Raw genomic sequence first — 144179 nt, 5'->3', positions numbered from 1 at the left:
ATGCATAATACTTTGACACAAGCATTTGCTATTCTACTAAAATTAATGGCTTCTGAGGCCCTTCTTGATGCTGCCTTTCATGTTATGAAAAATGAGCCAATTTTTGTTGAGTGCCTATTATTAGGAGGTGTTTATTATGAGAGGTGATAATAGTCAAGGACCTGAGACAGACCACCTGGGTTCAAATCCTGGCTCTGCCACTTCCTAGCTCTGCGAACATAAGCAAGTTACTTAAATTCTCTGTGCTTCAGTTTTTCCAACTATAAAATGGAGGTAATAAAACTATCTTGTAGATTGTAAGGTGGCCACAGATTCTTCCCCTCCTTCCATCTATGTCTTTGCAAGACAATATTGTAGATACTTCCATCAAGAGGAAGAATCTGTTTTTCCACCTCTTGAGTCTGTGTTGGCTATGTGACTTGGTCTAGCAATGCAACATTGGCAAATGTGACACAAGCAGATTCTTGTAAAGCACTTGCAGAAACAGAGCACCTAACCGACCAGCAGATGACTGCAGATCCAATAGTCATTCAAATAAACATCAAATACTTTATTCTATATCCTAATGGCTCTCACATCCACCCTCTCATCTTCACCTCTATATTTTTGCCTTACTTCAGTCTCTGGTCATCTTTCACTTAACTTTCACCTTCCAACTGCCCTCCAATCCTAGAATAGATGTTGCAGACTGAAACATCCATAGGTGCCAGGTATGTAACTTATCTGAATAGAACAGGTCAGGTGTAGATATTTTGGTGTCATGGCAAACTGGAGAACACATGCTTTATCTAAAATGTTTCCAGATCTTTAAAGTAGGGGCAGAAATTGGGTTGCAAGTTTTAGCAAATAAAAATTCACAACTCCCATGCAATATTTGGGACGCAAATAGAAAATTATTATTTGTTTAGCTGAAATTAAAACTTAACTTTGTGTCCTGTATTTTATCTGACAATCCTATCTAGACCTTCTTCTGAGATAAGAAGAAGGAAGGTAGAAGTGACTGATAATACTTCATAACAGACAGTGGAGTTGAAAAGTCAGGCTGTTGCCTCAGGAAGGTCTCTGGTTAATCTCAGCAAAAAAAGTCAAAGGAGGGAGGGGACTAGTAAAACTGTTAGAAGTTTGTGTTGTGGATACTGATTGGATTGCCCATCTGTTGTGAGTTGAATTGTGTTCCCCATAAAGATATTTTCAAGCTGTAAACCCTGGTACCTGTCAATGTGACCTTATTTGGAAATAGGGTCTTGCAGATGTATCCAAGTTAAGATGAGATCATACCTAATCCAATGACTGGCATCTTTATAAGAAGAGGGAAAATTGAACACAGAGACACAGAGAGGAGAATGCCATGCAAAGACATAGGCAGAGAGTGATGCAGCTATAAATGAAAGAACACCGAGGATTGCCAGCAATCCACAAAAGCTAGAAGAGGTAAGGAAGGATTACTCTCCAGAGCCTTTGGAGCGAGCACAGGTCTGCTGACACCTTGATCTTGGACTTCTAGACTCCAGAACTGTGAGGGAATAAATTTCTGTTGTTTTAAGCCATCCAGTTTGTGGTAATTTGTTACAGCGGCCCTAAGAAACTAAGCCCTAGAAAACTCATTGGCCTAATCCTCTCCCTCCATAACCCACATGGTTACAGAGGATGCTTTTGGCCACAACTTTGGTACATGATTGATCTGAGACAGGGACAACAGAAGTAAAACCAGTGACTGCAGCTGAGCCACTATCTCTTCCCCTGGTTCGGTACTATGAGATTTTGGTCATTCTTCAGGTAACTGGACCTCAACTATGTAAACTTGGGAACCTATCTGTCTATTCTGCTACAAGGTCTGGAGACTCAAAGCCAGCCCGTCTGCAGAGATATGGTCAGCCTTGAAAATAACTGAGTCCCTGGTTCCAGCTTGTCCCTGTGGCCCAGCCCACACCTTTGCCCTTGGGTTTCTTAGACAACCGTTTGCCCTTCTAATAAATTCACACTTTTCACTTAAACTAGCTTGACTTGGTTTCACTCAAGGTCTCCTTGTTAACCTGGTACCAGAAGACCATCCCATACAGTTTATAATTGCCTCTATGGGGAATGGGAAAGAATCCATCCAGGTAGGTGTACTAGTTTGCTCAGGCTGCTCTAACAAAGTACTACAAACTGAATGAAGCTAGAAGTTTAAATTCAAGGTGTTGGCACGGATGGTTCCTTCTGAAGGCTATGAGAGAAGGATCTGTTCCAGGTCTCTCTCCTTGGCTTGTAGAAGGCCATTTTCACATGCATTTGGCATTCTCTCTGTATGTGTGCCTGTCTCCAAATTTCCAAACTTTTTATGAGGACATCAGTCATATTGGATTAGGGTACACCCTAATAACCACATTTCAACTTGATCACCTTTGTAAAGACCCTATCTCCAAATAAGGTCACATTCTGAGGCAGTGAGGTTCAGGACCTCAACATACTCAATGTATACATTTTCAGGGGGATACAATTCAACCCATAACACCAGGAAGCCTATCTGAGACTAGAAGTCCTATGACATTTGCAAAAACTTGTTAAGTTACGTTATACCCAATGGTCAAACAAAGGGCAGATTATTTTTGGCAGTGGCCCCACCTTGTTTTGAGAACATGGCTGAGATTTGGGTCAAAGAAAACTGTACCAACTCTAATTTCACCCAAGACTTAAGCACAGAAACTTGGTTTAATCCTCTTTGTGTCTCTCACCACCCACTGAAACTTCAGTGCTCTTAAAATATCCTCCTCAGATCTTAGAGGTTACAGTTCTAAACTCACAAGGTTTCACTTTGTTTTGGTCACTGCCTTTGATTTAAAGACTTTTACATTTAAAGAGAGATATCAATGAAAGAGAGGCCAGCTTGCTGTTCAGGCAGGAGTTTACCAGTTTACTTTCAGGGTCAGGGTAGCAGGGGGTTCCTAGTCTAGGATCTAATTTGCAGGGGTTGAAATAATAAAACTTGCAGCTTCATTTTTTTGTATCTCCATTTAAAATTTTCTCTGCAGATAACTACATTTCTAAGAAATTTCTATTACTCAGGAAATGCCATATTTATAGAGAGCTAGCTAAATGCAGAGTCTTACAAATGCCTTCAGAGGGCTTTGAAATATCTTGGCAGGCTAAGATTCTAAGTCTGGTCCTCAAATTTTAGGTTCAGAAACCTACTTAGACAAAACTTATGCTCACCAAGCTGACAAACGACTAAAGTATAAACCAGAATGTCAGCTCTTTACCCACGTTGGGGTATAGACCTTCAAGGGAAGAGCATACTCATGTTCACTGTTCAAGAAAGTCCCTTTAAATGAAGCAGGTGGATCTAAGCAGCGCCAGGTGTGGACCGTGATGGTCGCTGGAGTGCACCATCCAATCTCCCCTCCAGGACTGAAGCACTCATTCCCTCAGCTGTGGAGGCCATTACGGTTAATAGTCACACTGCCCTCACCTCATCATCCAAGATCATGCTCCTTTCTCAGGGCATGCCCCTGCATGCTTTGATGGTTGATACTGTGATGAAAAGGCTTGGTCCCTTGCTCCAATTCAGGACAACTCTGCAGGGCCATGCCTGTTCCAGAGATCCCTGTGGGATTAGCTCAGGCCTTTGTTGTGGCAGCCTTGTAGCCAACTCCTTACTTTGCTACATCTTGCTTTATTCATTAATCTAGAGGTATTGATCCTGACAGCCCTCCCCAACAAATTTCCTGCACTATCACAGAGTCTGCTTCCCAGGTACCCTGATCCACAAATATGCATACCTGGAGGTACTTGCACTATTATTTTTGACTAAAGATAGAGGAGTAATCAATACAATAATCATAACAGCTACTATTTATTTGGCAGGGCCTAGACTAGATTCTGGCAATAAAATTATGAATAAGATCATTCTCCTGCCTTCAAAGAGCCTACCAGCAGGTATTCTAACATATACAGCCACAGGGTAGGGATAGCTTATGGAAGCTCAAGGTAGGATCAAGGAAAGCTTCCTGGAATGATGCCCCAACTGACTTTGGAGGGATTAGTAAGAGTTCAAAAGGGAAGGAGGCTAAGAAAACATTCCAGGTAGAGGAAAGTATGACCAGTGTGGTCAGGGAAGTCATAATTATTGCTGAATTTACCAGAACATGGAAGAACATGGAAGAAGTTTTATGCCACCAAATTCAGCTCATTCAGTAAACCAGTCACAATTACAGAGGCGGTGGGCAGGTGAACGGAGTGGCACCATAGTGTTCTCAGTGCTTAGGTCTTAAACGTTTAGAGATTAAGAAGGGAGATGAGAGTGGAAAGGGAAGGCAGAAGTACTGCCATCCAGTATGTGACTTCTTCACAGTGTTATTTACTTGGCGCTGTTGGGGGGGATGTCCCTTGAACAATCATGCACAGAGATTTTCCCTTAAGTCATCCATCAGTCCATACCACATCCTTATCTACCGGGCACCGGGGAATCCCTTCCCTCTGGATGCCTTCTCTCTTCTTTTTCCTAGGGTCTCACCAGGTTTTTTGCCCCTCTGTCCTACCCCAAGGCCTCACTTATTCTTTCTAGCCTGTGACCCAAGTGGCTGGTAAATTGAGGCTATCCAGTTTTCCTCTTGGTGGAAAAAGGAGCAGTTTTTGGATGGGAGAGAGAAGAGGCTTCAAGCGCTGTGCTTAGGAGAAAGGGATGAAAGAAACAGCCCTTTCATTCCCAGCCTCAGAGTGAAACATTCACAAGACAAACCAATCTTCTGCTCGTATTGGCCTCCTCGCATAATATAACTCAGATGCTCTGGTATGCAAACGGTTTGAATTTTTCCTTCTCTTTTTAACAAAGACTTGCTCTCTCTCCTTCCTTTTCTAAATTCTAGTCTGGTATGGGCCAGAGCCCTAAAAGAGGAGTATATAGGCACCCTACTCCAGGAAAGGACATTTTGATACATAAAATGAGGCTCAGAAATACCCCAACAACAAAGTGATGAGCCAGTGTTCAATCCCTGGTCTGTCTGACTCCAAAGCCCATGGATGTTTCACACCACTGTTGTGAGGAATGAGAACAGGACAGGAATCTATCTGTATGGAGCATTTTCTAAGTGCCAGTCCAGTGTTAGACGTCTTACATGGGTCACCTCATCTAATTCTCCCAACAAATCTATGAAGGAGATATAAACTCAAGAGCAATCACTCTCAAACGATTCCACCAAAATGCCCTTAACATGCAGAGGAGAGCCAGCTCTCATCCCTGAGTGATCCAGGGGGAGTGTCTGTGAGCAGATGCCACAAATAAGAGATATTTGTGTGGCCTCGTGTTTCCTTGATAATTTCATTAAAAATGTAGGTTTCAACTCCACAAAATGTTTAATATTTGTTTTAATTTTAAGAAGTGATGTTCTTTCCCCCTTATATCCTCAAGTGCAACAGACATTCCATAAAGATCTCCCTGTTTATGCTGTGGCTTCCTTCACCTTGCTTCTGATGCATCACTAAGTGGAAGCTTTAGAGGGATCAGCAATATGTTTATAAATGTATCTTACGGTGATTTAGCAGGATGTAAGTTGCACGGGAAGAGAAACCTTGCCTGTATTGTTTCCCACAGTGTCCATAGCTCATAAAACAGTGCCTGGAACACAGCAGGACTCAAAATATACCCGTTTAATGATAATAAGAGGCAATCCCTGAAGTGTAGGTTTTCATAAATAGTTGAGTCACTCTCTTAATCCCCATCTCCATTTAAGAAATTGAGGGAAAATGTGTACAGCTGCATACTATGCAAACATTCTATGTATTGGTATGGAAAGATAGGATTAGTCTAAATCTTGCCCAAATTAGGGATATAGCCCCTTTCTTGGCAAGACTTTATTTTGGTTCTTTTCTTTCAACATGAAGGATTTCGAGGACAGAAGAGATGGCAGATGGACCAATAGGTACCACTCTCCCTTGGTTCCCCATGAAATGCCTCACTAAGTAATATACAGTCATTACCCGTACTGCTTCCCTCTCTCAGCCAGGGGTCATATTCCTCAATAGTCCACCCAGTAACCTGGTTGCCTGTCTGAGCCCCTGTAGAGACAATCTAGTTATTTTGTCCAACAAGATGGATCATAGAGCATAGAGATATTTTGCCCCCTTTTCTTATCTTCTCTAGGGCAGAAGTCAAGGGCCCATGATGATAATTTTTATGGACTGAATGTTTGCGTCCCCCCAAAAATTTATATGTTCAAGCCCTCCCCCAATGTGATGGTATTAGGAGGTGGAGCCTTTGGAGGTAATTAGTTTAGATGAGGTGCTGAAGGTAGAGCCCTGTGATGAGATTAATAAGAAGAGGAAGAGAGCCAGCACTGGTTGCCTAGTAGTTAAGTTCAGATGCTGTGCTTTGGCTGCCTGGGCTTGGGTCCCGGGCATGGACCTACACCACTCCTCAGTGGCCATGCAGTGGTGGCAGCTCACATACGAAAAGAGGAAGTCTGGCAACAGATGTTAGTTCTGGGTGAAACTTCCTCAGCAAAAAAGAAAAAAATAAACAAATAAAAAGAAGAGGAAGAGATCAGAGTTCTCTTTCTCCACCACGTAAGGACAGAACTGGAAGGAAGCCATCTGCAAGCCAGGAATAGAGTCCTCACTGGGAACCAAATCCACTGGCATCCTGACCTTAGACTTTCAGCTTCCAGAACTGTGAGGAAATAAATGTGTGTTGTTTAAGCCACTCAATCCATGGTATTTTATTATAGAAGCCCAAGCTGACTAATATAATATCCAATCACAAGTTTCTTTTTGCCTTGTTTTGAAAACAAAAAGATAAGTTTCTTCCTAGTTTTCATAAAACTGTTAAAAGAAAACAAAAATGACTTCTAAACAAATGAGCTTCAAGAACAGGATTTGTAGATGTTGCTTGTTTTCTTTCCTTATAGCAGTTACATGGCCTTCTCTGGGAAAGGAGCATGGAAATTATAGTATAACTTACTTAATAACAATAGACTATTATCCTAGTGTCTTAATCTCAACTGTTCACATGACAAGGAAAAAGTGTTACTTGGCCTTGTCATGAAAGAGATTTTTCCCAAGAATTTCCCATAATAATGATCTATTATATTTTTTAAAGCAGGTTATAAAATAATATGTATTGTATAATTATATTTTTAATAAAATAATTATTTATAGGCATAAAAAATGTTCTGGAAGGATACACCCAAGGTTGTTAACAGAAATTATAACTACATATTGGAATTAGCATAAATTTTTTCGTTTTTTCTTTTTGCTTACCTAAATAGTCTAATTCTGTGCCACAAAAAATGTATTGCTTTTCTAATAAGACAAGATGTTTCAAGTGCTAAAATAATACAACATGCAGAAAAGCTTCATAAATAGTTCCTGAGAATACCAAAATTACACTTACATTCTATGCTTTCAGAAAGGGGTAAGAAAATAAACATTTATTAATTACTTGCTATATTTCAGCAATCTTGCAAGGTGAGTGGTATTATTCCCATTTTACAGATGAGGAAACTTAGGTTCAAGGTAGTTACATAAATCATCTAAATCATATACCAGTACAAAGCAGAGTCAGGATTAAACCAGACTCATCTGATCCCAATGGCCACACTCCACTTGACTGGACAGTTTCCAGTACAGTTAATAGAAAGTGCTAGAGACCTAGTTTTACTCATCAACATTCATGGTGCCTTGTATACAACAGGCTGTCAATAATGGCTGTGCCTAATTTGCATGTGAGTCAAGTTCCTTTCTTATAGTTCAGGGAAGGAGTGCCATTGCAGGCTCCCAGGCATCCCACTCATCCCCTTTACTCACCCTGAGCAAAAGCTAATGGCTCTGAGACTCTTGTTACAACTTCAGTGCCAAATGCAGTGTCCTTTATGACTAAATGTGGGTTACGTTCCCTCTGCCTGTGGTAACAGGCCATTATTAGGGTGACTAGAGCCCTGTGATAATTCTGAGATCCATATGCTCTCAAGGGTGGCGTCTCTACACCATAGTGGCCTGACAATTGGCCTCTTATTTTAACAACTGGCAAGACATCACAGCATTGCCTCAACTGGTCCTTTGTTTTCCTCCTGTTGGATGTTTTGTTAAGTATTAATAGGACTTTGATTCCCTGTCACACCAAGAAGCTTCAGGCAATTTATTTATGATCTCTCCTTGCTGTCACACCATTCTGGGAAGAACATAATTGCTAAACATTGTTTTCCCATCATTAAAATGGACGCAGTGGGGCATTGCATGCTGCACCTCACAAAATAATTTTGGCAAAGTGGCAAGTGGTGAGTGATTGGCAAGAAGCCAATGTTACAGGTAAGAGACAGCAGACTCTAAACAGAACGTGGATGAGCACTGACATCAAGGGAGTGGAGGAAAGATATGTGGGATATGTAGTGATCGAGGGAAAGTACGTGCATTACAAGGACTATTTATGAAGCTCTTACAATGGGCCAGACTCCGGGCTAAGTGCTTTAGATGTGTTATGTGATTCGTTCCCACAAGCAGAAACTGATCCAAATTTTGTGAGACTCTGAAGATTATACACTTTGGGGTGAGGGTGGAGGTCTTTTAGATAACAAAACTAAAAATACAAATGCCGAAGGTCCCCCCATGAGGGGCCCATATTAGTGAGGCACCTTGAGGCTTAAACTTTCTTAGCTTCATGGTAGACCCATAAACCCTCTCAGCTATATATTATCCATTCTACATATAAGGAAGCTCAATGGGGTTAAGCAATTTGCCCAGTCACAGAGCTACAAAGTGGCAGAGCAAGGATTATAACCAGGCCTCCAAAATCCTTAAAGAATTTCCTAAAGTCCCCAAATAGGTAATTCATAGGACGAACTCCCTTGAAACAGCAGCATGACACCTTGATATGGTTCTGAGAGTATCCTGGCATGGCCCAGCCCCTGTCAGACCTGCAGGACTTCGGGGTGTGGAATCCTGCCAAAGATCTCTGGAGGAATTTGCATCTTTCAGATTTACAGACTCTGTAAGGAAAGCCATTATTGAAGGAGAGAGAAAGACAGGTTTTAATGGCTCTGCTCTTTGTATTTATAAACCAAAAATTAGAAGAGAAAAAAAAATTCTTTTTAAGACACACGTTTAATTTAGCCACAGTCCTGGATAAGAAGCTACTAGTGTTCAAAGCCAGATGCAGTGATATGTTGGTAAACTAGCTCAGAGCAGCAGAGGGAGCCCCAATTTGTAGCATTTGCCAATTTCTTTGGTGTCAATACCCCCACCATGGCCCATTTCAAGCTACCCATGGCTAGAAAAATTCCCAAATATTTAGCAAACGGCTCTTATACAAGCAGGTACAAGCCACTCCAGCACACCACTGGCTGGATGTTAGACTTGGCCCTGACGGTCATGGCCTCAAGTTCTTCACTTATTATGAAGATCTTTGTTAAAACTCAGAGGCAAATATTCTTGGCCCTGAAATCTTGCCTAGTTGGCACTGTGGAAAGAGAACATAAGATTAATTGTTAAATCTCAAGAATGTTAGGGAAATGGGTTAAGGGTTCTTCATGGTCCACCAAGACCCATTTATAAAATCTTTCTGCAACATATACTCAACTACTGATGCAGAAATGAACCCTTGGCCCCTGTCCCTCCCTAGCTGCCTGACCTACTGACCCCCATCAAGCCTCTGCTCCCCACCCTCCCTGAATAACTACAACAGCTGCGGATATGACAGTTGGTAAAAGCAAAAAGGGACAAGTCCAACCTCCTCATTTTACAGATAGGGAACTAAGGCCCAAGGAGAAGAAAAATGACAAAGGTCATATAAGATTTTAAATATTAGAAATGGGACTAAAAGTTAAGTCTCCTGACTCTCTGCAATCCTTTCTAACACCTTGCTGTTTAAGCAATTAAACCTTATAATAAACATTTCATGATAATATCTTTGAACGGTACCATATCTTTCAGATTAATTTTGTAGCAACATCGGGAAAGTGATAATTTGGCTGTTCGGGGCCCTGACTCCTTTCCCCTGCCTCTACTTTTTTTAGTTTTCTAGAGCTGAAAACATTCATCACTGTGCAGGTGAGCTCAGGGCTGCCCAGTGCAAAGACCAACAGAAAGCAGAGTCTGAGACAGGGGCTTGCATAAGGGTAGTTTATTTTGTGATGTAATCTGGAGAAGCAGGGAAAGGCAATACATCTTTGTGTTTTTAAACTCTGGGAAACTGGGACTTGATCCCACTGAGACTCCATGAGGAGTCTTGCAGAATGCCCTTCAAAATCAGTGGGCTCCTGCAACGTAAGTCTTTCAGTGTGAAAACTAGGAAAGTCTCAGGAAAACCAGGATGAGTTGGTCACTCTATCAGAATCATCTGCCCAAAAGCCAGAAGAAGGGGACATTTATCTACTAGCTCCCATCCTTCAGTGGCTAAGTTGCCCCATGAGATGCCAACTCCCTTGCACTTGCATGTTTGCAAACATAAAAGTCAAAACACATTTCTACAGGTGTCCAAAGAGTGGAGTGAGAACAGTCCCAGAGCAGAACAAGATGCGGAGCACCTGAGGTGAGGCACTGTAGGCTCGCACCTCTGGCAGCTGGGAGCCACAGCAGTGGCTGGAGTAAGACTAGGCTGGGAGGATGTGATGTGGTGCACAAGAGCATCTAATGCAGGGCAGAAAGGGTATGCAAACAGCCTTGGTCCCTGAGCTGGTAGGAGTTCAGTATCAACTGACTCTCTGAGACCTGGGATACAGTGACTCCTAAAGCTGCTATGAAGTTTTCCAGGCTGCCCTTTCATGAATCTACTCATTACAAGATGTTGACCCATGGTTCTCCTTCCTTTCTTCCTTCCTTCCTCTCTCCCTCCCCTCTTCCCTCCATCACTTCCTCTTTTCTTCCTTCAATAAATATTTAGTGAGTACCTACAATGTCCTAGTATGCTAGGTACTTGAGATATAAAAATAACTAAACACAACCCTTGTCCTCAAGAAGCATGTAGAGAAGGGATCAGTCATAAAACAGTTATAATACAATGCAATCCTGGTAGAGAAACAAGCAGAAGTGAAAAGGGAGAAGAAAGGCTTCACATAGGAAGTAACATTTCAGCTGAGTCTCTAAGGATTATAATAATAATAATAATAGCAGATAACTTTGATGGGATGCTGGCTATGTGCCAGGCAATGTTCTAAGGTCTTTATAATTCTAACACATTTAATCCTTACAATAGCCCTATGGAGGAGGTGTTATCATTATCCTCAATTTAGAAGTGACAAAGCTGAACCAGAGAAAAATTAAATAAGTTTTCCAAGGATTAAAGTACAATGGCACAGACTGGTAGCTATTCACCAAACCCATTTTCTCTTCTTCCTGGACACAAAGCTAAACTGCACTTCCCAGCCTCCTTTGCAGCTAGTTGTCCATGTCACTGAATTCTAGCTAACGAAATGTGAGCAGAAGTCATGTGCACCATTTCCAGTCCTGACCCATAAAAATCTCCCATGTATATCCTCCATATGCTTTCCCCTTCTGGATGTCTGGAAAGGGTGACCTTGGAAAGCATGTGTTGAAAATGGCTGTGTCACCATCAATCAGGGTCCCTAAATAGAGGAGGGCTTGCCCCACTGATTATTCACCTGCCCAGTACTGTTATTTGAGCAAGAAATACACTTTTATTATGTTTGAGCCATTATAGATCTTTGAGTCTTTTTGTTACAGCAACAATTCCAACTATCTTATGAGTCTATTTATTAATGCAGTTAGTCTGCTATGATTAATATAGGCACATATGAAAAAGGGACAGAAGACTGAAAGGTTGAAAGATAAATAAAGATAAATAAAGGATGTCATGTACCATATGAAAAGTCTGAATCTTTTTTTTCCCAAAAGTACAGATGAATTCTTCTTTTAAGGTGGAGCAGAAGGGAAAGAAAAAGGTAGCTATAGATCCAGTTTGGTAGAGAGGACAGTTGATGGAGGTTATACCTAATATATTCTTTTTTCTGAGCAATAAGGAGCAGAGTCACCTTCCTAAGGGCAAGCTGGGTGTGCAAGCGTGTGGGCGGGTTGCGAGAGAGCATGTTGGAAGCATGAGAAAGGCAATGAAGGTTAATAACATGAGACGCAGCCATTAATAGGACAGACTTTGGAGCTTGTCTCAGTCATGTTCCTGTAGGGAAAACAGATATAATCTGGGTATTTCAAGTAGAAGAGTATTTAATACAGGAAATTAGGTGCTCACAGAACTGGTGGACAGGCCTGAGAGGCAAAATTCAGGAAGATCCCCACTTGCTTTCAGTTTCATTGCCTCAGAGTCAGAGGGCTGCTGCCATCCAACTCAGAAGCCTACAGGAGGGGCCAATCCCATGGCCGAGTGGTTAAGTTCACGTGCTCTGCTTTGGCTGGCTGCGGTTTTGCCGATTCTGATCCTGGGCCTGGACCTACCACTGCTCATCAAGCCATCCTGAGGTGGCATCCCACATAGCCACACCAGAAGGACCTATAACTATAATATACCACTATGTACTGGGGGGCTTTGGGGAGAAGAAGAAGAAGAAAAGAAGACTGGCGATTGGCAACAGATGTTAGCCCAGGTGCCAATCTTTAAAAAAAAAAAAAAAGAAGCCTACAGAAAACCAGTGCCAGCTTCAGAGTCCCAAGACATGATATGGCAGGGAACTGTAGTGATGACTGAAAAAACTCAAGTTTGGCAAGTCCATTTAAAAATGCTTTAAAACAGTAACTGCAAATCCTTTGAAATTCTTTTCATCAAGAGATGTGATCTGTGTCTCTTCCTCTTGAACCTAGACAGACTTATGACGGCATCAACCAATGGATTATGGTGGAAACGAAGCCATGTGACTTGTGAGGTTAGTTCACAAATGGCCTTAAAGATTCTATCTTGCTTGCTGAGAACACTCATTCTAGAAGCCATGAGCCACCATATAAGAAATCTGACTGCCCCAGGCCACCATGCTGTAAGGAAGCACAAGCCACATGGAGAGGTTTATAAGAGGAGGCAGGAGGGCCAGAGAAGGCAATGAGACAATGGAAGCAGAGGGAGAGGAGATGTGATGACAGCGGCAGAGGTTGGAGTGACACGGGCCATAAGCCAAGGAATGCTGACAGCCTCCAGAAGCTGGAAAAAGCAAGAAAACAGAATGTCCCCTAGAGCTTCCAGAAAGAACACAGCCCAGATGACCCAGTTTAGACTTCTGACCTCCCGAACACAACGTTGCTTTAAGCCACTAGGTTTATGGCAATATGTTCTAGCAATAGCAAACTAACACAATGCCCAACTCTGCATACACTGTCAGTAAATGTTTGTTAGTAAATAAGCAGATGAACTAGGCTACAAGCATCCCTTCTTATAAACATGGAATTGTAATCCAGCATAATTTTTAAAGATTTTACTCTCTGACATCTAAGTATTAGGAGGTATGATAAGTTCAGTTCCCTTAAATTCCTAAATCCAGACTAAATGCAGGCAGGAACAAGCCAAATAGAAAAACAGTTTTAAGAGACAATAATGGATAAAATGTATTGAACACGTACTATGTGCTTTATTTATCTTCTCTCATTTAATGCTCACAACAACCCTATGAGGTAAGCACAACCACCATCATCTACAAAGGGGTAAATAATTTGTCAAAAGTCTCATAGCTCCTAAGTGATAGGCCAGGATTAGAACCCAAGCTGACTGACTCCAAAATTCTAGCAGGTATGCTCTGCTATGCTCTGCTCTGGGGGTGGGGGGGTGGGGGGGGAAACAGCACAAGATGATGGAAAGCCTGCTGTACTGGGCACCACCAGGTAAATGTCCAGAGCTGCCTCTGCATGGCTTTGGGAAAATTCCCTAACTTTGGGGTCTGGTTTTTTTCTTCTGAAAAATGTGGAGGTTGGGCCAGAAGACCTTTAAAGTCTCTTTCAGAATAGAGTTTCTGTATCTACTTCCAAGTTGAAGAAAAATCATACATGCTAAAGGAGTGAAATAAGGACAGGGTAGCGTTATATCCTGCTTGATGCCCTGAAGGAATGTGCTTCCTTTGATGAGCACCTGCTCAAGTTCCAGTAGCCACTTGCTTATTTCATCTCTTTACCACCACTGTTTTATAAAGAGAATGAGGATGAGTGTGTAGACTGCAAAAATGGCTCTAATTGTCTACTCCTCAATATAGCTATACCCTTTGCAAGGGGAATGTGTAGGTCTTCCCATCAAGATATGGAGACTGTCTCCCCACCCTTTGAATTTGGGATGTTCTTGTGACTTGCTTTGCTCAGTAGAATACGGTAGAAATGGCGGTGTGACAGTTCTGAGCCTAGGCCTTGCACTCTTCCAAGCCCTCTCAGGCCTCTATGCAGCCATGAGAAAAGCCACGCTTACCTGCTGCATGATGAGAGACCACACAATGCAAAGCCATGTAGGCAAGTCATCCAAGCCAAGGCCATGCTACATTGGCCAGCCCCCAACTGGTCAGTCAGCAGATCACAGATGCATGAATAAGCCCAGCCAAGATCAGCCAAGACCAACCCAGAACAGCAGAACCACCCAACCAACCATAGGCTTGTTGCACGGCACTGTGGTTGTTTTCATGCAGCTTTATTTGACAATAGATAACTGATAAAGCTTCCTTTCAGTCAAAGCAGAAAGTCTGGTATGTGAATTATGCCCGTATTAATCAGGACAATTAATTAAACAGGAAAATTAATCTAGGTTGCAAGTGACAAAAATCTGACTCAGATTGGCTTAAAGACACAAGGGAATTTATTGCCTTATGATATTGAAAAGTTCAAGGGTAGACACAGGTAGACCTAGATGCCCAAAATTTGTGATTAGGAACTTATTCTCTCCATCACTTATCTCCACTTTTGTCTTAGTTTAATTCTCATGCAAATATTCCCTCATGGGGCAAGATGGCCATAAGTAGCCTCCAGTTTATCCTCTATTGTATTAGTCGATAAGTAGCAAGAAGGTTTCTATTTCCCCATATTCAAGTAAAGGTCCATAGGGACAACTTTCACTGGACTTACTAGGATTGCGTGCCTATCCCCGAATCAACCACTTTGTTTTTTCAGGGAGATACACTGGGCCTGGGCCTGGATCATGCATCCAACCCTGGAGATAGGGCGTGGGTTGGTACTGAAACCCCATGGAGTAAGAATAAACACAGTGGTGATTCTGTAAAAGAAAATCACAGTAGTACTACCCAAAGAATGGGAAATAGATGAAAACCAAATATGTCTTCCATACTCCCTAGTATTACTAATGAATTAAAGAAAAAGAGAGTGAAGTGATACTTCTCAGCATTGATTCTCCTGCAGAACAGGAGGTGGTTCACTCCTACCTGTAAAAACTTCTCACCATTGATGCCAAAGTAGCTATTGTTATGCACAATGCTCCTTTCACCCCACCCAGATGAATGGTTTAAAAATCAAATTTTGATCACATCTCTTTATCACACAAGTAGATAATAAGATCAAGAGGCCATACAAATCAAAAGGAAGGGCTTATGACAATCTTGGGAGCTGTGAGGTATCTGACCTTGATCTCAAAGGCTCTTGAAGTGTGCCCATGAGCTACCTGAATCATCAAATTGCTTCCAAGTCCTTACTGGAGGGGTAGCATACCGCAGTGGTTAAGAGCACAGATTCTCAATATAGCCTGTGTGTGTTTGGGTCCCAGCCTGACTGCTTTATGACTATGTGACTTTGGGCAAGTTACTCAGTCTCCGTGCCTCAGCTTTCTCATCAGTAAATGGGGATAATAATAGAATTTGCCTTGTAGGAAGAGTAAATAAATCATTATGTGCAAAGCACGTGGAACAGTACCTGGTACAGAGTAAGAGCTATAAAGTGTCAGCTGTTAATCATCTGGGAGTCTGCATGTGTCAACAAGTCCTTTGAACCTAGAGTAAAAAAATCTGGCACTATTAATCAAAGACAGATAAGCTCAGCTGAGTCACCTATTTTCTCTGGGATTATTTTATTTCTGCATCTATAATATGATGGAAATTATATCTACCCTGCTTACCTCACAGGGCTGCCATAAGGATCAGAGGAGACTATGGATGCTAAATTCTTTGAAAACCTCCAAGTCCTTTATAAATAAGAGGTCTTATTAAAACTAATTATCTCTATCCAGATTATCTGATTTATGTGCAGTCAGGGCAGTTTTTCATCCCACACTGTTTTGCATGAAGAATCATCAGGGGAAAAAATCTGCTGTTGACATAAAATAATGGATTCCCCAACCAAACCCAGTTCGAAGTCATCAGGCTTCTTTTGTGATTTGAAATATGTATCACCACCTAGCATGAAGTGAACTGATTGTAATGGAAAGGGTATTAAATTGGGGGTCAGGACATCCAGATGCTAGTTCCCGGTTCTGCCGTTAATTTATTGCATCATTTTGGGTGAAGCATTTTATTTCTCTGCATTTCCCTAGTCTGTAAAATGATGAATGCTTGTAATGCTGTGACTGCATAGCTCTTGTAACAGAGATGTTCCTGGGCATTAGGGTTCTGGTGACTTCTTGGTGGAGTATTACTCATCACTTGGGTTAAATCCCCACTGAACCTCTGGAAAACACATCCTCCCAGACAGCATTTTATTGTAAATATAATATTTGATTAAGAGAATACAACCAAGAGTATATGTTGAGACTCCAATGTCTTTGTCTCTGGAATTCCTCATGAATATAAGCACAGATTAACCTATAGATGCTCCAGAAGCAGATGACAATCTTCCTTTCTCTGATCCTACAAGGCATCTGGCAATGACCTCTTTTCCATGGACATTCTTCCGCTGCCCTTGCCTTGGGACTCTGTCAGGTCCTTCTAAGAAGCTGTTTCAGCAATTTTGTACTATGATCTATAAGGCCCTGTGTGATCTGCCCCCCTACACTCCCTCTGACTTCTTCTCCTCCTCACTCACTCTGTACCAGACAAGCTGGGCTCTTGGTTAGTCCTGGACCAGACTGGAGCTCAATCCTACCTCAGGGCCTTTGCACTTGCTGTCCTTCTGCCTGGAATTATCTTCATCCAAACAGCCCCATAGCTCCCTCCAGTTCTCCCTTCCTTTGGGTTTCTGCCTCCCTGACAACCTTATACAACATAGCAAACCCTACCCACTTTGCTCTGTTGCTCCCTGAATTAGGTAGCAGCTAAGCTGCAATAACAAAGAGATCCAAAAACAAAGTGGCTTATGTTATATAGTTTATTTCCCTCTCATGTAACAGTCAAGGGTTGAGAAGTCTAAAGCTGGGGGCTCTGCCATCCTCCACACTTGGCTTCCAACGATGCTCCAGTCAATGCCATTTCTCAGCCATATGAAAGGAGAAAGTGTCCAAGGCAAGTGGCTTTATCCTTCAGCAAACAACCTAGAAGTTACACAAAATGCTTCCTCTCATACCCCATTGGCCTGAACTTGGTCACAACACTATACCCAATTGCAAAATGAAGACAAGGAAATGTAGTTTCTAATGCATGGTCACGTGGCCAGCTGAAACTTGAGATAGGAGTTCTCCTTCTAAAAGATGAAAAGGAGAATGATTTCTATGGAACAATTAAAGGTTTCTGCCACACTCTCTATCCACCTGCTATATTTATCTCCATAGCACTTATTGCCATTGGACAGTCTATATAGTTACACGTTTATTTTTTTTCTCCCCGCTCTAGAATATGAGCCCCGCAAGGGCAAGGACTTTGTTTAACTGCTGTATCTTCAGCCCTTAGATCAGTGCCTGACACATAATAGACACTCAATAAAGATTGATTGAGCAAGTAAATGAATTTTTTTTTTCTAGCTGGTGTTCTGAGGCCTCACTTCTCTTTCTAATTTACTTTGGATCTCACAGATCCAAATTTCCTTGGTTTTCTAGTGTTAATGAGATTCTGGTCCTACATCCTCTTGGAGTCCCCAGGATTCAAGAGCAGAGTGTTGTCTTTCTAGAGCCTATCTCAGGTAGCCATGAAGTTCTCCAAAGGATTTTGGGTTTAGAAGGAGAAGGAGTTAAGAGAAGATGCAATTTTTAAAAATTAATAGGCTCTATTTTTGGAGCAATTTTAAGTTTACAGAAAAATCAAAGTATAGAGAATTCCCACATATCCACTTATCCTCCCCACACAATTTCCCTCATTAACATCTTGCATTAGTGTGGTATATTTGTTACAATGGATAGACCAGTGTTGATATATTAACTAAAGTCTAAGTTTACACTGTTTGTATCGTACTGTTCTATGGATATTGACAAATGCATAATGTCATGTATCCACCATTCAGTATCATACACAATAGTTTCATTGCTCTAAAAGCACCCCATGTGCTTCACCTATTGTCTCTCCCTTCCCTATCACCCAGCTCTGGCAACCACTGATCTTTTTACTGTCTCTATAGTTTTGCCTTTTCCAGAAGGTCCAATAGTTGGAGTCATACAGTATGTAGCCTTTTCATATTGGCTTCTTTCATTTAACAATACACATTTAAGTTTCTTCCATGTTTTTTCATAACCTGATAGCTCATTCATTTTTACTGCTGGATAATATTCTATTGTATGGATGTACCATAGTTTGTTTATTCATTCACCCATTAAAGGACATCTTGGTTGCTTCTAAGTTTTGGCAATTATGAATAAAGCCATTATAAACATCTGTGTGCAGGTTTTTGTATGGATATAAGTTTTTAATTCATTTAGATAAATACCTAGGAGGGTGATTGCTGGATTCTATGATAAGCCCAGGAAACTGTCTTCCAAAATGCTTGTGCTATTTTGCATTCTCACCAGCAATGAATAAGAGTTCCTGTTGCTTCCCATCCTCTCCAACAGTTGATATTGTCAGTGTTTTGGAGTTTAGCCAATGTATTAGGTTGTAGCAGTATCTCATTGTTATTTTAATTTGCAATTCTCTAATGACATACGATGTTGAGTCTCTTTTCATATGCTTATTTGCCATCTGTATATCTTCTTTGGTGAGTTGTCTGTTCAGATCTTTTGCTTATTTTTTAATCGAGTTGTTGGGGTTTTGTTGTTGTTGTTGAGTTTTAAGCGTTGTTTGCATATTTTGGATACAAGATTGTCAGATATGAGTGTTACAAATATTTTTCCCAGTTTGTGATTTGTCTTTTCATTCTCTTAAGATGCATTTTTAAGTGTACCACTAAAGGTATTCTATCACCCAGATCAAAGAGTGGTATGTAAGAAACTGAGAAACCCCATCCCCCACCTCCCCCACTAATATTGAAAACGTACCATTGTATGTATGTAAGATGTTCTGGGAGCAACTCTAATAAGTCTTTGACTTCACATAAGCAACATTTAAAGCATGTATGTGTACATTACTTCTTTTGATGCAGGATTAATTTCACAAAGTCACATAGCTGAGTAACCCTCCTAGGATTAGAATCCAGGTTTTCTGACTCCTGGTCTGATATTCCTTCCAATCCATCACACTGACTCCTATCATCAAGATTTTGTATTTGATTTTTTTGATTCTTACTCACCCTATAAATATCTATGTTCAGAGGAAGGCTTAAGTTTCCAGTCTTGTTTATCAGCAACATAAAAATTTTAAATTAGCTATTCAGGTATTGTTTAGGTTGCAAATGACAGAACCCAATTCAAACTGGCTTAAGCACAAAAGAGAGAATTAATAAACTAAGGTAACTGAAAAGTCCAAGGACTGGATGGATTCAGTGGCTCAAATAAATTAATCAATCAGTCTCTCTCTCTCGGTTCTATTTTCCTTTGCATAGACTGATTCTCAGACAGACCTCTCCATGAAGTAACAATAATGGCCACCAACAGCTTCAGGTTCCTACTATCTTGGCAAATCCAAGAAAAAGAAGTGCCTCTTTCTCTATAGGTCTCAAGAAAGTTCCAGGTGGTGCTCTTGGCCAAGTTTGGGACACACGCCCATCTCTGAAGCAGTTACTTGGCTAAAGAAAGACAGCCCAGATGCTGTTTCCAGAGGAAGAAAGAACAAATACAGTCAAGAAATCTACTAATGTCTTCCACAACAGCCAAGCATTTATTTCTCTCAATCTGTCCCTCCTAGTTCATACTATTAAGCTGTAGGGCAGTAAAAAGTACTTAACTTGAAGTTAGAAGACCCAATTCAAATCGCACCACCTCTTAGCAGCTCTCCAAGTATAAGCTCTCGGATCTCTCATACTTACAGTGAGGACAGTACACCCTACCTCGTAGCTATGGGTAGGAGAATTAAATAATCATAATAGCAAACACTAATATAAAGACTAAACAGTCAGAATAGTAAACACTTTCTATAGCACATGCTATGTGCCAATGTTTGAAGTGCTTTAACATACATTGAGTGAGTGATTCTCAAACTTGAGCCTGCATCAGAAGCACCTGGAGAGCTTGTGAAAGCACAGATTACTGGTGCCAACCCCCAGAGTTTCTGATGCACCCCCAGAGTTTCTCAGGTTTGGGGCGGGGCCTGAGAATTTGCATTTCCATCAAGTTCCCATAGGGTGCTGATGTTGCTGGTTGGGGACCACACTTTGAGAATCAACATACTAGGTCACTGGCTCCTTATTACAAGCCCATAAGAGACACTCATACTCCCCCTAATTTTGGGGATGAGTAAACTGAGGTTGACATAGCAGTGGTAGAGCAAGGGTGTGAGCCTGGGAGGCCTGGCAGCAGAGTCCAAGCTCACCTCTCCTTCAAAGAAGCAGCTATGATGCTACCATCAAGACAAAAACCAACTCAGATGCAATGATAGAACCAAGGCGAGAGCAGGAAAATGGCGAGGGGGAGAGAAATCCAAACTGTGGGACCCCTTATCCTCGTTAAAGAAGACATCAACAGTCTAGTTAAGGATAGAAATAAAGAGTAGAAATCACGAAAATGGATATGTACAAATATGCAGATGTTTAAATTGTTCAAAAAGCAGGTTAATTTAAGGTATCCTCTGACATCTCTTAAAAGAAAATAAGGAGTTTAAAGTTCATGACAGAAATAATGCAAATGGTGTATGAAAATGAGGAAGGAAAACAAGCTGAACACAGAAGGCGATGGTGTGTGTGTGTGCGTGTGTGTGTGCACGCATGTACATGCAGGTGTTTCAGGGGGTGGGGAAGGGTGTTACAAATATTTTAACACCAACTGAAAAACTGCACCAACTTTCCTGTAAAAAGTTGAGTCACTCACTGCATTAAAAATAAAAAGCAGCAGGAGCAGCAATAGCAACGATGATCTGCTCTCTGCAAAAGGCATGTTTAAAACTGAAGACAAGAACAGCCGTTCGTTTGAGGAAGAGGTTAATGCAGGGGCTGCCCACTGAAATGCCTACAGGGGCCAGGTGGATACTTAAATCAGTGTAGGACAGTGGGGAGTGGTGTAGACAGAGGCAAAGGGGCTGCCACTACTCAACTCCAGGGGATTGCTGCTTTTCAGAATGTGGGCCCAGTGTTGTGGATTTTTTTATCTGGATTTTCACCTGAAATCTTCAGACTTTTAACAAATTAAAATATTTTAAGAATATTGTAAACAAAACATACGAGGGGGCTACACTGGGTTTGTGAGGCCACCAGTTTGCCATTTCTGATCTAAAGTCTCTGATGCCTGAGCTTTAAACAAAGGAAAGGAGAATGGAAGCTCAAAGGTCTCAGGGCCAAAAAAGTGGTCACATAATTGAAAAGAAACAATCATAATAGTAATTAACGTTTATATAGCTCTGTATAGGCTACAAGAGACGAGCTGCATTATCTCAAAGGATCTCCTTACCAAACAGTAAGTGAAAAGGCAGATTCGGTTCTTATGCCTATTTTAAAGATGAGGAAACTGAGGCTCAGAGATTAAGTCACTAGTCCAGTTATCAGCTAATACATGGAAAATTCTAGAAATGGGACCCAGGTGTTCTTCTGAATCCAAACTCCATGTTCTTGCTGTCTCCCAGTTTACACACAACTGTGAGCAGTACAAAGTTCTCTCAAGAAGGGAATCATCTTTCGATCAGCTAACTTACTACCATAATTAAGAGTTACTAAAATATCCTCCTTGGCCCACTCTTTCTTCTTTTCACTTCACTCCCCTCTATTGATTTGAGGTCTCACTTCCTTCCCACCTTGTTCTGCTCTGGTTTGATATATTGTATCCTTTGAGCCCCTTTCTAGACAAGACCATGCCACCAGCCAGACCTGTCCCCTTCCTGACCATCACATACAATATTTTAGTTCATATTTCAACAGCCTTGGATTACTGTTGTCCCCACTTTATAGATAAGGAAACCAAGGTTCTCTCCACCTCTGAGTTTCACTCTGTCCCTTACATTTTCCTTTTTACTAGCCCAAGGATACTAAGGATAATAGCAATGTCCTTGCCAGGATGTGGCTTTGAATTAGCAACTGAAAATAACCAAATTTGAACTCAACTATTTTGAACCTTTTTGTATACTGTTCCCTCCTTTTTATACTACTCTCTCTACCTAGATAACACCATTCATGTCCATGCTTCTCCCTTGCCTGGATAACGTCTATCCATCTTCCAGGTCTCAGCTTAAACTTCCACCCAGAAGCCTTCTCTGGATTCCACTTCCATTTCTATTCTGGGTAAACTCCTAGTATGCTCTTATTGTCCCCTGGACTTGAAACTGCAGTGGAATAGGAACTAAGGAAACAAATATTAAAAAGTAAAACTTAAAGGAGTTCCCGATCTAGCTGAAGAAGGAAAGAATGAAGGAATTATGTGAATAAGTTTCCTGGCTGGAATGGATGGGAAAGGCAGAACCATTATGGAAAAAGGAAATAGAGAATGGCATGGGGATATTCAAGGCCTTGGCAGAGAGGGCAAAGGCTGGGGGAAAAGAGACGTTCATAAGTAAACAGTGGTATTTTTCATATTGCAAAGAGTGGTGCATTTTCAAACAGTGGTGCTGCATTAAGGTACTCCATAGAACCTCAGACACTTAGCTTTGGGAGAGACCTTAAAAATCACGTGGTACAATCGACATCCTATGTAGGAGTTATATTATTTTTGAGTTTGTTAGGATTAAACAAAGTGTCATATGCATTGTTAATTCAACAAACATTCATTAAACAACTCAAGTTCAAGGGATGCGCTGGCGATACAAAGTTGGAAAAGTACATGGTTTCTGCTTTTAAGGAACTTGGCGGTAGCCAGATAGCAGAGGATAAATGGTCACCTGTTTGTCCATTCAGCAAATATTTATTCCATGTACTACATGCCAACACAATATCTTGCAAGACTGGTATTATTCTCACTTCCATTTAATAAATCAGGAAGCTGGGTCTCAAAAAGGTTAAATAATAGTCAAAGGTCATGCAGTTATGGTACCTGGCACCATTCTAAGAACCTTTCATCCATTAGCTTATTTACTCCGCTCAACAGCCTCCTTTGGTACACATACTTTTGTTACCTCCATTTTACATACAAGGAAATGATGCTCATAGAGGTTAAGGAACTTCCCCAAGTCAAACACTAATAAATGGCACAGCTAGAATTCAAACCTGGGCAATCTGGTTCCAGCATCCATGCTTTTAACCACCATGTTATATTGATAAATTGTTAAGCAGAGTTGTCAATATATGAGAATCATATAATGAGTAACAATGCAATTTGTAACTTGAAAGTGTCAGTTCTCTTGGTGTCCTTGATTTTCATTTTTCTCTCCACTCTTTACTGTCCCATTAACTCCATCACCAAAAATAAATAACAGAGAAGGAAAAGAACACAGTTATCCGGGGGTGATTGTAGCAGTAGATTGGGAACATTGCTTAGCGTCGGGGCTCTTACCTTCAGATAGATGCAGACTTCTAACTCTCTGAAATCATCTACACATTTTAGTGTGAATGAGCTTATTTGCATTTTTCTGAGGAGAAGGTCTGCGGTTTTCTTAGACTTCTTTAAGGGATGTGTGATCCATCAAGGCAAAGAACCACCTAAAGAAAAAAAAAACCCAAAAGCCAATTAGCCTACTGGAAGCCAGCCAAACATTGGACACGTTTACATTTTATTATTAAAGAATAAAATCCATAAGTGCTATGGAGCCATTAAAAATATTTGCAACAACCGCATGATGACATAGAAAAATGTTGATGTTGTAATGTTAGTTACAATACAAAAGTGTTACATCTACTTCACTTCTTCACCTGGTTTCCTCCTCAATCCATGCATATTTCACCTTCTTTCCTCCACAATGGACAGTACTTGTCAGGGTCACCAGTGTCCTTCATCTTGCTAGATCCAACACTTCTCTATCCCTAGCTTTCAGTATAGTTGGCCACAGGCTCCTCATCTGTGTCAAGACTAGTCTGTTTCTACCTCACTGGCTCTCTCCCAGTCACCTTCGTGGCCACTGCTAAATGTTGGAGAACTCCAAGTTTCAAATTGGGTCCTCTTCTCTTCTTCATCCTCTTCTTCACTCTCTCCCTAAACAGTCTCGTCCAGTTCCATGGCTTTAAATACTTCACACTTTCAGCAGTTGTGTTTTTAAGGTATTTAAGTCACACTTCCAGCCCTGACCTCTATGCTGTGCTCTAGGCAGGAATGTATTTAATTGTCTACTTAACATCTCTCCTTGGCTATCTAAGATGTAAGTACCTCAGACTAAATATTCCCAAAGAGAATTATTATTAACATTATTAGGGTCTTCTTTAGCTCACAGTGCTTAGCCCATAGTAGACTCTCAAGAAATATTTGGTGAATGAATAAGTGAAATACACACAATTGTTTGCGCAATTATGCTTACCAACATGACATTAGAGTGGTAGGGAAAACAAAATGTTAACAGTGGTTATGCATGAAATTATAAGATTTTTCTTTAAAATTCCTTTTCTATTTCTCAATTTTAGTTAGAAGCTAGTGGTTAAGAATCAGAATTCGGAGTTGAGTGACCCTGTCAGGCTGCCACTTACCAGCTAAACATCCTTGCTTTCTTCCTGTGTTAAAGGGGCTTTAAAATATGTACGTCATTTATATTTGTTTAGCATTCAAAACGTGCTTTACTGTGAAATTACGGATGTAAAGAGCTTTGCATGGTGGAGGGTACACAGCGAAGGGCAGCGATTGTTAGCTGACAATGATTACAGGTATTTTTTTCTTTTAGAATAAAAATGTACACATTTTTCACAAATCTTTACTGACGGGAGTAAACACAACAGACTCGCCCGGCCAGGGGCTCCACGTCTCCAGCCGGCTCCCCGGCGAGTGCGCCTGCTCCGTCCGCCTCTTCCGCCCACGTGACCAGCTTAGGCTCCTCCCGGTCTTCAAGATGGCGGCGCCCAGGGCGTCCGGCTGCACGTGAGAAAGAGTCTGGGGACCCGGGAATCAGAAAGTGCAAGAGTGTGAGCCAGTTTCTTCTCTCTACCGTCGGTTACATCCCTTCGACCCTTCCCTAGGTCCTCGCGGCCGCTGCCTGTCTGCAGCCATGAAGACAAAGCCTGTTTCCCACAAGACTGAGAACACGTACCGGGTGAGCGAGGGCACTTGGGCCGGGAACCGTGGGTCCCTGCTGCCTCGCCCATGGGACCTGCTCTGAGCGGGACTCCTGGCGCTACAGTGTTCCGGGCCGAGCGTGAGTCACTTGCCTGGAGGCTCTGACAAACGAGGAAGACCCTCCTGGTATAGTAAACACGGGGTGGGGAAAGAAGGCTGGACAGCAGATTTCGCCCATGCTTTATGGGGTCTGGCCTGCCTGGGAATTCTCTTTAGTACAGAGTTAAATTCATTATCACAGACTGATTGCTTAGGAGCTGTTCTTACCCGCTCTTTTATCCTTAAAGACAGAATTGGGGGCGGGCCTGCCGGAGGAGGTAAGTGATTTCCAGCTACTGGCTAAGACACCACATTCTCTGTTTGCCCATTGAAGGATTCTTTGTTACTCTACCACCGTAGGTCTGTATATATTTTCAAAAACTGTTGTTGCAGCGACTTAACCAGATCCCTATGCTTGTAGCGGGTTGTGAAACCTAACAGTAGATCTATGGAGGTTCAATGCCAGCTTTCACCTTTGGCCACCACAGTCTAGTATGTAACTTTTATTGGAAGTGACATAACTGAAAGAACTTATGCAAATATATTCATAGAAGTATTTGATATCTTTCTATGATAGTGCGGTGCATTTAAGACTATATCTTTCAGTTTTTTTTACACTTTTGTGATTCATCCGTGATGTCTACTTTTAGTTTCAAAACACAATTATACATTTTATGATTGATTGAAAATACAAGTCTGAAATTGCTAGCAAAACATGCTATTATTTGTACTGATAGTACATGAGGAGGCTTATTGAAGCTTTAAACTTTCTACTTCACAAGGAAATTAGCATTCAAACAGATATTCAAGATGTGATAAGTATTAAGTGATGATGTATCTTAAATATGCTCTCCCTGCCCCGCACAGTTTCTTACGTTTGCTGAACGACTGGGGAATGTGAATATTGATATTATTCACCGGATTGATAGAACTGCAAGCTATGAAGAGGTAAGAGAATGTTGTATTAGCCAGTCTTCGAGTATTCGTAGTTGGTTTTTAGTCTCTCCTCTTAGTAGAAGTGAATTGTTTTTCAAGCCATTCCTTTATGAACATGAAATGCATTAGACCTGTGCTGTCTAATACAGTAGCCATACATGGCAAATTAGATTTAAATGAAAGTAAATTAAAAATTCCAGTGCTCAGTAGCCATATGTGGCTCGTTGCTGCCATATTGGCCAAGTGCAGATATGGAACATTTCCATCATTGCAGGAAGTTCTGTTGGGTGATGATGTGTTAGACAGTTGACTTGATACTCAGGTAACTTCTCTGATTCCAGCCTCTCCCTTTTCCGTGTGCATTCCAAGCACTGCTACAGATCCATATTCCTGAAGCTACAATTTTAAAGAGATTTTGAGCAAGTCACTTTCTTGGGGCTTAGTTTCCTCCAGTATAAAAAGAAAGGGGGCAGACTACATAATTTCTTCCAGTTCTAACCACCCTTTAACTCAGTCACACCTCCAGTCAAAACTCTTGCTTTTTCTTTGTCAAGTCATTATTTTTCTGCTATCCTTTTAAGGTCCTGTATAGTATGCCTTTAATTTAGAGATTCAATGTCAGTTCTTATTGTTCTTTACTTGGCTCTAGTCAGACTCTGCTCACTGTCTGTTTGAATGCCTTGTCTCCAATGTGTGAGTTCAGCGTGTTAAGTGATGTTGTCCAGATAAGCACGTAATGCTTTGGGAACTCATAATGAAGGGAGCCTAACCTAAATTCTTTAGGGGTATAAGGTGGTTTATCAAAAAAGGTAATGTAGACAAAGTGATACCTGAAATGAGTCTTGTTGTTTGTATAGGTTTTAGCATGGCAAAGAGGACAGGGAAGGTTGAGGGAGAAGCCTGTATAAAGGGACAGAGGCTAGGGAATGCATGTCACATTCAAGAATCTGCAAAGCAGTTCAGTGTGGTTATAACTGTGTGTAGACTGTGTGTGTTGATGGTGACTGGGATAGGGGAAGGGGGTAGCTGGTGAGAAATAAAGCTGAAGAGATAGTCAAGGATCATAAAGGGCTTCATATGTGAAGCTAAGTTTGGATTTTATCCTGAAACTATGGGATCTCATTCTAGGATTGTAAGGCAGGGGAACGAGTGACATGATCAGGTTTCAGTTTAGATCTCTCTGGCTTTAGTGTGGAGCAAAGGGCTGGGCTGGAGTCAAGGCAACCAGTTGTGAGGATTTAGTAGTCATCTAAGTACGAAATGATTATGGTAGCCACAGTCAAGATGGAAAGAAGGGAAGGATTCCAGAGATATTAAAGAAGTAGAGTGAATAGGACTTGTGACCTGCTGGAAATGCAAGGAGGAAGGGAATGGAGTTAAGCTTTTGGTCCCAACAACTGGGTGGTTGAGGACATCATTTAATCAGTATAGATTTATAGAAGGAGAGCACAAGGTTGGTTCCGTTTGGAGCTCATTGAGTTTTTGATATACCTGTGGCTATCCAAATGCTGGTGTCCAAAAGACATTTGGACATATGGATCTGGAGGAGTACAAGTGACTTTGGAGGTGGAATTACTGATTTAGCATTCAGTATGTGGTTTATAGTTTAAGCCACAGGAGAGGTTGAAAGTACTAAGAGGTAGAATGTTAAGTTAGTAGAGAAGAGAGCTTAGGATGGGATCTGGGGCTGGATACTCTAGAAAGGCCTCAATGCCATGTCTATTGACCGGGGCTTATTGGTCTTAGTTGTCCTAATGGCCTCTTATTCTTCAATAAACTAGACTAGACTTCGTTTCATGATGGCAGAATCTTTCCAAGAGAGCAAAAGCAGAAGGTACAAAGCCTCTTAAAGCCTCACTTTGGCAGTTGCCGGATCACTTCCATTGCACGTTATTGGTCAAAGCAAGTCACAAGGCCAGGCCAGATTCAAGGCATGAGGAAATAGACTCCGTCTCTTTGTGGTAGGGACTGCAAGTCACATTGCAAAGGGGCAGGGACCTAGTCTATCACAAATGGCTGACGTGTACCACTCACTGTGCTGGGCTAGGAAAGCCTTCTACATTTAGGTTTTAAACTGTTGGGTGTATTTCCCATCTGCCTTAAGAGACACTGAAAAACGCTTAATGAGATTCTGTTTCCTTCTCTCTATTCTGCCTGTTGATTTTATTTCATTTTTATTTGTTGAAGATTTCCAAAGCACAATTTAAGGTTTACCTTTTTTTGAGATTGTAGATTTGGTGTGCTGTTTGTATGTGCCTATGTATTTTTACCCTCTCTCTCCATATATGTATAGAAATACACATGCATACATACATATATACATGTGTAGTAATAATTTATTGATCTTACCTTTCAAAGTACAAAGTAATATATACTGTGTTAACAAGCCAAACAACATAATGGTGAACTTAGACGAACCTGTTATCTCACCCTTCCCACCCCTCATGGCCAAGGAAACTAATGCTGACAGTTAGTATATATGTATTCTTCTGTACTTTCTCTCTAATATGTACTAACATTTATAGAAGTCTTTTTTTAAAAGAAAAATTGGTTTCTACCATGTACTTCACAATGTAACTTGCTTTTATGACTTTGGGGGTATATCATCAACATCCTTCTAATTCAGTGTAGATATAGCTCTTTTTAATAGCCGTATAATGTACTTTAATGTATAGAGACATGAGTTACACCAACCGTTTTCCTATTGTTGGCTATTTAGGCTGTTTTATATTTTCCTTCCACTACAGTACAGCTGAATAAACATCTTTATGTCGTGTGTGCAAATTTTATAAGAAATATCTCCAAAAAGGGAATTGCTAGGTCAAAGGGCATGCCTGTTTTTAATTTTAATAGAAATGCCAGATTACTTCCCCGCAAAGTTGTAGCCATTCTTATTTCCAAAAAGCAGAATGAAAGAACTGTAAGAGTCAGCACATTTTTCTGGGCCTAAAATTGTAAAAAACAGAAAAAAATATTTTCCTTATTGTGACTATTGCATAGGTTTTAGAGAAGTATTTGCTACAACCAAATCAACAAAATATCATTTTTATAAATTGTCTGCCCATATTGTACCTGATTGCTTTTTTAAGTTAGTTAATGCCCTTTTTAAAAATAAAAATGTTCTAAGTTTTTAAACTCTTGACTATCATTATTATCTTAAGATATTAATATGTCATTATTCTTGTTTACTTTGATCATAGTTGTGTTGTCTGATTAATGGACTGCTTTAATCTTGGCAGGAAGTTGAAACCTACTTTTTTGAGAGTCTGCTGAAATGGAGAGAATTAAACCTTACGGAACACTTTGGTATTTTCTGTTTTGTTTCTATTTTATTCACCCATCATTTGCATTATATATGGTCAAAAAAACTAAACAGTGGTGTGATAGAAAAGCAGAACATACTCTTTTTTTTTTCCACCCAGGGAAATTTTACAAAGAAGTTATTGACAAATGCCAGTCATTCAATCAGCTGGTTTATCATCAGAACGAGATAGTTCAGAGTTTGAAGACTCACCTGCAAATCAAGAACAGTTATGCCTATCAGCCTCTTTTGGAGTAAGTAACATGTTGAGAGAAAGCTCGATGACATTTATCTGAATTTTAGGAAAGGTTATGCCTTATATACATATAATGTTATATACATTATATGTATTTGTGATCTGGTATTTGTAATTTAGAAACAAGAATTTACCTTTTCTGTTAGATCAAAATATTAGTACATTACCATAAAGCAGAATTTTAGGGGTATACTTTTTTGTTTTTGTTTTTGTTTCTGTTTTTGTTTCATACTTTTAAGAGCACCCCATTTTTCTTTGACACTATAGGAATGATTGACCATAACTTGTGATGGAATGCAGCTTCTTGCCATGGCCTGATTTCTTTGCTGAACTCTTTTATTTTGCTGAGGAAACTTGGCCCTAAACTAACATCTGTGCCCATCTTCCTCCACTTTACCTGTGAGACGCCTGCCGCAGCATGGCCTGATAAGTGGTGCTTAGGTCCGTGCCCAGGATCCAAACCAGCAAGCCCCTGGGCTGCTGAAGCAGAGCTGGCAAAGTTAACCGGTTAAGCTACATATTGGGCTGGCCCCAACTCTTTTTTTTTTTTTTTTTGGTGAGGAAAATTGTCTCTCAGCTAACATCTGTGCCAGTCTTCCTCAATTTTGTATGTGGGGCACCGCCACAGCATGGCTTGATGAATGGTGTATAGGTCCACACCTGAGATCCAAACTTGCATAACCTGGGTCGCCAAAGTGGAGTACATGAACGTAACCACTACACCATTGGGCCAGCCCTTTTGCTGAACTCTTAAAATGTGAAAAAATTTATAGATCTCTTGAGACTTGTTTTGGAAGATTTAATTAATCCTGTCATCATAGACATCATTTGTGAAATAGATTTGCAGTCTTTGTTTTTTGATCTATATGTCTCCAAATCAGTTACTTCTACTTATTTTTAATCCAGTTTGGTTGTACAGTTGGCACGAGATCTGCAGACAGACTTCTATCCACATTTTCAGGATTTTTTCCTGACTATCACCTCGATCCTGGAGACTCAGGACACCGAGTTATTAGAATGGGCTTTCACCTCGCTATCATATCTTTACAAGTACCTGTGGAGACTGATGGTGAAGGACATGTCCAGTATATACAGGTGACCCCTTTCTCTCTCTAATACGGGGTTGGGTTTTTTTTGCTTTTAAATTTTATTTATAATTCAGTGCTCTTTAGTAAATTTATAAAGTTGTGCAACCATCACCACAATTAAGAACATTTCCATTATCCTCAAAAGATTTCTCATGCCTGTTTACAGTCAGTCCTGCTCCCTATCTGCTTCAGATTTTAGAGTGAAAGAAATATATGTATGTTGACTATTCAAGATTGCCTCTGTGAAAACAACTGTGTGCTTGAGGCCCCTAAGAAGAATGATCCTCCTCAATAGTGAGATCTTTTCAGCATTTAAGTTTTGTAAAGTTCTATTTTTTTGTCAAGGGTTGTCTTTATTGATCCTGACAACCAAGATTTCTGACTCTCACCTTGCATTTAGTTAAGACATGCATTATACCTGTGATATGTACCTCCTGATGTGGCTGCCTGACTCTCACGTGTTCTCTAATTGCCTTTTCCTTGGCTTGTGACACCAAACTACCTTTCCAGCTCAAACTCTACTTCCGTATACAAAGTTGGTTCTCCAGCCAAAGCAGCCCACAGTCTGTTCTGCCACTCTGTGTTGACCTGACCTTGTCTTAACTCAAGCTATAGAAATCATACCACCACCATCAAAGCCTGGCTTGGCTTCTATAACCTCCACAAACATTTCCAGGCTCCTTGGCCCAAGTGAAAGCTTTGTACTCTGAATGCCTGTGGCCTTCTATACTACTTATACTTCACAACTCCTGTTATACTTGTTTGTTCATAGTGTAATAATGTCCGCTACAAACCTGGAAACTCTTCAAGAACCCCGTCTTAAATATCTGCATTTCCCCAGCCCCTGACATACTTATTACGCCAAAAGAGATGCTCAGCGTTTTTGAGCAAATGTGGACAGAGAAAGAGAATGAATTCCGTAGTAGCTTTTTGTTTAAAGTAAGGGAAAGATTGTTTATAATCTGTTTCAATCTGGGATTTGGTGGAAGTTTCCAGTTTATGTCCTGATTATTTCTACATACTTTAATTGCTACAGGAAAACATAAGATTAACCTTTCTCCCCTACTCCCAGTATAGGTGTGGGTATGGATAAGACTAGATTTTGTTTTTGTACCACCCCCCTTCACCCTACTCTCCTTTGAACAAACAATGAAAGAGGAATATTTTTCCAGCCTTCTCTATGAAGTTTTTGGTAAAATGTGTTGGAAACCAAGATTACTGCATTAAAAACCAGCAAGATCTTAGGGGGATATATAGTTTATTTGGTTTCATGACTTCTGCTCTTATTTTATATCTCCAAAGTCAGGTTCTCTAGTTCTAAATTTATTTACTTTCAGTGTGACATCTTCAGCAGTCTGGATATTTTCCTTGAGTGTTACTGAAACCAAAGTCAGCACATCCCATTCAAGCCAACTCTTCATTCATTCATGTCTTCAGCAAATATGTACTCTATGCCAGGCACTGTTCAGTTTCCCAGTTTCTAACAGTGATACCATCATTCTTCCCAGCACCGAGACTTGGCACCTTAGAGGTGTCTTTGACCCAGTTGTCTTCAGGGACTCCAAATCCTCTTGATTCACACGCTCATTCAGTTCTGTGAATATTTCTTGAATGCTGTCCGTCAGGTACTTGAGATATAGTCACAAATAAAACAGATAAAAACTCCTCTTTTGCAAAGTTTACATTTTAGCAGGGGGAGGACATCGTGCACGCCAGGCACGTGCAGGGAAGAAGGAAGGCGCGGTGGTAGAGCAACATGGATAAGGGGAGAGTAATTAGGTGATATCACAGACATGGTAGTAGGGGGGCCTATCATAAAGGGCCTTGTGGATACAGTAAGGTCTTCAGTTCCATTGCAGGGACTCTTGAAATGTCTCTTTGGTCCATCCTTTGCCATTTTCCTCTACCACCAGCCTCTTTTGTGCCCTTGTTGCCCAAGCTTGTGACTTGAGCAGGTTTCTAGTTGGACTGCTAGCCTCTTCTTCTTGTATTTCATACTATATATTGCTACCCAATTAATCCTTCTGAAAATACTCATTTCTTACTCAGCCAGGATTTATTAGTACCTGCTATGTGCAAGGGCACTGTTAGATACTGGGGATATGGCAAAAATAGGAGAGAGATATTCTGTATTCTTTTGTTGTTAGGAAGACCAGTTTAAACACTGATTAGACAAGTAATTATTTAGTTACAGCTACATGGCTGTATGACCTTGGGTTGGTTGCTTACCTTTTTGCCTCAATTTCATTTTCTGTAGAATAAGGATAATAATAGTACCTACTCCATAGAGTTGTGCTGATTAGATGAAGTAACATAAATGTAAGCTAGGGTCCAAATTCCTCTGCTTGGTGTTGGAGCCACCTGTTTACCTGGGCAGCTTTATCTGCAGCTGCCCTCCTCAACCATATCATCCTCCTTCTTTTAGACTAGTTGGCCTCCTTGTTATCTCTTGACCATGACGTCTTCTGCCCACCCCATTTTTGATCTCATTTGTATCTCTAATAATATGCATTTCAGTACCTACCTAAGTTCTTCCTGTCATTCAGGGCTCACTACAAGTTGCAGCTTTTTATGGAGTCTTTCCTATAACACCAGCACCACCAATCCTAGGATTCTTAATGTCCGTGACCTTCACTCTTCTGTTCAACATGGGGTGTCTTGGTAACCAAATGAGATTTTAAACTACTTATTTCATACCTGCTACGTATTCCTTGCATAATTAGCACAGTGTTGGACATATAGTTGACATGTAGTACATCTTTATTAAAATTATGCTTAACTAAACATTTTATTTTCTCATTTATAGCATGTATAGTACACTCCTGGCTCATAAAAAACTGCACATAAGAAATTTTGCTGCTGAAAGCTTTACTTTTTTGATGAGAAAGGTTAGTTTAATAATTTATATGTTTATTGCTCATTAATCCTCAAGAATCTGATGGACAGAAGCATGTATTTTTTTATAATGTGGTTATCATGGACTAATAATTTTTTTATATAAACAGAAACGTATTACTGTTTTGAGTTTATCTCACTGTAAGGTTGTCTTTGCTCACTAATATGAAATAATTTGGGTCACTTTTATTGTTATTTAGGGGTTTTTTGGTAGCTTTCAGTGTACATACATCAAAACTTTTCAGTGTATATATAGCCTCTAATTCAAATCAGAAAATACATGAACAGGAATACATTAACAGGAATTTTTGTAATAATTTCCTGAAAGGAACTCATTGTGTCATGGTGTCGTTTGTGTTTGTTTCCTTAGTAAATTTTAGAGAGTTATTGTAATAAAACAAAGACATTGGTATTAAATTTCTTTTATACTCGTAAAATATAAGTTATATGATTTACTTTAAAAGACAGAATGTTGCCTTATGTAGTTTTTCTTGGTACATACCTTCATATCATACCTATGAATTAATTATTCTTTTGTGTGACATTACAAGTGATAGTATACTGTTATAGTAATTTGAAATCATTGCAAGTGTCTATTCCTTTTAGAATTTCGTGCTAATTACATTTAAATATGAATTTGTGGAATAGCAAATAATAATTCTTTGGATATGTTTATGTTGTAAATACAATTTTCCATTTGTATTTTGTGTTTTAGGTTTCTGATAAAAATGCACTTTTCAATTTAATGTTTCTTGATCTTGATAAACATCCAGAAAAAGTAGAAGGAGTCGGACAGTTGCTCTTTGAAATGTGCAAAGGTGTTAGAAATATGTTTCACTCCTGTACAGAGAAGGTAAATAGCTGGGAGGAATACTTTGAGTTTATGTGAAAGATATTAAAGAAAAAATAGGTAAGATTTACACAAATGATGTGGAGAGAGGATTGCCTAGAATAGATAGAAAGCACTAAATGGGGAGCATTAGGGCTTTAATAGCAATGCTTACCTAATGTAGGCCCTGGGTCATTAGGTATTTTTACTTATAAAATCAGTGCTGTCTTCTTTATTCTGGATCCTAGAAGGTAACATAAGTTGATTAAGGAGCGGGAGTGGTGGGGAGGGGGTAGTTGTATGATAAAATTCCCCATCCTAGTTTGGAAATTCCTTTTGGGATACATAGTTCACCATGAAAGCTGCCAGATCTTTAATTATTCCAGATCACATTTTAAGGTAGCTTAATCAGAGAGGGAAATAGTGTAATACTTAAAAATAAGAGTGTACATGTTCATTTTAATGATTCTTGGATTCTCACAGGCAGTGAAGCTAATTTTCCAAAAGCTAGGACCAGTTACTGAAACAGAAACGCAACTACCATGGATTTTAGTTGGAGAAACACTCAAAAGCATGGTCAAGTCCACCGCGTCTTACATCTACAAGGAACATTTTGGTACATTTTTTGAATGTTTGCAAGTGAGTTCTAATTTTTAAGAATTTGTATGTAATAAGGAGTCCAAGAGTTGATTGTTGTTGCTCTTAGTTTAACAGACCACCCCTGGAGATTGTATTTTATAATTGTTGTCTTCTTAGGATTTTCCTTCCCTCCACCCCCTGTACTACTTTCATTTGGCTTGATATCTTGAGACACAGTAGAGCCTAGTGGTTAAGAGCACAGGCTTTGGAGCACACTGCCTCTGTTTGGATCTTGGCTTTGTCACTTACTGCTCTATTTCTCAGTCTTTTCATCTCGTAAATGGGGGTGATAATATTCCCTACCTCGGGGTTGTTGCGAGGGTTGTGAGGAAATACTTTTAAAGAACTTAGAACAGTGCACTCAAAAATGTTCATTGTTATTATCATTAGTGACACCTGGTAAATGTGTCTTTTTCTTTGAGAGCAAAGGGATGTGAAAATTTGAACTGCTTCACATAATAGTTTCATTATTGAATTAATAGTTGAGTTTGATATAGTTATTCTCTCTGGTAAATTCTTTGTTTGCAGGAATCACTTCTGGATCTACATACGAAAGTAACCAAAAGCAACTGTGGTGAATGTTCTGAACAGATAAAAAGGTTGCTAGAAACATATCTGATACTCGTGAAACATGGAAATGGATCAAAGATAACCAAACCTGTTGATATTTGTAAGGTGAGTTCCCAACTTAATTTGCTTAGAGTCTGTTCGTTAAAAGCTGATTGCTAAGTATGTGTTGTCTTTCTTTTCTTTTACAGGTGTTGTCTCAAACATTACAGATAGCCCATCTCTCCACATCTTGTCAGGAGACCCTCTTGGATGTAATTTCTGCTTTGATCCTAGGTGAAAATGTTTGCTTGCCAGAGACCCTCGTCAAAGAAACCGTAGAAAAAGTAATTTATTTCAACAAATGTTAATTGAGTAGTTAATAAGATGTTTAACATTGAGTGGGTCTCCTGGGGAGTACAGATGAAGAGTGGCAAAGGCTCTGTCCTCAGGGAGTTTATAATCTTGTTAAAGAGATGTGAATTGCATGCTGTAATAGAAATAAGCAAAACAAAGTGTGGTAAAAGCTAAGTCTGCTCAGCAAATATTCACCAAACATGTCTAGCTTGCCGTGTGTTGGGTATGGACCAGGTATCCCAGGGTGAATGCTGGTGCCTGTGATTTTTAATTGTTAAGGAGGTGAGCCCTGGGAGTGAGTAGTTGCAGTCCATTGAACGAATCTATTCATGTCATGTTGAAACACAACGATTAATTTTGCTTGGGATTGAGGAACAGAGAATGTTTTTCAAAGGACTTGTATCTGGGATAGTCCTTGAAGATTAAATAGCAGTCTGCCAGTCAGAGAAGGGGTTAGAAATGCTAGGAAAGGGAGCAGCAAAGACGCCTTCAAAAGTGTGCCATCTGGGCACATAGAGACGTGGGGAAATGTGGTCAACATCAGGAAGGTTCTGCTGGGCTTTGAAACGTTAGGTTGGATTTTATCCTGCAAGTAGTGGAGGGCTCTGGAAAAATTTTAAGTAGGGGAAATGGTTTGATGAGACTTGCATTTTAGTGAGTTGAGAAGATGGATTGGAGGGAAGTGGGATTGCAGAAAGATCAGTTAGGTTCTTCCTAGCTTCATTTAATGCAGCATGAAGTATAGAGGATGGTATAAAACCATGCTGCTTGCCCTTTCATAGTTCTCTGTAGCTGGGAAAGAACTGAGCAGCTGTCAGGCAGAGCCCTGTGTGATCCCTAGAATCGCAGTGCCCTTTGCATCTGTGTAAGTTCCTTTGGAGAAGGCCAAGCATGTGGACAGAATACTTGTTGAAGTGTGCCTACTGTTGCCGTACTCTAGCTGCTTTCCCAGGGAGGGCTCAGTGCCTGTGTCTCACACCCGGGTGTGTCCCTCTACACAGTGGCAAATTCAGCCAGCAAGTTCTTTTTGCCTCCTTTGACTGTGTTAACTGATATCGAGCATCCCACTACTTCCTGCTTGCAAGTTAGAGGACCTGGAAAGTTTGGGATGTTTTTTATTTTCAGGAACAGGGAAAGTACTCTCGGTGTACTTACATTAATACTTTTTACCTGTGGTCCACAGACTTTTGAGAGCAGATTTGAAAGACATTTACTTTTGGATTTTTCTGAAGTCATGTTTGCTATGCAGCAGTTTGAGCAGGTGAGTGAGATAGTAAGTTTTCGGTTTATTTTGTTATGTTCTTAATCTGTCATGATAAAATAATCAGATTTAAAATCCTATGATTTTTTTGTTTGTTTTTTGAAAGAAACAGAATAAGTATTTGATATTTCAGTCCATATTTTTTAAAGTAACTATATTCTAATTCTAGATCGTAAGTGAAACTTTATTCCATATGCTAAGGCATTTAAAATGATATTAAGTAACCAACTTGTTTTTTAATAATCCTTTAAGAAGTTACAGAACCATGTGGTAAAATTGAAACAACAGTTTAAGGAACTTTTGTGTGAATTTGAAGCATAGAAAATAGTTTCTGAAATGGTTGGCATTGGAGGAATGTTGCAAATTCATTTCATTGCTTCCAAATAGATACCAGATGGAAGGAGATAGAAATCTTTCTCATCAAAACCTGAGTTTACTTTATCCCTTTCCTCTCACCTCTGTCAACTGTTTGCTGCTCCTTATAACTCAGTAACCCTACAGAATACGTCATGGAAACCTTTCTCTCTGTTCTCTTATTTTTCGCTTTAGTCTTTAATAATATATATTCTCATTTGTCTCAAGAAAAGCTTCTTTGTATGTGTCCTAGCCCTGTTCCTTCCTGCCCAGTGAGGGCCCTTTATCTCGCTCTGGTTTTCTTAGCAACTGCTTATTTTTCTTCTTCCTTGTTCCCTTTGGTCTTTTAAAAAATCTTATTTTTATCAGAGTACTCTATGTCTATAGTTTAAAAGTCAAACAGCGCTAGAAGACAGTCACTTGATTTCTACTTCCATCTTAACTCACCAGAAGCAAGCACATCTAATGAGTTTTAGCATTTTTTTTTTATTTTTTAGTATTTACTTTATATATTTGAATCCTCTGAATAACTGATTTTCCCTGATCATTAGTTTTAGTTCTCCTCTGTAGACTTCCGCCTATGATAGATGGATTCTGGTTCTTTTACCTCTCATCTTCTCAAGAGAGTTACATCACAAATTTTGGTTGAATTCATATTCACCGTATACTTAATCCTTATAAACAAGGAGTATTTTATAGTTATATTTCCCTTTTTTTATACCTTTTAATTCTTCCTGAAGTTAATAATTGCCTCATTCTTTGAAAACTAGAAATTGTTTTCTTTAAATAGCTGGTCTGTGAGTCTGTCTTCCAACAGCATAGTAGAATGTCTTTCACATGGCAAACTATCAGATAATTTAGCAGCTCAATTTTTTTTTTTTCTCCGTATTTTGGAGACATTCCTCCTGGAGCAATTCAAGTCTGAATGGATTGCTTTCTCAGCCCACTGCACAGATGTCGTACTAGGACTTCCTTTTGTTTTCCTCCTGTTTCTTGGGTCCCATGTCTTCCTCTTGTCATAGTTTACTCTCTCATTTTGATGGAACACATTCCCCAGATGTTCCTGAGAAAGGCTGAATGGGAGTAAACTTTTGAGATTCAGTACATCTGAAAATGTCTTTATTCTTCTCTCACGCTAATATTGCTAATAGGTTGGGTATATAATTCTAGATTCTGTCATCTTCCCTCGGAGTTTTCCGGGCATTGCTCCACTGTCTTCTAGCTTCCATTGTTCCTGTGGAGAGCTCTAATGCCGTTATGATTCCTGATCCTTTGTTTATGATTTATTTTTTCTCTGTGGAAGTGTTACAGTCTTCTCTTCATTAGGTGTTCTGAAATGTGTATCTGTTAATCAATGTGATTTCCTTTCTTATTTTTAGCTTTTTCTACCAAGCTTTCTCTTATATATTGAGAATTGCTTCTTGATTGATGATGCTGTGGCCAAAGATGAAGCTCTGGCTGTTTTGGCCAAGCTCATTCTGAACAAAGCAGCACCTCCCACTGCTGGCTCGATGGCCATTGAGAAGTACCCTCTGGCTTTCTCACAACAGACGGTGGGGTAAGTTCTAAGTCTTTATTCCCTATAATGTTGGTAGGATTACCTGTTTAAAAATAATGCATCAAGAATACTCCCCAAAATGAAGATCTGTGTGTATTAACTGGAAAGATGTGCATGATATATTATTATGTGAAAAGCAATTGTAGAATAGTACATGTAGTATGATTTTTGCAAAGTTAAAATAAAAAGTATACATAATCATAGAAAAACATATGAAAGGATACACAAACAGGTTAACTTGGTTAACATCAAGAGGATGGCAAGTGAAAGAAAGAGGTAACTATTAATTTTCTTTAACTTTTTATTCTAAAATAATTGTACCTTCATGTGCAGTTGCAAGGAATAGTACAGAGAAGTTCTGTGAGCCTTCACTCAGTTTCCTCCGATGGTAACGTCTTGCATAAGTTTACTGCAATATCACAACAGAAAATTGACATTGGTACAATGTACAATCTGCTGTCCTTATTCAGATTTCACCAGTTTTACGTGCACTTATCTCTGTGTGTGTATGTACATGGATATAAAGTTCTGTGCAGTTATATCACATGTGTAGATTTGTAACCACCACCAGAGTAAAGATACAGAACTGGTGCCGGCCCCATGGCTGAGTGGTTACACTTGTGCCCTCCGCTTCAGTGAGCGGCCCACGGTTTTGCCCATTTGGCTCCTGCTACCTTTTATTTTTTTGAGGAAGATTACCCCTGAGCTAACGTCTGCCGCCAATCCACCTCTTTTTGCTGAGGAAGACTGGCCCTGAGCTAACATCTGTGCCCATCTTTCTCTGTTTTATGTGGGATGCCTGCCACAGCATGGCCTGACAAGAGGTCCATAGGTCCACACCCAGGATCCAAACCGGTGAACCTCGGGCCGCTGAAGTGGAATGTGTGAACTTAACCACTGCACCACCGGGCCAGCCCCTCAGTCCACCTTTTAATAGGCTCGTTCACCCTGATGCTTCCCACTCCATCCCTAACCCGTGGCTACCACTGATCTCTTCTCCATTTTTATGATTTTGTCATTTCAAGAATATTATCTAAATGGAATTATACAGTCCAACTTTTGAGGTTGGCTTTTTCTCACTCAACGTTAATTCCCTTGAGACCCATCCAAGTTGTATCAGGAGTCCCTTCCTTTTTCTGTTTAACATCTTTTCATGTGCTTGTTGCTGAGTAGTATTCCATGGTATGGATGTAGCAGTTTGTTTAATCATTCACTTGTTGAAAGACATTTAGGTCATTTCTAGTTTTTGACTATTTTGAATAAAGCTGTTATGAGCATTCATGTACATCACTTTGTTTCTTTGAGATAAATGCCCAGAAGTGGAATTGTTGAGTTATATCATAAGTGAATGTTTAGTTTTATGAAAAACTACCAAACGGTTTTCCAGAATGGTTTTGCCATTTTACATTTCAGCTAGCCGTATGAGTGATCCAATTTCTCTGCATCTTCACCAGCATTTGGTATTATCACTGTTTTTTATTTTTGCCAATCTGATAGGGTTGTGATTTCAATTTGCATTTCCCCAGTGGCTAATGATGTTGAACATCTTTTAATGTGCTTATTTGCTTTCCGTATATCTTCTTTAGTGAAATATCTGTTCATTTCCATGGCCCACTTTCTAACTGATGACCTGTGTCTTTACTGTTGAGTTTTAAAAGAATGCTTTATATATTCTAGGTACTAGTCCTTTTGTCAGATATGTGCTTTGCAAATATTTTCTCCCAGTGGATAGCTTGTCTTTATTTGCTTAAAAAGATTTTTCACAGGGCAAAGTTTTAGATTTTGATGAGATCCAATTTATCAACTTTTCTTTTATGGATAATGTTTTTGATCAAGTCAAGTCTAAGAACTGTTTGCCTAGCTGGAGCTCCCAAATATTTTCTCCTATTTTTCTAAAAGTTTCATAGTTATTTAAACTTGTCTGTGATCTATTTTGAGTTAATTTTTATGTGAGGTGTGAGGTTTAGGTCAAGTTTATTTTTTTGCCTATGGATGGCCACTTCTTTGGCAACATTTGTTGAAAAGCCAACTCTTCCTCATTACTTTTGCACCTTTGTCAAAAATCAGTTGGGCATATGTGTGTGGGTCTAATTCTGGGTTCTCTATTCTGTTCCATTGATCTGTGTATCTCTCCTTCTCTAAGACCACACTGTCTTATTACTATAGCTATAAAATGAGTCTTGAAATTTTGAAAAAAAGAAATCCTCTCACTTTATTCTTCTTTTTCAAAATTGTTTCAGCTATTCTTGGTCCTTTGCCTTTCTGTTTAAATTTTGGAAGAAACTTAGCTATGTCTACAAAAAAACCTTACTGAGATTTTGTTTGGGATTGTATTAAATCTATAGATGAATTTGGGGAGAATTAACATCTCCCTAAGGATACACAAAACCGTTAACTTTGTTTATGTCAGGAGGATGGTAAGGGGAAGAAAGAAGTCACTATTAACTTTTAGATTATATACTTTTGAATTGTTAAAAGCACTGTGGATTACTTTCTTAATTTCATTAAAAACATCGCATACCCTTTGGAAGTTGAAAACAAAGTTTACGTAAGTGTGTGAGAGGATTCAGGTCATTTTTCAAATAGTTGAGTGGATATGATTCTAGAAATTGTAGATTAGGAAACCAGTTAGTTCCCTTCTCATTCCTATTATTTATACATAAGAATATATAGGAATAAATAAATTTCTTATTTCTATTGGATTAGTTAGACCTGTTGCTACATCCTTTGAGGTGGGCGTCATTGTCCCCACAGTCACACAGCAAAGTTAGTTTGTGAATCTGATCAGCATGAGATTCTGGAGGAACCCATCTTCTTCAAACTTTGCTCTTCTGCTGATCTTAAAAGTAGCTTCTCTATCAAAACATGCCAGCATAGTCTTGTTGGTTTCTTACTTCGCTGAGCCCTGATTCCTGAGGAATGGGTAATGAGTAACTCCTGTAGACTTACTCCCTTGGAACTTTTCTCTTGATTTTACAACACCAAGCCAATCTCCAACAGGCAGATTCCTTGTGAATGGCCAGAACTCTGGGTTCTGGGCTGTGAGAGTGAAGCTGCTTTGTTGGCTTCCATGAGGTGAAGCCAAGGTCCTGGCTGAGGCTGCGGGTCAGACCTTACACTGCCATCTCAGCCGTCTCAAATCCTCCTTGGAATGTGGCACGATAAGAATAAATAAATACATGTAGTCATATTAACTTAAGGCAAGTGCCACAGCTTCTGTGTCTTTCTCTGAGAAAACATCCCTCTGCCACCCCCACAGAGATAGGCTGTAGTGAATGGTCACCTTTGTCTGCATATTCTTAGTAACACTCCACCGATTCATCTCACAGATTTGTCATGAGAATAAAAAAATATAATAGCTGTGAAAACACTCTTTAGAAGATAAATTTATTCTGTCATTTGACCAATATTTATTGTATAGGCACTGTTCTAGGTTCTAGGATATAATAATGAATAAGAAAAAGGTTCCTTCTTTTGGGGAGCTACGTTCTTGGAGGAGACAGATATGAGGCAGATAAACAAACAAGATAATTTTAGATAGTGATAAAAAGAAAAATAAAACAGGTTGTTGAGAGGGTAGAGTAAATTCAGAGACAGCACTATCCCTCTCTGGAGAGGAGACCTTTGGACCAATTGTAATGATGAAAGGGTCCAGCCTTGCAAAGACCAAAGTGAAAGGCTTTCCAAGCAGAGGGAAGAGTTACTCAAAGGCTCTGGGACAGGAATAAGCCCAGTATGTTTGAGGAACAAAAAGAAACTCTGTGAGTAAAGAGCATTGAACAAGGAGAGTGGAATGAGAGGAAGTGAGAAATGAAAGTAGGTGAGGCTCAGATCACCATGGGCCTTCAGGAGGAGGAAAAGAGTGTAGATTTTATTGGAGGAGCTCATTTGCAGATGTGATGAAGCAGTGAATGACATTATAACTAATAACTCACTTTTTTAAAAGTATCTCAATATTTGTAAGTTTTTTGCCATTTGTTGGTTACTGCTACATGATTACTACTAGAAAGACTGCATATCAAGATGTAGCAACTTGTAGAAATTGTTGACCAAATTAATTATTGTAATTTCCAAGAATTCAATATCCTGGTAAGTATGAAACAAAAGAGAATGCAACTTTTTGGTTAATTTTAATGACAAAAAGCGCACAGGAATAAAAACCTGATATTCTACTTCTGTTGCATAACAAACTAACCAAACTGGACATGGAAGGTAAATTATAAAAGAAATCATTTTATTTATTGTTTCTGTAACCTTTTTTTCAATTAGATCTCTTTCAAATAAGACTGAGGTATGGTTCATTGGCAAAAATTAAGAGGCAAACAAAAATAGTGCCAAAGTAACATACCTAAAGCTGAGTGTCATGCAGAAAACATCATTGAGTAACCATTTATCAGATTAAAGCAGCAGAGAAAGTTACTTCTAAATCATAATCAGTTTAGTGACGTTTGTCAATTTACCATGATAACTTTGCAGCATCATTCTCTATTTGTGAAGTAGTAAAATTCATGTCAAAAAGGAAAGGGAGATGGAAGAAGTCAGTTCATTGCAATAAATTACCTCTCCAGTTCTTAAAAACATGTCCATCAGCACGAAATTCAGAAATAATAGCTAAAATTAGAAGAGAAGAGACTTGGTTAAGTTATGAAGCAAATTAAAATAGAAAATAGAACTAATGGGGATTGAAAAAGCCTCTCACTGAAAATCAGTAAATAACTCACATTTGATTAGTTATTTATCTTCAACCCCACTAGTCCCCTCCTCCCCCGCAGTGCTCCACACATGGAAAGGAACCAGTTTTATTTCAAACTTCAGAGGGCAATATATTCTCTCCTATCCTAAACATTTGTTTATCTTTTCTTCCTTCAGATCTTATGTAAGGCAAAAGAAGACTAGATCCAAGGGAGGAAAGGAACAGATTCCAGTATTGGACCATCTTTTATCTATAATTCAGTTACCCCCAAGTAAAGATGCTACTTACCTTTCACATTCTTGGGCAGCCCTTGTCGTGTTACCTCATATTAGGTGAGAAAATAAACTATGTCTGATTTTGAAGGAGATACATGACATGCTGATTAAAGTTTTGTAGCCATTTCTTGCTAGTCCATGAAAAAGCCATTAAATGCTGGTTTGAACTTTTTTCTTTTTCTCCCCACTTCTTGGACAGACCTCTTGAGAAAGAGAAGGTGATACCCCTAGTCACATGTTTCATAGAGTCACTCTTCATGACTGTTGACAGAGGGAGCTCTGGAAAAGGTCAGTTAACAATCACCATTTGTTCTCGTCTCTCTTTTCTGGCACACCAAAAGTAACTGTATACACATGGAATACCAGAGAATAACACTAGCATTGTGTTCTGGCATAACCCCCATATGATAAATGCAGAGAAAAGAGGATAAGGTGGACATGTTGCACTTGTACCTCATAACGTGATGACTGAGTCAGGACGGCTTGAACATAAGCTGAATCTAAAAGGTGAAGTATCAGAAGGATGCCATGGCATATAAGACCCCTCATTTCGGGCCCCAGTTTGTGTCTTGTTCCCATCTCCCACACCCACTCTACACCTGTATACAACTTACGCTGGAGGCATTTGCTTACCCTGAGCAACACACTTTATTTGACAACCTTCTGGCTGCCCTTCAGATGCATTCCTTCTGCCTAGAGTCCTTTCTAGGTCTTTGTCATTTGCTGAACTCGTACTTTTCTTTCAAAATTCAGCTCAAACACAATACCTCTAGAAAGGGCTTCGTGATTCTTCCAGGCAGAATTAGGCCGCCCTACCCAGAACACTATTTCCTATTGCATACTTGTACATCTCTTCCTGCTAGCCTGAGAAGAGCAATTTAAAAGTAGGTATTTTGTTTTATTCTGGCTTGGTATTATTTTTCCTAACGTGTGTAGTAATCGTTTATTCATCTAAATATTAATGTGCTAGATTCTGTGTTAGATGCTAAGTAGATATATTAGAGAATAAAGTAGATTTGCCACATTTCTAGTGCTCAGTAGCCACATGTGGCTAGTGGCTACCATATTGGATTGTGGCTACGTATTGTCACAAGTATAGAACATTTCCACCATTGCAGAAAGTTCTCTTGGATAGCACTCTTCTAAAATCTGGAGCAGGGGTCTGCAAAATTTTTATATACAGGACCAGACTGTAAATATTTTAGGTTTAGTGGGCCACATTCAGTCTTTGTGGCATATTCTTTTTGTTTGTTTGTTTTAAATAACCCTTTAAAAATTAAAAAGCATTCTTAGCTTGCCAGCCCTATAAAAACAGATGACCTATAATATTGTGACTTATGGGCCATAGTTTGCCAATTCTGGTCTAAGGTTAAATGAATGTCTAACTAATGTTTATTGAGTGGATTGTGGGCAGGAGCCATCGGGTTTGTGACTCGTTAAAAATTGGAGACATAAGATCAACATGAGTTTTACGCAAAGATAATTTCTTAGTTTATGAAAAGTCCAAGTCTACTCTTCTCAAAAGTTCCAGTTTTGATAATGGCAGTCAGTGGAATCCCTGAACTCACTCTTCATCTCAGTTAATGGAACATAGGTTTTTATTCTCTATGTTTGAGTGTATTTTTCTCCTAAAAAAGTTAAAATATAAGATTTGGAACCTTCTCTTTCCAGTTCCTTTCTGTTATTTTCTGACACTTGACAGATAATTCTTTAGAAGGCACAAATTCACTTTAAAAACTTTGTATAAATAGCAAGTGTTAGATAATGAGATGTCTCATAGTTATTGTGTCAAAGAAATAAGTAATGTGGTGTCTTCTGTTTTTCTGCCCTTAGGAAATTTATTTGTTCTTTGTCAAGCTGTAAATACTCTGCTAAGTTTGGAAGAATCTTCTGAACTTCTTCATTTGGTTCCTGTGGAACGCGTGAAGAATTTAGTGTTGTGAGTAAACATATCTTCCTCCATTCAGCTTAATAATGAATAAAATGCAAAAGCTTCTTTTTATCCTGGACATAGTAAAAGTCCTTGTTTTGTACCTGAGCAATATTCACATAGGAAATTCAGTTTTGATTTAAATCCTCCAGTTAATATAAGTGCATTTTTTGACCCAGTCTTTAAATGCCGATTCATTTTTGTAAAGGGGTATTTTACTCATGTTGTAGGGTGTAAAGGGCATAACGCTGATTCCTCCCAACCATAACATTGCAATGTTGACCTTTGGTAACTTTGTGAGTGGTTCCAGCGTATACATCCCCACTGCTTTCGTATTCTATCTCAGCTTAACATAATCAGCATTTTAGACTTTCTGTGGTCCTTATACTAAATGCTAAAACAGTCCAGTTTTTTTGTTTTTTAAGTTTCTGTTAGCTAGCTCCTGACTTGGGTAGTAGCACAGGGCTTACCGGAAGCCATTCACTACTGAGCACCCTTTCTAAAGGTCAGGGCTTTTGAAGACCTGGTAAATTACTTGACTTCTTTTTTGGGAGTCTAGTCCATTTTGTTCCCAAGCTTTTTAAAACAGATTTACTCGCTTACTTCTTTCAGTAAATATTTATTTGCTTTTCTCGTGCACCCGGCCCTATTCTAGGCACTGGGAGACATAGTCAGTGAGTGAAACAGACAAAATCCCTTGCCTTCTTGGAGCTGACATCCTAGCAAGAAGAGACACTAAACAAACAAGTGAAATATATGGCATGTTAGATGGTGGTAAGAAAATTGAGGCAGAGTCAGGGGATAGGGAGAGTCTGGAGGTTGGGGACAATAGCAGGGGGGTGCCTGGCTTGAGCAGCAAGGAACTACTGTGACTGAGCAGAGCGAGGGGTGGGTAGTAGGCGAAGAGGACATAGAGTTGGTGGTAGCAGACAGTGTGTGACGTTTGGCCGCTGTGGGACCTTAGCTTTTACTCTGAGTGAAAGGGGAAGAAGCCGCGGGAGGGTATTTGGCAGGGGAGTGACTTAGGCCTAAACAGGATCACTCTGGCTGCTGTGTTGAGAAAAGACTCAAGGGGAAAAAAGGAGACATCTCCAGTTAGGAGACTTGCTGCAATAATCCAGAATCTCTTTACATTTCCAAATCTGGGCAAAGCTGGCATTTCTCCATGGTTTGTTGAATTGCTTTAAATTCCTTTAAGGAGGGTTTTCCTTTGATATCTCCCTACATATCGTATTATGTATTCCCTTTTTTTCTTGATCGTTCTGTTTCAACTTATACTATATTCTTTGGTATAAACAATTTAAGGCATCTGTGGAGGTTTTGAAACAGAAAGGCACACATCTCACAGAGTGAGATTAGTATGTCCCCTGTGGAAGGCCAACTGGCCTCCCATCCAGTTGGCTCTTAGCCTCGGAGGCCCGGAATCCTCTAACCGGAGTGAATCTGGCTCTGAGGACGGAGGCGTAAGCTTCCAGTTGTGAAAGTTGTAGATGTGGGCTTCTGTGCTCGGTGCTGTGCTAGTTACTGGCTAAGTTCATAGGCTTCACAGCCAAGACAACCTGGATTGAATCCAGAAGATTCAACCTGGATTTGAATCTCCACCACTTACTAGCTCTGTAGCTTTGGGTAGGTTAACCTCAACTTCAGTATCTCTTGAAAGGAAGTAGCAATACTTCTCTCATGGAGATTAAGTTAGACAGTGCATGCAATAATAGCAATATACAAACTGCATTTATTGTGTTCTGAGTACTTTACCTACATATTTAATTTAATCCTCACGACGACTCCGTGAGGTGTAGGCGCTATTATCATTGTAGATGGGGGGGACTACATTTCTAAAATAAATCCGGAATCCAACTACTCAGTACCGGCTGCCACCTAGTCTACCACTGTCTCTTATCTGGGTGATGGCATCAGCCTCCTAACCAGTTCCCTTGCTTCCGTCTTTGCCCTGCTGCTCTCTGTTTTATACCCAACAACTTTGTTGGGATGATTCTTTTAAATGAAAGACAGATCTTGTCCCTCTTGCGCCAATAGCTCCAAGACTGATTCTTAAGCAGGGGCAATTCTGGAGATGTTTTTGGTTATCACAAATGGGGGCTGCTACTGGCATCTAATGGGTAGAGGCTCAGGATGCTGCTAAGCAACCTGCACAGGGTAGCTCCCCACAACAAAGCGTTATGTGGCCTAAAATGTCAGTAGCACCGCTGTTGAGAAACCTGGCTCTGGTGGTATCCCCTCTGACTCAGTATGAAATCCAAAGTCCTTATGTTCCTCAGGGCTCTGTGTAATCAACCCCTGGTACTTCTGACCTCATCTCCAGCCTCTTCCTCGTTAACTCGGTTCCTGCTAGACTGGTCTCCTTGACTGTCCTCAAATAGACGGGCACACCTGTCTGGGACTTGGCATCACTGTTCCACCTACCTGGAAGGCTTTTCTTCCAGGTATCTGGTGGATCACTTCTGCACTTCCTTTGCTCTCTGCCTCCACGACCACCCCCATATCAAATAGCACTCCTCTTCACCCTGCTACCCCCCACCCCAGTCTCTCCATCTAGCCTCCCTTCCTCAGTTTACTTTTCTCCACCAAACTCATCACTGTCATACTGACTATTTATTAATTAATTTATTTATTGGCTACCTTCCTCTATTAGAATATAAGCTCCAGGAGGATAGGGACTTTGTCTTCTGTTTACTGCTACATCCAGTGTCTAGAAAAGTCAGTGGCACATAGTAGACACACAATAAACATTTGCTGAAGGAAGATGGCACACAGAGGGTAAGCGGCTTGCCCAGGGTTACACTGCTGTTAGATGATGAGGCTGGCTTCAAGCCTCGGCTGCCCAAGGCCAGAGCCCCTGTGCTGGACCCCTCCTCTGTACTGCTTCCCTCCTTAGCTCAGTGCCCAACACATGGAAAACACTTAGTACATAGTATATATCCCCCTTTATGTCATTTTCATTTACAAGCATGTGAATGGAAAAGACAGCATTGGATTTTAGTCAGAATACCATCTCCTCCTCCTGCCTCTTCCTCCAGCTGGCTTTGTGTCCTTGAGCACATCACTCACTGTTGCTAGTCCTCAGATTCTTTGTCTCTAAAGTGATGCTAAATGTCTACATCAAACTCTTAGCTGTTCCCTTTTACGTTTCCTTCATCAGGGATAACGTTCTGCAGTTTCTAGTGTAGCCTAAATATTCGGGTGTCTGGTACGATTTGGATCCAATAAATATCTCATTGCAGAATGTTTCCTTTGGAGCCATCTGTGTTGCTGTTGGCTGATCTCTATTATCAGAGATTGTCCTTATGTGGCTGCAGGGGGCCACTTTCTGAGGAAGCTTTAATGGAATTATTTCCCAAGTTACAAGCAAACATTTCAACTGGTATATCCAAGGTAATACTGTTCTGTGCTGTGTGCTTCATCTCTCATCTTTTATTTCTATATGTATTGACAGTGGATGTCAGAGCTCCTTAATCAGAAAATGCTGCTGTGGGGTGATTTCTGTTTAAAGCAGTGATTCCTAAACACTGACCTAAACGGATTGCAACAGGATTAATTGGGGAGCTTAATGAAAATAAAAATTTGGGTTCCCACACCCAATAATTCTGATTCAGTAGGGTTGAGGTAGAACTGAAAAATCTGCATGTTTTTTGAAAGCCCTCGAGGTGATTCTGCTGCTCGCGCAGGAGTATAGAAATACCCTGAATATGTTATTTACAAATGAAAATCACGAATTTCAGTGGAATTGGAAGCTTAATCAGATTCTTTGTACTTATTTACAAAGATGCTCATAGTGTCACAGTTCAGAGAAACAATATGCTTTTATGGGCAACCTTATCTTCATCTAGTCTGGTCATTAATTGTTCCATGTGCCATTTGAATAAGATATTGCTTAGTATTGAACATGAAATAAGGGATAGAATAAATATGTATTACTCTGACAAGTGGTATATTTTTCATAATTCTATAAGACTTAGATCTCACTGACTGATAATCAATTTCTTCTTATGTTTAAACTTCGGAATTTGAAACATGCCTTTGACTTTCTCTAGGTTCGACTTTTGACAATAAGGATCCTAAACCACTTTGAGGTTCGACTTCCAGAATTGATAGAGGTATTTTAACCGTTCAATTTGGATAACTTTTTAAAAATGTAGTTTCAGATATATTTTTGTTTCCAAAATGATGATTTTGTAGAAAATTCAAACATTATTTAAATATCTATCATAAAAAGTGAAATTTTTTTTGTAATTCTTACTCCTGTCCCCCCCTCCCCAGCCCCCAACAAGGACACCACTGCAAATCCAGTTAATTGGTGAATATTCTTGCAGACGTTTTGTATACACACACACTTTAAAAAAATGATATCATGGAGGTTTTTCCGTATCAGTACCTCTAGTCCTACCTCATTTCTTTTGAAGTTTGAGTAGTACTCCACAGTTTGAAATATCTTATTTAACTAGTTCCCTGTTGATGGATGCTTAGATGGGTTGTTTGTAGTTTTCCATCATTTCCAATAATGCTGCAGTGAACAACATCCTTACACAGGTATATTTGTGGGGGGAAATATTTAGAAATGCAAATTACTACTTCAAGTAGAAATTACTTCTACTAGAAATAGAGTTGTATGGTGAAAGTATATATATGTTTTCTTTATTTCAACAAATGTTACCAATCAATTTGAGTCATTTTGAGATTTACTTTCCTGTTTTTTACTTGTCATTACTATGCTAGACACTAAACCTAAACTATCTACCAAAAAGTAAATGGTGTGAGGAAAAATGAATCATTTACCCAAAAATTGTTGGGGCTGACCCAGTGGCTTAGTGGTTAAATTTGCGTGCTCCACTTCGGTGGCCTAGGGTTCACTGGTTCAGATCCTGGGTGCAGACCTAGATACCGCTTGTCAAGCCATGCTGTGGCGGCATCCCACATACAAAATAGAGGAAGATTGGCACAGATGTTAGCCCCCCAACAGTCCTCAAGCAAAAAGAGGAAGATGTTAGCTCAGGGCCAATCTTCCTGACCAAAAAAAAAAGAAAGCAAAGATTTTGCTTATTTAATTTAAAACACTAACATATGCCAGTTTTTCTTTTTTAGACCTTTGGTCACATCGTTGTTCTTTCTGGAAAATCAGAATACTGATCTGCCTCCTTGGTTTTCTCTGGTTGTTCAGGATGATGGGCTCTCAGAGCGTCAGTCTGCCTTTGCTATATTACGCCAGGCAGAACTTGTTCCAGCAACTGTGAACGATTACAGAGAGAAGCTTCTTCATTTAAGAAAACTAAGACATGATGTGGTGCAGACTGCAGTCCCTGATGGGCCGTTACAGGAGGTATAAAACAGTGGTCAGGGGCCAGCCCCATGGCCTGGTCGTTAAGTTCAATGTGCTCTGCTTCCACAGCCTGGATTCATGGCTTTGGATCCTGGGGACAGACCTACACCACTTATCAGCTGTGCTGTGGCGGTGACCCACATACAAAATGAAGGAAGATTGGCACAGATATTAGCTCAGGATGAATCTTCTTCAAGCCAAAAAAAAAGGAAGATTGGCAACAGATGTTAGCCCAGGGCAAATCTTCCTTAACAACTACAACAACAAAAATTCAGGGCCAGCCCCTTAATGTAGTGGTTGAGTTCAGCATGCTGCACTTCGGCAGCCCAGGTTTGCGGGTTCAGATTCCAAGCATAGACCTACACCACTCATCAGCCATGCTGTGGTGACGACCCACATACAAAGTAGAGGAAGATTGGCAAAGATGTTAGCTCAGGGCAAATCTTCCTCAAAAACAAACAAAAAAAAACAGTGTTCTTTTTTTCTTTTTCACTTAATTTATGCTTTAGTATATGTTTAGCTGGCTTTTGAAAAGAGGAGCATACCAAGTAGTCACAAAAAAAAAGAAATTTTTAAAACTGATAAATCCCCAGTTTTCTTACATGCTTTGAGTTAAATGGCTCTGCCAGCCTTTTCAACAGTAGAAATAATTTACTGTCCTCCCTTTCCCTGAGTATTTGTGTAGTATGTGAAGGTAGGTAGGAAGTGGCAACAGGAGGATTCAACATCAAGTTTGAAGCCTGACTTTCTTCTCCAGATTTGTTCACTGCTGTGGGACATCAGCCCTATACCTTTTGTGCAGGGATTTTCTGTCCATGACTCTTGAAGATACATCACAGACTCCTTGGGAATAAGGCCAAGTGGAGGCATTCCCCCTCAATGAGAGCAGTTCTGTTCTTAACCTGTGTTATATGTTAGTGTCCTTTGTTACATTTCATTTGGAAAAATGGTTCTGCTGCTAAAGTACATACAAACACCCCCCTCCCAAATAATAATAGAACTACCATTCTACGTGGTGCCTCCCTAGCACATGGGGACGTCAGTAACCGTGACTGTCGTTTCAAAAGGCAACTGAGAAAACTTTAGACCCTCTGAACTGAATTCTTTATTTAATGCTTAGTTTTGAGAACTCACACATCTGCTTGTGAAGTCTCTGCTGCCATTCACAGCATACGTTCTTGGGTTCTTTGCCCTCTGTGCTTTATTGAGTACTGTAACAGCAGTATTTGTTAGAAGGGAATTTAATCATGAGTCAAATCTGTTTATTCATATCTGTTCTTTAAGCGTGGACATTGGGGTGAGTTTGAATACTATCTTTAGTGATTCCTCTGTGTTAAATAGCAAGTGGCATTTTGGGGAGAGGAGGAAAATTATACACTGAATTTTGGATTGGTACCTACAACTTTTTTCTTAAAACACATACTTCCTTCTAGACCTCAGGTTGTCTGAGTCAGGATATTTGCATTTTGGGGGCCATTCTGTTATAGTTTATTACCCATTTACTAAACTAGTCTCTTACAATTGCAGGTGCCACTTCGTTATTTATTAGGCATGTTATATGTTAACTTCAGTGCTCTCTGGGATCCTGTTATTGAGCTCATAAGGTAAGCATGGATTAAATGAATGAAGCTGTTATGCTTTAACTACTACAGAGTAATAAGGCCAGTATTATCCTCCTAGGTGTGATTTAAATGAATAGGTGTGTATAGTATTTATAGCTACCTTAAATCCTTTGTGGGACAAAGTGAAGAAAAAATAAACATTAATTACTGTCTCTGAGGCCAAGTTTTTCAACAGTTTAAATGTTATGTCTAGTTTCTTTGTACATTGAAGTAACTGTGGAGGACTTTTTTTTTTTTTACTTTATATGCTATGTCTGTATTGTTTAATTTTTTTTGCAATAACAAAGTATTGTATAATAATTACATAATTTTATTTATATGTATTGAGTCATTGAGCCAAACTTTAAAAATAAGAACTTTTTAAAACTCTTGCTGTCAAGTTTCCAAAATCCCGTTAGCTCTAAAAAGGATCTTAATAATCACATAGAAAATACATATGTTCTGCCTCATATGTAGAAACCCGTCCATTTGGAAACATTCTCTTCAGATGGTCTACTCTGGCTTTTTGTCAAATTGGAAATATGTCATATGTGGCCTCTCAAAACCTAAGTATTAGTTCTTATTTGACAGAAGCAGAGGAAACAAATCCCTTTCCAATTTGGAACCAATTTGTCTGCCTTTTACTGCCCTTAAAGCCGTCAAACCATTATGCTGAAAGCAAGGCCTTCTAACATCAACTTCCGGATTTTGTTTATTGCACTTAAGGAGGAATCTGACGTGTGCTACCAATAGGCACTATCAAAAATGTTAGCTCTTCAGTTACTGAATGCCTTTAATGGTTCTTCATAGCTGGCTGGGCTGTCTTCCTGTTGGGTACATCTTTCTGTCTAAAAATCGGTTAATTTTTTACAATAGTCAACAACATATATAATTCATTTCTCATGTAAAGTTTATGCATATTCTCAGAAAATTAATGACAGAAAGAATATAAACATTTTGAGAATATTCTTGCGAGGATATCAAATTATGTAAACACATATGATTCATCTAATTTCTCCTTCTTAAGTTCTGAAAGTTAATGTTTCATGTAATTAGTGAATATTTATTTTGCCTTTGTGTTAATGATAAGTATATTTGAATTTGGTGGAGGAAAAACCAACATTTTAAAATTAACTTTGAACAAATTGAGTTTTCTGTCTAAACAGAGGCCTCTCTTTCCCTTGATGGGCCATACCTCATACCCCATACTCTGTTCCTGTTACCATGCCTTAAAAATAGTCTTCTTATATAGATCTGCTTAGGTTTTTAAAAATACCCTGTAGTACTTTATGACTGTAAGAATTCTTTGTGCTCAGTGCAGGCATTTTGAAAAATGTAGAAAGTACAAAAGTTGTTTACAACCCCACATTCAGGATAATTTAAATTAACATTTTAGTTATATCTTTTCACTCTTTTTTTTTTCCCTATAAGGACCATTCCACATTTTTTGTTTTATGATCTTTTCTCTTAGTTCTCATGCACATGAAATGGAAAATAAGCAATTTTGGAAAGTCTACTATGAACATCTAGAAAAAGCAGCTACACATGCTGGTATGTAAGGGGATGTGAATCAGGGCTGAGAGCAAAAGTGTCAGTTTAACTGTTTAATTTTGGCTGCTTGATTACACATGAAATTGGGGAATATAAATGAGAAATGTATTATCTTTGATAACCTTTGGATATGGTTGATTGTTTCCTTATATTGCTAGAGAAAGAAATTCCCTTATGTGAGGAAACTAATAGGACAAATGTTAACATTTATCTAGTGGTTATGATGACTTTTTTTCTTTCAGAGCAAGAACTGCAAAGTTATATAAGAGATGAGGAGAAGCCCACTGGAAATGAAAGTTGGGAGCAGACTCAGGAAGGAGATGTTGGAACTCTTTATCTTGAGCAATTGGCATTGAAAACCAACTGTCAGGACAGACTGGACCATACCAATTTTCGATTTTTGCTCTGGCGAGCTCTAGCAAAATTCCCAGAGAGGGTAGAGCCACGGTCCAGGGAGCTTTCCCCACTTTTCTTGAGATTTATCAAGTAAGTGTTCCCTTCTAGGAATATGTCCTTGGTAGGGTATGAGGAAGAGATGGTACAAAATATTAGGCTCCCAGATTGGCTGAGTTCTTTCTACATTTGTCGTGTTTTTGTATCATTGGCGCATCTCTGAAGCACTGGTTCTATCAGATAACAACTAAACTAGTTTTGTTCACCACTGAATTTTACATGAATCAAAATTTAGCCTGCCCACAAATGGTATTAATAAAAACTTCCAGTTTACAAAATAAGGAAGGCCATATTGACTTAGATCAGTGTACAAAGGCCTTGTTATTTCTTACTCTCTTGTTCATTGTTTTCTTGCCTGCCTAGGGCTTAAAAGTATTTTGCAGTAACCCAACCCCAGCCACTCTGTTTTGAACCTCTTGATTGTTTCCCATGATGCTGAGGAATGTACTCTCAAAGTATCACAAGAACTTTCTGGAGCATTGTTTTGTTTTGACTAGATATGCTATGTGAGAATCAGATTGCTTTAAAACTCTAAAGATAAGGGATGTGGTACACAAAACAGTACTAATCAATCAATAGAAAGTATGTTTTCCAGTAGTATTTCATTACATGGGAAAATACCGTAGGTTAGGGTTGTTTACCTTAACCAGTGCAAACCATAGCACACCTGGCTTGTTTAAGGAACAGCAAAGAAGTCTGAGTGGATACAGCAGAGTGATCCAGAAAGAAAGTAGCTGAAGATGAGGGCAAAAAGTTAACAGGAGACCAAATTGTGTAGGGCCTTTAAGTGGTAAAAAGGACTTTGTTTTTTTCTGTCAATGAAATGGAAAGCCAGTAGAAGGTTTAACAGATGACATGACTTAAATTTTCTTAAGGATTTTTATGGCTGCTGTGTTGAGAATAGACTGTAGGGGGCAGTGGTCAGAGCACAGAGACCAGTTAAACATATTGTAAAAGTCCAGGTAAGAAATGATGGTGACTAGATCAAGGTGGTAGTAATGCAAATGATGAGAGGTGGTTGAATTCTCGGTATTCTGGGAAGGATTTAAATTCAATAAGATATATTTTTGAAGGATTGCAGCTAGATCAGCCTGCGGGATTTGATCAGCCAACAGATCAGATGTGGTATGGATGTGTTGGTGGAGGGGAGTGCAGGAAGGGCAGCGGGGGGACGAATTGAGGATGTCTCTAAGGTTTTGACCTGAACAGCTGGCAGCAGAGTTACCATTTACTGAGGTTGAGAGGAATGCAGAAGTTTTCAGGTTTGTGGGGAGATTAAGAGTTCATTTTTAGGCATCTTAAGCTTGGGATACTAGATAGACATCTAAGTAGATGTGTTGAGTACACAGTTGAATTTGGAATTTAAAGTTCAAGGGAAAGGTTTGGTCTTAAGATAATAAATTTGAGAATTGTCAGTATATGGATGGCTCTTAAACTTATAAGACAATGAATGAAGCCACACCTAGAGTGTGAATGTAGGGAGAGACTGATACCAATGTTTAGAGGTTGGGAGACAAGGAACCAGCAAAGGAAACCAAGCAAGAGTGATCGAAGAAGAACCAAGACCACTCAGTATCCTAGAAGAGAGAAGAGGCTGTAACAGAAAGTGGGTCTCTGAGTTTAAGATTTAGAGACTAAAAATACACAGTTTTTTAAAATATTTAAGATTAGTTGGTAATGATTACCTATACACGTACTTTTGTAGATGATTCAAACTAATGGAAAACCCGAAGGTCACCTTTAATTCTGACTTTGAAATATATTATGGGCTTTTTATTTTTATTTTGTTAGCTAGAAATTTATATTTCTAAATATGTTTCAAACATTTTGATATTAGAACTAATTTGTGAATCTAAACATTCTTTGAGAAGAACCAAACCAGAAGCAGGAATGAATGACTAACAATGGCGAAAATATCCCAATAATAGGTGACATTTAATGAACACTTGCTGTGTGCTAGACACTCTCATAAGTGCCTTGTGTGAATTATCTTAATTAATAAATGAAGGAGTGAACATGCTGTGCATGGAGATAAAATTTAAAAATATGCTGTGTGGTTAATCAAATGTTAAGAGTGTAATAGGAATGTTATTAAGTGGAATGATGGTACAATTTGTAATTGACAGAGCAACTTTGCTCGTTTCATTCATTCATCCATTTTTTATTCAGTGCTAGATCCTGCTTAGTGAGAATACAAAATTGAATATGGTAGTGTTCCAGCCTTCCAGTTGTATATTAACCTGGAGTTTCTTCCAGGTGTGTTGGTAGGATGTTATCCTCAACATTCTCATGTTATTTATAGTGTATTTTTGAGTGCGGACTTTAAAGTCGGTCTGATCACTTTCCTTATATATAGCCCAGTGCCATGCACAAAACAGACAACAAACAAATTATTGCCGGATGAATGAATTAAAGTGACACAAAACTAATGCACTCAATGACAGTCTTCTTGAGAATATTAGCTACCTACAACAGTGGACCAAAATTGAAGGGGTGGAATTCAGTAAAAACCAATGTGAATACCAAATGCACCAACTTAGTTTAGAAGAGACAAAACTTAAAGACCTTCTAATTTTCATTGCCACGACATTCAGTTTGAGTCTGTGTCGTGTTGTGACTACCCCCAAAAGCAGCAGAGTTGATAGTTCCATTTGTCTTATCAGACCATACCTGGACATTTTTTAATGGACATTGGCAAAGTAGAGTATATCTGGTAGAAAGTGGCCAGCATGGTCTTCATGCTATACTTTAATAGAATCCACCCCTACACCTGCCTCCCCTAGTTGTGGTTCCAGAGACAGGGAGACTGATTTCAGCTCTGTCCAAAATAGACATTTCAAGTATTTTCAACAGTGTAACAATGGAACGGGCTGTCTTCTTCAGTTCATGATTGACTTGTCAAATAGGGTGCTTAAGAAGGGCTGAATAAAAAAGAATAATGTTGTAGAAGAGGCATGAGGTGTCTCAGATGTCTCTTCAGTGTGTGATTCTGTGAACTGTGGACATAGCTCTTTCGTAAACAATTAGAACATTTCAGCTTCATCTGTCTTATGTCACTCTCTTTCCACTGCAGCAATGAGTATTACCCAGCAGATCTGCAGGTTGCTCCAACCCAGGATCTGCGAAGAAAAAGCAAAGGAGTGGCAGCAGAGGAAATAGAAGAAGAAGCTGCTGCTGGAGATGATGAAGAGTTGGAGGAGGAGGTGGTGCCCCAAGATGAACCCTCACAGAAAAAAAAGACAAGAAGAGCTGCGGCAAAGTAAGTTCAACATTGCTGATAGATCACGGGTGCCTGGTTCTAGGAGGAACGGGAAGAGATCTCTAATGTGAAATAGCCCTGGACAAAATGAACTACTCAGATAATTATTTATATAAGTGCTGCATCTTCCTGGGATTTTCTTTTATAGCCCAAAGAAAACCACCAGTATTCTGAGTTTTTTATTTGCTTGCTTATTATTATTTATTTTTTCTTGTTCAGCCACAGGATGTTAGTGTTGGGGGGACTTTTGAGGTCATCTTATCATAGCTCCTTTTTGTAGATAAGAGTGTTGGGGCCTGGAGCTGTTAAATGCTCCTTGACCTTTGTCATTTGCTTTCCCAGCACCAGGTCATTGTGTTTGTGTGCGAAGGGAACACATAATGGAACATCTTTTCTCTTGTAAATAAGCATGTCAGCACTTTTACTTTGCTTTTTGACTTACCTCCTTCTGGTTACTTTTTTTTTTCATGCTGTTACATTCTCCTGCTTATTCTCTGGATTATTCATTTAACCTAAATTGTTGGAAACCTTAGGAAAAGAAGTGATCACGCTTTCAGAAGTTACTCCAGCTTACTTGATGATTGTCTGAATTGGGGCGTCAAAAACTGGATTGGTGCCTCTGTGTTATTTTAAGACTTTAGATCTCAATCTGGTATGCCCGTTGAGTCTTTCCCATGAGCCATTTCGTAGTTCATCCATGCGGCCACTGTGTTGAGTGCCTTTTACTAAGTGCTGGGCTACAAAGATGAATGCTACACTGCCTCTGCAATGCAGGGAGCACACTCTAATGCCTGGTGAAATATTCTCAAAGAAGAAATGTTTTTAAAGGAGTTACAGGAGCACAGTAAGGAATGACTCAATTGTGCCACACAGGGAAGACTCACAAAGGAGAGGGCACCTTTGAAGCTGAAAGATGGAAGTTTGCCAGGCAGCTAGGGCAGCGCAGCACTTGCCAGCTAATGGAAGTAGTGTGTAAAGCACAGGGGCAGGAAAGATCGTGGCCAAGCTCTATGGAACTGCAGTTCCTTCTCTGCTTCTGCCTTCTCACAACTCTCAGCCTCCTATCCCCTACTACTTACTTCCTCTAAGACAAAGATTGCTGTTTTCTTCTTTATATCCTTCAGCATAAGAGCTAGCAAAAGATTAGTTCTCATATTTGTTTGTTGAATAATTGAATAAGCTATTTATCCATTCACACCTCTTCCTTTCTCGCTCCTTGACCTTTGACCTTTGCTGTGTCCTTGCCTCGTGTCTACCAGTTGAAATTCTGTTCAGGCTTCAAGGCACAGTTCCCATGCTCCTGCTTCACTGAAGCTTTTCCTGTTTTTTAAACTGAAAGTTGTCTTACCTGACTCTAAACTGTTCAAACAGCATTCATACCTCTATTATAGTGTTACTCCTTGCCTTGGATATTAATTTTTTATAGATCTGCCATGTAAATGAGAAAGTCTTTAAGGTCTGTGTCTTAACTAATTTTTCTACCCCCTGTAGCCAAACCTAGACTATTGATAGCATAAACCATCATAGAAAATGTGAGCATAGTGATTATCGCATTCTTGGTGCCATCTCAGTGTATTCATAGTCCAAGTTCATAATCTTTCATGGAACATCTCCTCATTGGCAAGTATTTATTGAGAACGTGTAAATTAGCTCCTGTTCTCTTTGGCTCTTTGAGGCTACATGGCACATGAAAAAGGTACTTAATAAATGTTGGGGATAGGAGTTGATGTTTCAATAGAAAATTTTAAAAGTTTATTTGTAAAACTGCAAGAGCTCAGCGCTAAGTTATTACAGGGACATTACATCAGTCAGGGCTCTCCAGAGAAACAGAACCAAAGAAATGGAGATGTATGTATATATGAAGAGACTTACTTTAAGAAATTAGCTCCCGTGATTATGGGAGCCAACAAGTCCAGAATTTGTAGGGCTTGACAGCAGGCTGGAAACTCAGGCAGGATTTGATGCTGTAGGCTTGAGTCTGAAATTCATAGGTACGATATCTATGTTATAGTCTTGTGGCAGAATTCCTTATTTGGGAAGCGTCAGTTTTTGCTCTTAAGGCCTTCAGCTGATTGGATGAGGCCCATCAACATGGTTGAGGGTAATCTTTATTTAAAGTCCACCAACTCTAGATGTTAACAACATCTACGAAATAAACTTTCATCGTAACACCTAGATTAGTGTTTCATTACATAACTCAGTACTGTAACCTAGCCCAGTGTCACATAAGGCTAATCATCACAGAGATTGAAACTAAGTATAAACAATAGTGCTACCCTTACTCTTATTTCTCTGTAATATCTAAAGAGGTCATAATTTCCAGCTTATTTTCTCTATATTAAGTAGTAGGACTTCCACAGTTTGGCTTTCTTTTGCCCAGGAGCAGAGGAATGCATTGTTTGCTAAATTCTTAGGAGCAGAGGCCCCACAACTAGTATTCTTTCATTTAATCCTTGTGGAAAACCGGGGAGGTCTTGCCTTCGTCAAGATGAGGAACTGAGACTCAGAGACATGAATTAAATAACTTCTGCCAAAGTCACATAGCTCAGGATGGCAGAATCACACACGCAGTGTGCTTTCCACCTTCTTTGCTTCTCCCTGCTTTTGTTCTTGAAATAAGCAAATAAAATCTCTTCGAACCTTGACAATTTATTCATTCAGAGTTTTTTTAAAGTTCTAATATATCGTATGGATTGTACACAGAGAGAAAACAGTTTTCTCAAGTATTTTTAAAGCCTCCTAGAGCCTATGGATTAGGAAGTTGAGGAAATGAAGTAGAAGCTCTCCTCTCAGTCTGTTTTAGTAGATGATATAATTTGCTCTGAGGCAGTCCCATCTTCAAGTTTAACTTTTGACCACAGAACATTGCTCGCTCTTCCTCCTTCTGGGTAAGCAAGAGGCATGGTCACCTAAACTCGGCCCTCTGTTGCCTGACAGCCATATTTATCTTAAATGAAAATAAGGAAGAATATATTTTAACACTTCCCTGTTTACTGCATAGAAACTAGACAAGGAATCGAATCATTCCAAAAATCATCTGTGTTCTATTTTGGAATGTATTATTGTTTTGATTTCTTTCTATGTTTGGTTTAATTTAAGCTATTCTAAGCACATTCTGAATGATTTTCTGGGGTAGGGAACCTGGATTTCAGGGGATGGCCTGCCTGAGATTTGGAATTTCTGGAGAATAATTTTCTCAATAATTAAAACTTGTTTGTGCAATTAACAATGAAACTCTAGTCAAGGTGTTTTTGAACACTTGTCAGAGAGACTAAACCTAGTGAGTACTATCATCTTAAGAAAATAATCTGTTTTTTATCTGTAGTACCCACTTTCTCCTTTTATTTTTCCTTTTCTTAGGCAGTTAATCGCCCATTTGCAAGTTTTCTCTAAGTTTTCGAATCCACGGGCCTTATATCTGGAATCCAAATTATATGAACTGTATCTTCAGGTAAGTAAATTAAATTCTTGCCACTACAATTCTTTGAACTTTTCTCTACCATTTCCTTTGCCAAAGTAACTTTTAGGTTTTCAATAATTGTTGAATAGGGCCCATGTCTACATTTTAAGTATAATTTGTTTTTAAATTAATAGACTTTTTTTTGTACTTTGAGAAATAATTTTAGACAGCGCTAATTCAGTTGATTTTAAAGGCATCTTTGGTGACTAAACATTGGCTGTATTAACAGTGAGTGTAGCAAAACATGAACTACATGATGAGAATTAGCTTTTGGAAGGGAGGAGGGGACGTGCCGAGAGCAGTTGGCTACTTTTCACATCCAGGTAGGTTAACCTTATGGAGCTCTAGGATTTCAGGATCTGTCAGATTAAGTTCAAGCCGATAGTTGAAATAGTCTGTTGCAGTCACAATATATGACCCTGAATTCCAGAGAAGGTTGCAGAAAAAATTTAATGTCAGAAGCAGAAAAAGCATTGGATGTCATTCTGAGCCATCTGGAGAAACTAAATTTTCTTTTTCATTTGGATGTTTTTTAGATGAAACTTACATAATTTCAGCAGAATTTATCCATGTTCTGTGCATAATTTGGATATAACTTGTTTATAAAGCCAGAGCTCAATAGTCTCAGTTATCCACAGGAAGCAGAATTCTGAGCTGACATCAGAAAGGCCTCAGAGCTGGGTCCTCTTTCCTGGCATCGTACTGCCTGCCAATACCTTCCTGGTATTATATGAGCTTTTCCTTGTCACAGGACCAGCCCACCTGATGTAAATCCAGATTCACGTAGAGAATTGGTCTTGGCAGAAACTGATAGAGCCGAGTGTCTGGCATGTGGGATGCAGACGTCAAGAGTTTTGTTTCTGTTTTGTTCTGTGCATATATTCTATTCATCCTCCTTTACCTCCAGGAAAATGTAAGGCTGTTGTCAGGCATCAGCTTTAACCTACCTCTAAAGATTTAGATTCTAAGAGATCTAATTTAGCAAATTAACGCAAGTAAATTGCTATCGTGTGGTACATGTATATGTGACTTCATTAATTTATTCTACAAAATATCATTCTTAGTTGTTGCTACACCAAGATCAAACGGTGCAAAAAATAACGCTGGATTGCATAATGACGTATAAACATCCACATATCCTTCCTTACAGGTAAGTTATTTGAAGCTAAAGAAATGCTATTCTTTGGCTGATATTTGTCTTTCTACCTGACAGCCTCTTCTAAAATAATTTCATGAAGGCCTGGGAAATTTCCTTCTTTTCTAAGGCAATCATAGTGCTATTTTCAGGTAAGAAATGAAAATTGGAGGTATATTTGTTTGTTAAGAGTGCTTCTCCATGGATAATAATTAGATAGGAAAGAGAATATTAATTGAAAAGTATGTGTTGAAGAAGGTGATATTTCTCCTTGCTTATATAATGTCGTAAAATCTTAGTGATTACTTTGGGAATCACAATAATCACTTTCTAAGAACTGAAGAAAGCTTTTGTATTATGCTCTTTTAGACTGCTGAATTATTGACTAAGTCTAACTCCTTACCATTCCTTTTACCTTTTAAAATTTGAAAAACTGCCATTTTGGAAAGTATTTTTGTAAAGATTTTCCTTTATGGATGTCAACCACAATAGAGACTATTCTTTAATACCTATTTCAATTATACGTATTATTCTACGTATTGCATTTTTTAAAAGTACCGTTAAGTGACGATTTGTGTTGTATTCTATTTTTAAAGGGAAAACTTACAAAGATTGCTTGAAGACAGAAGCTTTAAGGAAGAGATAGTGCATTTTAGCATTTCTGAAGATAATACAGTAGTGAAAACAACCCACCGAGCAGATCTGTTTCCTATACTGATGAGGTATTTACACTGTCTGAAAACTGATTTTTTAAAAAGTTGATCACAGAAACAATTGTGAATATTAGTATTATAATTTTTTTCTCCAGTTGTAATGGAATATTTCATTTTGTATTGTCTTTTGATTTTTTTTTTTTAATTGGACCTTTTGGGATAGTCAAATCGTTAGAGAGACTTACTTTAGAATATTTTGTCCCTAACATGAGGAAAGATCTTACTGTGGCATTATTTTAGTAATAATGTTAAGAGCCAGCCCTGGTGGGCTAGTGGTTAAAGTTCAGCACTCACCACTTCAGTGGCCTGGGTTTGCTTCCCTGTCACGGAACCACACCACCCGTCTGTCAGTTGCCATGCTGTGGCAGCAGCTCACATAGAAGAACTAGAACAACTTACAAGTAGGATGTACAACCATGTACTGTGGCTTTGGGGAGGAAAAAAATAAAAAATAATAATAGTCTTGAAATTAATTCCAATATTTCTCTGTTTCATTTTTGAGAAATACTAGAAATAGTTCATTCATTTAGTAGGTAACTAACTATGAGATATAAAAGCTGTTGATTTTTTGTGTTAATTATTTAACTATCCACATTACAAAACTTTGTTATTATTTTTAATAGTTTTCCTTGGATTTTCTTGGTTGAAAAATAATAGTAAATAACCGTTGTCAGATTGTTAGTCCCCTGTTTAAAAACCCTTTGAGGTCCTATTCTACAAGAATAAAATAGAAAGTCCTTACTAGTCTTTAGAGGGCCTGGTATAACCTAGCCCCAGACTGCCTCTCTAACCACGTTCCTTTCATTTCCCACCCGCCTCAGAGCCCAGTTCAGAGTCTTTTGGACTTGTTCATCCTTCTGTTTGGAACACATGACAGCTAACTCCTCTTCTTTACTCAGTCTCATTTCAAACATTCCTATTATCAGAGATGCCTTCCTTGACCTCTTTATATAAAATCACTCGTTCCCCTAATCACTCTCTAGTCCCTTACCTCCCTTTATTTGTCCTCACAATATAGTCATGTGTCACTTAACAATGGTGATACGTTCTGAGAAATGTGTCATTAGGCTATTTTATAATTGTGCAAACATCATAGAGTGTAGTTACACAAACCTCGATGGTATAGCCTACTACACGCCTAAGCCATATAGTACTAACCTCTGTAACCAGTGTTGTATATGTGGTCAGTCGTTGGCTGAAAGGTCACTATGCGGCACGTGACTGTACTTAATCATCCAGCATAGCCTCTTTCTTATTGTTTGTCTCCCCTGCAGAAGGTAAACTCCATGGCCCCTAGTAAATATTGGTCAAATTAATTTTTTATTGTTTTTGTTTCCATATTTTAATCTATGTATTACCTCCATAGCCAAGAAGAATTAACTGTGATGGTAGTGGTTGGGTTATTTTCCTCCAGAGCAGCCGTTCTTAAAGTGTGGTCTGCTCGTTCGTGTCAGGGGGCTGTCCCTAAGACACTTTCAGCAGGTCACCAAGGTTATAACTTTTTTCATAATACTACTAAGACATTATCTTTTTTCGTTGTGCTAACACTTGTGCCGCAGGCAAAAACAGTGTAGGGTAAAACTCCTGGTGCCTTAGCATGAATCAGGACAGGGGCTCCAAACTGTGCTACTCATTCTTCATTGCCACACACCTGGAGTTTATAAAAAGATCTAGTTTCACTTAATGTCCCTCATGAGTCTCAACCCTAGAGTACGTATCTTTTTACCATTCTGTATGGCGAAGTGGAAAATATGCATAAAATACTTATTCTGCACACTTGTTATCTCCAGAATCGCATGTTTTCCAAATAACTGATGCATGTTATAGAACCATGCATGGATAAAAGATCCCTTCAAAGTGCAAGATAGATTTTAATGTAACAGAGTTCACAAAGTATGTTGATATAGTTTCAGATTCTACATTGAAACTAGCCTTAAGAAACTACCACTTGTGGAAGTTCAAAGTAGTGTCAAAGTAGAATATCCACAATTATCGGAAAAGAATTATCTGAAAGTTAAAAAAATATTTTTTCCTTCTCCAACTATATATCTGTAGAAGTCTAGATTTTCTTCAACTGCAATATCTTGCAACAGATTGAATGCAGAAGTAGATGATGAGGATTCAGTTATCTTCTAATAAACCAGATAATAAAGAAATTTGAAAAAACAAAAGTAAAACAATGCCTCTAGTCTCACTAATTTTTGGAAGGGAGTGGTTTGGAAAATATAATTTTTTATTAGAAATGTTATTTATGTTAACTTGTTTTAATTTCTATATCATAAATATCAATAGATAAAACTTACGTACTTAAAAAGTCTGGCCCCCTGCTTTTTTCTCCCACAAAGAACTACCTTCTGGCCTTTGTCTTTACTATTTCCTTCTTCCTGTTAACCTTAGCCTTGTTTTTTTATGGTTTGTCTAAATTTGTATGCTAAGTATCTAATTTCTATTTTCATTCTTCCTTGTTTCATAATATATCCATTTAAGTCTGTTGCGTTGCTATTCTAGTCTTTTAGAAAAACAAAACAGCTAGTATTATGTTTTAGGATTAACATGCAAACAAATCATGTTCTTTTAACTTGTTAGAATTTTGTATGGCCGAATGAAGAATAAGACTGGGAGTAAAACCCAGGGGAAATCGGCTTCAGGCACCCGGATGTCCATTGTTCTGAGGTTCCTCGCTGGGACCCAACCTGAGGAGATCCAGATCTTCTTAGACCTGCTGTTTGAACCTGTGAAGCACTTCAAGAATGGTAGCTCTCAACTGCTTCTCACTCTGAATGCATGTTGTCCGCTGTGGACTTCTAATGACTAGGTTTCCCATGCTTAGCATCTTTCTAATGGAGTTGCTCCTCCCAGTCTCAATGCTGGTCTTTTTGCTGAAATGCAATTCATTTTAACTTTGAATTACGTGGAGCTCACGATTGATCCTGGGGATTATCAGCATCCATGTGTTTGTAAGCCCCTGATTAGAAAATGTGTATCTTTTTTGTTGTGCATTTAGGCTATTTGAAAAATGGTAAATACTTATCCCTATACAAGGAGTAGGTTTCCTCTAAGAAATATAAAGCATGCTGCTAAATTAATCTCCATTGTCTTGGTGTTGACTCATTGATTGGGTCATTCATAATTGAGTAATGATTTGTTGAATACCTTTTGTGCCCTGGACACTCTGTTGAAAATAGAAAAGTGACTATTTATAATCTGTGCCCTCAACCTCACAGTCTAAACAAAGTGGATGTAATAAGTGTATACAATGAGCTGTAAGACTCTGTGGTATGTTCTCTGGTATGCAATGTTAGTAATTAATAATAATAGTTGCTAAAATTTATTGAGTGCTTACTTCATGCCAGACATTATAATGGACCCCTTTACATACGACTCAGTTGTTCCTTAAAACCACCACATTGAGGTATCATTACTTGATTGTCCCCATTTTACAAATGAGGAAAGTGAGGCTAAGAGAAGTAGGTATTTTGCTTATCGCCACTCAGCTAGAAAATGATGGAATTGGGATTTGAACCCAGATCTTTCTGACTACAAAACTTCTGCTCCAGTCTCATAATTGCTTTGCTTTAGGCAAACATAGATATTTATTTGTAAGGTGGTGTGTTGCATATGTTTCGTATTTTTTTTTATGATAATGGATCCAGCTGTTTAAAAGGTTTTCATTCATTATAGTATTGCCCTGTGAAGGAAATTGGCTCTAATGAATACAAAAGTTTTTGTTCAGTGTAATGGCCTTCATTGTAGGAGGGCAGCTATAAATGATGCTCTTGTGGATGGACTACTTAGGTGTATGAATCAGTAAGCTCATGATCTCATACCAGTTGGTTTGAAGTCAAGCTCAAACGTACAATTCAAGTCTTTAAAGTGTGAAATCAGTATGACGGCTGTTAGAAAGGGCTCTTGTTTTATTTATTCACCAGGGGCTACAAGACAAATAAAACGTTTGGTTCTCAGCCTTCAGGGAGTTTGTAATGTAACAAGGCATTCTCTACGAAACTGCTGAAGTCAGTGTAGTTAGTGAAAGCTGTATGGAACGTTGCTAGTTAGAATAAAAGACTGTTAGTAACTCAGGTTTTGAGGAATAGGATAAATAGGGTGACAGTTGGGTTTAGAGACTTAGTTGTGTCACATGTTTCTTATTCTGCTTTATTCCTCAGTTTCTTCATCTCTAAAGTAATAATAGTAAAACCTATCATACCTAGCTCTGAATATTTAGTAAGAATCAAAAGGGGATAGTACATGAGGAAAGTACGTTATCATTTATAAATCATTATAACAACAGAAAATACTGTACTATTGAGGAAAATTGAAAAGAAGCTATAATTATAAGTAATAACAAATGAATATTTCCCTTTGCATGATATCTCTGTTCCTCTGTTTTCACTAGGAGAATGCCATTCTGCAGTCATTCAAGCAGTAGAAGATTTGGATTTGTCTAAAGTTCTTCCTTTGGGTCGTCAGCATGGTATCTTAAATAGCCTTGAAATAGTATTGAAGAACATTAGTCATCTGATCAGTGGGTACTTACCAAAGATTTTGCAGATACTGCTCTGTATGACAGCAACTGTATCACACATCCTCGACCAACGAGAAAAGGTGAGAGAGACTCACTGTAGAGACTGTCTTCTTGGGCTGATATGAGTCTGTGTCTTACTTCAGAAGTGGGTGGGGGCCCGAGTATCCAACATCCTTCCTAACATCCATCCTAAATCTTTCTTATGTAACTCTTTGAAAGTATCTCTTTAAAACAGTCTTCTTCCATATATTGGGAATCTTCGTTGTTATAAATATTTATGTATTGCTAGAAAATGCAAATGATATCAAGTGTATATTTTAAAAAGGGGTGAAATAGTAGGGAGTGAGTTAGTTCTGTATATGTCTCAGAAACCAAAGTCAGCGATGGTTGATGTTTCTTAGATTTTAATTTCAGGAGTCTAGAGTTGTAGACATCTTCCAAGTCTCATTTATTCTGGATGGTTGGAGAATGAATAGAATACTGTTAGCATCGTCCTTGTTATTTTGAGACAGAGTTCCTCAAAGCTCTTTTAAAAGTAAATGCTTGCTTACTATAGGTATAGTGTTTGAATGAAGGTAAGCAGCAGGATCAGACAAGACAAGCCAGCCTGCTAACTGCCAGGAGGCTTCACAAGATGGTGCTCAGCAAGTTCTCTTCTGAATTGTATTCAAGACAGTATATTTGTGTTCTGTTGAAGCAGGTATGTGGACATAGGTGTACTCTGTGGAGTTTAGGGAAACTTAATGTCTTATGGACTGAAGGCTTCTTGGAGAAAATGGAACTTGAAGTGAAGATCCAGACTCAGACTTCTGCTGTTGATCCTCAGTTAATGATAAATAGGCACAGTTTTAATTTGGCTAAAATTCGTTTCATTTGATTTATGGATATGCCTGGTAAATTGCCTCAAATATGGCCATGATAATGGAAAATTCACAGCCAAAATTTTATGCTGCTTTTTGGGGCTGTGCATGGATATAAATCTGCTTTAGTAATGAAATAATATTCTCTGATTACCAAGATCTGGAGATTTAGAACACACCTTCCATTTTGGTAGGCACCATTTTATTTTCCTCATTCTTTCTTTTGTGCCTTCAACAAATATTAATTGAGCCCCTACCAATGTCAGGCACTGTTCTAGGCACTGGGGATGTGGCAGGAAATAAAGGAAACGGAAATTCCTGTCCATTTATTTATTCAGTAAATACTCACTGCATGCCTATTACCTACCAGACACTGTCCGGGTGGGGAATGAGGTGAGGACTCAGGATCATGAGGAGAAAAATAATAAATAAATACACAAATACTTAGAATTATGTCAGATGTTCTGAGAGGAAAATAAAATGACACCCAACTACAGATCTCTGAAAATCATTCTCTGTGTAGCTCTTCCCTCTCCAGTACTCTGCCCTGTGAATTCTAGCCACTTTGGCCTCCCCAAGCCACACAACTCTGTCTTCTCATCTTAGGAAGTTGGCTGGATTCTGCCTGGGCTCTTCCTTCCCACACTAATGCCTGAAACCCTCCAGGCGGGAAGCTGGGGATGTCTGGGACTCACCTCATCTGTTTCCCTCTCTTGGCACTTAACTGTCCTCTGCTGCCTGCTGTCCAGTGTCTGAAAATCAGTGTGGCATATATTCTGTTCAGTCTTTTAGTTGCTTGGCAGGGAGGCTAAATCTGGTCCCTGTTGCTCCAGAAAGGAACAGCCAGAATAATCCTCCAGCTAACACAGGGCTGGGAACAGCTCATGTTCCCAAACAGCCAGAGCAGAAACTTTGTAATACCCAGGGTGTCAGGAAGAGTCCTTGGCAGGAGCCTGCCTCAGTGGTGGAGCAGATTAGTCCTGTAATAAAGGCTGCTTTGGCATCACCTAACAAAGCTTAAAAAGATCACACTTTTTCCAAGTAAATTAACTGCGTCCCAGAACAAAACTCAAAAACTTGAAAAATTTAAATGAAAATAAAATTCACGGTGTCTGACATCCAGTCAAGTTTTACCAGGCATGCCAAGAAGGAAGAAAATGTTGCTGATAATGCGGAGAAAAAACAATCAATAAAAGCAGATCCAGAAATGACAGAGATGATAGAATTAGTCAATGACTTAAAACAGCTCTTGGAAATACACTCCATATATTCACGAAAGTAGAAGAAAGCATGAGCATGTTGAGGAGAGACAGATAGATGTGAAGAACTTAAAATGAGGGAATGTGATAAGAGGTGACCAAACTTGGGGTGGATGGGTGCTGCTTTTCCTAGGGTGGTCAGGGTCCTCTCTAAGGAGGTGATATTTGAGCTTATACCTGCCCACTCATGGGAAGAATATTTCAGGCGGAGAAAATGCCTAGTAGCGCAAAGTTCCTGAGGTGGAACAGTCTTGGCGTGTTCTAAGAACAGGCAGAAGGCTGAGATGGCTAGCACACAAGGAGTGCGAGGAATCATATAAGATGAGGTGAAGAGGTAGGTAGGGCCTCGTGGGCTATGAGGAGGAGCTGGGTTTACTTCTAAGGGTTCTGGGAAACCTCTGAGAGGTTTGAAGCAGGGGAGTGGTAAGGTCTGTTTGATGTTTTAAAAACGTCACTTTGCTTTGTGGAAAAGAGGCTGTGGGGGGCCAAAAGTGGAAGCTGAAAAGAAGTCTTGAACAATTTTTTGTCTGTGTTACGTGAGTTTCAGGCCCATAGGGAGAATTATGTGAGAATTTTCACTTTTGCTTCATGGCAAGTGATAGTGACTTTATCTATACATGGATATATTAAATCATGAAAAGTTAGAGGTTTTATAAACCCTGTGTAAGTCCTCTGACTTTGGTTAACTTAGAAGTTATTCAGTAACGCATCCTTACTCCCGAATCAACAATCAGTAACTCAAAGGACCATTTATGCAATTTCACAGTTCATTAGTTAGTGAAGTACCCAAGGTTCCTGACAGATAGGGGCTTTCCTTTTTGTTTTTTTTTTTTTTTTGATTCTTGAATGAGTCCAAAGAATTCTTTGAAATGCTGTACTGAATTATTGCACAGTAATATTGCTTAAGTGAGTTAAAGTTCTACATTTGTGTGTCTGAGCTAAATTATACATTTACTTTTTTGTATCTTTCAGATCCTCCAAGACATTGACTGACACTGAAAAGTATATAGTGAGGGTTGTTTTGGTTGATTTTACTTTTTTCGTACATATCAACAGCATAGTAACTTGTGAATGTATATAAACTCAGTCATATGGACTATTCCTGTAGCAACTAAACTCTACAAATGCCTACTTTCAGAGTTTTTCTCCAGGTTATTCCCAAAGTTACTGAGTAAACTGGGCAGCTGGCCCTGTAGTTAGGGAGGTGAACAGAACATGTAGATCCTACGAAAAGCAGATGCTAGAAACTTGATGGGTATGTGAAGTACGATTCCTCAGACTTGCACAGCAAGTTAACAGTAGCCTTGTTCCTATTCACTTGAATGTAAAATGTGCTGTTTCAGATTCAAATACTTCTGTTGATCAGAGTATCAGGTTTTTGTGACAAATAACTTCCCTATTAGTTCTCTTCACAATATCTTGGCCATGTGACTTGATATTCATTGTATTAGAGCATTTGTGTTGTCTTTATAAATTTCAGAGTAGTTTTGAGATTTTGATGTAGGTAATTAAGGTCATATGTAAAAAAAGTTGCCACTTATATCTCAAGAGCTCACAATATATTAATCAAGTGGAAAAGCATTTAGGGTTTGAGTCTTCCCCCATTTGTTTGGTTTTTATAACATTCTGTGCTTGGGAGAAATCTCTTCTCAAATTTATAATCCCCCCTTACCAGGTATCTTCTGCATTTTCAGTCTCCCACATAATTTAATAAATTCTGTTCAGTAAGATTTTAGGTTGGTGGTCTAGTGGTTAAGATCCAGCACTCTCACCACCATGGCCCGGGTTGGTTTCCTAGTAAGGGAGCCACACCACCTGTCTGTTGGTTGTCATACTGTGGCTGCTGTGTGTTGCTGAAAGCTATGCCACTAGTATTTCAAATACCAGCAGGGTCACCAACGGTGGACAGGTTTCAGCAGAGCATTGTCTGATGTGACATCAGAAGGTGAGATGATGGCGCAAAAAGACTGAACAGGGTTCCCCTCTGCTGTATACAGCGTTGCTAAGATTCAGATTGACTCAACAGTAATAACAGCAACAAAAATTTTAAGTTGAGGTCAGGACTATGGCTGTCATGCCATTGGACCCGTTGGTGGGAGGTCACTAAATTGTTCTACTCTGAATCTGAACAAAGTGGCTGCGTGTTTGTGATTTTATAACTCGTAGAGAAGGAGATGCCAGTAGAAGTAGCAGTATCTCTTATAAAAGAAGTTTGCTGTTAATTCAGACATCCACCCACTCCAGCCTCTGTGCCTCTCAATAGACAAATCTTGTTTGTTTCCAAATTGTATTTTTCTTTGAACTGTGTATTTTGACATCTTCTAATGCCTTAATTCAGTTGCTTCATTCTCTTTTACTGCATGAAGTATTCCACTGTAGGGAGAGACTGTAAGTTCTTTAACTAATCCCCTAGACTAATTATAACAAGAATAATTGAAAACTAGTTTTAGAAAAGGCAAAAAATGATACAAGTATGACAACAAAAAAGGAAAGTGACTTTCGTTTGAAATGAAGGTTTTCTATATTTTTTTTCTAATCTAAGGTATCCTGATGGCAAAAAAAGAAGTTTTGTTTAGAATGTGTTCTGCTCATAGGAAGAAATCAGGCTTTTATTCGAGACAATGACTTGAATAAAAAAGTAACACAATGTAGAACACAAAACAGCTGTCCTGGTTGTGATTTTTTTCCCCATAAGGACATTCTAGTGTGGTTTTACTGGGCAGTGATAATGGAACACATCTCACCATCTGATTTTTTGTCTCTCTGCTTTCCCCATCTTGTTCAATGAGAAAAGCATTATGACTTCCTCAGTTGGACATTTCCACGTGAATCAGGGCCAAAGCCAACAGACTTAATAGCAGGATTTCCAGTTTGATTCTTAGCCATCTGAGCCAGAGTGCCTCCCTGAGGAGCCAAGGGTAAAAATGATATATTTTTTTCAATAGGAGATCTTTGTTTTACAGATACAGCTGAGGTTTATTAACCCACTGAAAAATTTAAGACGTCTTGGAATCAAAATGGTCACTGATGTCTTTTTGGATTGGGAGTCCTATCAGTTCAGAACAGAAGAAATTGACGCTGTGTTTCATGGTGCAGTTTGGCCCCAGGTAAACCTGGATTTCTTTATTTGGCCCAGATACCTGCTGCTGCTTCCTCTGTTGAATATCCATCTTAGTCTTTTCTTCTACATCAAGCCTTTATTTCTAGCAGTTTTAGAACACTTCTCTTTGCCTCCACTACCACCTAAAGCTCAAGAGCTAGTTTCTGCAGTGCCATGGCATTTATACCTAAGGCTAATTTGACTGTGATTGTGTCTCTTAAGCAAATGTAACATAACTTTTGTAGCACCTCACATGATGTGCCTCTGGATTTTGACAAGCATGAGGGAAATACACAGGTATTTTTGTTACATATTTCCTTGTTTGATTTCTCTGGTTGTAATCACTTGATGATAACTGGTATAGTTATAGCTAGGAAGACTGTAGGAGAGACTTCATTTTAGGAAAAATTTCTTACTGCTTGAGCTCTGTCACTTCTGGCGAACTGCAACCTAAAGTGCCTTGTTCCTTTCAAGTGTCTAGCACTTCCATGCGCCATCTTTGCAGTTTTTCCTCAGTAGATGTTATTTTGGATTCCCTTATTTTTTCCTCAGCTGTCCTTTAAATGTTCATCTCTGTCCTTTGGCTCTTTTACCCTCTTGTGTGGTTTCTATGCTTTTTCTGCTTTTAGTTGTTTTTTTCCTACAAGTCTGTATAGGATTTTATGCTGTATTCTGTTTTTGTTTTGTGTCCCAGATCAGCAGGCTTGGGTCTGAGAGCCAGTATTCTCCTACTCCTCTGCTGAAACTAATTAGCATCTGGAGCAGAAATGCAAGGTATAACCTTTCTGTTTCCCTTTTTTTAAAAAGTGTTTTAGACAAATCTAGTCAAAACTAGTCAAGACAACTAATAATATCATTTATGATTTTTCCCTATAGTGAACTACTATAGGTCCAAATAAAGAGAGTAAGGCAGCTGAACTTAAAAATAGACAATTTAAAGAAAAATACAGGTTGCTAAACTAAAATATGTATAGTGTGATGCAGGAGAAATGCTGTGCGTGTGTGTAAATAGAAAATATCTAGAAAGATACCTGAGAAACTGTTAATGTTACCATAGCATGTGGAGGTTTGGGTGGGCCAGGGCGGGAAGGGAGACTCTTTGCAATACATCTTTGAAGTGTTTGAATTATTTATAATTAGAAAAAAGAAAAAGTAGATAAAATAACATTTTGCAGTTTAATGTAAGTAAGAATTGTAGCATGTATGTTATATCAAAACGTACACATTTTTGTGTTTTACTCCTTCATTAAAACTTAAAAATTAGAAGTTTTGGAATTGACAGGGATGTTCTTCGAATGTGTAATAATTCTGTCAGCAGTTTGATTTGGCCTGGCAAAGGGGAAAACAGACTGTGAAACACACCAGATAGTAATATCAGGACATAAATATGATTTTTTGCATGCTTGCTTGAAAATAAAAACTAATTGCAAGTGGCATGCTGTCTTTTTCCCAGTTCCCACTTAAAATCAGAAAAATTTCATAGACTTTTTAGATTTTTTAGACATCTTATATTCTTTGTAAAACTCCATCTAAATATGCATACAGCTCTCATAGTCATAAATCAATATCCTTTTGAGGACGTTATGAACTGTTAATAGGACCTTCATCTACCGATGGTTCAGAGATACTGTGTTACAGACCAAATGCGTATTTACTGAGGAGTGTGGAAACTTTACCTATGTTGTTTATCTCAGTGATGGAAACAATCTTAAGTTTGCCCTGATCTGTTTTGAAGAATGAGAGAGACACTAAAAGAAAACATTTTACTGTTGATTCAGTAATGTTAAAATCTTGGCATCGGTTTTTACAAAATTGGGAGCATGCTGTATAAACAGCTTTTGGTTTTGTTTTTTTCACGTACCATTATGTCATGAACATTTTCCCAGGTCCTTAAATAGTCTTCAAAAACAAACCAAAGACCTTGACATTCTTCCACAGCAAAGCTTGTTTTATTTTTGCTGGGAGGAAGGGTTCTTTTCATTTATTTCCCAATTTGAGAAAGCAGTTACATATCTTGTTTTATCACTGGACATTTATAAGCAGCACTTTAGGCGTATTTGAGAAATGTTTTATAGTTGTGTAATTTTTATGCAAATAAGCCATGAAGGACTCTCATCCAAGAAGACTTTACAGTGGTGGCTCAGTTTTGTGTTAGTTGGGTCCTTACTCTAGGTATAGATCCACATCATTGGATGCCACTTCGTTCTCTTCTGCAGTTCCTCTTTCATTTTTGGTTGGAGAAAAATAGAAGTCACATAGCAATAGAAGAGGTAGGCAGCAGAGCTTTATTTTCTTTTCTATTTAACACTTAACCTGAAGGAAATCTTCAGAAGGGTTAACTTCCCTTGAAATCTCCATAGCAACAGCTGTGCATTTTGTAGTTGTGTGTGAAAGAATTAATGAATGAAAATTTTGGAACCACTTGATGGGAATGTTACTCTCCAATAAAAAAATAAATTTTTATTTTGAAGTATGTTTACGGTTTACGTAATGTCAATCAGACATTTAAACAGGTTTTCATCTACAGAGAAATCTAGCGTTTTACTTCGGATTTGGATAAATGCAGGTAGATCTGAACTATAGCCAATATCTTTAAGATTATAACTAAGGTTAAATTGCTCAGAAATTAGGTGAACTCAAGACAACAAAAACTTGCTTACTAACTAGAGTGACCATATAGTCTATTGTCCAAGCTGAAACTTTCCTGAGGGTTGAAAGAGATACTATAAATAAGTAAGCCAAAACAACCACCATAAACTGGGACTGTCCCTGGCCACTTGCTTAATATCGGCTCTGGTTCTGACCACCATAACCTCTGTGTGGCTCAGTATCTTCCTCCTCTGTGTTCTCTCCACTCCTGGAAGGCCCTGTGATCACATCCTGCCTTTATTGCACTCATCCCTCTTCATAGCTTACCTGCCTAAAGCTCCTTGAGGGCAAAGACCATTTTGCATTTATTGTATCTTCCTCCACAGAGTGTTACCCCTCTTTATCCATGGTTAGTTGTTATTCATTGCATGTTGAACAAGTCATTGAAATGTTTGATTGAGCCATATACTTAAGCATGGAGCATGCCCAGTGTGGCATCAAGTTATATTGCTGTTCAAGAAACACAGTTTGGTCACTTAGAAGTTGCATTGGATTTGAATGGGCTCTTACCAGGACCTTGCCAGCAGTTGAAAGCAGTGCCCTCACTTTTTCTGCTTGAAAAATTTTACAACATACAGCATACTGGTTAAGAGTACAGTCTCTGAAGGCACACAAACCTGACTTCAAATCCTAGCACCACAGTGTGTCCTTTGGCAAAGTTGGCCTCTTTGAGCCTCAGTTTTGCCACCTGTAAAATAAAGAGTAAGAGTACCAACCTCGTTGATAATAGAGATGATAATATATCAAGTATCCTGCTTGCTGCCTGTGCATACTGTGCCCAATATCTGTTGGACAAAGATGTATGAACATAAGCTCTTACAACTTTCCTATCAGTTTGTCAGTACTGAGTATGTTAAAGTGCTTGAGCCCTTTTTCCAGTGATGATGAATTGGTAAAGCCAAACTATCTGAATTTTTTCAGTTTGACCTTCCTACTAACTGTTAGGATTGCGTCTCTGACTGTAAAATACCTGCTGGTTTGCCCTTGGCTGGAAAGCCTTTGTGCTCTCTACCCTTGTCCATGTGTTTCCCCTGGGGGGGTGCTCAGGGGCCCTCAGGGGCGTGCTCATATCATTTGTGTGAGGCTTTCTTACTGGGGATGGGTTCATTTACCTCCCCTGAGAGATGATCCCAATCTCTGAACGTTGCATATCCTGATACAGCAAATGTTTCTTTGGTCTGTACTCTTAATTCCCATGTTGTAGTACATTGGTTTTTATGTGAGTGTGTAAACATTCACATTCTAGAAGGCTTATACATGAAAAACAGCCTGTCTTCAATACATTTCTTTTAGAAAGGGCTTAGTCTTTGGAGTTAGACTGTTTCAAATCTCAGCTCTATCACTTATTAGCTCAATAGCTGTTTGTAAGGTGCCTAGAATTATTATCCATCAAATTTTAGATTTTAAAGTAATTTCCCTTCTGAGTAATCTTATTAATGTTCATACACATATACATATATATTTGTTAAACTCAGTATAAAAATTCATCTGGAACATGTTTTTAGAAATAAACATATTGAGAAATGTGATGACTATTTCAATGTTTTTTTCTTGCAGATATTTCCCTTTCCTGGCTAAACAGAAACCTGGGCACCCAGAATGTGATATCCTGACCAATGTTTTTGCAATTCTCTCAGCAAAGAATCTGTCTGAAGCCACAGCCAGTGTTGTGATGGATATAGCCGATGACCTTCTTAACCTTCCAGATTTTGAGCCCACAGAAACAGTTTTGAGCTTGCCAGTAACTGGATGTGTGTACACAGAAAGTACAGATGGTATGTATGCTATACAAAGCAAATGATGCTTAGACTTCTGAGGTGGCATTTGTTCCCTCAGAAAGGAAAAAGAAAGTAGAATTTGACTCATAGTAACTTATGCAATTAAAAGAATTTCTTTTCTCTAGGAATTAATACCAATTTATATAAACTGAATTTTCTCTGCAGTGGTAGAAATTCAGATTATTTACTCTCCAGAAAGTTCAGCCATCCTCCGGGAAATTATCAAATGGTTCCCACTGTCGTGTCTTCTGAATTCTTCCTACCATATTATCCTAACAGTTCTTTTACTGTTAACAAAAATGGTTTAAATAAAACCTCAGGGCTCTGGTATATAAATTTTTAATTTAGCTAATGATGTAGCTGTTTTGACTAAGAAGAAAGTTATTTAATCTTTAGAGTTGAAATTTAATTTTCATGGTAATTGAGTGCTTTCCTTGTCTGTCATTATAAAGATATTGTACAATTATCCTTTAAGAGAGTAGTTAATTAAAATCAAAACATTTATCCCTATTTATTTCAGAGTCTATCACGACAGGAGGACGATTAATTCTACCTCATGTACCTGCAATTCTCCAGTATCTGAGCAAAACCACAATAAGTGCAGAAAAGGTGAAAAAGAAAAAGAATAGGGCACAAGTCAGTAAGGAACTTGGCATTCTTTCAAAGTAAGTGATATCTTGGTCCTTCAAAGCTAACAATACCATCGTGGTTTTGATGTTCTTTTTTAAATTATATCTAGGTTTTCTGTTGTTTTAAAATGGTAACGGGTTTTCAGTATTTGAAACGCCCTCCCTTTTTAAGTTAATGTAGAATTGTTTCTCTGCTGGAGTATTCATTAGAAACCTATGGCCTCTGCCTTCATTTAATTATTAAAGAGAATGGACTTTGCAAACTTCTAAAGTAAACTGATAGATTTGCTTGTTTATGAGCCTTTGCATATTTTGTTCAGTTAAAACTTTGAATTACGTGAGATTACATAGTGCAGATTTTTTTTAGTTTAAGTGATAAAAATAATTAACTTAAAAGAACAGGTTGTTTTTGTTTGTTTTTAAGAGTCAAGAAAATCTTGCAAGGGTTTTTAAAGATTCTCTTTGGCAGTAGACCTAGCAGTATGTAATTGTGATTTCTATAATGTGCAAGGTTGGTAAACCTTAGCAAAAAAATGATTGTCTGGGGCTGGTCTGGTGGCATAGTGGATAAGTTCATACTCTCTGCTTCGGTGGGCCAGGGTTTGCAGGTTTGGATCCTGGGCATGGACCTATACACCACTCATCAAGCCATGGTGTGGAGGCATCCCACATACAAAATAGAGGAAGATTGGCAGAGGTGTTAGCTCAGGGACAATCTTCCTCAAGCAAGAAGAGGAAGAGTGGCAATGGCTGTTAGCTCGGGGCCACTCTTCCTCACCAAAAAAAACATTCTATGTGAAACTCTAAATTGTTACAGGACTTAGTTGTTGAAAGCTTATTTTTTCTGTTACTTTCAGGAACAACAACAAAAAGTGACATATTAGAATCTTCCAGGAACTTTTAAAAAATATTTTATATATACTATTGTATTTCTAAGTTGTGCAGAATGAGAAACCACACTAAATACACTCGTTAAATTTTATCACAGGCTGTGTGGTAATGAAAAGATGATGAGAGATTAGGCACCAGAAAGACCAGGGTTTGAAAGACCTACCACTTCCTAGCTGTGTGACATCAACTTCTCTGAGTCTCAATTTTCTCTGAGCAAAATGGGGCTATTTATTCCTCCATTGTAGGGCTATTGTGGGAGTTAAATTGAAATAGTGTACATAAAGTCTTTACCCTTAAAAATGTTATTTCTGCAAAATAATAAATTACTAATTGCTAGATTATAGCATTGGAGTTGACTATAACCCAGCTACACATCAGATGTTACAAAAGAAATAGAATAGTAGCCATGAGCCTAAAGCTGGAGAGAAATAAGAGTGAGCACTGCTAAATAACTGAGTTAAACTTTTTATACACGCACACATACTTAAAAGCCACCTTTGTCCTTTGTCACTGATGTTTTTCTACAAAAGTTTAACTTCTTAGAGGAATACTCTTAACTTGTATATCTTCCTTACATATCAGTTTTTTTCCTCCTCTAGGATCAGCAAGTTTATGAAAGACAAAGATCAAAGTTCTCTACTCATTACACTTCTCCTTCCTTTCCTGCACCGTGGCAATATTGCTCAGGTATAAATTCAAAGGACATTTACTTTGTCTTTGAAGTGGCACTTTATTAGTAGGTTTATTTGTGAACAATAATTTTCTTGGTTAGATTCTGTGAGGTATTTGTCCCAAAGTATTTGAGTAAAGATTTTATGTAGAAATATAAAACTGAAAATGAAGGAGACGAATTGGGACAGAAATAGGGATGGGGGCAGGCAAGAAGGGGGAGACGTCATCATCTACCAAAACAGTAAAAATCTGTCCTCTAACAATAAAAATAGTAGCCCCTTTGTTTTTGTTTGTTTGGCTTCTAATCCATTTCAGGATTTTTTTTTTTCCTGATTGACTTTAATCAATAACAAATCTGGAACCCAAGAAGTGCATTGTATAATCTTAAATATGGATCATAGTGGCAAAACTGAATGAAAAGTCAGACTATTTAAATATTCAGACACAGCTAAGAGCTTCTGATATGATTTCCAAACCATAGCTCAGTCTTGATTAAAAGTGTCTTCCCATGGCTCACACTTATTGATAAGGCCTTAGGAGGTGTACTGAACATCTCTTACCACATTGTAATTCAGTTTAGAAGACCACAGATCTGCAGACAACCAGAAGTGTGTATTTTTCTTCAGCAAGCTCATTTTTCTTGGCTGTTTTTTGGCTAGAAAATAGAAAAAATTATGTTTCAAAGCTATGCGTATTTTCTATTAGAATTAAAAGAAAAAACTGTTAATGGACGTTATTGTGGGTTTTATGTTAAGTTAAAATGCTAAGAACTTTTAAAAGACTATGGAAATAACTTTTCCAATCACTACTTCTTGATCATAACTATTTGTCTAATGTACTGTAATATATTAAAGCCAAGTTGATCAGTTTTATAAATTACTGAAATGTGATTTCTCTTAATTTTTCTTAAGGATACAGAGGTTGATATTCTGGTGACAGTACAAAACCTGTTAAAACACTGTCTAGAGCCTACAAACTTCCTCAGACCTCTAGCAAAACTCTTCTCTGTTGTTAAGAACAAGTTGTCAAGACAATTGCTTTGTACAGTGTTCCAGGTCTGTAATGCTCATTTTTACCCCAAATCACCCCTTTTGTAAAAAGACAACTATGATATGTAAAGCATATTAGCAGCTTTCTTGGTGTCAGTGTGGTGTTTCTATATAAATTTGATTACGGGCAGGGAGCTGAAGGGAGGAGGGCAGGAAAGTTAAGGCTTTATTCACTAATAATATACTGTTTTCATTCCTTTTAGACTCTTTCCGATTTTGAGAGTGGACTAAAGTATATTACTGATGTTGTCAAGGTAAGAAGGAAAATCTTATTTCTCTTTTGCTTCAAAAATATTATCGTTTTTGTTTATTTAAGATTTGCATACCCTCATTTACGTGGTGTCATTGGCGTTTCTTGTAGCTTAACGCCTTTGATCAAAGACATCTTGATGATATCAACTTTGACGTTCGCTTCTCGACGTTCCAGACCGTCACCTCTTACGTTAAAGAGATGCCAACCGTGGATGTTAACTACCTAATTCCAGTTATGCATAATTGTTTCTATAATCTGGAGGTAGGTTTTTATAAGCAAAAATTTAGGAATTTTTTTGTTGTTGTTTTGATAATACAGCTCTATGACCTGATTTCTTAATTTGAGTTTTGAGGAGAACAAGGGTTTTTAGTATAAAATTTCTTTTAGTTGCACAGTATTTTGTTTGGCAAAGACCATATTTTAGTCTCATGATTTGAAAGACAAATATCTTGAATAAAATAATATATGTGGAAGTACTCTGAATAGTCAAAAAGCTGTGTATTAGAAAGGGAAATCCATAGAGATAGAAAGTAAATTAGTGGTTACCAAGGGCTACGGAGGGAGGGACAAATGAGGAGTGACTTCTCATTGGCATAGGCTTTCTTTTGGGGGTGATGAAAATCTTCTGAATTTAGCATGATGATCACACACCCTTATGAATATACCAAAACCATTGAACTGTACACTTTCAAAGGGTGAATTTTATGGTACATCAATTATATCTCAGTTTTTCAGTTATGTAACTATATTATTTGACAGTTTGCTCTCTTTTATTGATAGAGTGGAAATAAAAGGGGTTTGGACTGTATTAAGTAATATGTTACTGAACTGAATTAAAACCCAAAAATGGGGAAAATGAAACCCTTGATTAACAGTTAACCGTGTAGTGGCATCAATAATCTCTGTGGCATTTTATGGTTAGTCATCTGACATTAAGGATTATGTAACATATGGAAAAGTAATCTCCCTGTTGGGGGCTCTTTCTTCATATACCACGTCAAACTGTAACGCAGGGAACTGAGTCTCTGCCTGGTTGGCTGAGTTGGGAATACTTTCTCTACACTCAATACCTATATTCCTCAAACCAGGAGCTATAGTGCAAGTGACCAGAATTATACCAGCCGACTCTGTCATTTTCAGTGATCACCTGGTATTGAATACTGAAAACTGGCTTTGGGGAACCTTTTATTCTCTTTGCTTTGAGAAGCAAAACTAATGAAAAGTCTATTTCACAGTATTTACTGAAGTTGAGTGGCTCTTCTCAGTAAGCGTGATTTTTCCAAGTCATTTGCTACATTCCTCACAAGCCTACATTTGGTTCTTCCTTAGGAAGTTCTCGTGGGACATTTCTTAGAGGTTTTTAGACAGAGCGGTGGTACATTTTGTAAACTCTTTCATTGGGAAATAATATTCCATATTATAGTTATTACACAGAATAATTTGGGTTTTTTCCCTGTTCGCAGTTAGGAGACATGTCTTTGAGTGATAACGCCAGCATGTGCTTGATGAGTATCATCAAAAAGCTGGCTGCCTTGAACGTCACAGAGAAAGACTACAGAGAAGTCATTCATCGTTCACTCCTGGAGAAACTGAGGAAAGGATTGAAGAGCCAGACAGAGGTATGGGGATTTGCAGTTGTAACTTTTTCTTTTAAGTACTGCTATCTGTGGTTTTGGGTTTTGTTTTTGTTTTTCCTTAACATCTGCTTCTGTTGTGTAGAAAAACAGTAAGGTTTAGTACATTTAATTAAAATGCTTGATTGTGTAAATATTCACCAAACTTTTAACAGGCAAGTCAGAGTGGAAAGAAGAGCAGTCACTTCTGATTTTATTTAGCTTATTTGTTTTTACAGTGGGAATGTTCTGCTTTGCTTTTTTTTTTTTGTCTGAGGAAGATTCTCCCTGAGCTGGTGTCTGTTGCCAGTCTTCCTCTTTTCGCTTGAGAAGGATTCGCCTGAGCTAACATCTGTGCCAGTCTTTCTCTATTTTGTATGTAGGTCACTGCCATAGTATGGCTGCTGCCAAGTGGTGTGGGTCTGCACCTGTGAAGTGAACCCAGGCCACAAAAGCAGAGCGTACCTAACTTAACCATCAGGCCAAGGCTGTCCCCAGGGGAATGTTTTGCTTTTAAACAAATTTCAGTGTCTTTTTTTGTGTTTCTTCATATTACCTAGGAAGCACATTCTTTTTAAAATAAAAACAAAATTTTTTCTCAACTTGGTGTTTGCAGAGTATTCAACAGGATTATACCACACTGCTTTCCTGTTTAATTCAGACCTTCCCAGATCAACCAGAATTTAAAGACTTGGTACAGCTTACTGATTGCCACGATCCAGAAATGGACTTCTTTGAGAATATGAAGCACATTCAGGTAGAAGACAATTCTGCTATTTTTTTCTTACCTATAAACAAACATTTCAAACAGTTCTGTCTTATTTAAAAAGATATATTTTAATTTTCCAAGAAGTTTTGAGTTTCTCATTTCTTGATCTTCGTGATCTAGGAGTCAAATTTGCATAAGAGATGATCATTTCCTGGAGTCTGATTTCCTTTGTGGTATCCCAAAGCACAATAATACTGTCACTTTTCTCTGCCATTTGCTAGGAAGTTTAAATGCTTTCGGATCTATTGTTAAACAAATGCTATGGATTATGTCTCTGGAAGCAAATCAAGGCACAGGTGTTTGCTCATGTAACACATGGACTGTATTTCACTCCTTTAATCTTTTCATAGAAAAGGAACTTGATACTAAAGTGGAGCTAGTTGTAGGAGAGATTCTTCTGTAACTAATTCATATTTTATATAACTCATAGATCCACAGGAGAGCAAGAGCCTTGAAGAAACTGGCAAAACAACTAATGGAAGGCAAAATCATGCTATCTTCTAAATCTCTTCAGAACTACATCATGCCTTATGCCATGACTCCAATTTTTGATGAGAAAATGCTCAAGGTAGGGCATTAGATCTAAAAACCAGTAAACCTCTGCCCATACCATGACACACTTTTGCAAAATGCAGCTGGGGTTGATAGCATCCATGTTGATGATGTCACCATAATTAGAGGCTTAGAAAACTTCTAAAGCCCTTAGAATTGTGCCTGTCACATAGTAAATGCTCTATAAATGGTGGCTGTTACTCATATTTTCACTATTATTAGTTCACAAAGGCCAACCACAAATATTTTCGCTTTTTAGAAATGATCACATTACCAAGATGGCATACTTTTATTTTTGTATCATAGGACTTAATTCTGGTAAACTCTGCTAATCAGCAGAGTCATCATTTTCCCAAATGCCTCATAAGAAATGAAATACATAGCTGCCTTTTCTTTAGCACCATACCAGTTACAGGCACTATTCTAAGTACTTTGAGTAATCTTACTTCATCCTCACCACAGCTCAACCCTGTGGGACAGGGACTGTTATCACTATTTTACAGGAGAATAAACTGAGAATAAGTGAGGTTATGTAACGTTCTCAAAAACACGCAGTCTGAACTGGTATTTGAACTTGGGGCTCTCTTCACCATTATACTATACAGTGCCTAGAACAGTGCCTGGCACATGGTAAGGACTTGGTAAATATTTACTGATTAAATAGACTAATGAAAGATGGTACCCAGAAATTCAAGTCTAATTGAGGTAATGTCAAGATTTGTGAGTTGAATTTATAAACTGTGTTGATTATATGGTCTTGTGCAAGGATAGGTTTCCTCTGTTGTTTCAGGATATTCAAAAATTTTTAAATAATTACCTAAATAAGTAAAAGAATACTCCCTGAATTCCAGTTTAAAGAGCCTGTAAGCACTACCAACTCAGAATTTAATGGCAGTAAAATGGGGAAGAGGTATGGATGGAAAAAATAAATTATACTTAACTTTGGTTGGTGTTTGTATGGTATATCTTTTGATAGTCTTTTATTTTTTTAACATATTTGTGACTTTAAATTGTTTTTTTGTGGGTAGCATATAGCTGGGTCTTGCTTTTTTATCCAGTCTGACAGTCTTTGCCTTTTCATTGGTTTTAGACCATTTACATTCAATATGATTATTAATATAGTTGGGTCTAAAGCAGTCTTGTTATTTATTTTCTGTTTGTCTCATTTTTTTCTCTTTCTTCTATTGGATTAATTGGATATTTTTTAATGATTTTATTTTATGTCTGTTGGCTTGTTAGTTATCATTGTGCTGTTCTTTTCCAAAGGTTTTGCCTCTACATTAGTTTTAAACCACACAATACATTGTTGTTATTTTTGCTCTAAACTATCAATTGTCTTTTAAAGAGATCTTTAAAAATAAGGGAAAGATCTTTATATTTGCTTACATATTATAATTTCCAGGGGTCTTCATTCTTTGTGTAGATCCAGATATTCATCCCATGTCATTTTCCTCCTGACAGGAAGACTTCCTTTAAATTTTTTATAGTGCAGGTCTACTGGTGATGAATTCTTTCAGCTTCTGTTTGTCTTTTCTCATCTTTGTTTTTGAAAGATACTGTCTTTGAGTATAGAATTCTAGTTTAACAGGCTTTTTTCTTTTAGTACTTTAAAATATTGCTCTACTGTCTGTTGGCTTATATAATTTCCAATAAGAAATCATTATCATTCTTATTTACATTTGTTCCTCTGAGTGTAATATGTCTTTCTTTGTTTTTCTGCCTACCTTAAAAATTTTCCAGATGGAAAGAAAACCACGTCCTTTTATATCACTGGTTTTAAGCCATTTGATTATGAAGTGCCTTAATGTAGTTTCCTTCGTGTTTCTTGTGCGTGGAGTTCATTCTGGTTCTTGGATCTGTAGATTTGTAATTTTCGTCAAATGTGGAGACTTTTGGCCATTATTTCTTCAAAGATATTTTTGGGTCCCCTTCTTGCCTTTGGAGACTCAAGTGTATATTAGGCCTCTCAAAGTTGTCCCATAACTCACTGAAGCCCTTTTTCTTTTCTCTTTTTTTTTTTATGAGTTATTTTTTTTCTGAGTTTCATTTTGTTTTATTTTTCTGTTATGTCTTCAAGTTCACTTAATCTTTTCTTCTGCAATTTCTGATCTGCTGTTAATCTCATCAAGTGTATGTTCCCTCTCAGAATTGTCTTTTCTATCTCTGGAAGTTCAGTTTGGGCCTTTTTTGTGTCTTACATGTCTCCTTAACATGCACATTCTTTCCTCTCCCTTCTTGATCATATAGAATATAGTTATATCAATTGTCTCGGTGTCTTTGTCTACTAAATCTATCGTCCATGTCATTTCTGGATCTGTTTCTGCTGGTTGATTTTTCTTCTCCTTAGAGATATTTTTCTGCTTCTTTGTATGCCTGGTAATTATTTACTAGATGCCAGACATTGTGATTTTTTACCTTGTTGGGTGCTAAGTATATTTGTATTTAAGTATTCCTGAGAATTGTTCTGGAGTGCGGTTAGTTTACTTGTGAGTAGTCTGGTCCTTTTGAGGCTTGCTTTTAAGCTTTGTTAGGCAGGAACAGCCTTTAGTCTAGAGCTAATTTGGCCCTACAACTGAGCCTCTATCTTTCTGAGTACCTGAACACCAAATGCCTCATGTGATATGAGGTTTTTCACTCTGGCTGATAGGAACATGAACTCTTCTTATCCCTGTGTCATCTTTGATGATTGTTTCACCTGTTGCTTTTTGGTGGTTCTTTTCCCATCTTTTTCTTACTCACGTATACTGATCAGGATGCAGCTGAAGACTCAAGGGGTTCTTTCTCAGGCAGCTTTCCTCTCTGAGGTGCTCTCTTTTCTCTGGTACTCTGCCCTGTGGACTCTCTCCACCATAGCTACAGCTCTGCCTCCTTAACTCAGGGACACCACAGGGCCCTTATTGGGATTCCGCTCCTGTGCGATGACCTGACATTTCTCTCCACATAGTGAACTGGGGTAGTTATAAGGCACATGTCATTTGTTTCCTCTCTCGCGGAGCACTGTCCTGTACTATTTGATGTCCAAAATCAAAAACTGTTGTTTCATATATTTTTGTCTATGTTTCTAGTTTAAGGTTAGAGGGTAAATCCAATCCCTCCCAATTCTCCATCATGGTCTGAAAGAGAAGTCTCCATGACAGTGTACTCTGAATGCTGAGCAGTGCAATCTGTAGCTAACTTTGGTGTTTATCAGCTTTTACACATTGAATTTATTTCATTCACAGTCTATAGGTTTGAACCCCTCAGGGATGTTTGAGTAGAAAACAGTCCAAAATGTGTTAATATCCTTTAATTAAAGGAAGATGTCTTTCCTTTAATTGCCAACAAGTTTGCCTAGAGCCAGGGGAAAAAATAAAGTATAGTTTGGGCCTTCTTTCCTTTCAATAATTGCTGATCATCTACTATCCAAGTTTTTTAATGTACTGAGTTAGCTCTATATTTTATTAGCAAATATTTGTTTTATATTAATGCTCTTGATTTGTTTTACAGCATGAAAATATAACTGTTGCTGCCACAGAGGTTATTGGAGCTATTTGTAAACATCTCTCTTGGTCAGCATATATATATTACTTGAAACATTTCATTCATGTCTTACAGACAGGACAGATCAATCAAAAGCTAGGTGTCAGGTATGGTCAAGCTTCTTATTTTTTGTTTTTTTTTAAATGTAAATTTTGGATTATTTCCTGAAATAGTCTTTCTGTAATCTCAATTTACTTTTACCTTGTGTTAATGAGATTATGCTAATATTTGTTAAAGTCAAAAATACTTAAAACTGGTAAAAATAATTTTAATGTTTATAAGTCTTTAAATTTGCTCTCCTATTTTAATAGTCAAATGATATTATTAATCAAATGAACATTTCTGTGTACTTTTTTTTTAATAGTTTGCTCGTCATAGTGTTAGAAGCATTCCACTTTGACCACAAAACTCTTGAAGAACAAATGAGAAAAATTCAGAATGAAGAAAGTAAGTTTTTAAAACTTTCTTAAGCTAAATTTCCATCTCATTCTTGGATAATTTATAATCATGAATTAAAGAAGGAAAAATTCAACTTATTCCCTCTTTCTGCTCTTAGAGTAGTGACCAATGGATGAGTCAAGAGGCAGTTAAAATGAATGGTTTCAGTGTTCCTATAGAAACTTATTTAGCAATAGAAAAGACCAGTCTAAATTGTATAGATGAAAATTATTCACATAGAAATCCAATTTTATCACCTTCATGTGTGGAAAGAGCATTACGTAAGGAAAGTATGAGAAATGAATTACAAATTAGAGCAACAATTAATGAAATTTAAAGTATACACAATAGAAAGAATCATCAAAGCTAAAAGTAGATATTTGAAATTATTAGAAATTGGCAAACCTCTGACAAGATTGATCAATGAAAACAGAAAGCATAATAAACAAAATTACAAATATTGAAAGGTCACAATTAAGTGAAAAAGATAAAATAATATGACCTTTGTACTTGTAAATTTGAATACTGGGGTGAAATGTACAAATTCTTGGAAAAATAAAATACCAAAACTGATTTTGAAAGATAGAAAATCTAAATGGATCTCTAACCATTAAAGAAAATGAAGTTTAAAATTTTCCCCTGATGACAATGCCAGGCGCAGACTGTTTTATAGGCAAGTTCTATAAACATTCAAGGAATGGATAATTTCAACCTTATACCAGCTATGTCAGATGATAGAAAAAGAGGAAGCCCCCAGTAACTCATGAAGTTGGTATAAATGGTTAATGGAATTTAACATTAGCATATGAAAAACATGCAGATAGACACACGGTAAACAGTTGATTAAATTCAATATCCATTCATGATAAAAACAATTATAAAACAAGGAATAGAGAGAAATTTCTTTAACCTGTTAAAAGATATGAACATGATGTAGTCTATACAGAAGTCAAAATATAATGATGTACATCTGAAATTTATATGTTATAAACCAGTGTTACCTCATTAAAAAAAAAAAGAAAAGAAAAACCTAAAACAACATCATACTCAAATGGTAAAGAATTAAAAGCCTTTGCTTTAAAACCAGAATAAGTCTACTACTACTTATATTAAACGTCAAACTAGAGGTTCTGGCCAGCACAGAAAAATAAGGAAAAGAATGAACACTTAAATGGGTCAAAGTATTTATCCTGATTGTTTTGACTAAAGACATTGAAATATTCTGGCCCTCAGTTTGCACTATTCCAATGTTCCTTCCTACTTGAAATTTTCTAATTCTTCAATTCATGGTAAAATCACTCTCCAGCCACACTTAATGAATAGAAAAGACTTGTTAGAATTTGTAGGAACCATTTGTATTTTAAACAATTAATGTACTAAAGCCCCTTAACAGTTTATCTTCAGTCAGTTGAATCTACATTTTGCAATTTTGCATAAACAGAAACATTAAAAAATTAAAATGCCTAATTTGCTTAACTGTCTCTTTTCTTCTTAGATATGAATGAAGTTTGAAACATTTATTGATCGCCTACTGTGAGCTGGGCTTTTGTAGACAGTATCTCATTTGTCCTCATAAGAACCTTACTTATTAGTTACTCCATATTTTTATGAGAAATTGAGATTCAGAGATGTGAATAAAGTAACTTTCCCAAAGCTACACAGCCCATAAACGAAATAAACCCTAATAGCTACCATTTTTTGAAAGTCAACAAAGTGTCAAACACATATTTTATGTGCATTATAGACTGTCTCTTTTAATCCTCACAATAGCCTTGCAAAGTAGGTGCCTTCTCCACTTTGCTGGTGAAGAAGCCAAAGCCCACTAGGCTTAAGCTAATTGACGGTGGTCACATGGCTTGTTAGCAGAGCTGAGTCTAGACTTGCCGAATACTGTACTGCCTAATTTTCTTTAATAAGCTGAATTCTATAATAATGGACATTTCTGCATGAGAACTGTTGGCTGCCATTATGGTTTTCATGCTCATGAATATAGGTTTTTGCTTTTGGAAACCTCTAACCACAGTACTTTGGAAGCTTTCTTTTTGATTAAGACCCTCCTGCCTCCCAATGTTCCCAAAGTACCCTGTCCTTGCTATTCTGCACTCTTAAAATTGCCGGTTTACCTATCTCTATCCCTCATTAGACTCTAAATCGTGAGAAAGCAAAAGATCATTACCCTTTCTTTACTGCTGTTTCTTTAGCACTTATCTTGCCTGCCCATAGTTGGTGATTAGATTTTTTTTTATTGGATGTTGGTAGAAAAGAGTACTTAACACAACTGTGTTGTTTGCTTATTTGATTTAAGGTGACTTTTGTTGTTTGCTAAACACAGACACAATAGAAGTGATTGAGTTGCCAAAGCAGGAAGCCATGGAAGTAGAGCATGCGGATGAGGAAGAGAAGGAAAATAGATGTAAGAGTTTGTCAGACAATGATGAAGAACTGGGAAACCCTGATCCAGCGGATTGTGAAGGGACATCAGTTAAGGAAGCCGAGTGTATCGCGAAGTTCATCTCCTTCCTTCCTCGGAATAAGGAAGAATTGGAGAAAACAATTAAAAATATCCAAGGCACCATAACTGGGGACATCCTACCCAGGCTACATAAATGCCTGGCATCTACGGTAATCATTGTATCTGGGGCCCAGCAGGACTTTGTGAATGCGTGTGTTTGTGGGGCCAAGTCAGACTGAGGCTCCTAACTGTTATCAGTTAACTTCAGCTTCTGGGTTTCCTTTTATCTCAGCATTTCACAGTTCACCTCCCTTCTCTTATCTTGTCTTCAAGTTCCTGTCCTGCTACAGCTTGGGCAATAATGTTCCTTCTTCATTGTGATTTTGATATGGTAGATATAGTATACTTTTCTATCTCCAAAGTAGACATTAAGATGACTCTCATTTCCCAAAAAAGGTTATTAAAAAATAGAGTATGTTTCCCTTTTCTACTTCTTGGCAACTTCTCTACTAGTCAAAAATACATCTTTCCCTTTGTTAATAGGGGTAACGTTTAGGAGTTCATTCTCATGAAGCCAGAGCCTTCCCTAATATTTAGCATAAAACGTAAGTCAGCAAACTGGGTCCCATGGGCTAAATTTAGCCTGCAGCCTATTTTTGTAAATAAAGGTTTATTGGAGCAGTTACGCTGATTCATTTACATTATCAAATTGTGCTTTTACGTTATAACAGCAAAGTTGAGTAGCTTCAACAGAGGCCATGGAGCCAAAAATACTTACTATCTGGCCCTTTATGGAAAAAGTTTGCCAAGCCCTGATGTAAATATTGACTTGGTCATTTTGTATATTTGTAAATAAACCTTTTTGAGGCACTGTGTTTCTTATGTACCAACAATGTCACTCAAACACTTGGAAGTCCCTTTTGACACAAATTTTATGTGATTTTTGTATATCTCAAGCAGTCATAACCCACATCAGTGAAAACCTGGCTTTATTTTTTCTCTGGTTGCTCCTTTGAAAACATTCTTAGTCATGTTATTTTTATAATTTTAGAGGGTTGTTCTCAAATTGCATAATTTAGTTTGTTTTTGAAGACTAAACTTAGAAATGGACATAAGATATGTTAAAATAGTTTATCTTTCAAATGTAAGGTTGCAGTGTTGGTAGGTCCCTGATCCATTTATTTTTGTTTTAGTACAACCTAAATTTTTCTTACAGACTAAGAGGGAAGAAGAGCACAAGCTCATAAAATCCAAAGTTGTGAATGATGAGGAGGTGGTTCGAGTTCCTTTAGCTTTCGCGATGGTTAAACTAATGCAGTCCCTTCCACAAGAAGTTCTGGAAGCTAATCTGCCAAGGTATGTTGTGTGACAAATTAGAAAGTTCAGTGAATCTCAAATTGGTTCTTTCTTCCTGACTTTTGAATCTCTTGTCAGAAAGAGTAGAAGTACTGTCAAAATTTGCTGTGGTTCAGAATCACAATGACATTCTTTACAGAAATAGAACAAAGAATCCTAAAATTCGTATGGGGCAACAAAAGACCCTGAATTGCTAAAATAATCCTGAGAAAAAATAACACAGCTGGAAGCATCACAATCCCTGACTTCAAAACATACTACAAAGCTACAGTAATCAAAACAGCATGGTACTGGTACAAAAACAGGTGCACAGATCAACGGAACAGAATTGAAAACCCAGAAATAAAACCACACATCTTTGGACAGCTAATCTTCGACAAAGGAGCTGAGGGCCTACAATGGAGAAAAGAAAGTCTCTTCAACAAGTGGTGCTTGGAAAACTGGACAGCCACGTGTAAAAGAATGAAAATTGACCATTCTTTTTCACCATTCACAAAAATAAACTCAAAATGGATCAAAGACCTAAGGATTAGACCTGAAACCATAAAGCTTCTAGAAGAAAATATAGGCAATACACTCTTTGATATCAGTATTAAAAGGATCTTTTCAGACACCATGTCTTCTCAGATAAGGGAAACAGTAGAAAGAATCGACAAATAGGACGTCATCAGCCTAAAGAGCTTCTTCAAGGCAAGGGAAAACAGGACTGAAACAAAAAAAGAACCCACTAATTGGGAAAAAATACCTAAAAGTTATTTATCTGACAAAGGGTTAATCTCCATAATATATAAAGAACTCACACAACTCAACAACAAAAAATCAAACAACCCAATCAAAAAATGGGCAGGGGACATGAATAGCCATTTCTTCAAAGAAGATGAACAGATGGCCAATAGACACATGAAAAGATGCTCATCATCACTAATCATCAGGGAAATGCAAATCAAAACTACACTAAGATATCACCTTACACCTGTTAGAATGGCAAAAATAACCAAAACAAAAAGTGGCAAATGTTGGAGAGGTTGTGGAGAAAAAGGAACCCTTGTACACTGTTGGTGGGAATGCAAACTGGTGCAGCCACTATGGAAAACAGTATGGAGATTTCTCAAAAAATTAAAAATAGAAATACCATATGACCCAGCCATCCCACTGCTGGGTATCTATCCAAAGAACTTGAAATCAGCAATTCCAAAAGTCCCATGCACCCCTGTGTTCATTGCAGCATTATTTACAATAGCCAAGACGTGGAAGCAACCTAAGTGCCCATCAACCGATGATTGGATAAAGAAGATGTGGTATATATATATAGTGTGTACACACACACACACACACACACACACACACACACACACAATGGAATACTACTCAACCATAAAAAAGGATAAAATAGTCCCATTCACAACAACATGGATGGACCTTGAGGGTATTATGTTAAGTGAAATAAGCCACATAGAGAAAGACAAACTCTGTATGACTCCACTTATAGGTGGAAGTTAAACATGTAGACAAAGAGAACTGATTGGTGGTTACCAGGGGAAAGGGGGGGTGGGGGAGTTGGGCACAAAGGGTGAAGTGGTGCACCTACAACATGACTGACAATAATGTACAACTGAAATTTTACAAGGTTGTAAACTATCATAATCTTAATAAAAAGTAAAAAAAAAATTTGCTGTGGTTTAGAATCCTAATTGGGAAATTTGGGTTACAAGCAATTAAGAGACAAAAGGATATTTATATTTTTATTTGCTTTGGTTTATTTGGTTAGTCATTTTTCAATTTCTCATTTTCTAGTATTTTGCTGAAAGTATGTGCCCTCCTCAAGAACAGAGCACAGGAAGTCAGAGACATTGCACGTAGCACTCTCGCAAAAATAATAGAAGATTTGGGTGTGCACTACTTACAATATATTTTAAAAGAATTACAGACTACTCTTGTCCGTGGATATCAGGTAAATTGCATCTTTTGCTTTATATTCAGGTTGGGTTGGAATTCAAATATTTGTAATTTGAACAATTCATGGTACGTTGGCTCTGTCTTCAGTAATGTTGATCCGCTGAGATAGCAAGCAAGAATATTCAAAAGTTTCTAATCAGTATTTTAAAAATCTGTTTTTCAGAAAGCCCCTGTATTTGATTTTTTTTTTTTAAAGATGCTTACAGGCCTGGGTTTCATAACCTGTCTTTTTCTCTCAAATCACTTGATAGCAAGTTTTGTATCCTCTGAATTCTTAATAAAATTCTTGTTGAATGTATATTGAATGTATTGCCACAAATGTGAACAATAAGGAATATACACATATGTTTAAAAGTTGGAACATATGACATAAGTCATAAAAATAGTAAGATCACCAGATGGAATACAAGGCTCTTGAGTTACACAGCTGTGTAACTCCTCGCTCCTCCCAGTGTGGGGCCTGGAGAAGGGGCATCCGCAGCACCCAGGAGCTTATTAGAGATGCAGAATTTAGGACCCTCCACCTGACCTACAGAACCTGCATTTTAATAAGATCCCTGGTGATCTGAAGTTTGAGAAACAGTTTGTCCCTTTCAAGTCCCCGGCCTAGACTCCTGGAAGTTAGCTTTACCTTCTGTGTCCTAATTTTTCCCTATTCTGTAGGCTGTAAGTCTGACACACTAAAAATACCAGTATTTATTTTGACTCCCTCCCTGTGTGTAGTTTTCAGTAGTTGCTCTAGGGATTCCTGTGTACATACTTGCTTCTAATAATCTGCTGAGAACAATATTTTACCACCTCAAGTGGAACATAGATACCTTATAGTCACGTTGGTCCCTTTGCTTTTCTCCTTTTTTTTATAGTTCTTTGTGTATTCCATCTCCGTATGTTGAAGACTTCATCAGGCAGTGTTAAGAGTTTTTGCTTTTAATCATCAGAAGTATTTTAAAGAATTCAAGAGCAGAAGAGTAGTCTATTATTTTGCCCGGATATTTATCATTTCTTCTGTCCTTCCTTCATTTCTGAATTTCTACGTTTCTGTCTGGTATCATTTCCGTTTGGTCTAAAGAACTTCCTTGAGTAATCTTGTGGAGCAAGTGTTAGACTTTTTCATTTTTGTCCCACCAGTCCCTGAGGCTCTGTCTGTTCATATTTTTTTCAATCTTCTTCCTCTCTGTTGTTTAGATTGAATAATATCTGTTGATCTATCTTCAAGCTCACCTACTTCTTCCTCTTTCATCTCCATCCTGCTATTGGGCCCATCCACTGAGTTTCTTATTTCAGTTATTGGGCTTTTCAGTTCAAAATTTCCAGTTAGTTCTTCTTTGCGTCTTCTGTTCCTTCCTTAACACTTTATTTTTCCGTTTGTTTCAGTCCTCCAGCTAGATAGCTGGTGCTTTATTTCTCCCACTTTCCCATGCACTTCCTGCAACTATGCCCACGTCAGAGGCCAAGAGGTGGCAAGACAGAGAAAGAAGAAGAGCAACTAGGGTTGGCCACCCTCTCAGAGCTGCAGTTCCACTGAAGGAGAGGAAGGTTCCCCTCCCACGGAGTTGTGGCTCCTGCAGTCCCCATTTCTAGGCCACTGCCACCACCACCACCACAGGGTCATTGGAGGGATGGGGTGTGGGAGAATGGAAAAAAGAAAGAGGAAAAAAAACAAGGAATTTCCTCCCTCTCTTGGAGCATTATGAGTTCCCTCTTCTACTCTTCAAGCCCGGGGCTTCGCCAGAGCTCTGTGCATCCTGACACCCACTCGCGTGTTCACTGGGGGATGCCAAACAGAAAATAGTGCTGACCTCACTAGAAGTTTGGTGGTATGTGCATTCTGGTATCCTTCCCCAAAAGCTGCTCCAGGCATCCTGTCCAGTTTTATAGCTGCATTCCGTGGGAGAGAAGGATAGAGTGTGCTTTATCCACCTTACCTGGAAGCAGAACCCTTGCTGGTGTCCATTTGTATTCTGTTCTTTCAACCAGCATTTATCTCGTGACCACTTTGTATGAGGTGCTGTGTTGGGCACTGAGCATACCAGGATGGATACAATACCACTCTGTCTTTGAGGATTTATTCACATTTTAATGGAGCACTTGAGGTATTAAAATAAGTAGCCCTTTTTTCTCTAATCAGCTGTTCTTTAAGTCTGTCCCATTATTTATTAAAATAGGGATAAGGGAACAACTGGTTTGGGTTTTAGTTTTAATTATGTAAATACAACCAAAATTGTACTCTTCAACTGTCATTCTTCATCCCCCAAAAGAATTTCTTTAAATTAGATAAAGCCCTCAGCAAACATTTTAAATATATAAAAGCAGATCCTCTCCAAAGTACTGAAAGATCACAGGTAGATATGGATGACACTCTGCCTTCAAAATCAGTCTATGCAGTGACAACCAAAGGTGTTTCCTTAGCCTCTGATCATCATTTGGTGTTTGCCTTGATAATTTGGCAGCACTGGAACCAGTATATAGAATGCACAAAGCTTCAGAGGCTGCGTAGCGTAGTGACACAGAGCTGGGGCTCTGGCACCAGCCCATCTGGTTTCCAATCTTGCCTCCACCACATCTTACCCATGTAGCCTTGAGCAAGTTACTTGACCTCTCTGTGCCTCAGCTTCCTCATCTGAAAAACACTGATAATGTAGTACCTACACCATAGAGTAGGTGAGGATTAAATGATTCAATACATGTGAGGTGTTACCATAGGACCCAGCCCATGTTAAGTTCTTAGGAGTGGTAGGTGTCATCGTTATTGAGGGCAAAAACTTATTTGTTTCCGTTGTAAACTTTGATTATATTCAGTATTGTCAAGCTCCTTAATTCACAGCTAGGTCTTTAAAGTTCAAGACTCTTGTCCTTTCTTTACAAATGACCGGCCTGGTTTAGTCACAATAATAGATCCTAATCCCGGTCATGTGTTTCTGAGCATCTTTTGCTCTGAGTGACCCTTTGGTTAGAGGATTTTGGATAGTGATATAAGTATGTGTCATTTGTCAAAGGTTCCCCCTTCAGTAATGACAGATACACACTCTGAGTGCTCTCTTTGCAGTACTTATAAGATCTGTTTTTTTCTAGTGTGGTATTCTTAACCACTCATATTTTTATTATGCATTTCATTTTAGGTCCATGTGCTGACTTTCACTGTTTACATGTTGCTGCAAGGCCTCACCAACAAGCTAAAAGTCGGGGATTTGGACTCCTGTTTAGATATAATGATCGAGGTAAGATTTAGAGAAAAGAATTCTGATTTTTTTTAAATGGGCAAAGGACACAAAAAATCAGTTCACAAAATAAGAAATAATGATAGCTTATAAAAGTGAAAACAATGAAGCAAAGTCTCATCTCTTAGATTAGCAGAGGTTTAAAAAGCTGACTCAGTGAAGTGAGATGGGTGCTCTGCCGTTGCTAGTATGTAATAAGTTGGTATACCTTTCTGGAATCAGGGGCTTTTGAAATGAGCACAACTTTCAACCACTTCCAAGGAATTAGGAATTATTTTAAAGGAATAATCAGAGATTATGTCTAGAGTTTATATAAAAGTATATAAGAGGTATATAAAAATATGTAAGAGATTTATTTAATAATGATGAAAAATTAATAGCAATCATCTGTTAAAATTGGATAATGTGATAATTTGGGTGGGTAAAATTAGGAAGAGTCTAATTTTGCCATACACCCTTTTGTTCATTCCTGAAAAATGCAGACACTAACATTGTGAATTAAATACATTAATTTTTTGTTTGCTTTTTCTCCCCAAATTCCCCCAGTACATAGTTGTGTATTTTTAGTTGTGGGTCCTTCTGGTTGTGGCATGTGGGACGCCACCTCAGCATGGCACAGTGAGCGGTGCCATGTCCACGCCCAGGATCCAAACTGGCGAAACCCCGGGCCGCCAAAGCAGAGTGCGTGAACCTAACCACTGAGCCACAGGGCCAGCCCCAAATACATTAATTTTAACAATTAAGTTGCAAATATGAGAATTTCTTAGAGAGAAACTAAGCTACTCTTTAGTAATATCAAAGAAGAAGTACCTATCTGTATATTATACAATTGTATGTGTAAATTTATACAGTATTCTTTTATTTGCCATTATTATAAAACTTTGTGTTTCTGTATTTGTTTGTTTTTTGGTAATTAGTACCTTAACTACATTGAAAGAAGTGAAATCTAATAGAAAGTCCAACCATCTAATTTCAGTCCAATCCAACTTGCTTTCCTTCATTTGGACATACCAGTGCTCTTTTCAAAGACTGCTTATAGCTTGCTGAGTGCACATAATTGCCATTTGGCCTTTTTCTTTCAAAGATTTTTAACCATGAGTTGTTTGGTGCCATTGCCGAAGAGAAGGAAGTAAAGCAGATCCTCTCCAAAGTCATGGAGGCACGAAGAAGCAAGAGTTATGATTCTTATGAAATCCTGGGCAAGTTTGTAGGAAAAAATCAGGTTACAAAACTTATCCTTCCGTTAAAAGAGGTAAGGACTTGAATGCCATAAGCAGATCCCCAGGTTACAACATTGTAAGTTCTTGAAAAGAACCTTGCAGGGCAAACCATAACACGGCAGTTGATCGTCACAATTTCCTTTGGTGCTAAGGACGCCAGTACCATATGGCCACTAGCTGGCAGCCCTGAGTTGGGCATTCTAATCCTAGAATCAGGGTCCCTGATGTAAACCATGAGTTGTAGAAGGAAAGGCAATAAGAATTAAGTGCAGGGGAATTTAACAGCTGGGTCCAGTTACAGCTGCTAAGAACAAAGCCTTTAGAGTCAGACTGCTGCACGTTCTAAGCATTGTACTAAATTCTCTCTTCTCATCTATGCAACCACCCTTGAGGTTGATGGTACTTCCATCTTAAACGGAGAAGAAAATTCAGGCTCAGAAAGGTAGAAAGGAACATGGTTTAGGAGGAAAGTCTGGATTTAGTTCCAGATCTTTCTGATCCAAGGCTCACATTTTCCACTGTTTCATTCTGCCTTCTATTGGGCAGGGACTGTAATTTACTACCTTCCAAATGTTCTCTGTGCCTGTTGCAGGGGTGAACATTCCATGAACAATATCAATTCATTTTATTACAGTTTTATGTACTAAAACTAGAGTGAAAAACACTATCTAATGACATGAAATAACTATAATCCCAAATGTTTTGGTGCTAGATTAACTCAATAATTGTTCCTAGAATGCATTTAGTCTTCTCCGAGCCTGATGGAAGAATGGTAGATATGCTCTGAGGAGAGAGAGTCAACAGAGCACATGTATTTTTCATGTATGTCAATAAGTCCCTCTAAGTTAATGAAAGTTATTAATACCATGTCCTATGGAAGGGAAGAGCTATGAAGTGCTGAAGGTTTTGCTGGACTTGATGGTCCTTGGGTTCCCATTAAGTTCCTCTGATTTGATGCAGTAACTAATACCAAACCCTGAGGCTTAATCATCACACCACTTCATTAGCATGGTTTCCTCTGAGTAGTGACACTGCATTTTGTTGATATTATGTGTGTGTGTGTGTGTGTGTGTATGATTGCCTAAAAACCACCCCCTTTAATGCACTTGGAGAGTTGACATCTTCCAAGTGTCACATCCTATCTCCAGCGACGTGCCCTGAGGCCTCACCAACAAAGAGCGCATGGGGGGAGTGCAAGAGATCCAGAGGCACACACATTGCTGACAGTGGTTATCTCTGGGGTTGAGGTTATAGGTAAATTTTACTTCATATGTTATGTTTGAAATTTTATTAAGAGTGTGTCTGTTTTTTAATTAGGAAAAAAAGCATATTGAAAAACAAATATATAAAAGAAAACTACGATTACAACTCAAAATGCAGTTCTGTGTTACCCCAGCATGCATTTATGTTTGCCTTTAGATCTTACAAAATACCACGAGTTTAAAACTGGCCCGGAAAGTTCATGAAACCTTACGCCGAATCATAGCAGGATTAATTGTAAACCAGGAAATGACAGCAGAGTCCATTCTATTGCTCAGTTATGGTTTGGTCAGTGAGAATCTCCCCCTGTTAACAGAGAAAGAAAAGTAAGTTCGAAAAAACATTATCCTTTATGTGCTTGCTTCTAATAAGCCGTTCATTTCTCAATTACTCTTAAGTATTAATCATTTAATAATTTGCTTTAGTAAAAAAAACTTATATTTATCTGAATTATAAGAGGGTACTACTTTGTGGCATTTGGGCTGAAGTCCTTCCAAGTGATATGTCTCAACATGAGAGTATTTTCCTAAGAGTGAGGTAGCTATGACAGCAGCCAATTATCTTGACGTTTCTCTGACACTGTTTTTGTTTTAGATATTTACTGAATCAAAGTTAGGATAGATTTTAAATATATGTCACTTGTTCTGATCAAACAGAGATTTAGACCTTAAAAGATTTTAAAATACCTTACTAGTAAACTTCCTTTAGATTTTGCTTCTGTGTTCTAAAAGAGACTCCTGGGCATTTATTTTCAGAAATCCAAGAAAGGGAGCATATCCGCTTGCTGTTCATCTTCATTTAAATGTGTGTGTGTTTGTCAAGCCTGCTTCTGTTTCTAGGGTTGTCCTAGTATCCTTGATCAACAACCTGATAATCTCTCTGTGTCTTGTGATTCAGGCAGGAAGTCACCCACAGCACACAGCACGTTATTTAGTGCTGGACTCCCATCCCCAGAGAGGGCCACAGTAATTTCTGGAAATGCAGCATACATTGTTCTGCCCATTTTTCATTCTGTTGTGATTGACAGGAATCCAGTAGCCCCTGCACCGGATCCCCGTCTGCCACCACAGAGCTGTCTTCTGCTGCCCCCAACTCCAGTTCGAGGCGGGCAAAAAGCTGTTGTGAGCAGGAAAACCAATATGCACATATTTATTGAGTCTGGGCTTCGGGTAAGAATTAGCCTTAAAGTGACACTTGCTGCCCACATTGAGTCTGTGTCTTTTAATCTTCAGCTGAATTTCCACTGTTGCTCATTTCCACTGTAAGTGCCTTACTGTAAATAAATTGATGGATTTTTTTTTCAAAGTGCATTAGTCCAGTGACTATTCATCTCTTCTAGTACTTATTTGATGATATAACTGTCTCAGAATTCATGATTCTGACCTAATATTTATTGTGGCTTCACTGCTGCTTTGCCCTTGAGCACCTTTGAATTACTTTGGATTTTTTTTAAAGATGGTAAGCTTTTAAAAACACAAATCTGATCGTTTGATTTCATTTTAAAACCCTTCATTGGCTCCCGTTTTTCCTAGGAGAGAGCCCAGTCCTTCATTTGGGCTGCAAGGGCCCAGCCCCATATTGTACTGCTCCAGCACACGTTCCAGCCACACTGGCTTCATTCTTCTGTAAAGTCAGCACACTCTTCCTGCCCCAGAACCTCACCACCTACTCCTCCATCTGCTCGGATCCCTACAGAACTCTCAAAACACCCTGCATTTATAGTTAACTGTTTCCTCGAGTCTGTCTTCCTGGCCAAGATCCGTCAGGGCAGGGACCGTGTCAGTCTTGATCCCTGCTGTGTCCTGCATGTTGAGCCAGTGCTTAGAATCAAGGTAGATGCTGAGTAACCATTTGGGAAATGAACGTAGCATCTCAGCCGCACAGTCACCTCGCACCTTCTTTACTTTCTGAGACTCTCCCAGGCAGTTTCTCATTTCTTCAAAATTTTTGTCACTTCAAATAGAAGCATCTTAACATTTCATGTTTCTCTCTTAAAATCATTTCACCTTTACCTAACGTATTTGGTCTTATGAACAACTGATGTGAAATGTCTTTTTAAATCTTTTAGCTTCTGCATCTAAGTCTGAAGGCTTCTAAGATCAAGTCTTCAAGTGAACACGTTCTGGAAATGTTGGATCCTTTTGTGTCTCTCCTCATAGACTGCCTGGGTTCCATGGATGTGAAGGTGAGCATCTGTTCCTTCACAAGAGGTGTGTTGTGCAAAATATCTAGAACTAGGCTTGCTTCACAAAATGGTTAAGTTTTTAAAGGGATTTATGACATCATGAACCATCCCTATTCCCTGCACTAAATTGCTCCCTAATTTAATAATCCCATATGTTTGGATAGCCCTTAACAGTTTTAAAAGCCCTTGTAGGTACATTAATTATTTCTTTAGATCCTCACAGCAACTTCATGAGAGTGGGTGGTGGTGTCCTCATTGTCAGTGGTCATCATCATCACTACTGCTACTCACTGCTCTGGATCCTCATAACAACCCATGAGGCATATATCATTAACGGTTCTGTTTCCTAGATGAGAAAGCTAGGCCTTAGGCTAAGGGACTTGCCCCAGATCACAGAGCTAGGCTATGAGCCTCAATCCGTCAGACTCCAAAGCCTACGCCTCTCCCGCCGCCTCAGATTGCCTGTTTCACAGTCAGGTCAGGTAACATCTCCTTAGTTGAACAGGTAAAAGCAGCAGAGCTGGGCTTTAACCCTGGTCTTTCTGATTCCCAAGCTCCTTCCTCTCTGCCTTCACCTAATCCACCCAGTAGGGCCATCACAGCATCCAGAGCAGAGGGGTCTGGTAGGTGGAACTGAACTAGCTGATCCAGATGACCTCTAAAGGTTGGCCTGGAGGAGGATTCAGGGATCCCTGTGTAATCACTTGGTCTCCACACACTTTTTTCATACCTTTTGCACAGCATTTAAATATATTAAATTATAGTTCATTGTTCTCATGCTTAATTTCTGAGCTATCTGCTCCTTAAATGAGGGATGGCATCCTTCTTATCTTTATATTTCTAATACTCAGTAGAATGCCTTGTATACATAATACAAGCTTAGTAAGAATGGATTAAATCGAAGTACCATTCTAGAAAATAGAAAAGTCGTTTATGAGGTATTCCTCCCCTAAAAAAACAAATTGCTAAAATTGGCCAACCCGTCTGATCATTTACCCTTGTAGGTTGGGAATACAGTAAGTCAGCACCTTTTCTTATTTGCTTGTGATCTAGTTTTACTTGCCTTGGAGAAGCAGTAGGTTCTTCTACAACGGGGAGTGGGAAACTTCCTCATCTTCTTAGCCTTTGGCACAGTTCTTCCAGAGTGGGCTGGTAGAGCCTTTCATTCCTTCAACTCGATTGCTTAGAGAGTCTACACAGCCTCAGGTGCTGGGTGATTGGGTTTGGTCACTTGGTAAGTTGATTGCTTTTGTTTTTGCTTTTCAGGTGATCACAAGTGCTTTACAGTGCCTGATCTGGGTCTTGAGGTTCCCTCTCCCTTCCATAGACACAAAAGCGGAACAGCTGACAAAACACCTTTTCCTTTTGCTGAAGGACTATGCAAAACTCGGGGCTGCCAGGGGCCAGAACTTTCACCTGGTAGTAAATTGTTTCAAGGTGAGGCGTTTTCACTAGCTCTTAGAAAAGGCCACGACCAGCGTTAACATCAAAGTTAGTTTTGCCCCTTGTCTTTTGTGGTCTTGGTCAGAAATTTTTCCAGATTAATTTGCTGAGGTCAGAGGGCTGGTATCCTGTGTGCAAAACTACTGATGTGACATTAAGTCTGTTATTTCACTAGATCCTGGTTTGTGGGACGTCCTGGCTATTAACCTTGCTGTTGTAACTTGCAGTGTGTGACCATACTCGTGAAGAAAGTGAAGTCTTACCAGATAACTGAAAAGCAGCTTCAAGTTCTCCTAGCGTATGCTGAGGAGGACATTTATGATACTTCAAGACAAGCCACCGCATTTGGTCTTCTGAAGGTATGGTGTCACCAGCAGGTCGGATTGTGCAGTTTATGAGCCGCATGTCAGATAGTTAAAATAACCTGGAACATAGAGTTTTGACTAGTTGTAGACGTCCAAAATTAAGTGCTGTATAAAGATTATGGTGATTTTGGTGGATTAATTATAAGCTAATATCTACTTATTAAAAAGTTTGAATGTGAGCTCTATATTAACACTTCCAGGGAATTCTGTACAAATACAAGTCCTCTTCTTGTATTTATCATATTGGACATTGTTTTTTCCTTTTTTTAATTGTGATAAAATATACATAACATAAAATTGACATTTCAACATTTTAAAGTGTGTCCTTTTTCTTTTGGAGATACTTTAATTATGTTTGAAAACTGCCTGTGACTGCTTTAACGTCAGGTCAGCTTACACCCATCTGCAGTAAAACATGAAATGAGTCTGTCTTTTCCTTTTGTGTTTTAGGCCATTTTATCAAGGAAGTTATTGGTTCCAGAAATTGATGATGTCATGAGGAAAGTATCCAAGTTGGCAATTTCTGCGCAAAGCGAACCAGTCAGAGTCCAGTGCAGACAGGTTTGTAGAGGGAGCTTCCTCCCGTTGCAAGGGTAGGGCCCTGCCTTCTCTGTTTGGTTTTAAGATAGAACGATATGTCAGCACAGACTGAATTCTGAAGACACCTTTCTGTCATATTCTTGCTTTATTCTGAGACTCAGGAACCCATTGACACATCAAATGTGAGAAGAGTCTCTGCTTTGTTTTAAGGGTATTTTTCAGTTAACAAGGAGCATTTGAGTGTAGCCCAGCACCTGTGGCATATTTCAGATGTATGAAGAAGTACCTTTTCCTTCTCCAGCATGACGGCCTGCAGCAAAAGTTTCCATCCCGTTGTCCAGTCATCGACTACCTGTGCATATCAGTGTCTAACAGGTGCTGCTGGAGGAGCAGGCAATAAAATTTTTATAGTCCCTATCCTGCAGGAGACAGGCACAAAGCAAAAATTCCACAAATGGTTACTTAATTACAGACGTCCTAAGTGCCAGGAGGGAAAAAGTGCTGTCATATTTCATCACTTGTAAGACACACCATTATTTGTATACCTCATAGAAAGAAAAAAATTTCTTGATGCAAGGGTAAGATGCCATCAATTACAAGACACATCCCAATTTCAGATATGTTAAATGTGAAAAACTGCTTCTATGAATTGGATGAAATATGGAAGGGCATATGATAGAGCACATGGTCGGGTGGCAGGCCACCCTAGTGTGAGAGTCAGGGAAGTCCTTCCTGAAGATTGGCATGTTAGCCAAAATGTGAAGGGAGAATAAGGCTTTGCGTTCCAGGTGAAGGGAACAGCCAGTGCCTGAAGAAGGTAAGCCTTGAGGTGGGTGAGAGCTTAGCTTGTTGGAGGAGCTAAATGAAGGTGAGTGAGCGGGGGAAGGGAGCCAGGTCAGGCCTTGTGGTCTTGTTAAAGATTTAGGGCTTTGTTCTAAGAAGAGCAAAAAGCTGTTGAAATCATGAGGCAGGGGAATGACATGAGCAGATTTGTATTTATTCATTTGTCCATCCCTGATCATATGAGCACATATCAACACCCAGGAGGCAGAAGGGTCTGAACTGGAAATATGAACTCGGGGAGGAAGGAGGAAGAGGCCAGGGTGGAAAGCGAGGAAACATGTCTTTAGAAAAAGTTTCCCCGACTACTGTTATAAAGGAGGGCCAGCTGCTAGTCACTGAGCACTAGCCAGAGGCCCAGTACTTTCGTACCTGACTTCTGTTTGTAACTACCCTTCAGAAGAAACAGCACTCCCATTTTATGGCCAAGGGAAAAAAACAGGCCTTAGAAAGTTTAATGATGTCGCTTGGTTCTCACAGTTCATTAATAAAGGAGGCTGAATGGTATAGTCGTTTGAAAGCAGGGCCTTTGGATGCAGATAGACTAGACATGGAATTCTGGCATTGTCACCTGAGCAAGTCACTTACGTCTCTGTGCCAACTTCATTCTATTCATCTGTAAAGTGGGGTAATATCACCTACTTCCTAAGGGAGCAATGAGTATTAACCAAGAAACACTTAACACAGTGCATGACACACGGAAAGTATTTAGTAAAGGTAATAGTTATTATTATCAGTATTAATATTATCGCCACTATTATTCTTATTCAAGGGGAAATATGGGGTTGAACCACAGTCCATACTCAGTCCATCACCCCACTAGCAAGGAGGGAGCTTCCTCCATGTGAGTTGAGATTTGTCGCCCTAAACAAGCATGCCAGGACTTGACTCTTAGGCACCTAGTGCGGAACCTGGGTAAGTGAAGTGGAAGCAGGAAGGAAGGGCTACAGTTGTTGACTCAGGAGGCAGACTTTGCATGACTGATCACCCTTCTGGAAGGTCTTTGTAACCTACCAGTGTGTCCCAGAAAGCAGTTTAGGAAACAGGAATCCTGGAGAGACAGGATCCAAAAAATCATCTGTGTAACTTTTGTTCCTAGGTTTTTCTGAAATATATTCTTGACTATCCCCTGGGCGAAAAATTGAGACCAAACTTGGAATTTATGCTCGCTCAACTGAAGTAAGTTTGTCATAAATTACGCAGGGGCAGAGGGGTAGTTCCTTCTCTCCTTTTAATGTGGTAGCTGTCTTGAAAATGACAAAGCCTAAACATAATGGCACATTCTCTGAGGTTATCATCTGGATCATTGACCTGATTATCATTGTGTGTGGCTTCATATGGCAGTTCTGTAAGTTGCTTTTCAATTCAGTCTGACCATTAATTGTCATTAGAGTCCACTTAAGAGAATGGTAAAAATCTAAGAAAATTACATTTAAAACTACACAGTAGCATGATGGATATATACAGGCATTAAAATTGGAAAAATGGAGTTTTTTCCGCTTTTTAAGAAATAGACTAACAGACACCTTGATACAATATTTTAAATTTTTAAAAATATTTATTGGTAAACTTAAAAGATACTAACAAGTCCATCTGATGTTCTTGCCCTAGTTATGAACATGAGACTGGGAGAGAGTCCACCTTGGAGATGATCGCCTATCTCTTTGACGCATTCCCTCAGGTACTGAGAGTCACAAAGACACACTGTTGGCTGTGCTTCCCTTGAGCCCTGGGAGACCACAGTCCTCCTGGTTAGAGCATCTGAGAATTCCAGTCCGAGTGTGCTCATAAATGCCTGTTTTCTTTTAGGGACTGCTCCATGAGAACTGCGGGATGTTCTTTATTCCTCTTTGTCTAATGATGGTGAATGATGACTCTGCCATGTGTAAAAAGATGGCGTCTGTAACAATCAAATCCTTACTCAGTAAAATCAACCTTGAGAAAAAAGATTGGCTCTTTGATCTCGTGACCACCTGGTTTGGAGCAAAAAAGGTTAGGGTTGCTTTTTGTCATATTTCAGTGAAAAGTCTTACCTTTTGGTGTTCAGACTTTAAATAAGATTACATATGCTACATTGGTGAATTAATTTTTCTCAAATAGTTTTATTATTTTTATTTGATTATGTTAATAATATATTCTTATAGGGAAATTTCAGGAAATATAATAAGTTATGGAGAGTAACATGAAAATCACCTGTATTCCCACAACATGATTAATGTCAGCCAATTACTCCACTACATGAATGCATTGTAATTTTCTTAACCAGTCCCCATTGACGAATACCTTTGTTTCCAGTTTTGCTTATTCAGTTAATGGAATGTAATTTTTGTCAATGATTGCATCCACTTGCCAGTTCTCCCACCATCATGAGTGGCCCATTTTTGTGGATCATAAACAACACATGTCATATCTTAGTACTGGCTTCAGGTATTAAAGTCAGAATTGGGGGCACGGGGTGCTGTATGAAACTTGTTTCCATTCTTTTTTTTTTTTAATTTAAAATGGGAAAAAAAATGTATTAAAGTATTCAGTAGAAAACGATGAGTGCCACTTTCTGTTTTACATGTTATTCTTGGGTATGAAGATTTCTCTGTGTTTTTCTTGTTAGCCACCAAAGATCCACATTCTGTTGGTTGCTGGCATTGTAAAGAAATATTGAGAACAGAGTCATGCCCACCTTCATTTTACAATTTTGGAAAGAGCGTCCCAAGTTGTGTTGACATTGTCTTGTGGTGGTTTATTTTGGTAGAGCTTAAATAGACAACTAGCTGCCCTGATCTGTGGCTTGTTTGTGGAAAGTGAAGGAGTCACTTTTGAGAGAAGACTTGGAACTGTTCTTCCTGTGATTGAAAAGGAAATTGATCCTGAAAACTTTAAAGATGTAAGTTATTTGCTAGAGAGTAAAACTTTTGCTAATTTTTGTAATTTTACTTGGGATATAGGTAATACATTACATATTATTCATGTTTAAAAAAATGGTTTTTTATTAGTGAAAGCAAGAATTCTGTGCAATTGGATCTTTTCAAAATGGTGTTAAAGTAAATGATCTTCTATAATGTATGAACTTCAAAGGTTCTTAAGTAGGGCAATTCCCACCCCCACCAGGGGACACCTAGCAACATCTGGAGACGTTTTTTGGTTGTCACAGCTGGAAGATGTGGGGGCGCTACTGGCATCTAGTGAGCAGAGGCCAGGGCTGCTTCTAATCATCCTGTAGTGCACAAGGTAGCCTCCATAGCAAGAATTATCTAACCCAAAATGTCAGTAGTGTTGAGGTGAGAAACCCTGGTGTAGATTTACATGCTAGAGTAAAAATGTCCTTAAAATACTCTGAAATTTCATGTTGTCCTCATTGAATTCCATCCATCTGGTTTTTAGATCATGGAAGAGACTGAAGAAAAAGCTGCAGATCGCCTTTTGTTTAGTTTTCTTACACTGATAAGTAAACTCATCAAGGAATGTAATATTGTTCAGTTTACCAAGCCCTCTGAGACTCTGAGTAAAATCTGGAGTAAGTATTTCCTTTTTATTTAAATCTAAAAATAAACATTAGTTGTGATAGAATTACTAAAAACACATTTGGGAAATTAGAATATGAATACTTTAGAAAGTATATAAGGTCAGGAAAAAAGTCTAGGAGAAAAAGATTTAAAAGGCCCTTTCAAATTGATTACAGTGAAACTTTTTCTGTCTGAGAAAAATAATATATATTTATGACTTCATAAGTAATACATTTCATTTATAAAAGAAAGAATATTAATTATGGGGGAGTAAAAGAAAGGAAAAAATCTTCCGAAAGTCCTCCTTGCTGCTTGATGATAATTTGGTATATTTTTCCATCCAGTCTTTCTTTTTGTGAAATAGCCATAGGTTTTTTTAGAGAAGTTGCATAATTCCATATAAACTTTTATATCTTGTTTGTACCTAAATGAGCATATTACTATACTGTAACACAGTAGATATTCTTTTAAATAGCTATAAATAGTTCATCATGCAAATGTGCCATAATTTACTAAACCATTTCACTTCCATGGGACATTTAAGTTATTGTATATTACTCTTTAAATAAAGGATAAAATCCTAGAATTTTTAATTTAACATTCAATTTTGATTAGTCAGTAGAAAACAAACATTAGAATAAATGCCTCTAGTACCCACCTGTTTTAAGAAAACTGGTGATCATATGAAAAATAATATAATTACTACATTGCTATTTGGCCTACTCTGGTATGGCTCCACTGAGACGTGGCCAGCTTATTACAAAGGTTCATATAGAACAGAAGTAAAACCATGTTCATGAAATAGAAAAGCAGAGACTAAAACTCAGATATGACACAGTTCATCTAGAATTTTAATCCTGTTCCCCAGCACCCACCAGGCTTTTCCACTGTACTTTCCAAGTGTGGTTTATGGAGAGTGGCCATGTAGCATACAAGTGAGCTTTGGGGCCAGATCAAGCTGGGGCCCAGGCCTGGTTCTGCCTGTTACAACCTGGCGTCTCACTTAGCCCCTCTGGAACATCTGTTTCCTCATCTGTAAAATGGAAATGAGAATTCTAATCTCACAAAACTGTTGTGAGGTCTAAATAAGATAATGTATGGAACACAGTTAGCCCTGTGCCTGGCACATTTAGAAATCCTCAATAAATGAATTCCAGTCAGGTACTTGGAGCCCCCAATTTCAATAGTTAGTAGAAGTAAACATGTACCTATATATAAACTTACATTACTTAATTTAGAAATTGTTATTGCCACCTGATCTCCCTTGAATTTGAAACTACTTCTTATGGAACAGGTCTGGTTTGAGGCTTACTCCTACGTCTGTCATTTACTATGTTAGGAGGTGGTTTTCTAGTTGTTTCCAGTGTCTCACCACCTCTCTCCTCCCTAGTTCCTTAAAAGCTTCTTGAAAGACTATTTTGTTCATCTTTGGTTCCCAAATCCAGGCACATAATAGATACTCAGTAAATGCCTAAATTAGTCATGTTTACCACCAAAGAGTCAGAAAAGCTGTGAGACATCTGAGAATGCATTTTGGTTCCCTTAGGTCACGTGCACTCTCACCTGAGACATCCGCACAACTGGGTGTGGCTCACTGCAGCCCAAATATTTGGATTGCTCTTTGCCTCTTGCCAACCAGAGGAACTTATTAGAAAATGGAATGCCAAAAAGACTAAAAAGAAACTCTCAGAACCTGTAGCAGTCAGGTTCCTAACAAGTAACCTTGAGCAAAAGGTAAGGTTTCTCTTAAACTTTTTCCTTCCCTCGTGGTCTGTGTGAGATGTTCGTGTAACTGTCTTGGGGATGGCCCTTAGGAGAAGCCCTTCTAGCCGACAGCTTATTGCACATGTGAATCAACAGGAGTGTCAGGAACCAGAGAAGGGTCACCATCAAGGCCAAGGTTTTTCAGATAATTTTTAGACCATCAGTCTAGTCAGACTTTTGCTTATTCAAGATGTTCATCTTCCATTATATGTTTAAGTTCCCTATCAACATTGGAAAATAAGATTTATTTTTTTTAAAATAAGATTAATTCAGTCTGTCCTGCCTCCTTCATAACCTTGTTGATGACTAAATGTTATCACATTCATGATAATGTTTGGCAGGGACCATGTTATATCCATCTCTGATTTCCTAGGACCCAGAACAACAGCTGGCATATAGTGAGAACTTCATAAATATTGAATGAGTGGAGGATGGAAGGGAAAAAAAGAAAAAAATATACTGAGATGTTGCAAAGTTCTCTACTAATAACCTAAGGGATTATTATCTCTGTCTGCCCAGAGCTTAGAAGTATCCCAGGTCTTTGGGCTGAAGTGCTTGGGGCAGGTAGAAGGGAGCAATTACAGTTTGTGGTCATGAACCTTCCCTCTCCAGACTATACAAGTGATCATTCAGAGCAAAGTCTAGTCCCTGAGGTGTATTAGCATGGTTATTTGGAATTGTTAAAAACAGTTAGAAATATCCGGCATTGTGTCTGCCAATGTCCATTTTCTTTTCACAGATGAAAAGTATCTCCCTAGCCTCTTGCCATCAGTTGCATTCCAAATTCTTGGATCAGTCTCTAGGAGAGCAGGTAAGTATTGTAATCCTCCCAGTTTAACACAAGGGAGTTATTCTACCAACAGTCTAGAAACAGGTTCACCTTTGGTATTTGTATTTTTTGTTTGTTTTCCTATTTTAATGTTTGGGGAATTAAATGAAATATACACTCAAATACATGTTCAGTTATAGACATATATCTAATCAACTCTTGGGTCCATGCTGGGATTACTCTTGGCTCCATTTAAAATTCCTGGTAAAGATGATGCAGCAGGAGGCTGACTATTCATCTTTTCATGTTCAGTTTTAACATCTACTCCACATTGTGACTGAAGCTTTGAAGGGCACCGACTGATTGATTATGATTGTTCTTATATTAATCTGTAGTACTGAATTTCCTTCGTTTATCCCTGGAAGTTGAAGAGAAAGTAATAATGTTCATGCTACAGTGGTCCGAGAATTGTCTGTCCTTAACAGAAGGCAGATAAATCACTAAGAAATTTTATATATTTTCAGATTATAAAAATGTAACTATAAGTAAAATGTAAATATGGAGAAGCATTTATAAATGTGCAGTAAATGTAAATTACTTCTGCATAGTTGGTCTACTGCTCCCTTTTATTTTTCTCTCTTTTGATAGAGCAGTAGGGCTGGTAGATGATGAGGTGACACAGATGTGGTGTCTGGATATGAGCAAGGCACTTGACCACAACTCTTGTCATTATGGACAAGATGAAGTGATGGAGATCGAGTGATGGGGCACTAGAAACTAGGTGAATGCTACATCCGAAGAGTGATCTCAAGTGGCATGCCATGAATACTAATACCTGCATCACTTTTTTAAATGAATATATAACATGCTTCATTATATGGCAGGGTCGGGGAAGGAATGGATAGCTATTCAATGGATAGCAAAGAGAGGCCAAAGAAATCCTGCCAGGGTAAACAGTGGCTGCAGTCTCACACAAATATGATTTTAAATAGAGGCTTGACAGACCAAACTTGGGTCAGGGAGGAAGAGATTTACTAGTACTGACCCAGAATGAAAGAAATTATGGAATTGAGTTCACTGTAATCTTAGGGTGCGTTAACAATGTGAAGTGGCTGCCACAGGGGAAAAAGGCCTCCAAAACTGGGACTGTCTTCATGGAGGCCAAGCTTCCAGGAGGAGGAAATTATAATCTTGGCATGAACTGCTGATGGCCAGGCCAGCCTTGGTCAGTGTCTGGGGTTCTGAGTACTACATCTGGGGGAACTTTTGGCACACAGCACCTCTAGCAGAGCAGCCAGGATGGTGAAGGAACTCAAAACCGACTTGGTTTTCTCCTTCATGTAATGGGTGTGAAATACCTACATCAGAGGTTTCGTGGATGTCAGAGTTAGGGACCCAATAAATGCGTCCATTATTGTAAGACTAAAATTGGTCCCTGGGCTATTTAACTGAATCAGATGGGATTTGAGGAGGGAGGAGCTCAGGGTTTAAGAACTTGGGCTGGAATTCTAAAGACCTTTGACTCCTGGCTGACCACTCACTTTGTCTTTGAGAGAGTCATTTAGTTTTGAGAGAGTCATTTAGTGACTCTGAGCCTTGGTTTTCTCTTCTGATAATAGTACCTGAGGGTATTTTAAAGTTGAATTAGAATGCCATATATAAAGTAAGTGCTCAAAGATGGAAACAGTTATGTCTGTGAAGGAATTTCATGAGGGAGGATGAAAGCTCTCTTAAACATGTAAATGGATGGCCCAGAATAAAATCATTTATGCTGTGTGGCCTTAAAGGGTAGAACTAGGCCAAATGAATGAAAGTTGCATGGAAATGGGTTTGGACACACGATAAGGAAAAACTGAAGAATTATCAAAAATTGGAGCAATAAATTTAATAGTGCAATACCCACTTGTTTTTATTTTCTAATTGTAGAATACCTATTTTAGCTTCTGCTTTATTAAGCCATATTTATTTCAAAATCAAAGTCCAATTCCGCCCCTTTCCCATTTTTTTTTTAAGGTTGTTAAGAATTTGTTATTCGTAGCCAAAGTCTTATATTTACTGGAACCTGATTCTGAGGATAAGCAAGGTGAGATAAAAGAGGACATGGAAGAACAAGAAGCCTTAGGAGATGGTGTGGCCAGAGAGGAAGTCGGACACCAGGCCCACGCACATGAGAAGGCAGAATCTGACCGAGAAGAGAATGAAGAGGCAAAGGAAGAGAACAGCAAGCCAGCCACGCTGCTGTGGTTGATCCAGAAGTTGTCCCGGATCGCAAAACTGGAAGCTGCCTATTCACCTAGAAACCTCTTAAAGGTGCGACAAATGTGCAGAATGACTGAAAGTAGTCATTTTTTTTAAAAGTATTTTAGTGGTATTAGTGATCCTCCTAAGTTCCTAGGAACTTTTAAACCCAAAACTGCAGCAATACCTGCCCCACAGTAGACCTTGTTTTCTAGATTAACTATGTATGACCGCAAATGTAAGAGAAAACACTTCAAATGAAAAATGATCTGTACTTTCAGAGAACGTGCATCTTTAAGTTTCTTGGAGCTGTAGCAATGGATCTTGGAAAAGACAAGGTGAAGCCATATCTCTCAGTAATCATAGCTCCTTTGTTCCGAGAACTGAACAGCACCTATTCGGACCAAGGTAATTCTTCTGAATACTTGCACATTAGGACTTCTCACTTCTCTTCTGAAGCTTCCTTCTTCCTTTCTGTCCTCCCACCCTGACAGAGTTTAAGGAAGAAAATTTACTAGGCATCAAGGCAATTAATAGCAAGCAAGAAGGCATATTTGTGTTATATTTGATTGCCTTCTTCTATATGCTTTCTCTTAAGAGTGAATGTTTCTCTCCTAAAAGATGTTTTACTCCCAAGCGTAGATTAAATATTCAAAGAAAACTATAATTTGGGGTGGTTCTAAACCTCATAGTGTTATGAACAATAATGAACAATAAAATGTCATTACATTCTCAAGAATTATAAGGTAAGAGTGTATGTATTATTTTATATGAAATTGTTTTAAATTTAAATTTTTCTTTTTTCTTGCCTGGTACATTCTTTTTTCTTTTTAGGTACATTTCCCTCACTGATCCTAAATTGTCTCTTTTAATAGGAAAAGAGAATTGGGGGTTGGGAAGAGAGGAGGTAAAGTGGATGTTAAGAGTTCTAAAATAAAACTAATGAAGTCAATGTGAAAGCAGGAGCTACGGTAGTCCTGCAACCTTGAGAGACTTTCCTTGTTCTTAGAGAGGAAAAGCAATGGGGAAGGTCGGGTCTGCTTTGGTTCTCCTCAGCCAGCATTTATTGAACACAATATTTGCCAGGCACTGAGGGTTCAACAGGAGAAAGGGCCTAGTCCCTATCTTCAAGAAGCTTGCAAGCTAGAGGAGGTGTCCTGAGCTCTCCTGAAAGTGACTGCAAAAATCTGTGGGTTATTTGCATTTCGGAGAGAGAAGGCAGGGAATGGTGGGAGAGCATAGCTTTTCTTTAGCTTCTCAAGGGAGTGTGAGTCTAACCCTAACCCTCCCCCCCCAAAAAAAAAAGAAAGGTTATGGCCAAAAGTGATTCTCTGTGACCCATGAATTAGAGAGGGCCCAGAGAAACACACTTACCTTTCCCCCATCTGCAGAGAGCTAAGCAGGTTAATAAAGGTAGCCCAGAACGTTTCCATCAGGTTCTCAAATTAATGTCTCCTGAGCCAGGATTCCCCTGGAAAGTGGGCTTCCTGGTCTCTGATCTCTTATTGCATCCTGGATAAGGTGGTGGCTGGGAGTGCTGTGTCCAACACTTCTTTCTGCTTGTTCTCCCATCTCAGAAATGCAGAGGCTAGTTTTAGATCAGTGTTTAATGTTGAAGTAATAAAAGTGATAATGCTGTAGAAGTTTAAATTTTGCATGTTGTTGATATGGTAGATGTTCAAACGTGTCCTTTCCCTATGTGACTGTCTCTGATTGTTACACTCTGTATGTGATTAGATCCTTTGCTGAAGAATCTGTCCCAGGAAATCATAGAATTACTCAAAAAACTGGTTGGGCTTGAAAGCTTCTCACTGGCCTTTGCCACTGTACAGAAACAGGCTAATGAGAAAAGGGCACTCCGGAAAAAGAGAAAGGCTTTGGAGGTAAGCTTGCTGTTTGACAATATGGCGTGTTCATTAGGCTTAATAACTCTTCTTACCCAGGGGTGTGTACCTGTGTGTGTTGCACTTACCCAGGGAGGAAAGAGGAACTGGCTGTGTTTGAGAGGAACTTTATAGCTGGGGCTCCAGACTTTCTTTAATGGGCATGTGTTGCATTCATGATGTTTAAATGTGAACAAAACGGTCCATTTCTGCAATTGATTTTTATTGGTTTAACATTTACTTTAAATTTCTGTTCTTTTTTCAAGTTTGTAACTAATCCTGATATTGCTGCCAAGAAAAAGCTGAAGAAACACAAAAATAAAAGTGAAGCAAAGAAGAGAAAGATAGAGTTCCTGCGTCCTGGCTATAAGGCCAAGAGACAAAAGAGCCACAGCCTGAAAGATTTAGCAATGGTGGAGTAAAGTGCTCCCTGTGCTCATTCAGTATCTCAGCTTACAAAGCGTGAACTTCCCAGTGTCTCTGCTAGTCTGAAATCACAGCAGATTTTATTATTAAACTTTGGCATAGATTGTATATTATACAGTTTAATATAATCATGCTCATATTTTTTGAATTAAAACATTTCATAATATTACTGTATCTTCACTGTCTTAAAAGCATGTGACATTAGTGATAAAGAGTTTAAAATGTAATTTTTTTTAAAAAAAGGTACACTTTAAAATAGCAAGACAATGTAGAAGAAGTTAGGAACACATGATTTGCAATACTTTTATGGAATTATGAAACTTTATCAAAATGCATTAAGAAAGATCTGCACAAATGGAGAAACATAACTATGTTCATGGATAGGGTAAGAGTCTTCCCAGGTTGGGCCATTGGTTAAATGTGTATCTAAGCAAAATCCCAAAAGAGCTGTTCACATTATCCTAACAGGCTGATTCTAAAATTTATATGGAAGATAACAAGCCAAGAATAACTATGATGCTTTTAAAAAAGGAGAACGGCATAGGAATCAAATGTTCAAACATTCACAAACTTCAGCATCTGTGTTTTGATGTAGTTTATGTCTCAAACAGGAGTTCTCACACTTCCAGGGGGTTTGTAATGTACCAAAAGAATAAACTTGGGGCATCTTAGAAGGCCTATTTTAATTCTAAGTGATTTAAAGTACATGTATTGCTTTAATAAAAATTTTAAAGATCAAAAAACAAAAGTTACGGGGCCAGCCCTGTGGCTGAGTGGTTAAGTTCACGCACTCTGCTTCGGCGTCCCAGGGTTTTGTCAGTTTGAATCCTGGGCACGGACATCAGGCCATGCTGAGGTGGCGTCCCACATGCCACAACTAGAAGGACTCACAACTAAAAGTACACAACTATGTACCCGGGGTCTTGGGGAAAAAAAGGAAAAATAAAATCTTTAAAAAAGAGAGAGAGAGAAAGTTAATACTAAGGCAAATATCAGATAGTAAAAATATCTCAGGGATATTGAGCACAGCTTTGTTTTAATCAGTAAATATTTATTGAGTGCCTACTAAGTGCCAGGTGCACCACACTAGATGCAAGAGATACTAACAGTAAATAAACTGGTCCCTGCCCTCAAGGAGCTTACATTTCCACAATTTAAAGTGCATCTCAGGTATTGTGATAACAGAATTCTACCACTCTATTTCTTATTTTTTCCACTGTGACCACATGACACATCACAACTACCAACCAGATAAAACAGAAGTGTTAGACCTAAAAAGAAACCTTTGATACTATTTGTCCAAGTCTCTTGTTATAGAAAAAAAACTGAAGGAGTGGCCATTTGTGCCTGGAACTCGTGTTCTGATTTCAAGTTTGGTGCTTTTCCCATTTTCAGGCTTCTCATAAAACAATATTCAGTAGATTTTTACAAATATCAACATTCAAACTCCTGTAACATACCTGTACAGTTGTTTCCTGCTAGACAAGGACCTTATAATTTACACCATATTAAAATAAGTGTGTGCTCAATTTATCCCATCCTATTCTTTATAAGCCAGAGGCATGAGGATAATCCAAGTGCTGACGTTTGCTACAGCTTCATGTGCCTTCAGTATTCAAGATGGCAAGAGCTACACGCCAGGCATCATCTACCCTCCAGGACCTCACTTCCCCATACTTCGCACGCAGTGTTCCTGAATTGCTGGGGGTACTTAGCCACTTGACACAGAGACCAAATTAGGAATGGGTGCTGGGGCATGAGTAAGAAGAGTAAAATTCCCAGAGGTGCAAAGAGAAAGCCACATTCACTTGAGCTGAGAGGATGACCAAAAGTATGAGAGAAAGGCCAGAGGCCAACATCTGGAAGGATAGTGGTGGGGACAGGAAGTAAACACTAGTGTTCCTGAGACCTGAGGGGCACAATGGTATTAAGCTTTCTTTACCAGCATCTAAGTTTTTAAATGCTGGTTGTCCAACTTAAAAAATGGAAAAAATTCCCTGCAATTTTAGTAATTACTATGGACTGTATTTACTTCTCTCACACTGTAGCCCATCCTGTGGTGCACTAGGTAGTTTGAAAAGTTCCTTTGAACATAATTGATTTTAACAGCCTAGCAGTGGCCTAATTTTTAAAACCAAGAGTGCTTAATTTCTCTCTGTAGAACCAGTAAGATTTGGACTTCTCACAATCAAATTTACATGTCTAATTACAGGTAGATAAAAAAGGAATGAAAGACAATAAAGACATCTTTTTCAATGCTTCTTAAAATAGATTTTTTTATTTCCTTTAATGTGAATTTTTTCTTCAATGTGTTGTGAATTCCATCAAATAGGATCATGTAGGATTGTTTATACTACCTCTACTAGTATGGACAAATAAATTTATAGACATTATTTTGAATACTGTCTACTTCGATTAAGCATAATTTTATTTAAGGAGTTGGGTTGTCAGTGTTGCCAATGTTGGCATTTTCAGGTATTTATGGTGTAGCTTATGATGGGACAAGCTTCTGACCTTGAAGTCTTACTTTGAGCTCTGTTCCCCCCTCACTAGCAGGTGAGCCGTGTTCCTACCTCACTAGCAAGTGACCTTGGGCAAGCCAACCTATCAGAACCTTGGGTCCACATCCATAAAATGAACACATTACAACCTGTCCTACCTACATCACAGGGTTCCTATATAAATCAACTAGGTCAATATACATAAAACTGTTTTCACAACTATAAAGTACTGTAAAATAACAATTACAGATAAGTCAGTGAAGTTAACCACCAAAATAATTATTTCTACTTCATGCCTATAACCAAAAGCTTTTAAACTAAACAGCTTAAATAAAGTGGTCATTAAGCAAATGAAAACTGTATTAGCCACACTATGTCCTAGCCAACTCTACTGAGTCTAATCTTTGGAAAAACTTTATTTTCATTTAAGGGGGGAAAAGTCTGAGTTAAGATATTTATTAATGTTTATACAAACAAGGTGCAACCACTAATTCAAAAATAGGAGGGTTTTTTCCTCAATAAGAGTACATTCTTTAATAGGACTATATTTGAAAAAGAATTCCATACAAAGAGAATATGTACCTTAACACAAGAAAGCAAGGAAGGAATATTTTACATTACACAGGACATTCAGCTGGTTCAATCACGATGAGTTACCCTTCCAACCAAATACTTATTTTCTATATTTATTACAAACATTGCAGTCAGTTCAGTATATGCCAATAATCACACAGTTTTAACATTTAGTAGTGTGAAGCACACTTAACTGTTTCCAAAGGACTATGTGATGTGGTCTTCATTTCAGAGAAGTGATTGAATTACTGTCTGCTCTTTAATGTTTCAACTAACCTGTGAAGAGAAAATTAAGTTTCATAAAATTAATTTCAACCTTTCAGGTATAGAGCATGATCATTTATAATATCAATTTTATACTGAAGGTAGATTCCAAAGCACTTTAAATGACACAAGCTAAGACAGTTACATTAGAAGAATAAGAATAAGGTTATGGACTCAATTTCCATGAGGGTCTTCTAGCTTTCACTTTGTCTATACTTTAAATGAATAATGAAAAAAAGACCAACTCTCTACTTTCCACGCTGCTACTACCACAGCCAGGCCAGATGTGCATAATTCAGAGGTGAAAACTAGTCTCAGACCTCAAGGAGCTGATAATCTATGAGTAGATGCACAAATCAATGATAAGAGAGTGTAACAAGTACTATATCACTACTCTGTGACAAGGACTAAGTGTGTATGGTAAGGCAGTGAGCATGGAGATATGTCAGGGAAGAAGAGAGCCTTAACCTAAGTCCTGAAGAATATGGAATTGGAGGGTGAGGTGAGACAGGGAAAAAGCTAGAAAAATGTCAGACAGCTGGTATATCTATCTATAACTGGGTAGGTGTGGTTGAAATAAAAGCAGATGCACATGATGACCAGTGGGAGAAAAGGCTGGAGGATCTTAACATGATAAGCTGCAAAGTAACCTGAGTTTCATCCTTAAAACTAAAGGGAAATCACACAGGTGTGTAAACAGTTGCATGCACATACAAACGCACAGATGGCTTCTGGAAACACGATACTTACCACTCCATTGCCTCATCGAGACCAGTGCCTTTGGTTGCTGAAGTTTTGAATATTTGCCATTTTCGGTCCTTCAAGGCAGGTAACCCAAGTGAATTTGCCATCTCGGAAGGAGTCATGGCCTGTTCCATGTCTTGCTTATTTGCAAATACCACTAAAATGGCTTTTCTCAGCTCTTCTTCCTAAATAAAGTAGAAGATATTTAATTTCCTCTAATGAATTTGTTCCCTTGAGTTGAGGAAGAAATGCCAAAAAATACATTATTTTAAAAGCATATTTCCTAATTAATTAATTATATAATTAATTACTATATAATGTTCATTATAAATTATTTGAAATTACAGAGAAGTATAAAGAAGCTTCACTACAATCCTACCTCCCAAACATGATCACTGTCAACATTCTGGGTATATTTTCTACTGCTTTGTAGTTCAGATACTTATAGTTTATGTAGTAAATACATTTATATCTTTAAGATCACATTTACATACAGTTCCATACCCTGCTTTAAAAAATAAACTATTAATCATAGTTGTTTCTCCAAACCATCGAAAAAGTTTTTTTTAATTAAAGGTTAAATATACTCTATACTATGAATACATGTGCCATAAAGGATATAACTTTTCCAGTATTAGACTCTTAATAGATTCTTTTCACTTGACTATTAGAGACACCCAAGTGACAGAGTCATTATACAGAATCTTTGCGTGAATCTCTATTTCCTTAATACAATTCTCTAAAAATGGAATCAAAGTGAACTTTTTTTCAGGCTCTTGTTACATATATCAATATACTGCTTTCCAGAGAGACTGTAACAATTTCAACCCACTAACAGCGTATGACAGTGCCCATCTTCAATGCAGCCTTGGCAGAATTGAAAATTATATATTCTTCCAAAATAGCATCTCACTATATGCTTATTTATTATGAGGTTACTAGGAAATACCAAATATTATTAGCAATATATTTTTCTCCTGAGAATTTTAAGTTCATGCCTCTTGCTCATTTTTCTGCAGATGTGCAAAAGGTCTTTACAACCAGTAAAGACCTGGTTTTTACTGGTTGTAAAACTGTGTCCTGGTTCCCTGTTTCACCCTAATATGTATTATTTGGCATCTGAGCTTTTGCAATTTTTTTGTCTGTATTAATATAATTAAATCTATCTTGTCTTTTGTAATTCCTTCCAATCCTCTGATTTAGAAAGACCTTCCCTATCCAGAAATTTTAAACATATTCACTTACATATTCTTATAGTTACTGATTTCCTTTTTTTTACATTTAATTCTTTACTCCATTTAGAATTTATTTTTATGTACAAAGATGATAAAACTTAAATTGATTTTGTGTCTCTAAGTTTTAATATAATAGTCCTTACCCATACCCTACCTGTACTTTATATCACATGATAAATATTTATTGAATCAATTAAAAAACACTTCCTAAAGAATGAAATATCAGTTCTTTCTACAGAAGATTATACAAGTCAAATCATAATACCACAAATAACCTAACAACAATCCAGCACAACTCGAGAATTGTAAACTGAAAATAATCCATTTCTTTTATGCAGTACTTTATATGATAAAAATCTATTAGACCATGTAAATTACATCTAAATAAAGTTTTCATTTTAAAAATCTATTACACCTCTGACAATTAAACAATCCCTTGAAATTTCTCATACTTGATTTTGGTCTAAGAAACTCTAATGATAAATATGATGCTACGTTGTGAAAAAAACACATGGACAAAGAAAATAGTTCAGTGGTTACCAGGGGAAGGGGGTTGGGGGGTAAGCACAGGGGGTGAAGGGGAGCACCTATGTGGTGACAGACAAGAAATAATGTACAATTGAAATTTCACAATGATGTAAACTATTATGAACTCAAATAAAAAAATTTAAAAAAAAAAAACTAAGCAAAAGTTTAAAACTATTAGGTCTGCAATTTATAACTTGGAAGCCATTAAGTAGTCAGTAGCCCAAGAAATCAGAAGTCCAAAGTATTCTAAGAATGCCTCTACCTAAGTAATCTAGTGGCCTAGAACTTCTATTTAAACATTCAATGATTGGATAATTCAGAATCATATTTTGGTGGGAAAAGGAAACTTACTCATCTAATTTTCTCAAGGAAAGGCAATTTAATTATTAATCATTTATACATTCGAAAAGCTTATTTAACAAATGGAGATTTTAAAAACTTTGATTATTTAATGCATCCTCTAAATTCAGTCAGTTAGCCAATATATAATCTTACGAACTTCAGCGAATACAATATATTGAGTTCTTAATTAAATGCTATACACTGTTCCACACATCAGGGATTTTAGGGTAAACTTGAAGAACTTACATTTTAGGGTAAGAGACATAAGTAAACAAATATATTTTAAAATAATGGAAAGAAACAATAAGTGGTACAAAGAATAAAGTAGGAAAAAGGGTTAGGAAATAACTGAGACTCCTCTCTGGGAAAGAAACATGTGAGATGAAAGATGTCAAGGGAGCCCTGCAAAGATGTGGGGAAGAGCATTCCAAGCAGAAGGAAGAGCAAGTGCAAAACGCCCTAAGCCAGGTGTCAGGTGTGCATGCTTGGTGTGTTCAAGGAACAGAAAGGTCAGTGTGGCTGAGGCACTGTAAACACAGGGAAGTGTAAAGGATGAAAAAGCAGGGAGAGGAAGCAGGGGCCAGAATTAGGCCAAAGACCCAAAAATATATATTTCTCTGAACATTAATGCTTCTAAAACAAACAAATATGCTTTCTTCTTATTTATACCCTTATCTGCTTTCACAAGCAAATTTATACATCTAGAAATAAAGACATTTTTAAAAAATCACTTCATAGAAGTGACAGAAAAGTTACTTCAGTTTGGAAAGACTTCAGCTCTGAACTTCCTGGAAATCAAGGAATCTAGTTTAAAGGAAGTTACAAGTCTGGATTGTTTTTTTTCTTTTTTTGGTCTCCAACAGTATTTCTGGAATAGGAAGTAATTTACATAAAAGAAAATCATCCTAAAGGCATGGGGAAAAGAAATCCCTACTTTCCTTTTAATTATTCCTGCACATGATGATAAACAATGGAAACAGCAAGCAAATGTAAATGATCTCCTCACATTTTAGTAAAGTTTTCTTACCTCCAACATGGCAACTAACTCTGATTTGGAAATGCCAATTCGGTCTCGGTCACAACTGTCTACGACATAAATGACTGCATCTGTGTTTGAATAATAACATCTCCAGTATGGCCTAAAAAAAAAATTCAGAAATGGAGAACATGTTATTATTTGAAAGAAGAAAGTGATATGTTAATTTATATGCTAGGATTTGGCAATGATGCGGGGTAGTGTGGATTTACATGCCAATCCTGCCCAACTCATGTTACAATCAACGCCATAATGATGCATTGTTTCTGATGAATATATATATCCCTCAGATGTGATGAGATGGAAAGAATGTTGATAAACATTAAATTACAGGACCAAGGAGTTTCAGAATGAGTTCTGACTTTAGACTGAGAGAATATATTTGTAATCTATAAAATCACCAAATATACTGAAAAAAATTGTACACAGACCTGATTGTTACATCTTATAAATCTTTAACTGGGAACTCCTTAAGAGGAATGGGTTCTTAAAAAAGTTTTTAATATGATTTTATATAATAAGCATTAAATTGATCACTGAAGCCACCAAGAAGTAGCAATGGCTAAAATAAGAAATAGACTCGGGGCTGGCCCCGTGGCCGGGTGGTTAAGTTCGCGCGCTCCGCTGCAGGCGGCCCAGTGTTTCGTTAGTTCGAATCCTGGGCGCGGACATGGCACTGCTCATCAGACCACGTTGAGGCAGCGTCCCACATGCCACAACTAGAAGAACCCACAACGAAGAATACACAACTATGTACCGGGGGGCTTTGGGGAGAAAAAGGAAAAAATGAAATCTTTAAAAAAAAAAAAGAAATAGACTCAAAAGTGGTTCAAGAAAGGTGTTAAAAGGCGGCAAGATGTTTGGGCAATGCACTACTAATCTTTTAAGATGACACCATCCTGAGCAACCACTGACAGTCACCAAACATTCACAGGTACCATTCAAGCACAGAAAGCCAGGCAGGAGACCTGAGTTCCAGAGGGCATCTATGTTCACATTAGCCCTAAACAGTGTCCCTGAAAGGTAGTTTTATGGCAACCAAAAGAGTCTGTCTCACAAAGCAAGGGGCTGACAAGACTAAATGGAGGACGCTTTTTAGTTAAAAACTACTGAAAGTAATTAGGTCTTGAGATTTTCATGAAAAGATTTTTCATTTAAGTGAGATCTGAAAAACTGGCTTCCTGAGATTTTAATTCATTTAAGAGAATAGGCAGTTTTTACCTCATTTTAAACTAGGTGGCTCCCATTTAAATTACAGAAGAAGATATATTTTGATTTACTGCTGTTATCCCTAAAAGAACTAACAAGTGTTAAATACCACAAAGTAATCTGGTCTCTGTACCATACCTGATACTTGTCTGTCCTCCTAAATCCCAGACTTGGAATTTAAGGTTCTTGTATGTCACTGTCTCAACATTAAATCCAATGGCTGGAAGAGAAATCAAATCAGTAGTGTATGTAGACTAATGTATTCTACCTTCAAAGTATCCAATCTAATCGAATTTAAGCAATTAATGGTAATTGTTGAATCACACTATTGGTTGAGAAATTACTCCATTTAGGACAATATGCTCTGCTATATACACAACCACACAAAAAACATCAATTAGCAAGATCAGCACCCTCTTCAGGTTATCTAAGAATCCCCAATCATCTCTGCAAATATATAATTCTCAGCTCACTGGAAATCCTGTTAAACTCCCCTCATAATACAGTACTGGCATACTAAAGTGTTCATAAAGTTATATTTAGAAAGGACAGTTGTAGATGTATTACAAAACAATGTAATTTTGGTGGGTAGGAAATAAACATGGAATAAAAACAAAAAAGCCTAGATTCCAAATTTCAGTGGGTCAGAAAACAGCAATGGCTGTATACTGCTTTATGAAAGCTGGGTTCTCTAAGCCTGGGTTCTCTCTAGCCAATCTCATGGTGTCTCTGCAGACTTCCTCTAGAGCTCATTTGTAATAAGGTCACAGCTGGACGGCCAAAGACGAGGTGTCCCATCCCTTTTCCCTGCCATTCTTCTTGGGTGGAGCTCTGGCACCACACAGCTGAGGCATTGAAAGGAATCTAAGGGAGAGTGAAGAGGATGCTAAAAAAAAAAGCTTAGGTGTTATATACGCAGAGATTACTGAGATTTTACAAGCTTAAAAAAACCAAAGTAAAATATGATTTATAGCTGAAACTGGACAATTAATTTTTGTTATAGACTTGTTTATATTGGTAAATGATGCTTATGAATATATGCTAAGCATGCCTATTACAACTAAAACATAACTATACTATCACAAACCTGAGTGAAAAACTATAAAGCAAGTTCATGATGTCTCCCTTAGAATATTAGGTAGGAGCGTGATCACCATCTTCACCACGATTAGGAACATTGTTTATATGCAAAGGACAAGAGTGTGGTGTAATGTGGAATTCACTGAAAATGCAATCCACTGGGCTCTGTGCACTGCAGGGGCCCCCAAGACTTAACTGTAGCAGAGATAGGCGATTCTGAGAAGCAAAAACCAAGGGAACTGAAATTTATTGAAGGTGGCAAAAAGAAATAACAGATGCCATAGGGTTTAAAAAGTTCTTTCATAAAAGCTAGACTTTTTTTTAATCTGGAAATTTAAATACTAAACATAGAAATACCTTGAGTGACAGAGTAACTTTAGAAGCATAATTCAAATACTCTTAATTCTATGAACTCTTAAACTTAGTTTAAAGATAGCATTCTGATCTTAGTAAATTCAGGTCAACAAATGAAAAAAAGTAGACATAACTGAAAAGTATTCTTACGCAGTCAAACAGGACTGTTCGAGACTATTTCTCTAAGATATTAACAACTGGTTTAAAGGTGAAGTGTCTCTTCTCTTGATACTTTTAGGTAAAAACTAACTACCCTCAGTCTCTTCAACTCAGATCTTTACAAGTAATCAACAGAATTACTTAAGAGAAACTAATCAATTACAACAGTAACAAACACAGGGGAAAAAACACTTCACATGTAATATTACTTAACATCTACATAATTCTCTACAGAGATTTACAAAGTATTTTATATACTTCCTCTATTTTCCCCTCAAAGCCAGTGGATATTTATTACCTTCATTTTATCAATAAAAGATACTAGCTCTCAATGAGATTAAGTGGCTTAACTCAAGCCAACTTTTAAAACAACTCTAAACAGCAAAAACCAGCTGTGTACAGGGGTCCTTAAATTACACCAAACTGCCTGTCAGCTTATGAAAAAAAGTGGTATTAATATTATGCTCATACTAGAAGTTTAAAAACCTTATCAATTACTTCATGAATGATTTATTCAGAAATAAAGTTATGTTAGATGGAAAAAACCAGAAAGCTCCTGTACTCAGTTTATCATACCAACACTTACTAGGAATAGTAGTAACGACTTCTCCAACCTGTAATCTGTATAAAATTGTAGTTTTTCCTGCTCCATCTAATCCCAAAATTAAAATCCTCATTTCCCGGGTTCCAAACAGACTGGAAAAAATACTTGAGAAAAAGCCACCTAAAAAAATAATAAAAGCAAAAACGTATTCAATAATCATTTTGTGAACTAGGTCCACAAAACATTTAATCTTGCCCTTTGAAAACTATACCACATTAAATAACATTACAATATTTTCCTTGATTCATAGGTGCACATTTTTGCTCCCAATGAAATATATTACTTAACATCAAACAAGTAGTTACTGATTGTTACCATGTCCTAGATACTGTGTCAGGCAGGCACAGAAGATACACTAAAGAAGAAGAGAAATATGACCCCTGCCCTCAGGCAGCTCACTTTCTAATTAAGAGCATAGGCATACCTCAGCATCATCTCTTCACCACCCCTAAAAACCAAAGGGTGAATCAGAATGACAGTGAGACCATGAGGTCCTCGCTGCTGAAAAGCAGTTATCATCACTCTATAGCAGCAGTACCATCATAACTACCTTCAATCACTGAGATTTCTCTATTAAGCAATACAACTAGCCTAAGGAATTGAGACACAGAAGCCAAAAATAACAAAAACTATTCTTGATAGAAAACTCACTTTAAAAAATAAGCTACATTCAAAGCATATGAAATATTTCTAGAAAGCTTCCTAATATGCAAGGTATTATGTAATATAAAAGCACTTGCAAACAGAGGGTAAAATGGTGGTTACCAGATGCCGGGGTAGTGAGGGGAATGCGAAAGATGCTACTTAAAGGGTAGAAACTTCCTTATAAAAGGAATTAATTCTGGAAACCTAAAGAACAGCATGGTGACTTAGTTAATAATAATGTATTGCACATACAAAATTTGCTGAGAGATCATGAAGTGTTCTCACAGTACACACAAAAAAGATAACTGTGAGGGGATGGGTGTGTTAATTAGCTTGATTGTGGTAATCATTTCACAATGTATACAGATATCAAAACATCACACTGCACACCTTACATATATACAATTTTTATCTGTCAAACATTATCTCAATAATGCTGGAAAAAAACTAAAGTTAAAATTAAGAAATTATCCCGTATCTCAGGAGAGCCTCCTGGTAACAGGTTAAGGTGTTGATTCATTTGGATTGTGTTTAAGTGAAATAACTCCTAAGAGTAAGAGAGGTGGAAATTTAGAATCTTTATTATTCTTTTTACAACAGAAGAAAGCAGCTTTTTTAAAATAAGTTTTATCTTTTACAATTATGGGGAAAAAAGCATTTTCGCCCTTTCCCACCAAAAGCCATTAGAAAAGATTAAAATAGAAAGTTACATTAACAGTGTACAAAGCATTTGACAGCAGAAGTGATGCCGCTCGCAATACATGGTTATCTGACAACGAAATGACCTAATTAAGAGCGGCAAGTCTGGATAAATGAACACAACAAACATGGGCTAGAGAACCTCGGGAAAAGTATACTAGAAAAGGCTGACTTGACAGCCTGCCTACCGTTCACAGGTAGAAAACAGGAGGAACAACAAAACTGAAGGGGGTTATAAAAAAGACAGGAAAGCTCTCATGATGTTCCAGAGCAGGAAGTAAACTCTCCAGAAAACCGTGGAAGTATTTAAGTAAGCCAAAGAATTTGCACCTTCATTCGGAGGGCTGTAAACAGATTAAAGACTCTGCACCTTCATTTGGAGGGTTGTAAACAGATGAAAGAATCTGCACCTTCATTTGGGATCCAGTCGGGAGGGAGGCTTTACCTGATGCTTGTGATGACAAGGTAGTCCTCAATTAGCACACCAAAACCTGAGATTAAAATTTTATGCACTGACCGTAATAGTCTCCCCATTTCCTTCTCCATCTTACTCTATTACCTACGTGAAAAGCTACAGATAAGCACACAAATGCCAAGTTGGCTATAAAACACCACCATGAGCAGCACCTCTCTTTGGATTATTATTATTATTTTTTTTTTGAAACTGACGCAGTCCCAGCGACCAGGGAGAAAGAATCAAGCTTCCATTATGGGGTCAGCTCTTATTTTTCACCCAAGAAACCTCGGCGAACCTGCGACTGACACTTTGCCAGGCTTTGCAAGACCAACTCTATCCAACCAGTCGAGCTGCGTCTGGGGGGCTGAGGGGAAAGTTCACGGTCAGCGGAAAGGACTCCCAGGCCGCCGCTCCGACCCCTTGACCCCGCCGGGATGAAGGGCAAACGCGCGGGGGCGGACGCTCGAGGCGGGGTCCGCCCCACAGGTGAAGAGCCCAGGTGAGTGAAGTCCTCAGCGACCCGCCACCTGAGAAGCTGGCCACTCTGGCTCCCCAGGCGCGCCCCTCTACCCCTCCCGACCCCAGCCCTCGGCCGCAGCCCCCGCGCGCGCCCGGGCGCCCCTCTCAGAGCCCTCACCCATGATGAAACGCCTGTCTGCCTTCGTCGATCGTCAAAGACAGGCCCCGGCCTCGGGAGCGACTCCTGTTCGAGTCTCGGCGCCGCCACCTCAGCTAGCCGCGGCTCCAGCTCTGAGGCGGTTACCTTGGAAGCCTGGTCCGCCAGCAACTTCCACGTCGGACTCCCGGCGGGGGCGGGACCGAGGGGCTGCAGCGACTGCGCGCCGGCAACGGCGGCCTGAGCGTCCGCGTCGAAGCTTTCGACACAGGTCACCGGCGCGCTGCGGGTAGATACTGTGGAAGCCAGAAGAGAAAAAATATTCAACGGCCTCGCATCTCTCCTGCTTCTGTTTTCTTGGACGGAAAGGGCTTCCGAAGCAGGGGAATTCGAATTTTCATTTTAAATTCTGACACCAAAACGTGGCGAATCCGCCAACCAAGAATGCGAGTCGGGCCTCGATGCCGCAGTTCCGAGGATGTGGGCGCAGGCTGCCGCGTCGCAGAAGTTGCAGGTCCTAAAGTGCCCTGCGGGGGCGACCCTGCTTTCCTTGGATGCTTTCTGCGCTAAGGAAAGAGGACTACGATAATAATAATAGGAAGATTCCCGTGTCTCCGATGCTGGACAGCCTCACACCTGAGGCCGCTATCTAGAGATTTTTGGCATCACGGTGGCCTGCGGGGCAGCGTTCGAGCCCCCTCCCTCCTTCCAGCTGACTCTAAGCGCCTGACCACCTTTCCAGGGTCCGTGTTGTGGACGGGTGGTCCCGATCATGGGGAGTGGGGACCTGTTCCCTCGGGGGCGTCGATTGGGAGTAATACAGGTGTTGACTGTGAAGTGTGTTGGGAGGTAGGAAGCAACACCTGGAGGATGGGGAGAAGGGATTCTCCTAGACTCTAATCTTTTTTAAAGGTTGAGCATGCGTGTTTTAAAAATTCGTAAAGCTACAGAGAAAAGTGAACTTATCCCTAACCCCCAGTCCCGCAGTCCTCTCTAGAAGTAACCACTGTTAACACTTTCTTGGGTCTCCTTCCAAATGTAATCTTTGCAAGTTATGTTTTTGTGTGTATTAGAGATTTTCATCCATTCTAAAGTTTATAGACTACCTGTCTTGTATTTGACTTCAGTTTTTGGACCTCTCCAGCTGCCTAGGCTTTGAACTAGATGTGCCTGTGGCTCCCGCCTCCCCTCACCACTCCTAGGTTATAAATTCACAGAAATTTTCCTTGCAAGAAAAAGTGTGGGGTTTTTTTCACTTTTGTTTTGTTGTTTGAGAAGGAGAGAGTAACTCTTTACCTAAACACCTAGGCCTTTTAGAGGTTTTGCTTTGTAAGCATTCTGTTGTCCACTCTTGGAACACAGCGTCCTTATGATTCCACTGATCTTTCTCAGCTAGTCTTCATGCACCTCTCTCAGCAGATCTTGGCCATTGCTACTTTAAATTTATGTCCGTGTCAGATTTATGTTTCCGGGACAACGCACATAGTTGCCTGAAAATAAGGTTCCTTTAAAAGGAGAACTGAAAGGAAAGATATACTAGAAACTTTATAGTCACACTGTATAATCTGAACCTAATAAGCAAATTAGATGTATGTGAGGATGCTGTGTAGACTGAAGTGCTATATACAAATTGAAAAGCATTGTTAAAAGCATTAGATTAGACTATTAGATGGTGTTTCAGCCTTTCATAATCTGTAGTAAGCACCTCATTACAAATCACTATGGAAACAATAGTGTGATAAAGACCAAATAAAAACCCTTTAGGCACTTTGATCAAATACTTTGTTTTTCAAAATTCACTCATGTAATTCTTTGCTTTGTCAGTAAAGATCTGGTGTAATTTCCTGGATGTATCAAAAACAGAACAAAAACCTCTTCTCCATTCACAGAAACCCTTGATCTAAAAAAAAAAAAATCCCAGAATAACAAGATAAGGTATTACCCTTTAAAATTTTTCTAAAGTAGGTTTAGGACAAATAAGAGAACTTTCAACTGACTGTGTTCAAGGCCTTATGCTATGCCTATGAAGTATGCAAATCGTGAAGTTCCTAACTTTTAGATGCATTTATTAACCCAGGATGTTAGGACAGAAGATTAAAATGGTTTAGAAAGTGTTGAGACGCGTTTATAAAGAACAAAGCCATAAATAGGTACAGAAACTTAGCTAATCTTTTTTTCTTTTTAAAGATTGGCACCTGAGCTAACATCTTGCCAATCTTCTTTTTTTCCTCTTCTTATTCTTTTCCCCACAGCCCCCCAGTACATAGTTGTATATTCTAGTTGTGAGTGCCTCTGGTTGTGCTATGTAGGACACTGCCTCAGCGTGTCCTGACAAGTGGTGCTATGTCCACACCCAGGATCCAAACTGGCGAAACTCCAGGCTACTGAAGGGGGAGCACGTGAATTTAACCACTTGGCCACAGGGCTGGCTCCGAAACTTAGCTAACCTTTGTTGGTGATTCTGTCCCACCTCCACCTAACCCCTTGCTTTCCTCAATTCCTAAGATTAGAGCAGCTCCTACTTCATGGGAAATTTCCATTTTCATAATAAGACAGTGAGAAATAGGATAACAAAACTACCACTTCCTGTATGTTTTCTGATACTAACTAAAAACAGCTATTACTCTGTAGGAAAGGTATATTTAGGGCAACGTCATTTTTCAAAATGTGGTCATTCCTGTTAACGTTGACCTGGTATTACAGTTCCTCCTTGGTAAAAAGAAATACTTGAGGAAGCAGAATTATAGCAGCATGCTAAAATTACAGCTAAATATTAGATTGTAAGTCTGGGGTTTTATTCTTCAGACAAGCATGTGAATTATCCTCATGTCTTTCAAGTCCTTGCTCAAATGCCATCCTATTTAAAATTGCAACCTACCCCGCATCCCCCTTATCCTGATTTTTTAAAATAGAACTACCTACGAAACATTATAATTTACTTGCTTATTATATCTACTTCTCACTAGAATGTTAACATCAATAAATGCAAGTAGTTTTGTTTATTCACTATTTTCTTGCATTTTGGCACTAAAACAAATATTTGTTGAAAGAATTCATTGAATTATGAAATGAGTTTTCTAAGGCTAATGCCATAAGTATTAGTTAACTTAAACATATATTGTGAAATATTATTAAAGTTGTTTCCTAAAATAGTGATGTCTAAACCACCAAAAAAAGCATAAACCAAAACCCCCCCAAAAAAGCATACTTAAAAAAAAGGAGGTAACTTCCATTAGGCAATGGAACACACAGAAATGTTAAGTTTCTAACTTTGAAACTACAGCAGATTCTCTAGGCATGGTCATGTGTTTGGAAATCAATATACCAGATGTATAGATAATGACTCAGTTACAGAAAGCATCATAATCGTGTTACTCCAGGCCTAGAAGTCAAAAGGAGAGGCCAAACTATCATCTTCAAGCAAGTTGTCATATTTGAAGAGAAGCCACTAGGGGGTGGTATTGCTTCAGACACAGTGAGCTCAGTTGGTCCAATTTATTAAAAGTTGAGTGGACAATTCAATCCTTTTCAAATCTTATGATCCAGTAATAACCTACTAAATTTTAAAATGTGAATGTTTTAATGCAGTCCAAGCAAGCAAAACAATTTCAGAACTCCTCCTTTGACTATAAAATCACTATAAGATCGAATAAGTTCCAAACTTAAAAGCTAGAAGGAACCTCATTTCCCACCACCTCAATTATAGATTAAGAAGTAGAAACAAGCTCAGGACAGCCACCCTGGTCTTTTGACTTCTAGGCCTGGAGTAACACGATTATGATGCTTTCTATAACTGAGTCATTATCTATACATTTGGTATATTGATTTCCAAACACATGACCAAGCCTAGAGAATTTGCTGTAGTTTCCAAAGTTAGAAACTTAACATTTCTGTGTGTTCCATTGCCTAATGAAAGTTACCTCCTTTTCTTTAAGTATGCTTTTTTGGGGGGGTTTTGGTGAGGAAGATTGGCCCTGAGCTAACATCGGTTGCCAATCTTCCTTTTTTTTTCCCTCCCCAAAGCTCCAGTACATAGTTGTATATCGTAGTTGTAGGTCATTCTAGTTCTTCTCTGTGGGATGCCACCACAGCATGGCTTGACGAGCGGTACTAGGTCTGTGCCCAGGATCCGAACTGGCAAACCGTGGGTCACCAAAGTAGAGTGCGTGGATTTCACCACTCTGCCCCTGGGCCAGGCCCAGTAGTTACCTTCTTTTGCTCATATTTTACTCCATGAAGCAGAAACCTATGAACTATAAAAAGGATAAATATATAAGTATAATAAATATAAGCTTCGGAAGGGCTTACTGTACTGTGTATTTATAATTGTATTTTAAACTAAGGAGCATTTTGAAATCATAATTAGGTGTGTGATTTTCACAAATCAAGATATGTATTGTATTTCAACTTTTTCCTTTTAATAATATGTACTTTGCCAACAGGGCAGAATTTCTCTTAAGACTAAATTTCTTTTTAACTGAGGTATAATTCATGTACAATAAAATTCAGTTTTTAAGTGTACAGTTCAGTGGTTTTTAATATATTCACAAGGTTTGCAAATATCACCACTATCTAATTCCAGAACATTTTCATCACCCCAAACAGAAACTGTATACCCGTTAAACAATAACTCCCCACTCCTGCCTCCCCTAGCCTCTGGTAACCTCTAATCTACCTTATGTTGCTATGAATTTACCTGTTCTAGATATTTCAGGAGTGAGATCATACAATATTTGTTCTTTTGTGTCTGGCTTACTTCACTTAGCAGACTGTTTTTAAGGTTCATCCATGCTGTGGCATGTATCAAATACTTCATTCCTTTTTATAGCTGAATAATATTCTATAGTATGGCTATACCATGCTTTGTTTATCCATTCATCCAATTCATCCAGTGTCCAACTGATGGACATTGGGTTGTTCCCACTTTTTGGCTCTTTGAATAAAGGTGCTATGAACACTTGTGTAAAAGTTTTTGCAGGCATATATGTTTTCAGCTCTCTTGAGCATATACCTAAGAGTGGAATTGTTGTGTCATATGGTAACTCTATGTTTAACTTTTGAGGAACTGCCAGACTGTCTTCCACAGCGGCTGCATTGTTTGGTGCAACTGTTTGCCACCATTTTACATTTGCCAGCAATGTTTGAGGCTTCTTATTTCTCCACATCTTTGGCAACACTTATTTTCCACTTTTTAAAATATAGCCATCCTGGTAGTTGTGAAGTAGTAGCTCACTGTGGTTTTGATTTGAATTTTCCTGATGACTAAGGATGTTGAGCATCTTTTCATGTGCTTATTGGGTATATGTATGTTTTCTTTGGAGAAATGTCTGTTTAAGTCTTTTGCCCATTTTTTGAGTTGTCTTTTTATAATTGAGCTGTAAAAGTTCTTTATGAATTCTGCATACTAGACCCTTATCAGATAGGTGTTTTACAAATACTCTTGCCAGTTCTGAGTTGTCTTTTCTCTTTGTTGATAATGTCCTTTGATGCACAAAAGCTTTTAATTTTTACAAAGTCCAATTAATCATTTTTCTTTTGTGGCTTGTGCTTTGGTGTTATATCTAAGAAACTATTGCCTAGTCCAAGCTTGTGAAGATTTACACCTATATTTTCTTCTAAGAATGTTATAGATTTAACTTTTATATTTATGTCTTTGATCTATTTTTAATTCGTTTTTGTATATGGTAATGAAGTAGGAATCCAAATTCATTCTTTTGCATGTGGATATCCAGTTGTTCCAGCACCATTTGTTGAAACTATTCTTTCTACATTAAATGGTCTTGTCACCCTTGTTGAAAATCAATTCACCTTAGATGTGCAGATTTATTTCTGGACTCTCTGTTCTAGTCCATGGATGTATATGTCTATCTTTATGCCAATTGCACACTGTCTTGTAGCTCTGTAGTAGGTTTTTAAATGAGGAAGTGTGAGCTCTCCGACTTTGTTCTTTTTCAAGATTGTCTTAGCTGTTCTGGGTCTTTGCATTTCCATATGAATTTTAGAATAAGCTTGTTCATTTCTGCAAGAAAAGGCAATTGGAATTTTGATAGGATTGCATTGAATCTGTAGATTAATTTCTGGAGTATTGCCATCTTAACAATTTTAAGTTTTCCAATCCGTGAATACAAGATATCTTTCCATTTATTAAGGTTGTCTTTAATTTTTTTCAACAATGTTTTGTAGCTTTCAGTGTACAGGTCTTATACTTCTTTGGTTAAACTTATTCTGCGTATTCTGTTCTTTTTGAGACTGCGGATTCTTAACCTGGTATCCTATAACCCATAAATAGACTTCAGGGAGCCTTCAAACCTATTGAAATTGTTTCCAGAATTTTTTCTCTGTGTGCACATGCATTTTTTTTTCAGGAAGACAGTCAAGAACTTCCATCAAATTATCAAAGGCTCTGTCTATGACACAAAACATTTAAGAATTATTCCTTTACACTGTATTAAGTGCTTTCATTCTAGATTATACATGTCAAGTTTTTTTCTTTCCCTTTATGGTAAAGATGGAGGAGGTTTAAGGGTATTAAATTTTTATCAAAAGGGTTTTATTACCTCTGAGGATGGTCCTGCCACCTGGGGATGAGAATATTTATTTATTAAAAACAAATTTAACCTTGAAAAATAAATGTAAGTTTGCATGAAATAAAAATTAACAATTTAGTGGCCAGCCCTGTGGCTGAGTGGTTAAGTTCTATCCTCCATTTCAGTGGCCCAGGGTTTCGCTAGTTCGGATCCTGGGTGCGGGCCTAGCACCACTCATCAAGCCACGCTGTAGTAGCATCCCACATAGCACAACTAGAAGGACCTGCAACTAGAATATACAACTATGTACTGGGGGGCTTTGGAGAGAAGAAGAAGAAAAAAAAAGAGAAGATTGGCAACAGATGTTAGTTCAGGTGCCAATCTTTAAAAAAAATTAAAATTAAAAATTAACAATTTAGCTTTTTAAGAAAGCTTTTCATTATGAAAAAAATCAAAATACACCAATTCTAATGCACAATTTCAAAATTTCAAAAGACTTTATTGAGATACTAGTTTCAATGAACACCAGTAGGTGGGTACCTAACACCCATCTATAAGTCATCAGCTTATGGCCATAGTTCGTAGTCTTTCTTGTTTCGTAATTATCCCTACCATTTGCAGCCACTCTCCCCACACCCACACACTAAATTCTCTGGAATCAGGTGCCCACACTTGGACCAATCAACTATGGCTAGGGGAATAGTGCCGCTGGAGGCTCATATTTGCTTTCACATGCACCATATGCATGAATAAGGGTGCAGGAAGGGGGAAGTGTGTAGGAGCTAGGTTGAGAACACAATAGGTATTCACTGTAGATATTTTCTAATACCAGTATTTGTCCCCTTGGAGTGGATGTGGCTGGCATTAATTCTAGTACAATATTAATGGCTCCTCCTAAACTACGGCTTGCTATGATGATCCTCTTTGTTCCTGAGAGCTGAAGAGGCAGAACTGTATCTCAGAACCTCCTTCAATAGGGAGGACATAACACAAACCGCAGTAGTCCAAGGCCTATGGTCTCAGATCTTTTATGGAGACTTCCCTCTTTACCAACCCAACCCCACCCTAATCCTTCTCCCTCCCTGCCGCCCCACCCCTTCCTCCTTTTCCCATGGGCAAGACTGGCTTGTCTCTCTATCAAAGTTATTATACCGGAAGTAAGAATTCACTCTCATTGCTTTATTTCCTTCTAAATATCATTATAGGAAGTGGGAGGGGGTGGCATTTTAGTTATTTATTACTGTATAACAAACTACTCCAAACAGAGTGACTTAAAACACGAATTTATTATTTCTATGATTATGTGAGTTGTTGAGCCTTTCTTTTGCTCATCTTGCCTAGGATTGCTCATCCAGGTACATTCAGTGAGTTGGCTAGAGTAGCTGGCCAGATCTTTAGTCCTGAAGAAAAGTACACTGACCTTTGTTACCTCGTTATGGCAGTGTTCCAAGAGGGCAAACCCCAGTGTGCAAGTACTCACCAAGCCTCTGTTTACATTGCTTGCTGGTGTCCCCATAGCCAAAACAAGTTATGTGACCAAGCCCAGAGTCAGTGTGGGAGGAGAGTACACAGAGCTGGGATATTTGGAAGAATGATTTATTGGGAGCTATCATTTATAACAACTGTATTTCACAGTCTATCCTCTAGTCTCAATAATTCACATATCTCCCATGTGCAAAATATATTTACTCCCTCCCAAGACTGCAAAAGTTTCATCCAACCATGGCATTAACTTTGAAATACTGGTCTTATGATCTGCATCAAGTCTGGATACAAATGAAGGTCTTCACATTCTCAACCTACAGTGGTGAGACAGGGACAGGAAAACTACAGTGGACACTTCCATTCAATTAGGGGAGGAATGGAAGGTGTGTGGCGGGAACTAATTCATAGAAATTGTGAAATTCTGCTAGGCACATGTTACCAAGGCCCCCTACTCTGGGAATAGGAAATACTCCTTGATTATGACCAGTTCTGCCGGGAGCGGTGGTTCTCTTTCCATTGTTCTCTGTGGCTCTTAGCTCTGCCATCAAAACTCTTAGTTCCATCAGGAGGAATCCTTCCTTTTCCATAAGAAATGGCACCTATTTACAAATGAGTAGCTTTTCACCTGCTTCCTGCACCTAGCATGTAGGGGACTCACAGGTCTCTTTTCATTTGGAATTGTCTTTTAGTCTAAACTGGCAGTGCTTTCACCAATATACCTCTCTTAAGACTTTTGTTGGTTGCCAAAGAATCTTATTGAAGTTTATTCCATGCTCAAAAGCCACATTCATAGTTCTTTTAGAAACAGACCTCTCTGGAAGTGTCAGATGTGGAACAACCCCTTAAAGATCCTTATAACTTCTTTTATCTACCTGAGAGGGTCTATCAGCCATTTCCTTAAATCTTCTTGAGGTATTAACAAATGCTCTTACAGCCATACCACTAATTTTCTGTTTACACTGAAGCCACTTCTTATTTTGAGATTCTTGCCAGCTGGAGAAACTTGGAATAAGGAACAGTTTTATTTTCTAACCCAGGAAGTCTGGGCCCTCTGTATTTCCCCCAAATTCTTCTTACAAACTGAACAGTTCTCTCTTTAATGCTTTTCTCTCTTCCCATACCTTATCATACTCAGCTGTAAGATGCCAAAGGACACTTTCAGTATTCTACCTGGAAATCTACCCGCCATTTAGTTCCAAAGCCAATGCCACTTATTTTAAAATTTTGTGTACCCTACTTCTGGTGCTAATTTCTCTAACAGTTATTTATTGCTGTGTAACAAACTGCTTCAAAATTTAGGAGCTTAAAACAACAATGATTAGTATTTATGACAGTCATATGGATTGGCTGGGCAGTTCTTTTTCCGGTGTTACTTAGGGTTATCCATGCAGCTGTATTCAGCTGGCACATTGGCTAGGGTTGGTTGGTCTCTCTCTCCATGTGGTCTTTAATCCTTAAAGAAGCTAGACTGTTCTTGACATGGCCATGGCAGTACAATACGCCTAGATATATACCTAAAACAAATGCATGCACATGTGCACCAAGAAGCACGTACACGAACGTGTATATGGTATTATTCATAAAAATCAAAAATTGTAAACAACCCAAATGTCTGTCAGCAGTGGGATGGATATATAAATTGCGGTGTATTTACATAATGGAAAACTATATAACAATGCAAATGAAAGAACTGGAGTTGTACACAACAACATGAAGAATCTCACAAACGTATTAGTGAGCAAAAGAAGCGAGACACCAAAAAATGCATACTATGTATGATTCCATGTATATAAGTTCAAAAGCAGGGAAGACTGAACTATGATGTTATGATATTTTGGGAGGGAGGAAGGGGGTAGTCATTAGGAGGAAGCATGAGGAAAGCTTCTAGAATGTACTAATATTCTATTTCTTGACCTGACTTGCTTGCTTCTTTGATAATTCATTGAACTGCATATTTATGTTTTGTGTGCTTTTCTGTCTATACATTATGTTTCAAAAAACATTTAAAGAAACCACATGAGGCATGTGGGAAAATTGTCACGCTTATCCACTGTGCAATCTTTTGGCTGGCCTTTAGGTAGTATCTACATACAAAATTTTAAATGTACATACCCCTAAAAAAAACTCCACTTCTAGGAATTGATACAGATATGCTTACCCATTTACACAGCCACATTTGTATTATACCATGCTTGCACATGCATGGAAATTCTAAAAGTTTATTGAAGAAACTCTTAAGCATAGTTGCTCTGCAGAGAAACCTGCAGATCTGAAGTGCAGGGAGACTTATTTTTTATTGTATACCCTTTATACTATTTGAATTTTATACCATATGTATAGTCATTCTTTCAATAAAAGTAAACCAGTTGTTTGTGGTTTTTTTAAGAAGTTACTTGCCTAAGATCATGTGGTCAAAAGTGGCAGAGCCTGGATTTGAGCCCTATTCTATCTAACTCCAAAGCTCGTACCATCAACCGCAACTCTAAATTTTCTCGTGCAGAGTCTCTGTTTTCTCCTCCATACAGTGAACATTTGTGTCTAGATCACAAGGGTCACTTTGGAGAACCAACACGGAAGCTCTGTGATATGAACTGAGCCAAAAGGGCAGATATATAGGAGAGATTTGCCACTAAGAAATGGCATCAGTATCTGGGAATCACCCCCAGACACTCCATCCACAAGGTCTACCCAGCATGATTCATTCACTCCCTGCCAGATGATAGGTTAATGCTGGGTGTATGTGCCAGCTAGAGGAACCTACAGAAGCTGGCAGTGTGAATAGTCAGTATTAAGGGGAAAAAAGAGCAAGAGCATAATAGGTACATCTGGATGTTAAAGTTTAGCTGTTACACAATTAACTTTAGAGGAATTTAAACCACCTCACTATGCATTAACTATAATAACCATTTATACAGGTGGTCAAATTTTGTAGAATATAGGATAGCTAGCTGTTGTTTCTGAAGTTAACAATGCGTTTAAAAAGTGAACACTCGGGGCCAGCCCTGTGGCCAAGCGGTTAGTTCGCGCCCTCCACTGCAGCAGCCCAGGGTTTCACCGGTTTGCATCCTGGGTGCAGACATGGCACCAATCATCAGGTCATGCTGAGGTGGCATCCCACATGCCACAAGTAAAAATACACAACTATGTACCAGGGGGCTTTGGGTTCTTTAGAAGAAGGAAAAATTTAAAAAAAATAAAAATCTTTAACATAAATAAGTAAAAGTAAAAAGTGAATGCTCACCAATAAAATGTGCTACAACAGGACTTTGAAAATGGAGTTTTAAAAAAATCACCTTGGTTATTGGCATTTTTGCTGATACTGTTGCGCTAGCAGGAAAAAGAAAGTGACAGTAGCCACTTAATGGATCCATCCCTCTGTTTCTCCTCACTTTCAAATACCCCTAAAAACCACCATTTTGCATCTAATAAAAGTCTGGCATGTATTAGGTACTCAATAAATGTTCATTAAATAATTCATGTTAATTTCTCTATTATAAACCTTTAAAATTCATCGCACAAAGATGTTTATAATTGTTGGTTACTTTTCCAGAAGACTGTGCGCTCCTTAAGGAGTAGGACCTTTCCTACTCTTCTCTGTATACCCCATGCTACCACACTGGAGTTCAATAAGTGTTTGTTGAAGGGATGAGGCCTGAGCAATTTTTTTGAGTGTGTGTGAGGAAGGTTGGCCCTGAGCTAACATCTGTGCCAGTCTTCCTCCATTTTGTATGTGGGATGCTTCCACAGCTTGGCTGGATGAGCAGTGTGTAGGTCCGTACCTAGGATCTGGGCCCATGAACCCTGGGCTGCCAAAGCAGACTGCATGAACTTAACCACTACACCAGCCTGAGCTTCTTAACTTGGGAATTCAAATACTTCCACAATCAGATCCAACTGACTACCTCTCTCTAATTCAAGCAAACATTGTGGAATTGAGGGGGAAACTCACTGTTTCCAGAGCTCTCTAGATTTGATGAGGTTAGCATTATTATCGGGGAAGCCATCCAACCAATCTGTAGTTCAGATTCCTCTGCAAAATGAAGGATCAGCCTAGATCAAAGCTTCTCAGACTTCTCAGACTTCAATGTATATACAAAGCACCAAAAGACCTTAAACATGCCGAATAAGTTTCTGATTCTGCTTTTCTATAACCTCCCAGAGGATGCTAATGTTACCAGTCTACAGACAACCCTTCAAGTGATTATAAAGTTCTCTGCTCTATGACCTGTTTACTGTCTTCTGGACATGCTTTCTGCCTGACTGACATTATAAGGTTTTGTGTATTGCTTCTCTTCCCTGGGATGCTTTCTCCATTTGTTTCCCCTATATGAATCCAACCTATCTTTTCAGGCTCTTTCTCCGAGCAAAGCCTTCCCTGACTACTCTAGCACCCCTCCTCCTCAGCCTTTGGTTTCCATCTATTAAAGTATCCATTGCTGATGCTTGGAGTTTGACCCATCATCTACATGCAATTATTAGTTATCATTGTGTGTGCGCAAATACCCAATTACATACTTTTTCTTTCCTATAAGGCTTAGCACAATACCTCACACATAGTAAGTACTCAACAAATTGCTGTTGAATAAATGAAGGAATGAATGAATGAATGACTCACTTCAGAATTACTACTCCAGAGAGAAGTCAAATGTTTTACTGTTTTATATTGTTGTTTTCCAGAACACAGAGGAAAGAGTCAGTGTGGAATTTCCCTAGTCTACTCAAATGAGGCAGACCGATCTAAACAACAATTTGATCTATACATATGTTAATGATATTAAAATATCTAAAATGGGTTTATATTATAATTCAAATTTCTCTCTTCAGTGTCTGGGACAATAAATTTCGCTACTGCCGTTTCTGTCCTGTTTTCCAAAACCAAATACACATCATATATTATGCATGAGAACTTGACATTATATAGATTAAAAGATTAGTCCTATAGAGTATGATTTGGTATTACATCATGATTTCAATAGCCTGGTTAAACAACTTACTTTATACTAAATATCATGTTGCATATCAAATAATGAAGTGAACTCCCTGCCTGGTGAAAAACAAAGAATCTTTATTATTGATATAGAGAAGTTCTTTTAAAGTTAAAATAAGGAAGTTCTTTGAATATTGCCTAACTCACTATTGTGGGAAAAAAGTTAGAAGCATTCCAGAACATACCACTCTATTTTGCATTTCTATTAAACATTTTTTTATCAACTTGCATTATTTGTTTTATAAAACAAACTTTAACCCAAATATCAATTTATCATTTTTGACAGTAGAAAAGAGCTATATCATGTATTATAAAATTCTTGACCAGATAGATGTTTTGGTTGTAAGTTATTAAACTGTAAAATCTTTTGGTAACCTGTGAAGTGCCAGCTCCACATGTAAAGCGTTTTAATTATTATTATGCATAAAGTATAACATTTCTGGAAAATATGAGTTAAATGAGTACACCTCATAAAAGTACTGTATCACTTGAACAGCAGATTTGAAGCACAATGAATACTATTCTTAGTAAAGTCTCATAATTTAAAACAGTTTGTTTTATTTAAATTTCAAAGGATTTCCATTCTTAGCTTAGTTTACCCACCTCTGATGGAAACTTCTCCTCACAAAATAATAAGGTGAAAATCCTCAGAAAACAGACATTAATACTGATTTTTAATTATCTTTATTTTATTTAGTTCTTTATCTTCTGATAAATTATTAATGGGAGGAAGTTATTTTTAATTCAGGTTTTGCAAAGCTCTCTGTCACCTCCTAATGTGAGTTCATCAGAATGGAGTGACATATGGTATACAATTGGTAGAAACCAAAGGGTTAAGCAGGCATGGCATTTTTATAGGATTATTTGATCTAGAAGAATGTCAGAGATCATCTGGGCCAGTCTCCTTGCTTTATAAGTGGGGACTCTGTGACCCTGAAGTCCCCCAGCTCGTTAGTAACAGAGTCAAGCTCGAACTCTTCTCCTTCTCTTCAGCCTATGGTTCTTTCCACCTTGTTAAGTGAGGCATGGGAAAACTAAGAATAGTCAGAACATCAAAAAACACAAGTAGGTAAACGAGGTAACACAGTCTCTTCTAGAGTGGCTGGGAAGCCCTGCCATTTTATCCACACTCCACTCAAGTCTCACTGGTTTGTCATCTTTGAGATACTCAAACTTCAACCAGTGACTGGAAATTACCGATTGTTAATTACACAAATAGAACTTCTCTAAATGTGTTTTATTATCTATATTTGTCACTGGATGTCCACGTTTTTCAAAAAGGAAAACAAACGTTAACTTTCTCCCACAAATCCTCACTTGTGTTGTATGCTCTTCGTTTTCATCATATGTGCTTTCTAATAGCATTTATCAAGCATTTACTTTGGGTCAGTCAATGTGCTAATGGCTTCAACTGCATTACTTCATTCAATCTCCATAAATAATCCTATAAAGTAGGTACTATTTTTCTCCCACATTTTAAAGGTAATGAAATTGAAGCTTAGATATGTTAAGCAATTTACCTAAGGTGCATAACTAGTAAGCAGCAGAGCTAAGATAGGATCCCAAGCTGTTTGACAGCAGAGCCAGACCTCTTAAGCACAATTGCTGTGTTCTGCTTCTGGAAAAGAACTGACCTACCCATAATAAGAAAATTCCTTATTAAAAAAAGAGAAAATAGGGCCAGACCGGTAACGCACTGGTTAAGTTCAAGGCGCTCTGCTTCAGCAGCCCCGGGTTCCCTGGTTTGGATCCCAGGCATGGACCTACGCATCACTTATAAAGCCATGGTGTGGCAGGTGTCCTACGTATAAAGTAGAGGAAGATGGACACAGATGTTAGCTCAGGTCCAATCTTCCTTAGCAAAAAAGAGGAGGATTGGTGGTAAATGTTAGCTCAGGGCTAATCTTCCTCAAAAAAAAAAAAAAAGAATATATATATATATGCCAAAATGTTTACATATCATTTTCTAAATGATGTGTTCTTTTCCTTTTATTTCAGAGATAATAATAGTCAACATGGGAAAGTTTAGACTAACTTACCAGTCGTTTTCAATTACAATTTTATTTTTTGCAATGCATCGTTTTTTAAAGTTATATATATAATAAATAACATATTTATAATAAGAAATATATATTTCCAAAAAGGAAATTCAAACAGAACAAAAGGGTAAAGAATGAAAAGTCTCTTACCCACCCTGACTTTCACACCCAGAGTCACCTTCTCAGAATTAATTACTATTAAATTGTCTTGTGTATCCTTCATGTATTCTATGCACATATACATATATATGCATA

General features: G+C 38.4%; 2 protein-coding genes across 4 annotated transcripts; one reads left to right on the top strand and one right to left on the bottom strand.

Annotated features, from left to right (window-relative positions):
• Nucleotides 1-25182: 25182 nt before the first annotated feature.
• Nucleotides 25183-116006, top strand: UTP20 (UTP20 small subunit processome component). Of its 2 annotated transcripts, none has more exons than XM_046646074.1 (62): nucleotides 25183-25382; nucleotides 26312-26392; nucleotides 29620-29686; nucleotides 29803-29935; nucleotides 30844-31032; nucleotides 33832-33913; nucleotides 34636-34773; nucleotides 35233-35388; nucleotides 35917-36063; nucleotides 36147-36281; nucleotides 37475-37552; nucleotides 39286-39464; nucleotides 44334-44489; nucleotides 44632-44720; nucleotides 46266-46371; nucleotides 49605-49755; nucleotides 50415-50477; nucleotides 51539-51697; nucleotides 53225-53301; nucleotides 54770-54849; nucleotides 55092-55335; nucleotides 58376-58561; nucleotides 61922-62012; nucleotides 63086-63171; nucleotides 63753-63878; nucleotides 66456-66622; nucleotides 68266-68474; nucleotides 73477-73620; nucleotides 74308-74387; nucleotides 77820-78037; nucleotides 78561-78705; nucleotides 80160-80247; nucleotides 81144-81287; nucleotides 81485-81535; nucleotides 81643-81795; nucleotides 82998-83153; nucleotides 83764-83904; nucleotides 84347-84484; nucleotides 87955-88094; nucleotides 88352-88434; nucleotides 90758-91047; nucleotides 92094-92233; nucleotides 94028-94184; nucleotides 97309-97407; nucleotides 98492-98659; nucleotides 100047-100213; nucleotides 100915-101056; nucleotides 101956-102072; nucleotides 103339-103509; nucleotides 103743-103874; nucleotides 104331-104441; nucleotides 106360-106439; nucleotides 106872-106941; nucleotides 107070-107252; nucleotides 108010-108141; nucleotides 108639-108771; nucleotides 110307-110494; nucleotides 111264-111335; nucleotides 113307-113603; nucleotides 113813-113939; nucleotides 115269-115414; nucleotides 115681-116006. In XM_046646074.1, exons 1-62 carry the CDS (start codon nucleotides 25338-25340, stop codon nucleotides 115834-115836), a joined length of 8379 nt encoding a protein of 2792 aa, XP_046502030.1. In that variant the 5' UTR covers nucleotides 25183-25337; the 3' UTR covers nucleotides 115837-116006. The 2 variants fall into 2 exon arrangements, with proteins under 2 accessions (XP_046502030.1, XP_046502029.1); XM_046646073.1 differs by having other exon boundaries at nucleotides 90731-91047.
• A 2082-nt stretch (nucleotides 116007-118088) lies between these two features.
• On the bottom strand, nucleotides 118089-129092 carry ARL1 (ADP ribosylation factor like GTPase 1). Of its 2 annotated transcripts, XM_046646076.1 has the most exons (6): nucleotides 128908-129091; nucleotides 126452-126589; nucleotides 124411-124492; nucleotides 123055-123166; nucleotides 119929-120107; nucleotides 118089-119190 (listed from the first exon to the last, which is right to left on the bottom strand). In XM_046646076.1, the coding sequence occupies exons 1-6, from the start codon at nucleotides 128909-128911 to the stop codon at nucleotides 119160-119162; spliced, it is 546 nt and encodes a 181-aa protein (XP_046502032.1). In that variant the 5' UTR covers nucleotides 128912-129091; the 3' UTR covers nucleotides 118089-119159. The 2 variants fall into 2 exon arrangements, with proteins under 2 accessions (XP_046502032.1, XP_046502033.1); XM_046646077.1 differs by lacking the exon at nucleotides 126452-126589 and having other exon boundaries at nucleotides 128908-129092.
• Between the last annotated feature and the right edge of the window lie 15087 nt (nucleotides 129093-144179).

Source organism: Equus quagga, chromosome 19 (genome assembly GCF_021613505.1).
Source record: "Equus quagga isolate Etosha38 chromosome 19, UCLA_HA_Equagga_1.0, whole genome shotgun sequence".
NCBI classification, from domain to species: Eukaryota; Metazoa; Chordata; class Mammalia; order Perissodactyla; family Equidae; genus Equus; species Equus quagga.
The sequence above is the reverse complement of the archived record's forward strand: the minus strand, read 5'-3'. Positions and strand labels throughout refer to the sequence as shown.

What these genes read in the sequence shown, in the direction of transcription:
- UTP20 (XM_046646073.1), top strand. Translation starts at nt 25,338, where the DNA reads ATGAAGACAAAGCCTGTTTCCCACAAGACTGAGAACACGTACCGG. An exon ending in TCAAAGAAACCGTAGAAAAA is followed by an intron (nt 36,282 to 37,474) that starts GTAATTTATTTC and finishes TGTGGTCCACAG; the next exon opens with ACTTTTGAGAGCAGATTTGA. An exon ending in TTATTGAGTCTGGGCTTCGG is followed by an intron (nt 101,057 to 101,955) that starts GTAAGAATTAGC and finishes TAAATCTTTTAG; the next exon opens with CTTCTGCATCTAAGTCTGAA.
- ARL1 (XM_046646076.1), bottom strand. An exon ending in GGAGGACAGACAAGTATCAG is followed by an intron (nt 123,167 to 124,410) that starts GTATGGTACAGA and finishes TTTTTTTTTTAG; the next exon opens with GCCATACTGGAGATGTTATT. An exon ending in AGTTAGTTGCCATGTTGGAG is followed by an intron (nt 120,108 to 123,054) that starts GTAAGAAAACTT and finishes TACTTTATTTAG; the next exon opens with GAAGAAGAGCTGAGAAAAGC.